The sequence below is a fragment of the Pinus tabuliformis genome, chromosome 5_2 (genome assembly GCF_031772625.1).
Source record: "Pinus tabuliformis cultivar Carrire ecotype Pingquan chromosome 5_2, CPIR1, whole genome shotgun sequence".
NCBI lineage: Eukaryota > Viridiplantae > Streptophyta > Pinopsida > Pinales > Pinaceae > Pinus > Pinus tabuliformis.
The window spans coordinates 900,419,557-900,563,735 of record NC_142306.1 but is presented as its reverse complement, the minus strand read 5'-3'; the positions used below and the strand labels follow the sequence as shown (position 1 = coordinate 900,563,735).

Sequence of the window (144,179 nt, the reverse complement as noted above, 5' to 3'; positions counted from 1 at the left end):
TTTTCCAAAATATGACAAAATTTTTCATAATTTAAAAAAAAACATAACTTTAAAAACAAACATAACATTCCCTGGGTATTTTAATGTAATATTTAAGAACAATTATTTCCATTTGATATTTAACAACAAACAAATCGTTCAAGGAGTATTTAAATGTAATATCTAAAAACAAACGTGTTTAAATCTAGTATTTAAAACCAAACAGCCACTGTACCACAGGGATGTTTTAAGATCATGTTCGAAAACTGATTGATCTATTCGCTACTCACAATTTTTTAATTGCGTCAGATTTGAAAATCAATTATATATATATATATAATCAGTCTAAGTTGGATATATATATATATTTTGGTTAAGAGTTCAGTTTAAGTTTTAAAATGAAATGTATATATATTTAATATGTGTCAAAGAATTGAGTAAAGGGTAAAAGGTAGATCGCTTTAAATGAGTGAAAAGAAGAAATTATGGATGAGACAAAATAACAATGAAACTGGAATATTTAACTCAATGCATGTTCCATAGATAGCAAGGATTTAAAGAGTTTTATTATAGAGATGTTTCTTAAGTGTATATGGGGAAAAAAGTTGGGTAGAAAAAAGAAGTATTATGTTCAAGAATTCAGCCCTACTTGTGATCCCAACAAAAAGAGTACATTGGTGTTACCATTCTATGGAGAGCAAAGATTCTTATTACTCAATTAAGAACTAATTCATATCAACTACGGTGCTCACAGGTTTGTTGAAAAGACCTAAAGAAGCTTGGGAAGAACCGGTAAAAACATTTCATTTTGAAATATGATAGAGAACAAAGATTCTTATTGCTCAATTCAGAACTAACTCACATCAACTACAGTGTTAAACACGTTTGTAGAAAAGACCTAAAAAAGCTTGAGAAGAATGAGTAAAACATTTCATTTTGAAATGTGATGTTTTCAAAGATATCAAAAATAGTATGTTAACATCGGTTGCTTGACATTATTTTATCAATAAAAGAACTGTGAGAAAATTAGACATTATTTTATCAATAAAAGACTTGTGAAAAAATTATTATGATATATATATATATATATATATATAATTTCAAAACAAAATTAATATTTTACTGATTATATTTTTTCCAAATTAAATAAAAATAAAAATAAATATAAAAAATTATTAAATTACACACTTTTATCATTAAAATTATTTTATGATTTTACCCAATAATTTTTATTGGTAAATTTTTGTATGATTTCACTGCTTATATTTGTGATCTCGTTTTTGTTTCGACAGTTTATGGATGAAATTTTTAAGGAAATTATGAATTTTTATGATATTATTTCCCGTGATAATTTGATTTGTATTTCCTATTCATGAAATTAAAATTTATAAGAGTAATTTAAATTAATAAAATTATGAAATATGAGTCTTGAAATAATGTTGATCCAATTTTACAATGAAAGAAGATTGATTTTATCTGATTTCACTTTATTAGTGAGCTGTAGTTTTTTTTAGTTTTTTATTAATAAAAATATAGAAACCAGTTTATAAATATTGTTGGTCCAATTTTACAATGAAAGAGGATTGATTTTATCTGATTTCACTTGATTAGTAAGTTGTAGTTTTCTTCCAGATGAAAAAAACTCTACCTTTTATTAATGAAAATATAGAAACCAGTTTATATATTGTATTTAAGGTTGTTTTACCATATATTTTGCATAAGCATATATTGCCACAAGAGGCGCATGTAATAAAAATTTAGTGCCCAGTGATATTTTTACTTAGCTTTTCCGGGAGAAGATGTTGTAATATTTAATATTTTGATTTACTCTAATCAAAATAAAATTAAATTAAATTAAAAAAAAATAAAACATTGTTTTTGGTTTTTTTCATAATATTTTTCATAAAAGAATTATGAGAAAATTAGGTCTTTTATTGATAAAATAATGTCTAATTTTCTCACCGTTCTTTCATTGATAAAATAATGTCAAGCAATTGATGTTAACATACTATTGTTGATGTCTCTGAAAACATCACATTTCAAAATGAAATGTTTTACTCATTCTTCTCAAGCTTTTTTAGGGTTTTTCTACAAATGTGTTTAACACTGTAGTTGATGTGAGTTCTGAATTGAGTAATAAGAATCTTTGTTCTCTATCATATTTCAAAATGAAATGTTTTGCCCGTTCTTCCCAAGCTTCTTTAGGTCTTTTCAACAAACCTGTTAGCACCGTAGTTGATATGAATTAGTTCTTAATTGAGTAATAAGAATCTTTGCTCTCCATAAAATGCTAACACCAATGTACTCTTTTTGTTAGGATCACAAGAAGGGCTGAATTCTTGAACATAATACTTCTTTTTTCTACCCAACTCTTTTCCCCATATACGCTTAAGAAACATCTCTATAATAAAACTCTTTAAATCCTTGCTATCTATGGAACATGCATTGAGTTAAATATTCCAGTTTCCATTTGTTATTCTGTCTCATCCATAATTTCTTCTTTTCACTCATTTAAAGTGATCTATCTTTTACCCTTTACTCAATTCTTTGACACACATATTAAATATATATACATTTCATTTTAAAACTTAAACTGAACTCTTAACCAAAATATATATATATATATATCCAACTTAGACTGATTTTATATATATATATATATATATATATAATTGATTTTCAAATCTGACGCAATTAAAAAATTGTGAGTAGCGAATAGATCAATCAGTTTTCGAACATGATCTTAAAACATCCCTGTGGCACAGTGGCTGTTTGGTTTTAAATACTAGATTTAAACACGTTTGTTTTTAGATATTACATTTAAATACTCCTTCAACGATTTGTTTGTTGTTAAATATCAAATGGAAATAATTGTTCTTAAATATTACATTAAATTAGCCAGGGAATGTTATGTTTGTTTTTAAAGTTATGTTTTTTTAAAATTATGGAAATTTTTGTCATATTTTGGAAAAAATTTATAGGGATTTTTGTATTCAAACGCTGTATTTACAAGAATTTTTGAAATTTTTTTACTTAAATTCCACCCAACCAACCACTTTTAACAGACAATTCCTCCACTTCTAACAAACCAACCACTTTTAACAGACAATTCCTCCACTTCTAACAGACCATTCCTCCACCTCAGTACAGGACTCCGAAAAACTCCGAAAAAAATCCTTCAAAGGTAAAGCGTTAATAATTCACCACCAGAGCCCCAAAAAATGTTGACACAAAGAACAACTTCAAAAATGTTAGGGAAAGAATCATGTAAGACGAAAAAGAAAACAAAAGGAGATATATTCTATTAACCACAGCCAAAGAGTACACTCACTAATCAAGACACTAAATGACCGCAATTATTTTCAAGCATCTGTACTTGAGAAAGCCCTAAATCACGAATTACAATGGCTCCCTTTGACTTGTCGTTTGCAGAAATCTCAATAGGTTTGGCATCGCCATTAGAGACAACTGCCGGTTTAATCTTTGGGGCATTCACAGTCAAAACACCGTTCTCCAATTTTGCAGAGATGCCATCCGCATTCACATTATCCGGCAGCCGGAATTGCCTCATGAATCGTCCAATCGACCGTTCCACACGGTGCCACTGGTCCGTTTCCTGCACATCTTCTTTGTGCCTTTCTCCGCTTATTCTCAGACTCCCATTGTCGACCAATTCAATCTTCAATTCTTCCTTCTTCAGCCCTGCACACATAAATTCAACGGGACCGCCGGTTATTTAACTAATAGAACGCAAATAGTTATGCGGAGGAATTAATGCAAATAAAAGGGTAGCTTACCGGGCAAATCCGCCGGGGGTTTCCTTACAGTCGAGTTTCGTGTTGGCAATGGCCTGCGCGTGCCGAGAGAAGGAAAAGGTCGGGGAGTCCAACGCGCTGCCGTGGTCGAAGACGTCCCAGATTCGAGAAACAGGTACCCACGGATCGAACAGGTTGCGGTCCCATGGATCCCACAGGCTTCCTGCCCTCGATCGACCAAGGAAAGAATATATATCAAAGAGTATCCGACTCTTTGATATATATACGTGGGTTTCCAGCATAATAGTAGGTTTGAGGTGGGGCAGAGGTGTACATCAACGTCGTTGGATTGGGAACTTCCAATGAACGGAGGTCTCTTCGAGTGATGAAGCTTTAATAACTTAGACACAGGAAGGGTTCGGACCGGGATAAATTGTAGACGAACAGTACCAACACTTCTTGATGGCTTGAGAAGTGTTGGTACTGTTCATCTGCAATTTATCCCGGTCATGGGATCCAATTCGTGCGCAATGATTGCAAGGTACTTCCCATTTTCATTTAACCCTTCTATTTATCAGTGAGTTAAGATTGATGAAACGCGCAGGGTTAATTTTCTGATGGAAAAATGGATTTAAACAGCCGAAGAGGCCATCTCCAGTCAGAGTGCCTAAACCCCAAAAGTCTTATTCAAAGACTCTTTTTCGGATCTGTTATGAACCTTAGCTCACTCAGGACTCCTTGCGTATTAGTCTGGCATCTGCTAGCTCACTTCACGTGCTATGTGTGCAAATTTTCGAAAAACCCATGGCCTTTTACCGCCTTCCCATGTTGATTATCTATAATGGTTCTTCGTTTATAGTGGCTACTTTATATGGATGTTGTGCACGACACTTTTATTCGACCGCGGAGCCGCTCTTACGATGTGTTTTTCAATTTCTGGTTACAGGTAGTCAGGTCAATTTCCCCAAACTCATGTGCACTTGTAGTTACGCATTGTGTTTTTAACAGAGCTGTAACAGATTTATTCAGATAAACCATCTCCCACGATTTAGATTTATAGCGCCAGCAGATTATTTTGAAACTACAGGATTTTAACTGCATTGAATACTACCTTGCTTGGTTCAAGGACTTACAACTGTTACTTGAGAAATGCAACCCTACCTTCAAGAAAGGGTATCTTAAATTGATCCAGTCTTTTTTCTCTTCAACCTTCCAATTTCATACGGGGTATTATGTTCCAGTTAGTCTTCCATGAAAAATTTGCCTGGTAGTTAGTTTACCAATCCAAATTTTGATAGTTTTGGTAATGCCTTAATTGAGGAGTAGAAGAAAGTTAGAGCATCATGGTAAGTTTTGTTCCATACAGAAGAATGTCAAAACTTTAAGAAGCACAATACTGACCCCAAAAGAATTCTTAGCGTCAATCACATCCAAAGTAGTAGGGCAAAAGCAATCTAGAAAGAAATAATGTGGGTATTGTGGCAAAGTGAAGCATCCTAAAGACAAGTGTCATAAGTTGCTCGCAGAGCTTCAGAAGTAACCGAGGGGGCTTTTCGTGTCCAATCAGCTGCAAATTTACTCCCAAAATGATGGTAAACCTTTTTGTGCAGCTACTTCAAAGGCCTTGTATGTTTATACATCTTCCAATTATTGGATTGTAGATTTTGGTCGCACTCATAAAAATAAGCATATGTCTAGGGCGCTTCATTATTTTCTACAGTAGTAGGGAAAGAAGCAATCGAATCATGTGGGTATTGTGGCCAACCTTTGCTGTTGCGCATGTATGTTCTTCTGCAATCAAGGAATCTCCAATCCTAGTCCTTGTTGTTCCTGCTGCCATGCAGCCTGCAGTTGTATCTATTAGGGAGACACTTGCTAGTATTGCCCAGGTTATTCACATTCTCGATGATGATGAGACACCTGTACTGCAGAGGAATACTGTGATTGAGTTGAAGACACACAAGGCCACCCTGATTAGGCAATCCTCCCTTTGGCGATCAAGTTCCCTAGTCCTAGGGGCTCACTCCTACTTCAAGGTGTGATCTAGTGGTGTCTCCAATATCCCGATGCAGCAAGCCCTGACCAGTTTGGATGTAAAAGATATGAGGACCCGAACAAAGGAAAAGACATGGGAAGGGAACTTTGGTTGCCTTTTTCGAAGATACCAAGGTTAAAGATGATGATGAAGAAATGCAGGATGTGGCTTGGGGCCAGTTTACCCCACTCAAGACTGAGCATGTCATTGCATCCATGCAACATGATGAACCGTTCACAATCACAAGAGATTAATCAGATTGCTGCATCACTATGCCCATTAGATCATGAGACCGTCATTGTGTAGATGCACTCTCTGGTTTGAAACCCAGTACTACCAAGAGACGCTAATACTTTGCTGACAGAATTTTTGATATTGCTCAATTTGTCACTGCAGACTCCCAAGAAAGAATAAGAAAACCAAGAGACGCTAACACTTTGCTGACAGAATTTTTGATATTGCTCAATTTGTCACTGCAGACTCCCAAGAAAGAATAAGAAACACAACTCTGTAGTTTGGAGCTGCTGCAGGATTAGAGAATCCAGAAGTTTAGAGTTGCTCTGAATGCTCGGCTAACACTGCCCACCCTCTTGATTGGATGATCCCTACAGTGCCTTTGCATTAGCAAACATTCACTTCCATAGATGTTAACGGAGTCCCATCATATGATTTGCTGTGGACTTTCCAAGTCATAGGTGATGAGATCGGACATCATCTGCTCAAAGCGGAGTGGGACAATGGAATTGCAACAATAAAACTAGCGGCTTTGAGTTCAGTTGGATGACACATTGGTTATAAGCATGCTATATTGGATGAGATAGAAGCTCTTATAGTTTATGCAAATTTGGCCCTTGGCCCAAGCCTAAGACCCCGAGGTTGAAGATATTTCTGGTAATGAGAGACCTGTCACCTCCACTGAGAAGCTCTATACTTCTCTGTCATAGAACCTTTGGTTTGTATATGAATGACTTGGGGAGTAGTAGTCATCTCGGGCAAGACAGTTTCTGTAATAAGGGATTGAAATTCCAGTGGTAGACTACAGCACCTTTATTTGATGCCTATGTGGACGCTGGTTTGAATTCCAAGCCAACAAACATTGTTTGTTATACAAGTAGATGAGAGTGAGTAATAGACGCAATGGCAGTTGGATGAACCAAAGGAAACTAAGGTATTGAACTAGAATGCTTTTCTTATTTGAGAATAATCATATGATTGACTTGTTATAAAAACTGATGAGAGAGATAAATGGTGTTTGTGGTTGAAAAATCTATAGCCAATAATAGTCAACAAACTTATATAGCCAACAAGACTTTGTGATGCTTTGAATAAAAGGATGCCCCAAACCAACAAACTACATAGAGCAATCCAATTATTAGTCCTAACTATGCACAGAATCTGGAGTCATGCTCAATTCATACATCTATTTCTGGTTATAGCACAGTTTGGCTTTATTGATGGCATACAAGCAAATTCACTAAAAACATCCCAGGAGACCCTTGAAATGCTATTTGCCAAAACAGAAACAGTTTCCGATGGGTCATGACTACAAATTATGGAAACATTTTAGCAATGAACAACAGCGTTTTGGGCAGAAAACTAAGCAAAAAATTTAAAACACAAAAAAGCCAAAGAAAACCCTAATCTTAATTCTTGTAATTTTATCTAACTTTTAATCATAATTCATAAAGTTAATGGAAGTGTGATAAAATTAAGTTCTAACCTTAAAAGTTAGAGATATCCATTTCTGGTTGTTTGGTGCTGGGTTCAGCTTCATTAGCCCTGGCATATGGAAAGTAGAATTTGGAGTATTTTTCAGCTTTCAGCATACTTGACAGCGTTTAAGCATGTCAAGATTCAAGATTTCTGTTAACAGAACCTAGTAGGCCATAACTCCTTCACCGTCACGAGCCGCATTGTTGTGCAAAATTGTGAATGCTAATGATTTGACTATAGTATGATGCTATTTGTACTCTACAGGGCATTTTAATCCTCAACTTTTGCCTCTTAGTATTCTCAAATTTGATATTCATGTTAATAAAAATTGAATATGGTGTAGAATTGTCTTATGAAATTGAACATTGAATATGGTGTAGAATGGTGTTTCCAGTTTTGAAATTAATGGAAAGTTTTCTGAATCCATATGTTTGATGTTTATGTGTGTGTGTGTGTTTGTGCTTATTTAGATAAGTTGCTTCCTCACCCCAAGGGTTATCTCAAATGGTTGAACAATTGGCCCAAGGCATGTTTCTGATGAGCAGGTCTTGGTTTATAGGTTCAAATCTAGTGGAGTCCCTTGGGGGCAGGAGAGACTAATATGGCTGGCAATTGAGCTGACCTCCATCTGGATATTCTAGGGAAGAGGGGAAAAGCTATAAGTTGCTTCTTGTTGTATTGTATCAGGGCTTTTCTGAAAATTTCCCATATTCACTTCCCACCATCTTCCTATCTGTGTTCATATCTGTTTCAGTGCAATTTAGCATACAAGTTTTGAGACCTATATGACTACCTTCTACCTACAGAGAGGAACTCCTATATGTCCACTGCCGTTACCAGCTACTGATTACTTATTAATTTCTTCAGTCTCGGCATTGTTTTTTTCAATTGTGTCTATCACTATAACCAGATGTTGGTTAATTGGCAGCTTCTTCAGCTTCTACATTTCTTTGTTTGGTTATTTTGATATCCTAGCTCTGCAATATATGAATTAATATTAAATGCTAATCAATGCGAGATTCCAAGACAGGATCATCCATCCCCCGTTGCAGGATTGGATTCAAGCTAATAAATTACATGGAAATGGAAGCTAGGTTGAAGCTGCTATTTGTATGTGGTGACTACAGTTGTGTCACTATGGGTCCAGTAAGACAGACTATTTTCTTTGTAGTCTTCATTCTGTTGACAGATCACCTTTTGTCCTGCATTGATCCATTGTACAACAAGACACCCAACAGGATGAAAAGTGTGCAGTTACCAATGATGGCATGTTTTATGTTGCTAAGAATTTTGACATGTAAATGATAATAATTTGGTCATGGTGTCCATCGTGTAAGGTGCATTCTGTGACCAGAAGTATGGACAATACTTCTGAGTACTATATGATCCTTAACATTTAGATGTTAAAGGCTGAGTGTGTTCTTATTGTAAGGTGTCTATCTGATATCATAACCAAAAACATGGGCAATGTTTCTCAGTACTGTATGATTGTATCATTACTTTGTGCTTGATTTTCTGATTGAATAAGGTGACTGCTATTGTGTTGCAGTGAGTCGACTAACACAAACTATTTAGAATTATAAGTTAATAGCTGAGTGTGTTCTTAATGTAAGGTCTCTGTCATAACCAAAAGCATGGATGGTGTTTCTCAGTAAAGTATGATTGTATACTTTGTGCTTGATTTTCTGTTTGAATTAGGTGACTGTTATTGTGTTTCAGTCAGCTGACTAACACAGACTATTTTTTCTGTAGTTTTTATTTTGCCCGACATATAACTTTCTGCCCTACCTTGTATCCACATTGCGCCCTTTGTTTCTAATCATTTGATCCCAAAGAAAAGAAAAGTCTGCCAATGATGGCATGCTTCATGTTGCTAAAAACTTTGATATTTAGTTGATAAAACTTAATTTGAGTCCATAGTGTAAGTTAATGTTGTACAAAGCGGGAGCGTTTTGAGAAGTGAAGTGTCAGAAGCATCATTTTCCAAAAAACATCCAGAATGCCAAATTAATTGTAGAATATATGAAAATATACATATCTGTATAGAAAGATAGAAATTGCATCCATAGTACATTAATGATGAATTATTTGAGCATCAACCATATAGATTCTAGCAATTACAAGCAAACAACAAATTTTTAATCATATCACAGAAAGTGTAAAGTACAGGGTTGAGGGGGAGCGCCCCCCTGGCATGAATCTGCTCCCAATTTGTGCTCTGCTCGGGAGCTAGTAGGGAGCTACTGAGGAGCGTGCTCCCGAAATCGTTCCCGAAGGGGGAGCGATTTCGGGAGCACGCTCCCTTTAAAAAATTTCGCTCCCTGGTTTTGAGGGAGCGATTAGGGGAGCGCTCCCGTTGGCGGTGAAAAAGCTGCGCGAGCGAGAGAGGGAGGTGACGGCTAACAGACGGAGAGGGAGAGGAAATGGAGGGAAGTGGAGGGGGAAAGGGTAAAAAGAACCTCTCCCCTCCCATTATTCACCCATTGGAGAGAGCAAGAGAGAGTTTGGAGCTTGGAGAGAGCAAGAGAGAGGAACTTAGAGAGAGTAAGAAAGAGGAGCTTGAGGAGCTTGCAAGGGAGATTGGAGCTTGGGATTGAAGGCCAAAGGGGTAGGATCTACACTCTAATCTAAAATTTTTGTTTTTTTATGTTCATTGCTATATAATTTTTCTTTTCTCTCTTTCCCATTCCCATTCCTCCATTTTTTTGTGGACTCAAAACTTCAAACATCATGGCTATATATGGCTTGGAATTTTCTTCTTGTTGGTTCCTTTTTTGGTTATTATGGTGTTGGAGAGTAGAAGAAGGAGGGTAGATCACGATGAAGAAGTGGTTTATAGTGGTTTTGATGAAAACCCTGGAGAGGAGTACCTTGGTGAGGAGTAAGAGAGCGGACATGACAGAGTTGCGGGGGAGCCCCCCCCCCCCCCCCCCCCCCACCGCCCCCGAACCCGCTCCCAATCCGTGCTGCTGGCGGGGGTGGCTCGGGAGTGGGTCGGGAGCGTGATCCTGAAATCGCTCCCAATGAAAAAAATTTCGCTCTCGGAGCGACGGGCGCTGCGGCCGGGAGCAAAAAGCGCGCAAGAAAATTTCGGACGCCAAAAAAAATTTGTTTTAATTTTTTTTTTGGTTTTATAAGGGCTTGGGGGGCATTTTTAGTTCATTGTGACTTGAAAGAGTTGGAGGAGAGCCAAGGAGATTGTGCAAAGGAGCGAGGAGGAGCGAGGAGCGAGCACTGAGGAGCAAGGAGCAAGCTTGCAAGGAGGTTAGTAACTTAGTAATTTGGTAGGTTAGTAACGTTATAACTTATTTCTAGATTCTAGAATGATGAATGATGAATCTAAATAAATAAAATTCATAAATAGTAAATAGTAAAACTAAATACATTTTAATTTTCTCATTCCCATTTCCATTCCCATTCCCATTAAATTTTGCAGATTCAAAACTACAAATTTCAAACATCATGGACCTGGTTATATTTCTTGGCATTTTCTTCTTCTTGGTCCCTTTTCTGGTTATTATGGTGCTGGAGAGTAGGAAAAGGAGGGGTCAAAATGAAGAGGGGGATAAAGAAGGGGGACAAAGTGGATTTGATGAAAGCCCTAGTGAGGAGCTGGAGGAGGGTGAACATGACTCTCAAAAAACTAAACATGACCAAACTCCATTGTGGAAATATGTTAACAGGCCTGAAGCAGGGAAAGGGGGTGGAACCACTAAATTTCATTGCCCCCATTGCAACAATAATTACACAGGTTCATACACCCGTGCCAGAAAACACCTCTACGGGAAAAGGCCATGGGATGGAGATAAACAAATAGGAGTCAAAACTTGTGCAGCAGTGTCAGTAGCAGATAGAGCCAAATACATAAGGGAAGAGGATGAAGCCCAATACAAATCTAAAAAATCAAGGGGTTTTTTTGAACCAAGCTCAGAATCACAAGCACAAAGAACTCCTTCAGCATCCTCCCAAGGCAATGGATATGGAGGCATAGGGTCACCCGCTGTAAGGCGTAGAACCATATCAGATTTCCTTGATGAGGGGTGTAGGAATGATGTGGATTCAAAAGTTTACAGGTTTCTCTATGCATGTGGGATAGCATTCAATGTTCTTCGCTCACCTTATTGGCACGAAATGGTTTTTGCCATAAATGATGCCCCTAAAGGATACAAGAGCCCTAGGTATGACAAGGCAAGAACCGTTGGACTTGATCATGAAAAAGCAAAAATATCACATTCTTTGAATAGAATGACAAGTTCTTGGACTGACCATGGGGTGTCCGTTGTATCTGATGGATGGACAAATGTAAAAGGCAAGCCATTGATAAGTGTTCTTGCTGTGTCTGTTAGTGGTGCCATCTTTCTAAATGCATATGATTACTCAGAGAAGTTTAAGGCCGACATCAACATTGCAGAAGCATTACTTGAAACAAGTGACTGTATTGGGCCATACAATGTCATCCAAGTCATCACTGATAATGCTCCTAATTGTAAGGCAGTGGGAGCAATTATTGAGGATAAATACCCCAACATAATATGATTACTCAAAGAAGTTCAAGACCGACATCAACATTGCAGAAGCATTACTTGAAACAAGTGACTGTATTGGGCCATACAATGTCATCCAAGTCATCACTGATAATGCTCCTAATTGTAAGGCAGTGGGAGCAATTATTGAGGATAAATACCCCAACATATTTTGGTCTGGGTGTTTGGTTCACACATTGAATCTTTTGATGCATGATGTTGTTAAGAACAAAAATGAACAATACAAATGGATTGGTGATTTGTACAAGAAAGGCAAACAAATGATAAAATTTATTACAAATCATAGCAATACCCATGGCCTTTTCCGCAGTCACTCAAGATTGGAGTTGTTGAAGATTGCGAGGACTAGATTTGGCAGCTATTACCTCACCTTCAGGTGCCTTTTGAAGGTAAGATAGTCATTGGCTAGCATGGTATCAAGTCCACACTGGCAGGTATTAAAGGAAAGGGCTACAAATGCAACTGACAGGCGAGGTTTTGAACTGGTGGAGGAGGCCGCTCTTGATGGTATGTTTTGGTCAAGTGTGAGGCAAGTATTTGAATTCACCAAGCCCATTTATGTACGGTGGAATAAACTTAATCTTCCACTACATTTCTTGGCGTATATCCTTACGCCAAAATACTACTCTACACCTTGGTTGGGCCAACCTGCACCAGGGGGTGGGGTTAGGACCAAACCCCATTTAGATGCAGAGGTAACTAGAGGATATTTGGATGCATTAGAAAAGTTGATACTTGAAAGGGAGGAATGTGCAGCTGTGCGCCTTGAAATAGGTAGATACTTCAGTGGCACTGGTTTGTTTGGTACCTTCCATGCAATGGAAGACAGAGACCGATTTGATTCTCTCACATGGTGGGAATCATATGGCGGCCAGGGACTTTTGCCAAAATTGGCAAAAAAAGTTCTATCACAGGTTGTAAATACTTCTTCTGCAGAGAGGTGTTGGAGCACCTACAGCTTCATACATAATGTGAAAAGAAACAGACTCAATGAAAACCGGGCAGAAAGCTTGGTTTATGTGCACTACAACTTGAGGTTGTTGAGTCATTACTGTGATCGAGCTTATGAGGATCCAACATATAAAATTTGGGACAACAACCCAGAGGATGACAATTTGGAGGATGGAACTATACATCTTGAAGAACTGAAAGAGGAACTTATAAGGGATGAAGATGAAGCAGCTGTAGCAGCCATGCCACCTCCACCATCTAGTAGCAGTGCTCGAGTTTCGAGTCTTGTTCCTTTGCTGTCGCCACCTCCATCTACACCCTCATGTGGAGGGCATGTGCCTTCTAGAAGACCACCACGACCTGCTCATACAGGAGACTCTCGTGGCAAGGGCCACATATAGATTTACAGTTTACTTGTCTTTTCTAGTTTAGTTTTCATAACTGTTGAGTCTTGAGTCCTTGACTCTTTCATATCATAATGATATTTTTTGTAAACAATATATGACTATGACAATGAAAGTTTGAAGTTTGAAGTTGGCAATTATAACTCATTGGTAATGATTGTGAATTAAGAATATGACGCTTCATGAAAGACTAAAGTTATTTCATTTCATTTCATTATTCATTTTATAACATTTCATTTCATGTTAACAGTTAGAAACTTATATATTATTTATTGTAATGGTTAAACTTAGCTTACAAGTACAACTTTGGTGATCAATGATGATAAATGTTATATATTGAATTTTCAATTTTGAAAGCTTGAAGTTGAAACTTTAAGATTGAATTTGATGAATCATGATTCATGAGACTCAATATGTTGCAGTTGTTAATATGTATGTTACTAACTTGTGGACGTGGTTGATGAAGATTATCACTTCTAGATGATTGATGTGATATGGTTCAATGATCAATCTATGTTTTTTTTTTAATATTTAGTTCATCATTCGACATGTTTTTGTTGACATATATGTATCAAAATATAATATATATATTTTTAAAAAATTGCTTCGGGATTCGCTCCCAAACTGGGAGCTTCTGAAAATGTCGCTCCTGCTCCCGTTTTCGCTCTTGCTCCCCGCTTTTGCTCTCACTCCCAAGTAACACTAAGACATGATGAGGCCCCAAAAATAAACAAGACCAAACTCCATTGTGGAAATATGTTTCTAGGTCTGAAGGAGGGGAAGGGGGTGGAACCACTAAATTTACATGCAACCATTGCAACAACACTTACACAGGTTCATACACCCGTGCCAGAAGACACCTCTGTGGGAAAAGTCCATGGGATGGAGATAAACCAATAGGAATCAAAGCTTGTGTAAGTGTGTCAGCAACAAACAAATCCAAATAGATAAGGGAAGAGAAGGAAGCCCAATACAAATCTAAAAAATCAAAGGGTTTCTTTGAACATAGTTCACAATCACATGCACAAAGAACTACTTCAGCATAGTTCACAATCACATGCACAAAGAACTACTTCAGCATCCTCCCATTGTAGTGGATATGGAGGCATAGGAACAAACATCTCTCTAAGGCGTAGAATCATATCAAATTTCCTTGACGAAGGGTGTAGGAATGATGTGGATTCAAAAATTTACCGGTTTATCTATGCATGTGGGATACCATTCAATGTTCTTCGCTCACCTTATTGGCATGAAATGGTTTTTGCCATAAATGATGCCCCCAAAGGATACAAGATTCTTGGGTGAAACCGTTGGACTTGATCATGAAAAAGCAAAAATATCACATTCTTTGAGTAGAATGACAAATTCTTGGACTGAGCATGGGGTGTCCATTGTATCTGATGGATGGACAAATGTAAATGGCAAACCATTGGTAAGTGTTCTTGTTGTGTCTATTAGTGGTGCCATCTTCCTTTCAGCATATGATTACTCAGAGAAGTTCAAGACCGACATCAACATTGCAGAACCATTACTTGAAACAATTAAAAGTATTGGGCCATACAATGTCATCCAAGTTATCATTGATAATGTTGCAATTGTAAGGTAGCGGGAGCAATTATTGAGGATAAATACCCCAACATATTTTGGTCTGGGTGTTTGGTTCACACAATGAACCTTTTGATGCATGATATTATTAAGAACAAAAATCAACAATACAAATGGATTGGTGATTTGTACAAGAGATGCAAACAAATGATAAAATTTATTACAAATCATAGCAATACCCATGAGCTTTTCCGTAGTCACTCAAGATTGAAGCTGTTGAAGATTGCGAAGACTAGATTCGCTAGCTATTACCTCACCTTTAAGTGCCTTTTGAAGGTAAGAGAGTCATTGGCTAGCATGGTATCATACTATCAAGTCCATGCTAGCAGGTATTAAAGGACAGGGCTACAAATGCAACTGACAAGCAAGGTTTGAACAGGTGGAGGAGACTGCTTTTGATGGTCTGTTTTGGGCATGTGTGAGGCAAGTATTGTAATTCACCAAGCCCATTTATAATATGATTCATTTTACAGATACAGATAAACCAGTGATTGGGGAGGTGTATGAGCAGATGGATACCATGTTGGGGCAAACAAAAGATGTTGTTCAGGAAGATGAACCCAACTTGTGTACAATGTTTCACAATTGTCTGTGTACACCGTGGAATAAACTTAACGTTCCACTACATGCTTTGGCATATATCCTTATGCCAAAATACTACTCCATCTTGGTTGGGCCAACTTGCACTTGGGGGTGGGGTTAGGGCCAAACTCCATAAAGATCCAAAGGTACAAGAGGGATATATGTACATGCATTAGACAAGCTAGTCCTTGATAGGGAGGAGTGTGCTAATCTGCGTCTTGAATTAGGCAGATACTTCATTGGCACTGGTTTGTTTGGTTCTTTCCATGCAATGGAAGATAAAGACAAATTTGATGCTCTCACATGGGGGGAAGCATATGGCGGCATGGGGCTTTTGTCAAAATTGGCAAAAAATGTTCTCTCACAGGTTGTAAATACTTCTTCTGCAAAGAGGTGTTGGAGCACCTACAATTTCATACATAATGTGAGAAGAAACAGACTCAATGAAAACCGGGCATAAAGCGTGGTTTATGTGCACTACAACTTGAGGTTGTTGAGTCATTATTGTGATCGTGCTTATGAGGATCCAACATATAAAATTTGGGACAACCACGCAGAGGACGATAATTTGGAGGATGACACTATACATCTTGAAGAATTGGAAGCAGAATTTTAGAGAGATGATGATGAAGCAACAACAACCATGCCACCCCCACCATCCAGTAGAAGTGCTAGTGCTTGAGTTCCAACATCTTTTCCTTTGTTGCCGCAACCTCCATCTACATCCTCACGTGGAGGGCATGTGCCTTTTGGTTTTGGTCGTGATTTTGGAGGAGACTCCTAGAAGACCACCAATACCACGGTCACCTGCTCAGAAATTAGACATTTTTCGTGGTGGTAAGAGGAAGCTATAGATAATAGATTTACTTGTCTTTTCTAGTTTCTAGTAGTTTTTACAACTGTTGACTCTTTCATATTTATTATGATATTTTTTGTAAACAATATATGACAATTTCAATTTGAAGTTTGAAGTTGGCAATTATAACTCATTGGCAATGAATTATGAATATGATGCTTCGTGAAAGTTGAAAGTTGTATCATTTCATGTTAGATATTCTTTCTTGTAATGGTTACACTTAGCTTACAAGTACAACTTTGGTGATCAATGATGATAAATATTATATATCGAATTTTGAAAGCTTAAAACTTTAAGATTGATGAATCATGAGACTCAATATGTTGTATGTTACTTTGCTGAAATTTTGTACCGGAGGACAGGTGGTTCCTTAAGGCTTTGATCTTTGGCCTAGGGAAAAGTGTCCAAAAGAATTTAATTTTTCTCCTAAAGTAACTTTATAATTTTTTTATAAAGTTAAATCTAATTTAAAAGTGACTTTAAGTGATAAAGTTACTAAGTCTAATTTTAAAGTGACTTTTATAAAGTCAATGAAAAATTAGAAAGGAAAAGTGACTTTGGAAATAAATGACTAATTGGGTCTTTATTAAAGTGGGGTGAATTAAAAAATAGAAAGTGAGATTTAAATGAACATTTAATTTCAGCCATTAATCTAAATCTATTTCAGCCATTGGATTTAGGGATCACCCAAAAGTCACTTAGGGTTGGGTTAAGGGAGGAAAATGAGGAAAAGATCATTCATTCTTTCATGAGCAGATTGGGAGAAGGAGAGCAAGAGAGCAAGGGAGATTTCTGGACAGGAAGGAAAAGGAGGCAGCAGCTTGGCACACATTCCAAGGCAGCACTTCAGCAAATCCGTACAGCTTAAAGAGCAAACAGTAAAAGGCAGATTTTTGTGAGCAAACAGGGAAAAATTGATTTTCAGGCACGAATTTCGAGGAGGTGATTTTCTGCAGGGAAACCGAGGTCTGTCCGTAAGGCCGGCCGTACAGTCTGTATAGTTCGTACGGGCCGTACATCCGTACGGTCCGTACAGTTCGTACAGCATTTTCCAGATTGTCTGTTAGGCTGAAAACAGATAAGTTTTGCTTGCTGGAAATTTCTGTTTTGCTGAAATTTATTTGCTGAAAATTTTCTCACTGTAAAACTTTTTCCAGAAATAAAGAAGAGCTCTCAAACTAGTTTTCCCCAAGAGTTGTAGGGGGTTTTTCCAGGGTCAAGTTGACCAAAAATCTCAGTGTTTAAATGTGTTTTAATCGCTGTTTATTACTGTTGATTTTTATTTCTGCAATTTCCAGCATTCTGTAAAATTTCCAGAATTTGTGTTTTCAGCAATATTTATTTTTTTGAGCTTGTTAAATGTATGGTTATGGGAAAGGGCATTTAATTACATGGGAGAAATAAGGTGAAACTGGAAACCGGGGTGGGAAAACAGAAATTTCTACATGGTATCAGAGCTTGAGTGCTGAAGGGCAGTATGGGACAACAAAAGGAAAAATTACAGCTGCTGATTTTTCACTCAGAAAATTTCAGCAAGCTGATTTTTTCATAAACAACAATTTTATCTTTACTACAACAGAGAAAGAGAGAGAGAGAGATAGTACATTTACAACAGAAGTCAACACTTTGACTTTCTATATCTATATGAGATCAATTGAAGACATGTTGCTTCAACTGATTCTCCAAGGTGACTCCTTCACCTATCATTGTGCTGCATCTGGTCCACTTGCTGCACCACTGCATACTGCACCATGCTACACTAATCATGATTATCATCATGTTGCCCATGTCCATGATCTTATTCATCATCATGCTACCCTTTATGTTCATGATCGCATTCATCATCATGTTGCACTTTATGTCCATGATCTCATTCATCATCATGTTGCCTTTTATGTCCATGATCTCATTCATCATCATGCTGTTGGGATTATCATCCTTGTTGCACCTCTGAGATACTTGTTCATATCAAGAATACTAGATCTGAATACTGTGATGACTATTGCCACTATATGTCTCCTTCTACAGGTATGTTGAGAAGCTATTGATCAATACTGAAACCTGCTTCATCATTATGGTGATGTCGAGATAGTAACATATACATCTGTGAGACTGAGATGATACCCAACGTAATTTTCATTGTGCAATCTGAGTTATGTTGTTCATTGCATCTAAACTGTCACAGGGATACCACCGAGATTTATATTAATTGATTGCGGCTACAGCAGTTCGTTCCAGCGGCCTCATTACCTTTCTGCGGCCACCTACAGCTCCCTGCAGCTCTTCCTTATTACTGCGGCTACCCTTTCCTTGACTGTGGTTGTCTATGTCTTGACTGCGACTTCATATACATGACTGCGGCTTCTTCATTTCCAGCGGCTTCGTCATTTTCACTTGACTGCGGCTACTTCATTTCCTGCGGCTTCGTTATTCCTCAACTGCGGCTACCCTTTCCTTGACTGCGGCTGTCACGGTTATAATTGCCATAAATAGCGTATATATGTATCACGTAGAATGGCCATACTTGTATAGCGTATATATGTATCCAATCTTCACGTAGAATGGCCATACCTATATAGCATATATATGTATAGAATGGCAGAGAGGAATGCGTGAACAGGTCTTATTGACTCATTGTGTCTTATTGACCCATTGACTGCATTTATATTTCTTCATAAGCCTGTTGCTTACTGCGGCTAGGGAATTTCTGTGTCTAGGGTATTACCTGTGGCTAGGGCATCAGCTACTTAGCCCAGCATACTCTTAGTGTCTCTCTCCTTCACCAAAAACCCAAAGACGTGGAGAGGAGGAGATCACTTGAAGAGTAAGTCTGTGACAAATGACTTCAAATCCTCTTCTATTTATACTAAAACGTAGATGATGAGTAGACATGACTATTGGGCTTCTGAGCCTACTCAAGTTGCTGACCGACTTGACAACTTATTTTATAATATAAATAAATTCATAACTTCATAAATACTTATCGGAATCGGATGATCTTTAGATCAATCCTACACCTCTCAATGAGAGGGATCCAATAAAAATATCAGTTGCCATAAATAAGATGACCCACATGGTGTTTGGCCCTAGTTTCCAATTTTAACAAGGGTCGAGTCATAGTTATAGTTAGTTAAAGAGTCAATAAAGACCATATTAATAATTGTAAGTGGTTGATCCGCATTTAAAGAAGGGACCACAGTTAGTTGCAAATGGGCCATGGTATTAGATAGATGGTATTAATAAGAACCATGGTATTGACCCATGGTATTGCATGTATGAATCCTATATAAAGGATAGAGACTCCCCTTGAGGAATCCTATATACAGTCCATATGGTCCGTACGTCCGTACATTCGTACAATCCATACAGTTCGTACAACATTTTCCAGATTGTCTGTTAAACTGAAAACAGATAAGTTTTGCTTGCTAGAAATTTCTGTTTTGCTGAAATTTATTCACTGAAAATTTTCTCACTGTAAAAGGCATTTTCCAGAAATAAAGAAGAGCTCTCAAACTGGTTTTCCCCAAGAGTTGTAGGGGGTTTTTCCAGGGTCAAGTTGACCAAAAATCTCAGTGTTTAAATGTGTTTTAATGGCTGTTTATTACTGCTGATTTTTATTTCTACAATTTCCAGCGCTCTGTAAAATTTACAGAGTTTGTGTTTTCAGCAACATTTATTTTTTTGAGCTTGTTAAATGTATGGTTATGGGAAAGGGCATTTAACTACATGGGAGAAATAAGGTGAAACTGGAAACCGGGGTGGGAAAACAGAAATTTCTACAAACTTGTAGACGTGGTTGATGAAGATTATAACTTCTAGATGATTGATGTTATATGGTTCAATCTATGTTTTTATGCTTTTTATATCTAATTCATCATTCTACATGCTTTTGTTGACATATATGCATCAAAATATAAAAAAATATATATTATATAAAAAATTGCTCCCAAACCGGGAGCTTTTGAAAATGTTGCTCCCGCACTCGCTTTCGCTCCCGTTCCCAAGTAACCTTGGTAAAATAGGAAGTATAAAAAATTTAAGCATATAATAGAAAGCAGACCATTAAATGCCCCGTTAATCGAGGGAAAAGCATGCTCCCTCTGAACCTGTGTGGCAAGTGATCCTGCACTAAAGGACTCATACGCAGTGAACCCAAACTCCCGGTCAAAACGAACTGCAAAGTCCTCAACCTCTGCTAAAGCTGCCACGCACTGGTTCTTCCCCTTCTTCTTCTTCTTCTCTGAACACACAACTGCATAGTGTCCCATCTTTTGACAATTCCAACACTTCACCTTGGAATAGTCCTTCTGTGTGTTACCCTGTTTACTTTTACCTTTGCCCTTGTCCCCACCATTGCTTGTGGAAGCATGCTTCTTCCCTTTGCCTTTCTTGCCTCCTGTCGACAGTGCTACATCCTCATCCTGCTCAACTGGCTTGGCTGCCCCAAGCTAACCTTTCCTGATCTCTGTCTGAATGCAATCATCCCAAAACCTCTCCCATGTGGGAAGGGTCTCACGTGCACAAACCCCATCAGCAAAGTTCATCCATGAATGGGGGAGGCCATTCACTACAATCCGCACCAACTCAGTGGGTGGAATGTCCTCTCCAACTGCTGCCAACTCATCTCTCACATTAGTAATCTTTGTGAGATATCCAGCTGCACTATCATTGCCCATTTTAATGGTCTTCAGCTTCTCCTTCAGGACCATTTTCCGGTTCTCATTGGTACTCTGGTAGAGATTGGACAATGCTGTCCACATCTCATGGGCATTTCTCTTTCCTCTCACATGAGGAATGCAATGGTCTTTGACTCCGTCTAGAATCAGTCTCTTACCCTTGTTGTTCTTTTTATTATACTCAGCCAACTGAGTAACATCAGTAGGCACAACAATAGGGTTCTGTGTGGTATGCACCATGATGTCCCAGACTTCTGCCTCCTCAAAGATACTCTGCATTCTCTCCTTCCAAACGCTGTAATTTGTATGCCCATCCAGCCTATCCTCCACCCTCAATCCCAACGACATCTTGCTGTCCTAAAACTGAAAAATAGCACTGCTGTAGTAAAGATAAAACTGCTGTTTGTGAAAAATCACCTTGCTGGAATTTTCCGAGTGAAAAATCAGCAGGCTGTAATTTTCCTCCTTGCTGTCCCAAACTGCACTTCAGCACTCAAGCTCTGATACCATGTAAAAATTTCTCATTTCCCACCCCAGTTTTCAGTTTCACCTTATTTCTCCAAAATAGTTAAATGCCCTTTCCCATATCCATACATTTAACAACTCAGAAATAAATTTTGCTAAAAACACAAATTCTGGAAATTTCACAGAACACTGGAAAATGCAGAAATACAAAAATCAGCAGGTACAAACAACCATTTAACACATTTAAAACACAGTAATTTTTTGTCAAGGTGACTTTGGAAAAACCCCCTACAACTCTTGGGGAAAACTAGTTCGAGAGCTCTTTCTTATTTCTGAAAAATGCTTTTTACAGTGAGAAATATTCAGCAAAAATCAGCAAGTAAAATTTTACAATTTATCTCGTTTTTCGTGCCTCACAGCCAACTGGAAAAACTTGCAAACAGCAAAATCTGAACAGTAATAAATGCTGCACGTCCTCCTCGATTTCTGTGCCAATTTTCAGCCTTAAATTCTGCTGTACGGCCTGCCTATAAAATCGTGCAAGCTGCCAGAAATTCTGCTGTACGATTTCCTCGATTTCTGTGCTGAAAACTACTGTATGGCCTCCTTGAAAATATGTTGTATGGCCTCCTTGAAAATATGCTGTATGGCCTCCTTGAAAATCATGCCAACAAACTCAGATTTCTTCTCCTTGATTTCTGTGCAAACTGCTGTACGACTTCCTTGAAAATCGTGCCCAAAAATCTGCCTTTCACTGTATGCTAACTCAGCTGTACGGACTTGTTGGAATGCTGCCTTGGAATGTGTGCCAAGCTGCTGCCTCCTTCTCCTCCCTGTCCAGAAATCTCCCTTGCTCTCTTGCTCTCCTTCTCCCAATCTGCTCATGAAAAAATGAATGACCTTTTCCTCCTTTAATCTAACCCTAAGTGACTTTTGGGTGATCCCTAAATCCAATGGCTTAAATAGATTGAGATCTAGGGTTGAGATTAAATGCTCATTTAAATCTCACTTTCTATTTTTTAATTCCCCCACTTTAATAAAGACCCACTTAGTCATTTATTTCCAAAGTCACTTTTCCTTTCTAATTTTACATTGACTTTATTAAAGTCACTTTAAAATTAGACGTTAGTAACTTTATCACTTAAAGTCACTTTTAAATTAGATTTGACTTTATAAAAATTATAAAGTCACTTTTGGAAAAAAAATTAAATTCTTTTGGACACTTTTCCCTAGGCCAAAGTGTTGGAAATACTGAGAGGGGGGGTGAATCAGTGTTTCTTTTTCCCACTATTGTTTTACCAGTTAAAACATATATATTCAGAACACAATATGAATAGCAAGAATAAATGCTTTTATTAATATAACTATGCAGTAAAATAAATACAATATATAGATGGTCACAATCGGTTGCCAAGCTCCAATTTGGACTTTGGTGAGGCTCCAACCTCCAGAGCACCAACTCTATTTTCCCAAGACACCAATCTTGGACTCAATGTTACTTGGGAGCGGGAGCGGGAGCGACCATTTTCAGAAGCTCCCGGTTTGGGAGCGAATCCCGGAGCGATTTTTTAAAAATATATATATTTTTTATATTTTTTAATTTTTGATACATATATGTCAACAAAAACATGTAGAATGATGAATTAGATATAAAAAACATAAAAAAGCATAGATTGAACCATATAACAACAATCATCTAGAAGTTATAATCTTCATCAACCACGTCCGCAAGTTAGTAACATAGTAACATACAACATATTGAGTCTCATGATTCATCAATCTTAAAGTTTCAAGCTTTCAAAATTCAATATATAACATTTATCATCATTGATCACCAAAGTTGTACTTGTAAGCTAAGTGTAACCATTACAACAAATAATATCTAACATGAAATGAAATGTTATAAAATGAAACGAAATGAAACAACTTTCAACTTTCATGAAGCATCATATTCATAATTCATTACTAATGAGTTATAATTGCCAACTTCAAACTTAAATTGTCATATATTGTTTAAAAAAATATCATAATAAATATGAAAGAGTCAATAGTTATAAAAGCTACTAGAAACTAGAGAAGAGAAGTAAATTTATTATCTATTTCTTATGCTTGGGCCTCTTGCCACCACGAGAAATGTCTAATTTTTTAGTCTTGTTGCAAAATCAGGATCTTTGTCATTAATATCACCCTCCAAGCATTAATATCCAGAGGTATCTTTGTCATTACCTTTGTATCTGTATAGGGATCTTTGTCATTAATATCACCCTCTAAGCATTAACATAAGATAGAAAAAGCATAGCTTGTCAAGTCAAGATTTTGTTTGAGTGATGCGTACATTTTTAGAAGGGTCATGATAGAGGAGTTCGACAACCAATGTCACTAACATCAAGGTACATAGAGGGATTGGTACTCTTGATTAAATATGAGTTCCATACCCTAATACATGACAAAATTCAATGGAAACATTGCAATCCCCCAATCCTGAAAAACTGATAAGTCTGCTGGATTTTGAATGAAATCTAAAATTCTACTTTCTCCATATGAAATCCAATGAGGACGAAACCACTCTCAAACATCCTGAGTCATTTCATGGTAATGTTAAAAATTTAAGTAAAAGGATGAAAATGAAAATTAAAGAAAATGTCACTTTTACTTTAAGAATTTAACATTACCATGAATAGCATATCAATACTAGGGCCTAGACTTGATCATTAAGTTGCCCCACTCAAAAACTATTTGTTTCTTTCAAAAAAAATTGCATTTCGAACATTACTACAAAAAAAAAATGCAAAAAAGGCAAAACGCTCCCGAAAACGCTCCCGAAAAGGCAGGGAGCGAAATTTTTTTTAGGGAGCGCGCTCCCGAAATCGGGAGCGATTTCGGGAGCGCGCTCCCGACCCGCTCCCGCCCGGAGCGCGGATCGGGAGCGGGAGCGAGGGGGGGGGGGCGCTCCCCCGCAACACTGCTTGGACTTAAGAGCACCAACTCCCAAGGACTTCAATCCTTCCTGCTTTTGAGGCACTAACCCCAAGGACTCCAATCCAATCTCACTTCTGAGGCACCAGCCTCAAGGACTCCCATCCTTCTCACTTTTAAGGCTCCAACCCCAAGGACTCCAATCCTTCTGCTCTCAGAACTCTTCTCTGCTGAGTTCTGTCTATTTACAGCTTCACTGTAGTCTCCAAACTACAGTATCAATGACAACCATGTCTTCTTATGGATGAGTCTTCACAGCTCTGCACATTGCCCATGCACAGTCTCCAATAGCCTTCATGCTCTCTGTTAATGTCTTCACACAGCTCTAGTCAGTCTACTGTTAGCTGCACTAAGCTCTGCATAAAGAACAACTTCTTGTTCAAGCTTATGTTCTCTGCTGCTACTTCTCCTCTTCGACTGTCTGCTGTCTTGTTGGCCCTTCGACCCTCTTTCTGTTCTGTTGGATCCTCTCGCTGCCTCTGTCTCCTCCAGCTTATTTTCCACAACGTTCAACAGTCTTCAACAACATTCACCGCTGCTGCTTCTGCTATCTCACATTCTCATTTTGTTTGCAACAACAACAGCTACACATGCAGTCCTCTGTTTACTGTTTTATGCATACCTGTCTTTGTCCATTCGTTTCCTCTTTCTTGCTGGCTCTTCGGCTTCCTTCTCGCCTGCTTCAGCTTCCTCACTTGTTGGCTTGTTTGTCGCTGTAGCTTCCTCTGTCCATTCGTTTTCACAGGACACGTTGAATCAATGAACAAGGATCGAGTCATTCGTAGAGAACACAAGTTCAAAAACTTGTAACAACGCTGCTTTGCCAATGATTGTGGGCATACACAGGGATGGCATTTTTTAACGGACAGCCACGTCCTTATCATAATCATAATCGCCATGATTTGATCTCCCGCACTATCGGGACTGTTCCTCTCAGTGTTTTCGCCTCCACACTTTAGAGTCGGAGCCACCCTTTTATCGCCGCTTTTATGTCTATCGGAAGCCTTCCTTAGGCTATGTGCCTTCTATAAACCTTGGACTTACTTAGAATCAGAGCCACCTTTTTATCGGTGCTTTTAATACTATCGGAAGCCACCGCCCGAGCACTTTAATCACCCAACAGAGGCCTTATATATATATATATATATGCCTTAAACCCCCGCGGACATATATCATATAATATATCAATACACGGAACCAACAATAAAACTGCTCAAATCAACACACGCGGATCTCAAACTTTATAATTCCGCCTTTATAAATTTCGGCGGGTCCGGAGTTCGGCGATCTCCATAAACGCTTAACTCCAACCTTCGACGCCCTTGCAGACCTGATATGCCGATTACATCCCTTCCTAAAATGACTTCGGGTCCGGGATATCGGGGTTATTGCGGCCTCTTGCGATGCGATAGTTCTGCGGACCCGACAGCCCTCTATACTCTGCTTCTTAATGATTTCGGGTCCGGCTTTTCGGCAGGTTCGCATCGGCAGTTTTGTAATACAAAGGGTCTGCGGACCCGATGCCCTTTAGGCTTTGTTTTATAATATTTCGGCTCCAATTATCGGCGATGTCACATATCGCTTCCCCCGATCCTTCTGACGGGATCGCTCCGATATGCCGATTGCCGATTAGATCTCCGCCGTCCATTATTCCTTCAGATTGGACGGTCAGCTCTCCTTCTCCCAATCTGCTCATGAAAAAATGAATGACCTTTTCCTCCTTTAATCTAACCCTAAGTGACTTTTGGGTGATCCCTAAATCCAATGGCTTAAATAGATTGAGATCTAGGGTTGAGATTAAATGCTCATTTAAATCTCACTTTCTATTTTTTAATTCCCCCACTTTAATAAAGACCCACTTAGTCATTTATTTCCAAAGTCACTTTTCCTTTCTAATTTTACATTGACTTTATTAAAGTCACTTTAAAATTAGACGTTAGTAACTTTATCACTTAAAGTCACTTTTAAATTAGATTTGACTTTATAAAAATTATAAAGTCACTTTTGGAGAAAAATTAAATTCTTTTGGACACTTTTCCCTAGGCCAAAGATCAAAGCCTTAGGGAACCACCTGTCCTCCGGTACCAAATTTCAACACATGACCAAATAGTAATGTTTACATAATAGGTCATCTCTACACACTGAAGTAGGGAGATTGAAAAGTCCAAATTCAAAACACTATAGTCTAATCTATCATCTATAGATTATGACAAAAGAATTAGTGAATCTATCTACTACTCTCTCCTCCTTACCCCACCATGACCATTGTGTGGGCCTCCATGTGGTGGTAATGAAGTAGATGGTCACTGTGGAACTGAAGATCAAGCCCTTGTTGTTGCTATTGAAGCCTTTAGCTCTTGAAAAGTTGAGGTAGACAACAACCTTTGTTATCTCCTCCAAACTCCTCCTTCTTCACTACAAGCTCTCCTTTGCTCACTCATTCAACCTCCCACAAATATTCCCTAAGAAAATCGTTATTTCCTTTGTTCTCTTCTTGTCTCTTCTCTAAAGCTCAAGCAAATGAGATGAGAGAATGAGAAAAAGAGAGGGGAAAGAGGCCTTTTAACCTCATCATCACTCTCCCCTCATCCCTAAACCCAGCCTACGTCCCACCCAAACCCACAAGTTAAAGCTAAAATAAAAAATTTCAAGTTTGTGGAATTGTGTGTGCTTTTCGTAAATTGCGTAAGAAGCATTGTGGAGTTATGGCAGAATTGTGTCTTTAACTGCGGTTCAATGTGTGGTACTATGTGCAAAATCATCACGATTCCAAAATTGTAGGGAGTGTGTGAAAATGATGGATGGAACCATGGTTCCGAATTTGTGGACCATGGATTGGTGGACGCTTTAGCAACAAACCCATACAGACTGCGCTTTTGCCCTTGGACCATTGTGTGCGGGGGAGGGTGGCGAGTGCAACATTGGTGTAAGGTGCCGACCATTCCCAAATGAATGGATGATACTTTTGAGTACCATACGATTCTTAAATGTATAAGTATTCTTTGCTTGTATGGGGTTCTTTAATGTTTTGTAATGTTATTTTCAATAATAAAATTTACAACCTTTTTCCTTAAATCTTGTTTTACAGGTATATACATACCGTGGGAGATTAATTTGGAGTCAATTACACATCATTTTTTATATCCTTCTATTCATGTGGTTGGTAGTTGGGTTAGCAACTTCCCATAACTACATGGACTTTAATAACATTTTATTACTTAATAGTACTCACATGTGTGACATTATTGGCTTGACTCCTAATATTTTGAGACCCCCTCCTAACTCATAAATGATTTTATTCAGATAACTTTTCCTCAGGATACTAATTTCATAGCAAAACGTTAGAAACAATGAGATTGAACAACAAAAGAGTGACCACAAAATTTGTATAATGTTCTTGTTGTTGAAAAATATAACTAGTGTCGGTCTTTATAATTGTATTTGAGTCATAATGTAATGTATTTGTCAAAAGAAAGAAAAATAAATTTTATGGTAAAAGAAATTGACTTATTAAAGCATGGGTTTCATGCTTGGGTCAATGGTTTTTAGGTCAAAGCCTCCATTATAGGCTTCTACGGTTTATGTCAGGAGTCCTTGTCCTTGTCATCGTGTAAAAGACCCTTCTTGGGCTTTATCTATTAAAGAAGAAATTTATTTTAATGTAAATTAGGTCTTTTAGGTCTCCTCCACCAAGTTGGCCTCAACCTGGAGAATTCGACCTAATTAAGAGGTAGGATCCACTATATAAAGGCAACAACTCGACCTCATTTGGAGCACATGCACAAGAAGTTCAATCTATATTTGTTGGAGAAGGAAAAAGGTGCGCAATTCAAGGAAGAAAGAGGAAAACCCTAGAGAAGAAGTTTGAAGACCATTTTCTCTCTCTTTTGACTCACGTGTGAAATTTTGAAGCTGTTAGGGAGGCCGAAATTTCAGATCTGTAGTAGAGCCGAAATTCTGGAAGCTGGGGGCTAAAATTCTGGATTGTTGTTGGGCTGAAGCTGCTGGACAAGAAGAGATTACTGAAGTTTGCTGAATCATATTGGAAGATGAACTTGGTAGAGGAGGAAGGTCTTTTGGTCAGGTCTAAGGTCTTGGTTTGTCTCAATTTGATTTGAATCTATTAATGGAAGAGTTTGATTGGGTTTTCCCTTAGAGAGGGGTTTTAGCCCTGACTCAGTGCCTATAGCTGATGTTGTTGGTATTCATGTTTTGATTTGATAATTGCTTGATGAAAAGAAGAACATAAAGAGAAGTTAATAAGACAACAAGAATATCACAAGTAATTATCAATATAAGAGATTTTTTTGCCTTTTTTATTTTCTAACATGGTATCAGAGCTAATGTGAAGGAGGAAAGAAAAAGGCAACTTGAAGATCTTGTGAAAGGATAAAAAAGAAGGATCATATAAGAAGAGGAATACCTATTATCTAGTGAGGAAAAACATTATAAATTGCTATGCTCTTGACTTGCGAGAAGATACTAGAATACCGAATATGTGAAGAAATATACCCAGAACACAGAACAATAAGAAATAACAGCATGTATTTTATTATTCAGAGAGGAAAGCAATGTTCACTTGTCTCTTCAAGGGGGCAACCTTAGAGCTGGGCTCATTTACAAAATAAGACACAATGCTCCTCAAGGGGAGTCTCTATCCTTTATATAGGATTCATACATGCAATACCATGGGTCAATACCATGGTTCTTATTAATACCATCTATCTAATACCATGGCCCATTTGCAACTAACTGTGGTCCCTTCTTTAAATGCGGATCAACCACTTACAATTATTAATATGGTCTTTATTGACTCTTTAACTAACTATAACTATGACTCGACCCTTGTTAAAATTGGCAACTAGGGCCAAACACCATGTGGGTCATCTTATTTATGGCAACTGATATTTTTATTGGATCCCTCTCATTGAGAGGTGTAGGATTGATCTAAAGATCATCCGATTCCGATAAGTATTTATGAAGTTATGAATTTATTTATGTTATAAAATAAGTTGTCAAGTCGGTCAGCAACTTGAGTAGGCTCAGAAGCCCAATAGTCATGTCTACTCATCATCTACGTTTTAGTATAAATAGAAGAGGATTCGAAGTCATTTGTCACAGACTTACTCTTCAAGTGATCTCCTCCTCTCCACGTCTTTGGGTTTTTGGTGAAGGAGAGAGACACTAAGAGTATGCTGGGCTAAGTAGCTGATGCCCTAGCCACAGGTAATACCCTAGACGCAGAAATGCCCTAGCCGCAGTAAGCAACAGGCTTATGAAGAAATATAAATGCAGTCAATGGGTCAATAAGACGCAATGAGTCAACAAGACCTGTTCACGCATTCCTCTCTGCCATTCTATACATATATATGCTATATAGGTATGGCCATTCTACGTGAAGATTGGATACATATATACGCTATACAAGTATGGCCATTCTACGTGATACATATATACACTATTTATGGCAATTATAACCGTGACAGCCGCAGTCAAGAAAAGGGTAGCCGCAGTCGAAGAATAACGAAGCCGCAGGAAATGAAGTAGCCGCGGTCAAGTGAAAATGACGAAGCTGCTGGAAATGAAGAAGCCGCAGTCATGTATATGAAGTCGCAGTCAAGACATAGACAACCACAGTCAAGTAAAGGGTTTGCCACAGTAATAAGGAAGAGCTGCAGGGAGCTATAGGTGGCCGCAGAAAGGTAATGAGGCCGCTGGAATGAACCGCTGTAGCCGCAATCAATTAATATAAATCTCGGTGGTATCCCTGTGACAGTTTAGATGCAATGAACAACATAACTCAGATTGCACAATGAAAATTACGTTGGGTATCATCTCAGTGTCACAGATGTATATGTTACTATCTCGACATCACCATAATGATGAAGCAGGTTTCAGTATTGATCAATAGCTTCTCAACATACCTGTAGAAGGAGACATATAGTGGCAATAGTCATCACAGTATTCAGATCTAGTATTCTTGATATGAACAAGTATCTCAGAGGTGCAACAAGGATGATAATCCCAACAGCATGATGATGAATGAGATCATGGACATAAAAGGCAACATGATGATGAATGAGATCATGGACATAAAGTGCAACATGATGATGAATGCGATCATGAACATAAAGGGTAGAATGATGATGAATAAGATCATGGACATGGGCAACATGATGATAATCATGATTAGTGTAGCATGGTGTAGTATGCAGTGGTGCAGCAAGTGGACCAGATGCAGCACAATGATAGGTGAAGGAGTCACCTTGGAGAATCAGTTGAAGCAACATGTCTTCAATTGATCTCATATAGATATAGAAAGTCAAAGTGTTGACTTCTGTTGTAAATGTACTATCTCTCTCTCTCTCTTTCTCTGCTGTAGTAAAGATAAAATTGTTGTTTATGAAAAAATCAGCTTGCTGGAATTTTCTGAGTGAAAAATCAGCAACTGTAATTTTTCCTTTTGCTGTCCCATACTGCCCTTCAGCACTCAAGCTCTGATACCATGTAGAAATTTCTGTTTTCCCACCCCGGTTTCCAGTTTCACCTTATTTCTCCCATGTAATTAAATGCCCTTTCCCATAACCATACATTTAACAAGCTCAAAAAAATAAATATTGCTGAAAACACAAATTCTGGAAATTTTACAGAATGCTGGAAATTGCAGAAATAAAAATCAACAGTAATAAACAGCCATTAAAACACATTTAAACACTGAGATTTTTAGTCAACTTGACCCTGAAAAAACCCCCTACAACTCTTGGGGAAAACTAGTTTGAGAGCTCTTCTTTATTTTTGGAAAAAGTTTACAGTGAGAAAAATTTCAGCAAATAAATTTCAGCAAAACAAAAATTTCCAGCAAGCAAAACTTATCTGTTTTCAGCCTAACAGACAATCTGGAAAATGTTGTACGAACTGTACGGACCGTACGGATGTACGGCCCGTACGAACTATACAGACTGTACGACCGGCCTTACGGAATGTACGGACAGACCTCGGTTTCCGTGCAGAAAATCACCTCCTCGAAATTCGTGCCTGAAAATAAATTTTTCCCTGTTTGCTCACAAAAATCTGTCTTTTACTGCTTGCTCTTTAAGCTGTACGGATTTGTTGAAGTGTTGCCTTGGAATGTGTGCCAAGCTGCTGCCTCCTTCTCCTTCCTGTCCAGAAATCTCCCTTGCTCTCCTTCTCCCAATCTGCTCATGAAAGAATGAATGATCTTTTCCTCATTTTCCTCCCTTAACCCAACCCTAAGTGACTTTTGGGTGATCCCTAAATCCAATGGCTGAAATAGATTTAGATTAATGGCTGAAATTAAATGTTCATTTAAATCTCACTTTTTATTTTTTAATTCACCTCACTTTAATAAAGACCCAATTAGTCATTTATTTCCAAAGTCACTTTTCCTTTCTAATTTTTCATTGACTTTATAAAAGTCACTTTAAAATTAGACTTAGTAACTTTATCACTTAAAGTCACTTTTAAATTAGATTTAACTTTATAAAAAAATTATAAAGTTACTTTAGGAGAAAAATTAAATTCTTTTGGACACTTTTCCCTAGGCCAAAGATCAAAGCCTTAAGGAACCACCTGTCCTCCGGTACCAAATTTCAACAAAGTAACATACAACATATTGAGTCTCATGATTCATCAATCTTAAAGTTTCAAGCTTTCAAAATTCGATATATAACATTTATCATCATTGATCACCAAAGTTGTACTTGTAAGCTAAGTGTAACCATTACAAGAAAGAATATCTAACATGAAATGATACAACTTTCAACTTTCACGAAGCATCATATTCATAATTCATTGCCAATGAGTTATAATTGCCAACTTCAAACTTCAAATTGAAATTGTCATATATTGTTTACAAAAAATATCATAATAAATATGAAAGAGTCAACAGTTGTAAAAACTACTAGAAACTAGAAAAGACAAGTAAATCTATTATCTATAGCTTCCTCTTGCCACCACGAGAAATGTCTAATTTCTGAGCAGGTGACCGTGGTATTGGTGGTCTTCTAGGAGTCTCCTCCAAAATCACGACCAAAACCAAAAGGCACATGCCCTCCACGTGAGGATGTAGATGGAGGTTGCGGCAACAAAGGAAAAGATGTTGGAACTCAAGCACTAGCACTTCTACTGGATGGTGGGGGTGGCATGGTTGTTGTTGCTTCATCATCATCTCTCTAAAATTCTGCTTCCAATTCTTCAAGATGTATAGTGTCATCCTCCAAATTATCGTCCTCTGCGTGGTTGTCCCAAATTTTATATGTTGGATCCTCATAAGCACGATCACAATAATGACTCAACAACCTCAAGTTGTAGTGCACATAAACCACGCTTTATGCCCGGTTTTCAGTGAGTCTATTTCTTCTCACATTATGTATGAAATTGTAAGTGCTCCAACACCTCTTTGCAGAAGAAGTATTTACAACCTGTGAGAGAACATTTTTTGCCAATTTTGACAAAAGCCCCATGCCGCCATATGCTTCCCACCATGTGAGAGCATCAAATTTGTCTTTATCTTCCATTGCATGCAAAGAACCAAACAAACTAGTGCCAATGAAGTATCTGCCTAATTCAAGACGCAGATTAGCACACTCCTCCCTATCAAGGACTAGCTTGTCTAATGCATGTACATATATCCCTCTTGTACCTTTGGATCTTTATGGAGTTTGGCCCTAACCCCACCCCCAAGTGCAAGTTGGCCCAACCAAGATGGAGTAGTATTTTGGCATAAGGATATACGCCAAAGCATGTAGTGGAACGTTAAGTTTATTCCACGATGTACACAGACAATTGTGAAACATTGTACACAAGTTGGGTTCATCTTCCTGAACAACATCTTTTGTTTGCCCCAACATGGTATCCATCTGCTCATACACCTCCCCAATCACTGGTTTATCTGTATCTGTAAAATGAATCATATTATAAATGGGCTTGGTGAATTGCAATACTTGCCTCACACATGCCCAAAACAGACCATCAAAAGCAGTCTCCTCCACCTGTTCAAACCTTGCTTGTCAGTTGCATTTGTAGCCCTGTCCTTTAATACCGCTAGCATGGACTTGATAATATGATACCATGCTAGCCAATGACTCTCTTACCTTCAAAAGGCACTTAAAGGCGAGGTAATAGCTAGCGAATCTAGTCTTCGCAATCTTCAACAGCTTCAATCTTGAGTGACTACGGAAAAGATCATGGGTATTGCTATGATTTGTAATAAATTTTATCATTTGTTTGCATCTCTTGTACAAATCACCAATCCATTTGTATTGTTGATTTTTGTTCTTAATAATATCATGCATCAAAAGGTTCATTGTGTGAACCAAACACCCAGACCAAAATATGTTGGGGTATTTATCCTCAATAATTGCTCCCACTGCCTTACAATTGCAACATTATCAATGATAACTTGGATGACATTGTATGGCCCAATACATTTAATTGTTTCAAGTAATGGTTCTGCAATGTTGATGTCGGTCTTGAACTTCTCTGAGTAATCATATGTTGAAAGGAAGATGGCACCACTAATAGACACAACAAGAACACTTACCAATGGCTTGCCATTTACATTTGTCCATCCATCAGATACAATGGACACCCCATGCTCAGTCCAAGAATTTGTCATTCTACTCAAAGAATGTGATATTTTTGCTTTTTCATGATCAAGTCCAACGGTTTCACCCAGGAATCTTGTATCCTTTGGGGGCATCATTTATGGCAAAAACCATTTCATGCCAATAAGGTGAGCGAAGAACATTGAATGGTATCCCACATGCATAGATAAACCGGTAAATTTTTGAATCCACATCATTCCTACACCCTTCGTCAAGGAAATTTGATATGATTCTACGCCTTAGAGAGATGTTTGTTCCTATGCCTCCATATCCACTGCAATGGGAGGATGCTGAAGTAGTTCTTTGTGCATGTGATTGTGAACTATGCTGAAGTAGTTCTTTGTGCATGTGATTGTGAACTATGTTCAAAGAAACCCTTTGATTTTTTAGATTTGTATTGGGCTTCCTTCTCTTCCCTTATCTATTTGGATTTGTTTGTTGCTGACACACTTACACAAGCTTTGATTCCTATTGGTTTATCTCCATCCCATGGACTTTTCCCACAGAGGTGTCTTCTGGCACGAGTGTATGAACCTGTGTAAGTGTTGTTGCAATGGTTGCATGTAAATTTAGTGGTTCCACCCCCTTCCCCTCCTTCAGACCTAGAAACATATTTCCACAATGGAGTTTGGTCTTGTTTATTTTTGGGGCCTCATCATGTCCTAGTGTTACTTGGGAGTGAGAGCAAAAGCGGGGAGCAAGAGCGAAAACGGGAGCAGGAGCGACATTTTCAGAAGCTCCCGGTTTGGGAGCGAATCCCGAAGCAATTTTTTAAAAATATATATATTATATTTTGATACATATATGTCAACAAAAACATGTCGAATGATGAACTAAATATTAAAAAAAAAACATAGATTGATCATTGAACCATATCACATCAATCATCTAGAAGTGATAATCTTCATCAACCACGTCCACAAGTTAGTAACATACATATTAACAACTGCAACATATTGAGTCTCATGAATCATGATTCATCAAATTCAATCTTAAAGTTTCAACTTCAAGCTTTCAAAATTGAAAATTCAATATATAACATTTATCATCATTGATCACCAAAGTTGTACTTGTAAGCTAAGTTTAACCATTACAAGAAATAATATATAAGTTTCTAACTGTTAACATGAAATGAAATGTTATAAAATGAATAATGAAATAACTTTAGTCTTTCATGAAGCGTCATATTCATAATTCACAATCATTACCAATGAGTTATAATTGCCAACTTCAAACTTCAAACTTTCATTGTCATAGTCATATATTGTTTACAAAAAATATCATTATGATATGAAAGAGTCAAGGACTCAAGACTCAACAGTTATGAAAACTAAACTAGAAAAGACAAGTAAACTGTAAATCTACATGTGGCCCTTGCCACGAGAGTCTCCTGTATGAGCAGGTCGTGGTGGTCTTCTAGAAGGCACATGCCCTCCACATGAGAGTGTAGATGGAGGTGGCGACAGCAAAGGAACAAGACTCGAAACTCGAGCACTGCTACTAGATGGTGGAGGTGGCATGGCTGCTACAGCTGCTTCATCTTCATCCTTTATAAGTTCCTCTTTCAGTTCTTCAAGATGTATAGTTCCATCCTCCAAATTGTCATCCTCTGGGTTGTTGTCCCAAATTTTATATGTTGGATCCTCATAAGCTCGATCACAGTAATGACTCAACAACCTCAAGTTGTAGTGCACATAAACCAAGCTTTCTGCCCGGTTTTCATTGAGTCTGTTTCTTTTCACATTATGTATGAAGCTGTAGGTGCTCCAACACCTCTCTGCAGAAGAAGTATTTACAACCTGTGATAGAACTTTTTTTGCCAATTTTGGCAAAAGTCCCTGGCCGCCATATGATTCCCACCATGTGAGAGAATCAAATCAGTCTCTGTCTTCCATTGCATGGAAGGTACCAAAGAAACCAGTGTCACTGAAGTATCTAGCTATTTCAAGGCGCACAACTGCACATTCCTCCCTATCAAGTATCAACTTTTCTAATGCATCCAAATATCCTCTAGTTACCTCTGCATCTAAATGGGGTTTGGTCCTAACCCCACCCCCTGGTGCAGGTTGGCCCAACCAAGGTGTAGAGTAGTATTTTGGCGTAAGGATATACGCCAAGAAATGTAGTGGAAGATTAAGTTTATTCCACCGTACATAAATGGGCTTGGTGAATTCAAATACTTGCCTCACACTTGACCAAAACATACCATCAAGAGCGGCCTCCTCCATCAGTTCAAAACCTCGCCTGTCAGTTGCATTTGTAGCCCTTTCCTTTAATACCTGCCAGTGTGGACTTGATACCATGCTAGCCAATGACTCTCTTACCTTCAAAAGGCACCTGAAGGTGAGGTAATAGCTGCCAAATCTAGTCCTCGCAATCTTCAACTCCAATCTTGAGTGACTGCGGAAAAGGCCATGGGTATTGCTATGATTTGTAATAAATTTTATCATTTGTTTGCCTTTCTTGTACAAATCACCAATCCATTTGTATTGTTCATTTTTGTTCTTAACAACATCATGCATCAAAAGATTCAATGTGTGAACCAAACACCCAGACCAAAATATGTTGGGGTATTTATCCTCAATAATTGCTCCCACTGCCTTACAATTAGGAGCATTATCAGTGATGACTTGGATGACATTGTATGGCCCAATACAGTCACTTGTTTCAAGTAATGCTTCTGCAATGTTGATGTCGGTCTTGAACTTCTTTGAGTAATCATATTATGTTGGGGTATTTATCCTCAATAATTGCTCCCACTGCCTTACAATTAGGAGCATTATCAGTGATGACTTGGATGACATTGTATGGCCCAATACAGTCACTTGTTTCAAGTAATGCTTCTGCAATGTTGATGTCGGCCTTGAACTTCTCTGAGTAATCATATGCATTTAGAAAGATGGCACCACTAACAGACACAACAAGAACACTTATCAATGGCTTGCCTTTTACATTTGTCCATCCATCAGATACAACGGACACCCCATGGTCAGTCCAAGAACTTGTCATTCTATTCAAAGAATGTGATATTTTTGCTTTTTCATGATCAAGTCCAACGGTTCTTGCCTTGTCATACCTAGGGCTCTTGTATCCTTTAGGGGCATCATTTATGGCAAAAACCATTTCGTGCCAATAAGGTGAGCAAAGAACATTGAATGCTATCCCACATGCATAGAGAAACCTGTAAACTTTTGAATCCACATCATTCCTACACCCCTCATCAAGGAAATCTGATATGGTTCTACGCCTTACAGCTGGTGACCCTATGCCTCCATATCCATTGCCTTGGGAGGATGCTGAAGGAGTTCTTTGTGCTTGTGATTCTGAGCTTGGTTCAAAAAAACCCCTTGATTTTTTATATTTGTATTGGGCTTCATCATCTTCCCTTATGTATTTGGCTCTATCTGCTACTGACACTGCTGCACAAGTTTTGACTCCTATTTGTTTATCTCCATCCCATGGCCTTTTCCCGTAGAGGTGTTTTCTGGCACGGGTGTATGAACCTGTGTAATTATTGTTGCAATGGGGGCAATGAAATTTAGTGGTTCCACCCCCTTTCCCTGCTTCAGGCCTGTTAACATATTTCCACAATGGAGTTTGGTCATGTTTAGTTTTTTGAGAGTCATGTTCACCCTCCTCCAGCTCCTCACCGGGGCTTTCATCAAATCCACTTTGTCCCCCTTCTTTATCCCCCTCTTCATTTTGACCCCTCCTTTTCCTACTCTCCAGCACCATAATAACCAGAAAAGGGACCAAGAAGAAGAAAATGCCAAGAAATATAACCAGGTCCATGATGTTTGAAATTTGTAGTTTTGAATCTGCAAAATTTAATGGGAATGGGAATGAGAAAATTAAAAATGTATTTAGTTTTACTATTTACTATTTATTAATTTTATTTATTTAGATTCATCATTCATCATTCTAGAATCTAGAAATAAGTTATAACGTTACTAACCTACCAAATTACTAAGTTACTAACCTCCTTGCAAGCTTGCTCCTTGCTCCTCAGCGCTCGCTCCTCGCTCCTCCTCGCTCCTTTGCACAATCTCCTTGGCTCTCCTCCAACTCTTTCAAGTCACAATGAACTAAAAATGCCCCCCAAGCCCTTATAAAACCCAAAAAAAAATTAAAACAATTTTTTTTGGCGTTCGAAATTTTATTACGCGCTTTTCGCTCCCGGCCGTAGCGCCCGTCGCTTCGAGAGCGAAATTTTTTTCATCGGGAGCGATTTCAGGAGCACACTCCCGACCCACTCCCGAGCCACCCCCGCCGGCAGCACGGATTGGGAGCGGGTTCGGGGGCGGTGGGGGGGGGAGCTCCCCCGCAACTCTGTCATGTCCGCTCTCTTACTCCTCACCAAGGTACTCCTCTCCAGGGTTTTCATCCAAACCACTATAAACCACTTCTTCATCCTCTTCTTCATCGTGATCTACCCTCCTTCTTCTACTCTCCAACACCATAATAACCAAAAAAGGAACCAACAAGAAGAAAATTCCAAGCCATATATAGCCATGATGTTTGAAGTTTTGAGTCTTCAAAAAAATGGAGGAATGGGAATGGGAAAGAGAGAAAAGAAAAATTATATAGCAATGAACATAAAAAAACAAAAATGTTAGATTAGAGTGTAGATCCTACCCCTTTGGCCTTCAATCCCAAGCTCCAATCTCCCTTGCAAGCTCCTCAAGCTCCTCTTTCTTACTCTCTCTAAGTTCCTCTCTCTTGCTCTCTCCAAGCTCCAAACTCTCTCTTGCTCTCTCCAATGGGTGAATAATGGGAGGGGAGAGGTTCTTTTTACCCTTTCCCCCTCCACTTCCCTCCCTTTCCTCTCCCTCTCCGTCTGTTAGCCGTCACCTCCCTCTCTCGCTCGCACAGCTTTTTCACCGCCAACAGGAGCGCTCCCCTAATCGCTCCCTCAAAACCAGGGAGCGAAATTTTTTAAAGGGAGCGTGCTCCCGAAATCGCTCCCCCTTCGGGAACGATTTCGGGAGCACGCTCCTCAGTAGCTCCCGAGCAGAGCACAAATTGGGAGCAAATTCATGCCGGGGGGGCGCTCCCCCTCAACCCTGTACTTTACACTTTCTGTGATATGATTAAAAATTTGTTGTTTGCTTGTAATTGCTAGAATCTATATGGTTGATGCTCAAATAATTCATCATTAATGTACTATGGATGCCATTTCTATCTTTCTATACAGATATGTATATTTTCATATATTCTACAATTAATTTGGCATTCTGGATGTTTTTTGGAAAATGATGCTTCTGACACTTCACTTCTCAAAACGCTCCCGCTTCGTACAACATTACCTTACACTATGGACTCAAATTAAGTTTTATCAACTAAATATCAAAGTTTTTAGCAACATGAAGCATGCCATGATTGGCAGACTTTTCTTTTCTTTGGGATCAAATGATTAGAAACAAAGGGCGCAATGTGGATACAAGGTAGCGCAGAAAGTTATATGTCGGGCAAAATAAAAACTACAGAAAAAATAGTCTGTGTTAGTCAGCTGACTGAAACACAATAACAGTCACCTAATTCAAACAGAAAATCAAGCACAAAGTATACAATCATACTTTACTGAGAAACACCATCCATGCTTTTGGTTATGACAGACACCTTACATTAAGAACACACTCAGCTATTAACTTATAATTCTAAATAGTTTGTGTTAGTCGACTCACTGCAACACAATAACAGTCACCTTATTCAATCAGAAAATCAAGCACAAAGTAATGATACAATCATACAGTACTGAGAAACATTGCCCATGTTTTTGGTTATGATATCAGATAGACACCTTACAATAAGAACACACTCAGCCTTTAACATCTAAATGTTAAGGATCATATAGTACTCAGAAGTATTGTCCATACTTCTGGTCACAGAATGCACCTTACACGATGGACACCATGACCAAATTATTATCATTTACATGTCAAAATTCTTAGCAACATAAAACATGCCATCATTGGTAACTGCACACTTTTCATCCTGTTGGGTGTCTTGTTGTACAATGGATCAATGCAGGACAAAAGGTGATCTGTCAACAGAATGAAGACTACAAAGAAAATAGTCTGTCTTACTGGACCCATAGTGACACAACTGTAGTCACCACATACAAATAGCAGCTTCAACCTAGCTTCCATTTCCATGTAATTTATTAGCTTGAATCCAATCCTGCAACGGGGGATGGATGATCCTGTCTTGGAATCTCGCATTGATTAGCATTTAATATTAATTCATATATTGCAGAGCTAGGATATCAAAATAACCAAACAAAGAAATGTAGAAGCTGAAGAAGCTGCCAATTAACCAACAGCTGGTTATAGTGATAGCCACAATTGAAAAAAACAATGCCGAGACTGAAGAAATTAATAAGTAATCAGTAGCTGGTAACGGCAGTGGACATATAGGAGTTCCTCTCTGTAGGTAGAAGGTAGTCATATAGGTCTCAAAACTTGTATGCTAAATTGCACTGAAACAGATATGAACACAGATAGGAAGATGGTGGGAAGTGAATATGGGAAATTTTCAGAAAAGCCCTGATACAATACAACAAGAAGCAACTTATAGCTTTTCCCCTCTTCCCTAGAATATCCAGATGGAGGTCAGCTCAATTGCCAGCCATATTAGTCTCTCCTGCCCCCAAGGGACTCCACTAGATTTGAACCTATAAACCAAGACCTGCTCATCAGAAACATGCCTTGGGCCAATTGTTCAACCATTTGAGATAACCCTTGGGGTGAGGAAGCAACTTATCTAAATAAGCACAAACACACACACACACACACATAAACATCAAACATATGGATTCAGAAAACTTTCCATTAATTTCAAAACTGGAAACACCATTCTACACCATATTCAATGTTCAATTTCATAAGACAATTCTACACCATATTCAATTTTTATTAACATGAATATCAAATTTGAGAATACTAAGAGGCAAAAGTTGAGGATTAAAATGCCCTGTAGAGTACAAATAGCATCATACTATAGTCAAATCATTAGCATTCACAATTTTGCACAACAATGCGGCTCGTGACGGTGAAGGAGGTATGGCCTACTAGGTTCTGTTAACAGAAATCTTGAATCTTGACATGCTTAAACGCTGTCAAGTATGCTGAAAGCTGAAAAATACTCCAAATTCTACTTTCCATATGCCAGGGCTAATGAAGCTGAACCCAGCACCAAACAACCAGAAATGGATATCTCTAACTTTTAAGGTTAGAACTTAATTTTATCACACTTCCATTAACTTTATGAATTATGATTAAAAGTTAGATAAAATTACAAGAATTAAGATTAGGGTTTTCTTTGGCTTTTTTGTGTTTTAAATTTTTTGCTTAGTTTTCTGCCCAAAACGCTGTTGTTCATTGCTAAAATGTTTCCATAATTTGTAGTCATGACCCATCGGAAACTGTTTCTGTTTTGGCAAATAGCATTTCAAGGGTCTCCTGGGATGTTTTTAGTGAATTTGCTTGTATGCCATCAATAAAGCCAAACTGTGCTATAACCAGAAATAGATGTATGAATTGAGCATGACTCCAGATTCTGTGCATAGTTAGGACTAATAATTGGATTGCTCTATGTAGTTTGTTGGTTTGGGGCATCCTTTTATTCAAAGCATCACAAAGTCTTGTTGGCTATATAAGTTTGTTGACTATTATTGGCTATAGATTTTTCAACCACAAACACCATTTATCTCTCTCATCAGTTTTTATAACAAGTCAATCATATGATTATTCTCAAATAAGAAAAGCATTCTAGTTCAATACCTTAGTTTCCTTTGGTTCATCCAACTGCCATTGCGTCTATTACTCACTCTCATCTACTTGTATAACAAACAATGTTTGTTGGCTTGGAATTCAAACCAGCGTCCACATAGGCATCAAATAAAGGTGCTGTAGTCTACCACTGGAATTTCAATCCCTTATTACAGAAACTGTCTTGCCCGAGATGACTACTACTCCCCAAGTCATTCATATACAAACCAAAGGTTCTATGACAGAGAAGTATAGAGCTTCTCAGTGGAGGTGACAGGTCTCTCATTACCAGAAATATCTTCAACCTCGGGGTCTTAGGCTTGGGCCAAGGGCCAAATTTGCATAAACTATAAGAGCTTCTATCTCATCCAATATAGCATGCTTATAACCAATGTGTCATCCAACTGAACTCAAAGCTGCTAGTTTTATTGTTGCAATTCCATTGTCCCACTCCGCTTTGAGCAGATGATGTACGATCTCATCACCTATGACTTGGAAAGTCCACAGCAAATCATATGATGGGACTCCGTTAACATCTATGGAAGTGAATGTTTGCTAATGCAAAGGCACTGTAGGGATCATCCAATCAAGAGGGTGGGCAGTGTTAGCCAAGCATTCAGAGCAACTCTAAACTTCTGGATTCTCTAATCCTGCAGCAGCTCCAAACTACAGAGTTGTGTTTCTTATTCTTTCTTGGGAGTCTGCAGTGACAAATTGAGCAATATCAAAAATTCTGTCAGCAAAGTGTTAGCGTCTCTTGGTTTTCTTATTCTTTCTTGGGAGTCTGCAGTGACAAATTGAGCAATATCAAAAATTCTGTCAGCAAAGTGTTAGCGTCTCTTGGTAGTACTGGGTTTCAAACCAGAGAGTGCATCTACACAATGACGGTCTCATGATCTAATGGGCATAGTGATGCAGCAATCTGATTAATCTCTTGTGATTGTGAACGGTTCATCATGTTGCATGGATGCAATGACATGCTCAGTCTTGAGTGGGGTAAACTGGCCCCAAGCCACATCCTGCATTTCTTCATCATCATCTTTAACCTTGGTATCTTCGAAAAAGGCAACCAAAGTTCCCTTCCCATGTCTTTTCCTTTGTTCGGGTCCTCATATCTTTTACATCCAAACTGGTCAGGGCTTGCTGCATCGGGATATTGGAGACACCACTAGATCACACCTTGAAGTAGGAGTGAGCCCCTAGGACTAGGGAACTTGATCGCCAAAGGGAGGATTGCCTAATCAGGGTGGCCTTGTGTGTCTTCAACTCAATCACAGTATTCCTCTGCAGTACAGGTGTCTCATCATCATCGAGAATGTGAATAACCTGGGCAATACTAGCAAGTGTCTCCCTAATAGATACAACTGCAGGCTGCATGGCAGCAGGAACAACAAGGACTAGGATTGGAGATTCCCTGATTGCAGAAGAACATACATGCGCAACAACAAAGGTTGGCCACAATACCCACATGATTCGATTGCTTCTTTCCCTACTACTGTAGAAAATAATGAAGCGCCCTAGACATATGCTTATTTTTATGAGTGCGACCAAAATCTACAATCCAATAATTGGAAGATGTATAAACATACAAGGCCTTTGAAGTAGCTGCACAAAAAGGTTTACCATCATTTTGGGAGTAAATTTGCAGCTGATTGGACACGAAAAGCCCCCTCGGTTACTTCTGAAGCTCTGCGAGCAACTTATGACACTTGTCTTTAGGATGCTTCACTTTGCCACAATACCCACATTATTTCTTTCTGGATTGCTTTTGCCCTACTACTTTGGATGTGATTGACGCTAAGAATTCTTTTGGGGTCAGTATTGTGCTTCTTAAAGTTTTGACATTCTTCTGTATGGAACAAAACTTACCATGATGCTCTAACTTTCTTCTACTCCTCAATTAAGGCATTACCAAAACTATCAAAATTTGGATTGGTAAACTAACTACCAGGCAAATTTTTCATGGAAGACTAACTGGAACATAATACCCCGTATGAAATTGGAAGGTTGAAGAGAAAAAAGACTGGATCAATTTAAGATGCCCTTTCTTGAAGGTAGGGTTGCATTTCTCAAGTAACAGTTGTAAGTCCTTGAACCAAGCAAGGTAGTATTCAATGCAGTTAAAATCCTGTAGTTTCAAAATAATCTGCTGGCGCTATAAATCTAAATCGTGGGAGATGGTTTATCTGAATAAATCTGTTACAGCTCTGTTAAAAACACAATGCGTAACTACAAGTGCACATGAGTTTGGGGAAATTGACCTGACTACCTGTAACCAGAAATTGAAAAACACATCGTAAGAGCTTCACGGTTGAATAAAAGTGTCGTGCACAACATCCATATAAAGTAGCCACTATAAACGAAGAACCATTATAGATAATCAACGTGGGAAGGCGGTAAAAGGCCATGGGTTTTTCGAAAATGTGCACACATAGCACATGAAGTGAGCTAGCAGATGCCAGACTAATACGCAAGGAGTCCTGAGTGAGCTAAGGCTCATAACAGATCCGAAAAAGAGTCTTTGAATAAGACTTTTGGGGTTTAGGCACTCTGACTGGAGATGGCCTCTTCGGATGGGCTACTATTTAAATCCATTTTTCCATCAGAAAATTAACCCTGCGCGTTTCATCAATCTTAACTCACTGATAAATAGAAGGGTTAAATGAAAATGGGAAGTACCTTGCAATCATTGCGCACGAATTGGATCCCATGTCCGGGATAAATTGTAGATGAACAAAACCAACACTTCTCAAGCCATCAAGAAGTGTTGGTACTGTTCGTCTACAATTTATCCCGGTCCGAACCCTTCCTGTGTCTAAGTTATTAAAGCTTCATCACTCGAAGAGACCTCCGTTCATTGGAAGTTCCCAATCCAACGACGTTGATGTACACCTCTGCCCCACCTCAAATCTACTATTATGTTGGAAACCCACGTATATATATCAAAGAGTCGGGTACTCTTTGATATATATTCTTTCCTTGGTCGATCGAGGGCAGGAAGCCTGTGGGATCCATGGGACCGCAACCTGTTCGATCCGTGGGTACCTGTTTCTCGAATCTGGGACGTCTTCGACCACGGCAGCGCGTTGGACTCCCCGACCTTTTCCTTCTCTCGGCACGCGCAGGCCATTGCCAACACGAAACTCGACTGTAAGGAAACCCCCGAAGCTCATGTTTTCACGGCGGATTTGCCCGGTAAGTTACCCTTTTATTTGCATTAATTCCTCCGCATAACTATTTGCGTTCTATTAGTTAAATAACCGGCGGTCCCGTTGAATTTATGTGTGCAGGGCTGAAGAAGGAAGAATTGAAGATTGAATTGGTCGACAATGGGAGTCTGAGAATAAGCGGAGAAAGGCACAAAGAAGATGTGCAGGAAACGGACCAGTGGCACCGTGTGGAACGGTCGAGTGGACGATTCATGAGGCAATTCCGGCTGCCGGATAATGTGAATGCGGATGGCATCTCTGCAAAATTGGAGAACGGTGTTTTGACTGTGAATGCCCCAAAGATTAAACCGGCAGTTGTCTCTAATGGCGATGCCAAACCTATTGAGATTTCTGCAAACGACAAGTCAAAGGGAGCCATTGTAATTCGTGATTTAGGGCTTTCTCAAGTACAGATGCTTGAAAATAATTGCGGTCATTTAGTGTCTTGATTAGTGAGTGTACTCTTTGGCTGTGGTTAATAGAATATATCTCCTTTTGTTTTCTTTTTCTTCTTACATGATTCTTTCCCTAACATTTTTGAAGTTGTTTTCTGTGTCAACATTTTTTTGGGGCTCTGGTGGTGAATTATTAACGCTTTACCTTTGAAGGATTTTTTTCGGAGTCCTGTCGGAGTCCTGTACTGAGGTGGAGGAATGGTCCGTTAGAAGTGGAGGAATTGTCTGTTAAAAGTGGTTGGTTTGTTAGAAGTGGAGGAATTGTCTGTTAAAAGTGGTTGGTTGGGTGGAATTTAAGTAAAAAAATTTCAAAAATTCTTGTAAATACAGCGTTTGAATACAAAAATCCCTATAAATTTTTTTCAAAATATGACAAAAATTTCCATAATTTTAAAAAAACATAACTTTAAAAACAAACATAACATTCCCTGGCTAATTTAATGTAATATTTAAGAACAAAAATCCCTATAATTTTTTTTCAAAATATGACAAAAATTTCCATAATTTTAAAAAAACATAACTTTAAAAACAAACATAACATTCCCTGGCTAATTTAATGTAATATTTAAGAACAATTATTTCCATTTGATATTTAACAACAAACAAATCGTTGAAGGAGTATTTAAATGTAATATCTAAAAACAAACGTGTTTAAATCTAGTATTTAAAACCAAACAGCCACTGTGCCACAGGGATGTTTTAAGATCATGTTCGAAAACTGATTGATCTATTCGCTACTCACAATTTTTTAATTACGTCAGATTTGAAAATCAATTTTATATATATATATATATAATCAGTCTAAGTTGGATATATATATATATATATATATATATATATATATATATATATATATATTGGTTAAGAGTTCAGTTTAAGTTTTAAAATGAAATGTATATATATTTAATATGTGTGTCAAAGAATTGAGTAAAGGGTAAAAGATAGATCACTTTAAATGAGTGAAAAGAAGAAATTATGGATGAGACAAAATAACAAATGGAAACTGGTATATTTAACTCAATGCATGTTCCATAGATAGCAAGGATTTAAAGAGTTTTATTATAGAGATGTTTCTTAAGTGTATATGGGGAAAAGAGTTGGGTAGAAAAAAGAAGTATTATGTTCAAGAATTCAGCCCTTCTTGTGATCCCAACAAAAAGAGTACATTGGTGTTAGCATTTTATGGAGAGAAAAGATTCTTATTACTCAATTAAGAACTAATTCATATCAACTACGGTGCTAACAGGTTTGTTGAAAAGACCTAAAGAAGCTTGGGAAGAACGGGCAAAACATTTCATTTTGAAATATGATAGAGAACAAAGATTCTTATTACTCAATTCAGAACTCACATCAACTACAGTGTTAAACACATTTGTAGAAAAACCCTAAAAAAGCTTGAGAAGAATGAGTAAAACATTTCATTTTGAAATGTGATGTTTTCAGAGACATCAACAATAGTATGTTAACATCAATTGCTTGACATTATTTTATCAATGAAAGAACGGTGAGAAAATTAGACATTATTTTATCAATAAAAGACCTAATTTTCTCATAATTCTTTTATGAAAAATATTATGAAAAAAACCAAAAACAATGTTTTATTTTTTATTTTTTTTTTAATTTAATTTTATTTTATTTTGATTAGACTAAATCAAAATATTAAATATTACAACATCTTCTGCATGAAAAAGCTAAGTAAAAATATCACTGGGCACTAAATTTTTATTACATGCGCCTCTTGTGGCAATATATGCTTATGCAAAATATATGGTAAAACAACCTTAAATACAATATATAAACTGGTTTCTATATTTTCATTAATAAAAGGTAGAGTTTTTTTCATCTGGAAGAAAACTACAACTTACTAATCAAGTGAAATCAGATAAAATCAATCCTCTTTCATTGTAAAATTGGACCAACAATATTTATAAACTGGTTTCTATATTTTTATTAATAAAAAACTAAAAAAAACTACAGCTCACTAATAAAGTGAAATCAGATAAAATCAATCTTCTTTCATTGTAAAATTGGATCAACATTATTTCAAGACTCATATTTCATAATTTTATTAATTTAAATTACTCTTATAAATTTTAATTTCATGAATAGGAAATACAAATCAAATTATCACGGGAAATAATATCATAAAAATTCATAATTTCCTTAAAAATTTCATCCATAAACTGTCGAAACAAAAACGAGATCACAAATATAACCCGTGAAATCATACAAAAATTTACCAATAAAAATTATTGGGTAAAATCATAAAATAATTTTAATGATAAAAGTGTGTAATTTTATAATTTTTTATATTTATTTTTATTTTTATTTAATTTGGAAAAAATATAATCAGTAAAATATTAATTTTGTTTTGAAATTATATATATATATATATATATTTATTTTTTTATTTTTTTTCATAATAATTTTTTCACAAGTCTTTTATTGATAAAATAATGTCTAATTTTCTCACAGTTCTTTTATTGATAAAATAATGTCAAGCAACCGATGTTAACATACTATTTTTGATATCTTTGAAAACATCACATTTCAAAATGAAATGTTTTACTCATTCTTCTCAAGCTTTTTTAGGTCTTTTCTACAAACATGTTTAACATTGTAGTTGATGTGAGTTAGTTCTGAATTGAGCAATAAGAATCTTTGTTCTCTATCATATTTCAAAATGAAATGTTTTTACCGGTTCTTCCCAAGCTTCTTTAGGTCTTTTCAACAAACCTGTGGTTGATATGAATTAGTTCTTAATTGAGTAATAAGAATCTTTGCTCTCCATAGAATGGTAACACCAATGTACTCTTTTTGTTGGGATCACAAGTAGGGCTGAATTCTTGAACATAATACTTCTTTTTTCTACCCAACTCTTTTCCCCATATACACTTAAGAAACATCTCTATAATAAAACTCTTTAAATCCTTGCTATCTATGGAACATGCATTGAGTTAAATATTCCAGTTTCATTGTTATTTTGTCTCATCCATAATTTCTTCTTTTCACTCATTTAAAGCGATCTACCTTTTACCCTTTACTCAATTCTTTGACACATATTAAATATATATACATTTCATTTTAAAACTTAAACTGAACTCTTAACCAAAATATATATATATATATATATATCCAACTTAGACTGATTATTTATCTATATATATATATAATTGATTTTCAAATCTGACGCAATTAAAAAATTGTGAGTAGCGAATAGATCAATCAGTTTTCGAACATGATCTTAAAACATCCCTGTGGCACAGTGGCTGTTTGGTTTTGAATACTAGATTTAAACACGTTTGTTTTTAGATATTACATTTAAATACTCCTTGAACGATTTGTTTGTTGTTAAATATCAAATGGAAATAATTGTCCTTAAATATTACATTAAAATACCCAGGGAATGTTATGTTTGTTTTTAAAGTTATGTTTTTTTTTAAATTATGAAAAATTTTGTCATATTTTGGAAAAAAATTATAGGGATTTTTGTATTCAAACACTGTATCTACAAGAATTTTTGAATTTTTTTTACTCAAATTCCACCCAACCAACCACTTTTAACAGACAATTCCTCCACTTCTAACAGACAATTCCTCAACCTCAGTACAGGACTCCGAAAAACTCCGAAAAAAATCCTTCAAAGGTAAAGCCTTAATAATTCACCACCAGAGCCCCAAAAAAATGTTGACACAGAGAACAACTTCAAAAATGTTAGGGAAAGAATCATGTAAGACGAAAAAGAAAACAAAAGGATATATATTCTATTAACCACAGCCAAAGAGTACACTCACTAATCAAGACACTAAATGACCGCAATTATTTTCAAGCATCTGTACTTGAGAAAGCCCTAAATCACGAATTACAATGGCTCCCTTTGACTTGTCGTTTGCAGAAATCTCAATAGGTTTGGCATCGCCATTAGAGACAACTGTCGGTTTAATCTTTGGGGCATTCACAGTCAAAACACCGTTCTCCAGTTTTGTAGAGATGCCATCCGCATTCACATTAACCGGCAGCCGGAATTGCCTCATGAATCGTCCATTTCAACCGTTCCACACGGTGCCACTGGTCCGTTTCCTGCACATCTTCTTTGTGCCTTTCTCCGCTTATTCTCAGACTCCCATTGTCGACCAATTCAATCTTCAATTCTTCCTTCTTCAGCCCTGCACACATAAATTCAACGGGACCGACGGTTATTTAGCTAATAGAACGCAAATAGTTATGCGGAGGAATTAATGCGAATAAAAGGGTAACTTACCGGGCAAATCCGCCGTGAAAACATGAGCTTCGGGGGTTTCCTTACAGTCGAGTTTCGTGTTGGCAATGGCGTGCGCGTGCCGAGAGAAGGAAAGGTCGGGGAGTCCAACGCCCTGCCGTGGTCGAAGACGTCCCAGATTCGAGAAACAGGTACCCACAGATCGAACAGGTTGCGGTCCCAGGGATCCCACAGGCTTCCAGCCCTCGATCGACCAAAGAAAGGAGTCAAGGCCATTCTTTAAAGCTTTTTCTTACCGTAGAGTGACAAATCGGTCAAATCCGCAGAATTTAAAGTGTCGAAAGGAAAATCAAAGCAAGCACCGAACGCTGAACTAGCACAAAGTAGAGGGAAATCACCAATTCGATGACCAAGCGCAGAGAGAGGGAAATTTAAGGGATTGCGATGATGGTTCCAGAGACGCCCAGCAACAGTTGAAGCTTCCAGAACGGACTCTTCTGGGATCTTGATACAGAAAGAGAGGGAGTAGTCTACGTGCGCGCGGGTGACAATTCGAAATGCAACCGGAATAAGGAGCTCCCCGAACCTGCAATAGCTCATCAGAGTAGTTTGTCAGGGGATGTCAGGCCCCATTCTCTGCGATCCGAATTCGATTTTTTGTCAGGCCTTGGCAGGGAATGTCAGGATTGCCAGGGAGGGTGGCGGAGAAGCGGAGAAGGAGGGTGGCGGAGCTGAGGGAGGGTGGCGGAGAGGGGAGACATTCCCGGTGGCCGAAGCCGGATGATTTCCTATCGGTGACGGAAAACGGGCCATTCTACCGCCTAGGTAGACTACTCCTATATTTTATAATCGGGCTACTATTATCTTGCATATATTAACCATTTTCTTAGGAAACACCTTGGCTTTCCAAGGTGTCTACCACCAAATTGTGATGATGTTTGATATGAAAAAATAAACTACATCAAACTTAGCCAATTGGAGGCCTATTCTATGCACTATAGGGGAATGGGTATTCTTAGGTTTCTCTTTGGATTTAGAGTTATGTTGGACGATTATCATAGAATCACCATAAACCATTAAGCCTCCCATAACCCTAGGAATTTAGCATGATCATTGGTTGAAATTCCTATTCCCAAAAAAATTAATCTCTTTTACATCATCAAAGCTAAAGATAACCCCTCGAGCTCTTTCTTCCCCATAAATTCCTACCATATATTAATTAATTATTAATAATTCAATTAAAATTTTGAAATTCCTATTACAAAATAAATACATATGTCTACTTAAAAAGATAAGTATAATTATTGTGCTTAATTTTAGTCTTATGTTAAACCTAAATCAATACCATGATCTAATTAATATATGACATATCCAAAATAAAATAATATTTATACATAATATTCTTGTAATATGATATTTTATTGATTGTAATTGTTTTTTTGTTCGTTTGTCAAGTTGTTTGAGTTCATTAAGATTGACCTGTGGCTTGAGAAACCATAACCCACGGGCATCTAAGTCATCAAAATCAACCCAGGATCACACCCGGCCCAGGCCACACCAACCCTTAACATGACTAGATTTTTTCCCAAGATGTTTCCAACCCATGACCTTCACATCACAACGTGACTTAACAGTACACCCTTTCACCATTTATTCTACAACCCTAGGGATTATCGATTGTAATTGTTATATGATATGTAACAAAAGGTAATGCTCATGTAGAACAATATAATTATAACAATATGCTATTTTTCTATATGGCATATCAAAAAATAATAATGTACATACACATAACAATATATTTTTTATAATATCTTATTTTATTTCATTGTAATTGTTATATGGTTTTTTTTAAGGGTGGTTCACAGACACAGTGGTAGCTAGGTCCACACGAAAATCCAAGTAAATCAACCCGAAGGGATCTACTAGTCTGCCAAACTAGCAAGGCCTAACCCCAAGGGTGTCGAGGATATTTGACCACGTGACCTCAGGATAAGCGAGGTACTTAGCAACAAGAACTCGACCAATTGAGCTATCCCTTGGGGCTTGCAATTGTTATATGATATATGTAAACATAGAACCATAATTATAATAATATGATATTATGTGATGCATAAAACAAAGAATATAGTAATATGATTAATATTTATTATAGTAGTATGATTAATATTAATTGTAAAATTATAATGAAGTTAATGTGTAAATTAATTAATTTATAATATTATAATTAGCTTAGATTCATCTTAAATCTTAATCTACCAAGTGTCGAAATAAATTTGGTTAGGAGTTAAAGATGAACCTAACATTTATATTGCATTTCATAATGGATTTCCTCAAGCTTTTAAATAAGCTTCATCATAAGAAATAGCATGGGAAAACCATGATTGTGAGCCCAATAATCCATAACAATAAATGATTATTTATATTATTTTATTTTATTTTATTTTTCTACTTTTAGTTTATTTTTATTTAACCTACTCAAATGCTTATGTTTATATTACATGTGCAATTAGCTAATTATATTCTATATTACATTAAAATATAATTATAAGTTACCATTTATACCTTATTCAGTCTCATATACCTATTTTATAAACTTCACCTCTGTATAAGACAAGACAACACGGGTGACGAGGGTCTCTAAGAGATTCGTGGAGAAAGATTTAGGTGATTCAAGACAAATTCGTAACCAAAAATCTCAAGATCAAGTGAAATACCCCCTAGCCTATCCTCCTGATCAAAGTTGGCGTTTCCCCCTTTTGAAAGAAAAACTATGTTTAAGTATCTAATGTATAAGAAGAAGACTTACAACATGGAATCCAAGAGGCTTCCCAAAATTTCTTCTAACCTTAGTCAAAACCCCCACCTCCCCGTCAAACGAGGGTGGCATAAGGAGGCCGAGTCTTAGCTCAAGCATTGGGGGATAAATGAGAAGATCATCCTCAGACGAAAGCATAGTGTCAAAGATACTATTAGCTCCAAATTTAAAGATAAGCTATGGGATGATAAGAAGCTTGAGTGTAAAAGGAAACTAAGATATTATAAGGAGGTGGTTAATCCCACCCTTGATAGCAAAATTATCTTTTTGTTTTGAACAACTCTAAGAAAAAAATGAACATTGTTAGGATAAGAACTAATTATCATGAGCTTCTAAGTGAAATGGGACAATATTTTGTAGAATTTTGTAGAATTTTTCCTACAAATCAGCTAGCTTTGATACCATGTAGAACTTTTTTTACAAATCAGCTAGCTTTGATACCATGTAGAAATTTCCCACCCGTAGATCAACTTGGTAATGCAATGTACTAAAGCAAAAAACTTGATCTACTTCTACAAACAATTTAGCGGAAGCTTAATCAACCATGAGCAACATTAATAAGAACACATATAACTGATAAGAAGGAATCAATCACACATAACATAGAAGAATTTACCCGGGGAAAGCACGTGCCTAAAACCCCATCTGTGTATTATCATACAAGTGGAAATATAGTCTAGATTACACAAAGCCTTAGCTCGGAAGCTATCCAGCTCTCAGTACGATCCCTTAGCTGCTCATAGACAATCAAAGGCTTCTCACAAACCTTCTCCTATGCCCTCCAAGCCTCCTATTTCCTTGTGCAGTTTCCTCGAGGTCCAGTGTTGCCACCTGTGTGAATTGGCCTCTTCACACACTCACTAAGCTCTGATCTAACTGCACAAAATTGAAGGAGATAAATCCTCATCATGGATGAGCTTCCTTTATAGGAAAAATATTCATCCAACTGATAGTACATTGCCCCTTCTCTGATCTCAACTAGGTCTCTGTCTGAACTAAAATGCATGAGTTATTTAAGCTATAATATTCAGTTATCTGAAAATACCAGTTGTTACATGTATGCAAGCATTAACAAACCGAATCTCATTATTTTAACAACTTGTTAAATTAATCTAACTGGACTTGAATCAGTTAACTGAGCCAACTAATTACAACTCATAATTACAACTCATCCTCATCCTTTAACTGATGGATAAATTCATCAATTAATAGATAAACTGTTGCATGTCCGCACATATACTTCAAGTTTGCTTTTCCTTAACTAATTAAATCATGGAGAATTAATTAATCAATATTCCAAACTGTTGGTAAGACCAAATTCGAATTTACTTCCTATAGATAGACCAGGGATTGCTATAAATAGGAAGGGACTTAGAAATTCTGTTTTTAGAAGATGTTACCTTTAGCAGTTTCACCTCTCATCCAAGGTGGCCAAAATGCTCATTGGCCAAACTGCTACTTTTAGAAGTGCTATTTTTTGCAGTTCTATTTCTAGCAATTTCTAAATTTAGCATTTCTTGTTGCACACTTTTCAACACTCCTGCTCAACAAGAAATGCTTCCTCTCGAACCCGATCCTGTAACTATGGAATGTTCTGCATGCAACACATCTACCAAGTGTTGTTGCTCCAGTAACACTCGGAACAAAAAAACCCCCAACTGACCACTCTGTTGGGCTAGAAACATACTCTGATGTTGAAGCTCTACCTACTACTGACAAGTGCTCCCTCTCTGACCTCTGCGCTACTGCAACACCTCCATGCATCTCTCACTATTGCACCCTTCTTTGTGCAACACACTTGTGCCTCTCGCATTGCTACAGCCTACATGCTCTGCACTGTCCTGAGATTCCCTGCACTGTAGCTCTCCCTGCCGCTCCATCCACATATGTCTCTACCTAATCAGTGAGTTCCTACTACTCCACATTGGGGCTCCCGTAGCAAGGTCTCATCTAAGAGGTTGGGTACCTCAAGGATCCTGCCCCTCCTCCTTGGGACGATCACTCCACATCGCCCCACCTCCTACCTAGAGGTATGGTTGAATGTGATCCCTCTGCCCACCTGGCTCGAAGTTTCCCCCTATTGAAGGTCTCTGCATGAGTAGATGTCTCTACTTGATTTCCTCTCAACTTCCTCCATTGTGACTGCTCCACAACCTCTTGAAGCTGTTGCACCAATCGTGGCTCCTCCATTATTGTCTGAGACTTTTTTTGGCACTGCATGTTGAGTGGTAATATACTCTCCCTCTCAACCACCAAGTCTCTAACCTTTGCCTTGCTCCTCAAGGCTTTGCATGCATCTTGTACCTCAAGTTCATAGAGGTTCTTGGCTAGCACACCAATCTATTTCCACTTTCCCGTCATCATGAAATTTTCTAGAAAAAGAGTTGATTTTAAATCAGCGATATCTCCCTCATCCGAACTCCGATTCAGCCGATTTTTTTTTTTGATTTTGGGTATTTTTCCGCAAGGAATCCAAATCTACTATTTATTTCTGAAAATTTTGTACAAAATTTTTCAGATTTTCTCTGCAAACTCTCGGCCCAAAACTCAAAACTTTGAAATCTCCTCTTAGTATAAAGTTCTCTCCTTGATCACCTGTGCTCCAATACCATGTAGAATTTTGTAGAATTTTTCCTACAAATCAGCTAGTTTTGATACCATGTAGAACTCTTTCTACAAATCAACTAGCTCTGATACCATGTAGAAATTTCCCACCTGTAGATCAACTTGGTAATGCAATGTACTAAAGCAAAACACTTGATCTACTTCTACAAACAATTTAGTGGAAGCTTAATCAAGCACGAGCAACATCAATAAGAACACATATAGCTGATAAGAAGGAATCAATCACACATAACACAAAAGAATTTACCTGGGGAAAGCACCTGCCTAAAACCCCATCTCTGTATTATCATGCAAGTGGAAATATAGTCTAGATTACACAAAGACTTAGCTCGGAAGCTATCCAACTCTCAGTACAATTCCTCTGCTGCTCATAGACAGTCAAAGGCTTCTCACAAACCTTCTCCTCTGCCCTCCAAACCTCCTATTTCCTTGTGTAGTTTCTTTGAGGTCTAGTGCTGCCACCTGTGTGAATTGGCCTATTCACACACTCACTAACCTCTGATCTAACTGCACAAACTTGAAAGAGATAAATCCTCATCATGGATGAGCTTTCTTTATAGGAAAAATATTCATCCAACTGATAGTACATTGCCCCTTCTCTGATCTCAACTGGGTCTCTGTCTGAACTGACATGCATGAGTTCTTTAAGCTATAATATTCAGTTATCTGAAAATACCAGTTGTTACATGCATGCAAGCATTAACACACTGAATCTCATTAATTTAACAACTTGTTAAATTAATCTAACTGGACTTGACTCAGTTAACTGAGCCAACTAATTACAACTCATAATTACAACTCATTCTCATCCTTTAACTGATGGATAAATTCATCTATTAATAGATAAACTATTGCATGTCCTCACATAGACTTCAAGTTTGATTTTCCTTAATTAATTAACTCATGAAAAATTAATTAATTAATATTCTAAACTGCTGGTAAGACCAAATTCGAATTTACTTCCTATAGATTGACCAGGGACTGCTATAAATAGGAAGGGACCTAGAAATGCTATTTTTAGAAGATGCTAGTTTTAGCAGTTATATTTTTAGCAATTTCTAAATTTAGCATTTCTTGTTGCACACTTTTCAACATATTTTACTCCCAAGTCTCTCTCTTAGGATAGAATTTGTGAGCTTTTCGATATGAAGAGGTTGGCGATATGAAGATGTGAGATTTGTGATATGAAGAGGGCGGATCAACTCTCATTTCTCTAACATCTGCCACTTTCAATCTTCTTGAATTGTTAAGTCAACCAAACTGTAGTAATCTTGGAGGGCTTCCTTCCCTTCTTTTTTATTATAGAAATAAGGTTTTGAAGAATTACAATTCCATTTTTCTATTTTTTTCTTCATAAAATTTTATAGCATTAGTCTTAATAAAAATTAATCATTATCATCACTATATAAAACAACTCAAATTGTAATTATCATGGTTATTCCCTAGAAAAATAATATATTCGCAACCAAGTCAATGCCATATTAAAATAATAACATTCCAAACATAAAAATAACTAAATAATACCATAAACATAATTACCACACGAAAAATACACACCATGTTTATACATGAAAATATGTTTAATCACAATTAAGTGCAGCCAAAGCTAGACTAAATATTAATCACAACTAAGTCAATAGCAAATCACGATCAAATCAATTTAAAATATAATTTCCATATCAAGTCAATCCCCATACACAATTAATTTTGTATCACGTATACAAAACATAATATTTAGATATAAAGATATTATAAAATTACAACGAATTGAACACCAAATAATAACTAAAGAAATACTAAATATTAATTATATAAGTAGGTGTGTATTAAATACAATTACTATACGACAGATATTAAAAAAAATAACATTAACCAAGTCGATGCCCAAGCATCATTGCTAATGTCACAAATACGAGAAACGATGTTGATGCATAAAATATAATTAATTGTTTTGGCCAATTTCCTAAGCTGCTTTTAATCTGATCTGAACAACATCATCTGGCTTTCATTTTTATATGTCTTATGTGGGGCAAGAGACACGCAGCTTGTGATGTTTTGTTTGTGGCAAGAGACACACAGCTTGCATTTTTCATATATATTTTATGTATGGCAAGAAGCACACAGGTTTATACTGTTGTACCTTCAAGAACACGTACCTATCAAGTCACTGATCACTGATTGTGCCAACATGTAACGCATTATAAGTACGTATCACTTCATAGAAACACATGCAGATCTTACTTCGCTCGCTGCGCCCATCTCCTTAATTCCTCATGTGCTGATACATCACCATATCCAGCTTATTTGTATTCTTCATTGGACACACATAATTTATCAGGGGCTATAGTTGTTATTTGTGCACTGTGGTGTTCCTCCTCTTGGCATCTTCTTGGGCAGTGGGTGCATGTTATTCATTTTCAACTGTGGGATTCGAGGCGGAGGACCTCCTTTCTAAAGAGAAAGTTTTAAAACTATTTGAATCACGGCAGAGCAGATATGGCAAGCTTTACCATAGCTGGCACGAGACATCCAAGAGGTTGGGAATCTTCAGGAGTAATCTGGAGTACATTAATGCTCATAGCAGAAACAGAAGAAGCAGCAGGAAGGGTTCGGGCCACTCGTAGGGTTTCAATAAGTTCGCCGACCTGACCAACTTAATGAGATAACAGTGATAAAGCATCTCACGGGACTTAGACCTGACTGCGACGCTGCAACTATTTTCAACTTTTTTTTATCGGTTGAAAAACATAATAACATTTTCAGTTATGGGGTTTATTGTACTGGTTGAAAAACAAAATAACATTTTCATTTATGGGGTTTATATGAGATCATTAGGTAGGGTTTAGTGTTTATTAACTTTATCTTGGAAGAAAGATTGAGACTCAGGTATTCTTATGTCAATTGTAAATTTAAACATCCTATAAATATGGAGTAAAGTCCAATATCCGATAAACATGGAGTGAAGTAATGTCAACTGGAGTAATGTCAATCGTTGATTTTGCTTTATATTGATAGGATGTTTAAATTTGCAATCAACATAATTAAATGTTTAGTAACACTTTTTTATTATTATGTGGGTTGGCTCTTTTATGTATATAACATTATTTAAGATATATTATAAGTTTTTAGATTAAGTTTTATAATGTTTAGTTTTTAGGTGGGGAAAGAATTTTTATATATTATGTGGGTCGGTTTATAAATATATTTGTTTTTATTTTATATATATATATATTTGGTCGTAATTTTTAGAGTGTTAAATTTATTTATTTATTTATTAAAAAAAAATAGTTTAACTAATAGACTACTCTAGATTTATTTTAATTTTGGTTCTAGCAAGTGTCTAAAGGGATCAAATCTCTTGAGGTAGATTTTTCTTTTAGAATGAAAAGGGATTTGGTTCTTCTTGGTGTTTGGTAGATCTAGAGTTAGATAGATCTATGCTACTTTAATTATTAACCTTTGGATAAACTACATTAGAGAACAAAACTATGAGAAAGATAACCTCTGGCACAACAATCAATACACAATGGATTTTATTTAGAATCAAACCATACAATTTCTTATTGTTGGCACTTCATTTTTACAAATGAAGCAGTTAATTTTATTTTTTCCTTTTTTTTGGTTTAAAATATACTTTTCAATACATAAATAAATATAATGCTTTAAAAAACCACTCAAACATGTGATCTTTACAAATTAAACCACTAAAAATCTATAACCAAAAATTATATATTTAAATATAAATAAAAAAAACAAAACATAAAATAATCCAATTATATTTATAATAGTTTAGAAATTACCTATATATTAAATGTTACAATTAATTTTCATTTACAATTTTTTAGATTATTTTAAAAAATATTGATTTTTTATTTAATTATCAAAGTAAAAAATTGTAGAAACAAGTATTTCTCTTATTTGGCTTTTAAGTTTATTATTTATCCATCAAATAAATTTATCCATTCATTTACAATATTTTATTTGATGTAAATAATTTATGAAACATTATCTAGAATATTATTAATTAACTCTTTATTTGAAATTTTAAAATTATTTTTTATAAGGTTGAATTTTGTTTAATATTATTAAGATTATATAAATATTTATAATTTTTTTATATTTAATTTAAATTTTATTTTATTTTATAAGTAAACATTGTGATGTTTACGGAGTCGATTATGGGGTTTTGTGTTTATGGGGTCTTGTATAAATGGTTGTCTTGTATAAATGGTGGTGATTGGTTGCTCTGTTATAGCACTCCTTGATTTGAAGTCACCACATTCCTTGATGTGAAGTCATCACACTCCTTGATGTGAAGTCACCTCGTGCTCTGTTAAGGCACGTCTTGATGTGATGTCACTAGTTCAATTCGCCCCGGGGTGATATATTGGACATAATGAAGATGTAGTCGTGCCAAACTTACAAAAAAATGTAAGTATTATGGTAATGAAATATATATGTGCATTTAATTTTATTTAAATTATACTTAAAATCCATCCTAATTATTTATTTATGTATAATCTCATTTTATTTATATTATTTTAGTTATTTTGGCAAATGTTTTTACATTATAACTTTATCATTATTAATATTATTATTATTTATTTTAATAAATTTATTTTATATTTTTACAATTTTTTCCTATAATTTGTTTTATTTTTAATAAACAAATTAAAAAAATAAATACATTATAGATAATATTTATTTTATTTGTTTTTATATATTTATTTTAAAATTTTATTATAAATATCTAGTAATTTGCTTAAAAATAAGTTTGATTAATAAATTAGATAGTAGAATGTTTATAAAAATATTCAATTTAGTAAGTAACAATTGCAAAAATCATATATATATATATATATATAATTAATATTGCTTTATTGATTTTTCTACAGGAAGTTGTTGGGCATTCTCATCTACACGAGCAATAGAAGGAATTAATGCAATAGCAAGTGGAGAACTTATTAGCTTGTCTGAACAAGAATTGATTGATTGTGTTTCAACCAATTATGGATGCAAAGGAGGTTACATGACTAATGTATTTGAATGGGTGATACAAACGGATGGCATTGCAACAGAGAAAAATTACCCATACACTAGTACTAATGGCAATAATGGTGCTTGCAACATTTCAAAGGTATGCTAATAAAATTTGTCTATATTATAGGTATACAAAATTTGCATTCTTAATTGGAATTCTATTATTTAGATCTCAAATTTTTGTTAACTGAATTGTTATAGACATAAGCTTTTAAATATATAATTACTAAATTTCTTTGCACAAGTAGTTGTGAACTTCATTTTACTTTATTTTATTAGATTGTGTTAGAGAGACACACACTCATAAATATATATTATTGGAAAATGAATAGTAATTTTGTTCCTTCTTTGAAATAGTTATAAACCTACATTATTCACATGCTTGGTTAAGCATTAAGTGTTAACTACAATCATATGATACATTCCAAATACTTAGAAGAAAAGAAAAAGTATGAATATTATGGTGCCTTTTCTCAACTTTATCAAATCTAATATGTCAAACAAAAAAATAAATCCTAGTTACCAACTCAAGGAATGGATATCATTTCCATGTTCTAAATGAAATTGATGAAAAATATTAATAAAGAATAAATTTTAATAAAAGATAATGAAAAACTTGGAGAAAACATGTCTTTCTATCAACATTATTTTTAGCAACCTTATTAGCCATTAAAAGTCACAAGAAGAAATGGGAGTTGGGTCCTTGACACTCAAGATAAGAGATGAAGTAGTATCAGATTCACATAGTACATTCCCTTCTACATGGGCTAGCCTTGTGTCAATATTATGCATGGAGAAGCATTGGTTCCTCAAAATCCTTTTGATAACCTTGAGCTAGATGAACCTATTGTACCTTTCGGCTTGTTTATCCTTCAATACTAGAAAAAGCAAAGTCTTCATCTGCTAGTGAAGTACCAAATAATTTAGGTATTTCTTTTTCCATCCTCTAGTGTGGCCATGGTCCAAAACCTAGTGAGAGACCTCCTCTATTATCTCAAAATATTAGTGGGATTGCCTCTCAGCTCCCACATGGGTTTCCAATTTCCTTATCTCACATAATGTTTGAAGGGGCATTGCATTAAAATATGTTGTTGTTGAGTCTTCAGGGAAAATTTCAGCCCTATGATTCCCCTACACACTACCACCATTGTCACCTCTCCTGCATTCCATAAGTTTCATAGGATGCATGGAAAGAACAAGGTGTTTAGTTCTATGTAAATTACAATAATAAACCATGGCCACGACCTAGCTAGAACAATCCCCTAACAGAATGCAAAAAACATGCAAATTAACGAGATGACCTATTCCATCACTATACAAGAGATGCTAGAATAAACCAATGGAGGAACCACAACACTCAAGCACCCAAATATGGTTAACCGCATCCCCCCTTCTAACCCAATCAAAATTTGGGATTCATAATGAGAGAGAGCCACAAATAACCCTAGATATAAGACATTACAAGATTAAACTTAACTAAATTAAATGATGAGGGAAACAATTTATAAATCAACTTAGACTTGCCAAACATTAGAGAAACAAACGTTGATGAGAACTCACCACTGCCTTTTGAAAATAAGATAAGCTAGACCAAAGGCTATAATTGAATATAATTTCCCCAAACTGTAGCATGACAGGAACCCCTAATATATTGACCAAGTAGAAACTAACATAATAGAAAAGAGTAGCAAGTAGACAAAGAAAAACCAGGAGGAAAATAACCCGATCCACTTTGCATGTGTTACTCATATGTGACCTTCACCGACTACCTCTAACAAACTCTAGATCTCTTTGCAAGTTCTCTCACTAATAGAGTATCCCCTCCCACCTCCACTTCACTAGCACCAAATGATACACAAGTCTCACTGAATTAGAACGAGACACCGAAAATGGTAGCCTTCTTACTACACACGAGTTTAGAAATTCCACTAGCAACAGGGAGGTCGTCCCGTCAACCTAAACTCTACCCAAAATATCCACCCAAATCACTATCAATAAGGCGACTTCCCACCATCCTTCATGAAAATAAATAGCCATCCTTCTGACTACATGCAATTGCGTGCTGGGGCCAAGTTGCACCCATTTTGATTTAACGTGCATCATATCGGTATGGTGGTGGGATTGACCCCCAAGACCCCCTTTTGAAGTATGTGCTCCTTCCCATTAGAGAGTCTTATCACTGTACAATTTGGAATGGGTCTACCCAACTAACATGTTCCAGTATTGGCCACCTCATTTTTAAATAGATATCTCAATCCTAGCACCCTAGGTTAACCATGGAATATGCTCCTTTAATCCTCAATATTCTTGAATACATGACTATAACGGAGTATATTTGAAGTATCATCTCCATGATGCATTCTATTGATAGTTACAGTCATTGGATTTTGGCTAATTTGGAGGGAAATATTTCATAGATTAATTTTTGAGTGGTTGATATAACCAGATTTGAATCATCATATATTTGTAGTATTTGACAACCTTTTGTAACAAGTATTTGGAGGCCTTTCTACAATCCCTATAACTCTATAATTTTGTTGTTGGTATCCCCACAACTCTGGGAACAAATTCCTAAGGTATTATTATTAAAATCCTTGAAAATACACAACAAACTTCGCAACTCTAGGATTATCCTTCAAGGCTCCATCAAAATTTGATTTAATGAAACCTGATGGGGGGTGATGTGTCCCATCAATCAATAAATTTTGCAGATTAATATGCCATCCTCCTCCCTTAAAAATATCCTTCTCTTGCATTAATTCACATTTTTCATTATATTATGGTAAGTAAGAGGAGTAAAAGGTGTTTTGTCACCGTATCTAGCCTAATGTGGTTTAATTGTAGGAAAATGAAGCATTTTTTAGGCTATTACTATGCAGGTGTTTAATTCAAACAACTAGGAGATAATATAATAGGTTTTCCCACCTCCTTAACTCCCTAAACTCAGTGTAGGATGACCATATCCTCTCTCACCAATTAGAGTTCATTGACAGTCAAGTAACTCCTATTCCAAATGAAGATCAAGAAGCACAACATCCACCATTTTCGAGATCAAGGAGGGAACCATTCCTAATTTCAAGGGATATTATTTAGTTTCCTTTTTGTATGAATAAACTAGGAGAAGAGCTAATTAGGATTTTTTTTTTTTGTTTAGCTGGGTGTAGTTATTGAGCTCCAAGATTGACATTGTTATTTTCCACTTTGATGTGATGCATTAGACTTGTAGTTTTTGATAATGAGAGTTTGGATTTCAAGTTGCATATGATTTAGCTTTAGAGGGCTGAGACCCTTCTGTTTGGGCCCAACCCAGAGGCTTTGGTCCCTCTTGTTGTACTTTTGTCTCTTCTCGAGTCCAAGCAGTTCATAGTTTATTTCATTGTAGTAGGAATTAAACTATAAAATCATGTGGTTCAAACCTCTACATCACCTCTCTTGTGGGAGAATGAGTGGAAGGATACACAACCACAACCCAAAAATATTGTGTTTATTATTTCTTGGAAATAGATTAGTGTTAGTTGTCATGTTTTAAGTCTTCTTTTTGTAGCTTAGAAGTTACTTGAGTGATTAGATTAGTGGTATTGCATGAAGTAGATGTTACTTAAATTCAACTCACCTTTTCCATCATAAGTTATTTAATTTTTTAATGATAAATGGATGCATGCATGTGATTGATTGCAGGGTTGGTTGATCTACAGGGAAGGGAACCTTCATCACTTCCATCCTAAGCTATCTCATCTTCTCCTTCCACTTCCAAACTCTGTGACAAAACCCTTTTTTACAAGCCATTCTGCCTAGGTCACCGAGAGCACTCATCCTAGGCTTATCTTAGTTGTCATGTTTTAAGTCTTCTTTTTGTAGCTTAGAAGTTACTTGAGTGATTAGATTAGTGGTATTGCATGAAGTAGATGTTACTTAAATTCAACTCACTTTTTCCATCATAAGTTATTTAATTTTTTAATGATAAATGGATGCATGCATGTGAATGATTGCATGGTTGGTTGATCTACAGGGAAGGGCACCTTCATCACTTCCATCCTAAGCTATCTCATCTTCTCCTTCCACTTCCAAACTCTGTGACAAAACCCTTATTTACAAACCATTCTGCCTAGGTCACCGAGAGCACTCATCCTAGTTCAAGATAAGCCTATGAGATGTCCTGAGCTTGGATAGGTTCTCATATCAACCTCATTTAATTTCCTTCAACTACTATACACCTCTCCATATCCTTGAGACAAAGTTGTTACCTTCAAAAATGACTCAGATGCCCTCTTGTAGCATTACATGCCTCTTATAGCAGCGTTTTCCTTCAACAATTTCAACCTCCACTGCAAGTTTGACTTATCATAGATGCATAATGACCCTTAGCTATGATAACATGATTAGGGAAAGTTCCTAAGACACTCCAAACCTTCCCTTTCTTCACTAAAAAAATAGAGTAGAGTAAGTCTCTTTATTATGTAAGGAGGTGTTGTGCTCTACAACAACCCCCCATTTCATATCATATTTACTTATAAATATTAACGTATGAAATGGGTCCCTTTAAAATTTAATTGGTATCAATTCTTTTATTGCTCAAGAGAGGTCCGATAATCAAATGAATTCATTTCATAAAACCCTTTTTGAAAAGACCCAAAAAAGAAATAAGGCAAATCTTTGTCATTGCGATAAAGCGATCGCGAGATCGCATATCGCAATGACATAAGAAATGTAAATAAGCGGCACATTGATTACCCCCGATGCGATATCGCAATCGGCGATCGGCAACACTTCATACACACATAACATAAGCCCCGATGCGACGCGATATTGGCGATCGGGTATCGGCGATACTTCATATGCGGTCAAAGCAGTTTAAGTCATTTACTCCGATCCGATGCGATTGCGCAATCGACAGTCGGGAACATCCCATGCACATTAATAAGGCGCTTAGGTCTTACCCCCGATGCGATGCGATATCGGCTATCGGGAAATCGACAATTCACTCTAAAGGCACCTTGTCATATTTCTTCGCGCTAATCCGATGCGACGTCGCAATCGGCGTTTGGAGGATCCTATGCTTATGATTATATAATGCCCATTCTCCCCATGCGATGCGATATCGCTATCGACGATCGAAATTTCAAAAGGTATAGCTTGAAGATCTAAAGTGTTATTGATTTCCGATCAATAAAGCGCGGATTTCGAAAAAGCCGTTAAATGGAGGGATAAGGTGATGTATTCATATTTAAAGTTTTGCCCCTTCGATTAACGATCACCTGCGCTCAACCGCCAAAATATCCATTGCACGCTTAAGAGAGTCATTCAACCGGATAATGGTGTAATAAGCATTTAAGGAGTAGCAAGCCTTAAACGACCATTTAATATATCTGTAATATCTGCTCATTGATTGGATCGGCAGCCATTTTTGAGAATTAATCTCTCAGCACGCTTCAATTGATATATATTTCCCACCATGAGTCCTCATTATTATATTTCTATGTTACGGTTTTTCTTGCCTTTGTGCAGAATTCATCCTCCAACACAAGCCTGAGCATGATGGGGAAGAAATCTAAGAAGACCGTGGGTTCCGCTGCTACATCAGTTGCAGGACAAGCTGCCACAGATAAAAAGAAGGGCTTAATATCGGACACTACATGCACGGGCCTTACTAGAGCTACATGGCAAGGCACATATAATTTGATTGAAGCCGAACAACCAGAGAAGGCAGTGACAGAAGCTACTGCAGATCCCACTCGCAAGTCTGATTCCACTCTTAAAGACTTAGCCGACTCTTTCCTTCACAGGATAGCGGCCAGAGAACAGATTCTCCCCTACACAGACGTCGTGCGATGGGGAATAGAGGAAATTCCAATCCTCGACAGAACCTTTTGCACCAGAGATGGGAGGATTTTTGGATCGTTCAAGCCAGAACATCTAAGGCAAATGTATCATTTGCCTGAGCCAGAGAAAGTCTATAACAAGACCTTCCTGGAGAAATTTGCAGCTGATAATGAAGTAGAATCCGAACCCATCCGGGATTGGAGGCAGAATCCAGCCAAACACAAGCACGAGTCTTCCGGTAAGTACTCAGTCGATTCTTTGGCTTCTCCCTATTGTTATGCAGGGATAATGATGTGTAGGCTATGGGGATTACATGACTCTGCTAATTTTACCATAGAGATGGTTCCTCTAATGGAAGCAGCAGTAAACATCATAATTATGGATTGGGCTACTATTCTCTCTGATAAGTTAGCCGTAGTTGTTCGTGACTTTAGAAAAGGTTTTGTTGTTACTGAAAGGAAAATTCCCCCGTTTTATTACAGTGCGTACATTTTAGATACATTATGTTTTAATTCTGAGTTTCCCATCCTCGGTTGGAGGTGGACTGCCCAAGACCCCTCACCCATTCATATATACCACCAGAAATTGTGGAAATCCTCTTACAAGGACCATTTGTATCAAATCTGCAATGGCTTTATGGTTCCCATTCATTATTCTATTTTTGATAAGCCCATTCCCAGGATCTCCTACCTAGCTTCCTTTGATTTGCCGGCGGTAGCAAGTTGGTTTGGAGAAGAGATATTTACCTACATTAGAGTTTTTGGCAGCCAAGCCAATCTGCATGTTCTCCCTTTGTATATTCCAGATAAACTGCTAGCAAGAGAAGTCTCCTATCAAATTATGGCAGAGAGTACTACACAGACTCTCAAGAAAGAAAAGAAGAGGGGCTGGCCCTCTTTTCCCTTGAGAATTGGTGTATATACTATGCATGATCTCAAACATGCAGAAAAGGAAGCCACAAAGATGCAGTCTTTAACCCTGGCCACTATCCCAAATAGGCTATATGATCCAACCAAACACGCCTATGCTGCATTAGAACAGGCCAAATTAACAAAATTTGATCATCAAGAAGATTGGTTTGACGACCTATTTGTTTCGAACGAAACAATAGGTCAGGCTAGAGAACTTGCTCGATTAAAATATAATGATCAAGGGGTAACTGAGTTCGATAAACTTAGGGAGCAGAGGTTGCAAACTCTGCCTCTAGATTTAATGGCAACAACCCCAGCGACATCTTCAAGCGAGTCTGGTCAGCAATAGTCAAACCAGCCTCCTGTTATAAAAAAAGATCAAAAGAAACAACAGGAGGAAAATCAGAAGAAGCAACAGGCAGAAATGCAGAGAAAAGAACAAGTGGAAAGGCAAAAGAAAGAGTTAGAAGAACAGCAGAAGAGGGAACAAGAAGAGAAACAGAAAAAAGAACTGGCAGATAGGCAGAAAAGGGAATAAGAAGAACAACAGAAGAGAGAACAAGAAGAACAGCAGAGGAAAGAGCAGGAAAAAGAGCAGCAGAAGCAAACCACCGATGTCAATGTAGACACTACCATAGACCCCAAACTATTTCAAGAATGGCAGCAATTTCATTCCATCATCAGTGGATTGGAATGTTCAAAAGATGGGGACACTTCCAAGACAAACGATACGCAGGACATCACTTCTCCTCAGGTTCTAAGCGGAACCAGCGGCCCACCCATTTCCCAGGATGTTGAGGTAATTCCTAAAGACCCTTCCGATCAAATTGTTCTCCAAGTGGAAGATATTCCTCCCTTGGATGTTTTCTATAGCCCAAGGCATAGGGCAGTTGTGAAGCGATCAAGGAAAAGACGAAGGATTGATCAACCTTCTGTCTTTCCAGAGCAAACAGTCACGAGCAATGTAGTATGGAAGGAGGAATTGGACCCCTCCGATGACCTAACAAAGCTGTCACAATATGCAGGTGCCTATTCTGCAGCAACTATCGACAAGGCATCGGAGGTAAGTCTTCTGCTGAAGACTAAGGACCAAGATATTTTTGCATTACAGGCAGAGGTGACCGAGGCAAAACAAAGGGCAGCGCAAGCAGAGGAGCAGTTGCTGGTACAACAACAAATGAATAATCAATTAACCCAGCAATTGCAGGAAGAAAAGCAGAGGATCGACCAAAGCGCGATCCAGAAACAAAAAGAGTTATCGGAGGCATTGGCACAGTTGAGAACAGCAAATGAGTTGATGATGAAAACGAAGGACGAGCAAATAGCTCAATTATCATCACGGCTCGAAATCATAAAAGGCACCCAAAAGGTGGAGGAGTTCAGAGCAGAAGCATCGCAAATAAACAATGCTTTAATATCACAGATTAGACTCCTGTGTAATCAACTCACTGAGGCAGAACCATTGTGCAAGCTAACTACATCCATTAATCAGCAGGTAGAGAAGGCCAGAAATGAATTGGACCAGGCCGATGAGCTCATAAGTGGATATCTTGACTGGCAAGATTCTGATGTGGGAAAAGCAGCGAAGTTGCCTATAATCCAAGAAAAATATAAGGACATACTCTTTACAGAATGGCACACTCAAGTAATGAAAGCAGAAAGGGCGGCTTCAAGATGTAAATTAACTGCAAGCAATATGATTGATCTAGTCAACAACACCCTCTACCTGGCAAACATGATCTCCCAGTGTACACCTAGAAGGATAACAACAGCAAATGTGATTGAGCAAACAAGTTATCCTGACTTAGAGGAGAAGGGAAGATTAATCGCTGGGGTTAACACTTTGACTTTCGATGCATATTGGCTCTTTCTGATCAAGCCACACACACAAAGGTCTACCCTCAAGTGTTTAACTGATGCACTCAGGTGTATAATTCCCGATATCCAAGATGCCACATACGCTGCTCAGCTCAGTTCGCGCCTCAATAAACCGCCTGAAGTAGAACCAATGCTAGCGATAAATCAGCTCAGGTTTAAAGGCAAAGAGCCTACCTGATGAATCATTTCTGCCGATTGCCAGATCGTTCCAAGAAATAGGATCAATAGTTATTGATACCAATTATGTAGGATTTCTGTTTATTAGATATTTAGATTAGCTTCTTATTTATAGACCCTTTAATTGTTTTGGAAAGGGTCGTAAAATTTTGTAATAGACTTAAAGACTGAAGTTTGCACTACTGCGCTTCAGCCTATATTCTTTTATGAAACTCGACCAATCGTTCTTAATTTGACAAGGAAGTTTCTTTATGCAAATTGCGCACTACTATCTTTTGTTGGGGATGTTTTCTGAGTCAAAGGAAGAACTGTGACATAGCGATTGATATACGGGAGTGTTGATCAGCTTATATGGTACTTTTATCTGTATCTGTATTCATTCCTTTTGTATGAATTGTTGTGTAGTTATTCTTGCTATTGTTGAATACATGTATGTGTTATAACAGCAAATCTCTATCTCATTCCACTATTGGATGTTTTGTGATATGCCTTTTTCTTTAATCATGCATGTAACAATGATATAAATGATGAAGTGTAGTAATTTCGCTGTTATCGCTTTGCGTAACTATTTATGCACAGCAGTCTTGAATGATTTAATATCTACGTTTTTAGAGATGGAGTCATCTATATGCCTGTCTTAAAGCACAGATCATCAAACGCTACGCTTTAGTAAACAATAAGTTCCCGGGATAGATCATAGTTATTATATTTTTGTCGATAGTTTTAGTTATTCGCTTATCGCCAGCATATTCTATAAGTCATTCATCCATCCCGTCTACCTATAATTTTTGGGAAACTGGTCCCATTATCCCTAATCGGAGCCACTATTCCAAACGGAAAAGGAGCTGTATCAAGGTCCGGACCGGGTGGTTTCCCCTATGTTGTTGCATCGATTTTCGAGGCTTCAACAGTAGGTTATTGATTTATGAGCAAGTATGAACTAGGTAGACGGTACATGTAATTCTGTTTGGTAGTTTGATGAATTATGCAAGATAACATACTTTATTTCTGCAAGTAGGTTAGTCTTTATCCTTTCATCAATTGATTAATTAGGGTTTTACAAGTTGATTCAATGGAATTTTTATTTTCATAGCTAGAAGCAATTTCTAATTGTCCTTTTATCAAGCTTTCATTCTAATACAATAGGAGGAAGGGTCTTTGAACACTTATTAATCTAATGTCATAACTGAGGGTGGAATGAGTGGAATCTTATCTGTTGTGCATATAGCATTGTCACCTCGAAGTTTGTACAAAGGTCGGGTTGATAATTTTAGTTGAGGATCCCTTGGGAGTTGCAACATTCTTGGTGCAATACCAGGGCTCACCACTTTTTGGCGTCATTGTTAAGGAGGTGTCTAAATATATGGCGTTTCTTCTTAATCATTGTTTTATGTTTTTCATACAATTTTTGAAAAAGTAACAAAAACAAAAACATATTTCATGCCTTCTAGGAGTAGGGATAATCAATGAAAATTATTACCAAAAACCCCTGCACCATCAAACAGGTACCTTCACTCTTCTTCGGTGACTATGAGATTCCCTCTCTCAATACGAGTTAGAAGACCCTCCAGGTGAGCAACCTGAAATATTTGAATAACCTATTGGGGAAGAAGAAGAACCAACTTCACCTACCCAAACTATGGTTGAAAACAGAGAAAATAACATTTTCCCTATTAGAGAGACCAATGGACAGGCTTGGATGAAGAAAATAATCTCTATTGCCCCTGCACACTTCCATGGCTCAACCTTTGAAGATCTTTATACCTTAACGTTTCAATTTTTGTTGTCTCTGAGACCTATGACCATGCCTTTGATGAGAAGAAGCTAAATTTATTCTCCTCTACCCTTAAATATGCAACCTTACACTGGTTTATGGGTCTTCCTGGGGGTAGCATCACTACCTTGGCCCAAATACAACAGGCATTCAATAACAAGTACAACAACTGCTCTAGGTCCAAAGAAAGCAATGAATAAATCTGTAGGATGACTCTTGGACTTGATGAATCGCTAGAAGACTATGAGGAGAGAACTCAACTCAGTTATAGGAGGGCCAACTGGACTCTTTATCTTGAATCACTAAAACTGGTTCTTTTCTAAGGGATTAGGGAAGAAAGGTTGGAAACCCTCAACATGTTGTCTAGAGGAAATATTTATTAGTTATCCTACGATGACATTAAGACTTTGTTTAAGAATAATTGTAGGGTTGCTAGGAAGAAGGGTAGGGCTAGTGAAGGCTTGGTTAGTTCCTCTCCCTCCACAACATCCATTAAGAATGAGATAGGTAACATATTGGAGGATTTTGAGAGTGAAATGTTGAATACCTTTGCACTTCAAATGGATACCATGAAAATTTAGGGAAATCAGGAGGAAGCAGAAAGGGTACTGGCTATTTTGTGCACAATATGCATTAAAGGGAATCCTAGGAATGAGTGCCCATTAAATGTCATAGAGGTCTGCCTAGTCTATGAAAAAAATCATAGAATAGACAAGTGCCATTCTTTGGTAGGACTAAAATTTGTATATTAAGGAGTACAAGGGGGGTCAGAGAAACTTTTTTTCATCAATCACAGAAGAGCTCGAGGACCTAGGTCATATCAACAAGGCATGCAGGGTGCACACTACTCTTATTATAATCCAAATTAGAATACACCCTTGCAATCTTGGTACTCTTCGACTCACCCATCCTAGTCCACACCCCCTTCTTAGCCTTATGCTCCTCCATATCCTCCTCAATCTATCAACCATTCTTTTCAGCCATATCCACCCAAACCTTCTCAATGGGGAAACCCATCACAAGGGTTTAGGCCTCAAGTTTACCAGCCTCATGCTTTACTAAATCGACCCCAACCTCAACCACAAGTCACTCATCCTTTGGCACCTAAGAAACCTCAAATTTATGCTCAACCAAATCCGAACCCGAAAAACAAGAAAGTGCAATAGGTCTATAGTGGAGAGACATCTTATCCTACTTATGTTGTGGAAATCCAAGAGATCAACCTTCAGTCTGGGACAGTTCTTCTCTACAACCACCCACTTTCTCCATGTGAAGAACTTTAAGGAGAGAAGGAAGATTTTTCCCAAAGTCAATTCACCGCCATTGCATAAGAGGTTGATCCACCCTAGCCAACACACCCCATACGAGGTTAAACTTTTTGGATAATTGAAGAATTTGTGTGTTAAAGTAACCCTTCCTCAGGCTATTAAAGATGTCCCCATGTATAATAATCTCATCAAGGAGAAAACTTTTAAAAATCCCAAGAGAAGAAAAAGAGATGCCACCACCATAAATGTTGTTGGCCAATTATCTAAATTGATGCTTGGGAGGGTGACCTTTCCCGAATATCTGGACCCTGGAATCCCTGTAGTAGATGTGCACACTAATGGCCTTATAGTCCATAACACCTTGATTGATCTTGGGGGTGCAATCAATGTGATGACGAAGGAAACCATGCTAAATCTAAACCTCCAAGGGGCTTTGAGAAAAATCACCACAGTGTTTCAGATTGCAAACATATCCATTGTAGCTCTTAAGGGAGTTGTTGAAGATGTTATGGTCTCCATTAACTCTTGGGAATATCCTATTGATTTCCTAGTTCTCCAACCCAAAACCAAGTCTAATTATTATCCTCTCATATTGGGAAGGCCATGGCTAGCCATTGTTCATTCTTACATTAGTTGTAGGGCTAGAAACATGACCATTAAAAATGGACATTTGTCTAAACAATTGGTATTGTATCCTCCTAATCATACTTCTAATGAGCATGACGTACCCTTGTGGTTGGAAGATGAAGAAGAATATGAACTATATCACACTACCTCCCACCAAATATGAACTTTGGACATCATTACAGGAGGGGGGAACCTAATGAAGATGATCTCATTGACCATATCCTTCATAATCAACATCCCACTCCCATACCCATTGATTAGTTGATGAAATAATATAAGGGTAATCCTTGGGATGACTTATGCCCAATTGAATCAAATCTAGACCATGTAAATATTGTAGAGTTTGGCCCATCCAAAACCTTAAATATCAAACCTTCTCTCTTGGCCAAACAGGAAGAATAATTGTGCAAATTGTTGAGCCAACACCTAGATGATTTTGCTTTGGACTATACGGAAATGAAAGGTGCGCATCCCACAGTCTATACTCACCATATTTACATCAAGGAGGGATGAAAGGTTGTGTGCCAACCCTAGAGGAGGATCAACCTAGATCTTATGGACATTGTGAAGGCAGAACTAAAAAACTACTATATGCATGGTTCATATATGCTATTTCCGATAGTGAGTGGGTGTCACCTCTTGTGTTATTTCCTCAGAAGAATGGGAAGTAGAGAATCTATGTGGACTACCGGGAGCTCAACAAGGCTACAAAGAAGGAGAATTTTCCCTTTCCCTTCATTGACCGAGTCCTAGATCGCCTTGCAGGGAAAAATTGCTTCTCCTTCCTAGATGGATTCAGTGGATACAATCAAATCCAGATTAGCCCCGAAGACCAAGATAAGACCACATTCACATGTCCTTGGGTTACCGTTTCTTATAGGTTTATTCCATTCGGTTTGTTCAATGGCCCTACTACTTTCCAAAGGAAATTTTTGAGTATTTTCTGAATTGGTTCATGATTCTGTTCAAATATACAAGGATGATTTCACTCCTTATGGATGTGACTTCCATGAATCTCTATCGAATCTATGCAACGTTTTGAAAAAAATCATTGAAATGAATCTCTCTAAGCCCTGAGAAATGTGAGTTCTTGATCAATAAGGGGACTTTCCTTGCCCATTCCATCTCCAGGGAAAGGATACAGGTAGAACCAAAAATAAAAGTCCATCATCAAAAGGGTCCATGCCCCTTAGAAGCAAAGGGAGGTGAGGAGCTTCTTGTGACTAGGAGGGTATTATAGGAGATTCATCCAAGACTTCAGTAACTTGGTTTCACATTTGTTTGGTTTACTATCGAATGATTCATATTTCTATTGGACCAGCAGTTTTCAAGAGGCCCTTGAAGTCTTGAAAGAAAGGTTGACCAATGCACCCATCATAAGAGGTCCCAATTGGCAATTTCCTTCACATATCCATACGGATGCATCAGATAGAGTTGTCGGGGGAGCCTTGGGACAAGTAGAGGATAGGTTTCCTTATGCTATTTCCTTCATTAGTAATAATTTTCCTAAATCTCAAATGAATTACTCTGTCATTGAAAAGGAGCTCTTAGTTGTAGTACATTCTTTAAACAATTTTAGGAACTATATTACTCGGTACCAAAATTTTGTTAATAGTGATCATGCAACCATTAAATATTTGATGCACAAGACTGATGTTAATACTAGGATAATTAGGTGGATTTTATTGTTACAATAGTTCGATTTGACTATTATTGATAAACTAGGAAAAAAAAATGTGGTTGCAGATTTTTTGTCTAGGTTAACCTTGTTTGCAGGTAATGAAGAGATGGTGGATGATCAAGTATGAGATAAGCAACTCTTTTCCATATCAATGTTGTCTCATTCTCAGTGTTGTGTTAAACTACTTGGTTTTTGGGAGGTTCCCTACTAATCTATAATCTAGGGAGAAACGAAAGATTGTAAGGAAAAAGTACCCTTTAACTTGGATTCGGTGCAATATTTTTAGATTGGGGCCTGCTCAAATCTTGAGGAGATATGTAAGAGAGGAGGAGGCCTTTCACATCCTCTCACCATGTCATGATGATCCTTATGGAGGTCATTTTGCTGCAAAAAGGACATCCTTTAAATTTTTACATGTTATTTACTATTGACCCATGTTACATCAATATGCAAGGAGATATACCAGGATGTGATCAGTACTAGAGGATGGGAAAACCCACGCCTAGGGATGAAATTCCCCTATAAACTCAAGTGTAATATCATCCTTTTGAAAAGTGGGGCGTGGATTTAATTAGGACAATTGATGCACCATCAGAATAGGAAAAGTACATCATTATGTGAAATGATTAATTGACAAAGTGGGTTGAGACAAAGGCAGTTAAGGCAACAATTGAGAAGAAAGTGGCAAAATTTAAAAAAAAAACATCTTCTACAAGTTTGGGTATCCAAGGGAGCTAGTCACCAATCAAGGAGCACAATTCACATCTAATTTAATCAATGATCTCATGAGGTAGCACTGTATCAAGCACAATACATCTTCTGCCTATCTTCCTCAAGCAAATGGACAAGTAGAGGTCACTAACAAAGCACTGGAGAGCATAATCACCAATATTGTTAGCAACAATAGGAAAGATTGAGTAGAGAGACTAGTAGAGGCCATTTATGCCTACAATACCACTTGGAAAACCACCACTGGATTCACTCCATTTGATTTGGTTTATGGGAAGAAATCTCTACTTTCTATTGAGTTCGAATATAAAACTTTGAGAATGGCATCTCAGTTGGAGTTAGATGTCACCACAACATAGCAAGAAAGGATACTCCAACTGGATGGATTATATGAGTTTAGAATCCAAGATCTCTTACACACTGAAGCCATACAAATACAAAGTAAGGTATGACATGAAAAGAATATCAAGGAAAAGACCATTCAAGATAGGGATTGGGCCAGGTTATATGATTCTAGGCTCAAATATTTTAAAGGGAAGCTAATGGCAAGATGGTTGGGCCCATAACTAGTGGAAAAGTGTCATGAAAATAGATCTATTCACATTAGAACCATTAACGAGGAAGACATTGCCTTATTTGTAAATGGTTACAGGTTGAAGTTATATAAAATACCTTTGTCGAAGGAGGAATTTATTAGTTCAGTCAATAAAGAATTGGATGTGATTGGGAGTTTCATAGATTCAAGTAAAGAACACTCTTAGAAATTAAAAGAAAATAAAATAAAATAAAGTTCCTAGATGAAAACCTCTATGATGCATCCAAGGGTAAATCCAAGGTTGAAAACCTCTCTGAGGCAGCGCAGGAGCAAAAAAAAAAAGATAAAGAAATAATCAAGATCCCTAGGTGAGAACCTCCCTTGAGGCATCTACGGTAGGCATGCTGGTTGAAAAACTCCTCCAAGGTGGCCTATGTGTCTCAAGAAAAATAAAATAAATAAAAAAAGAGAAACTAAAAACAGAATAAGAAAGAAGCTTGTATCATATTTGCTAACCTTTATTTTATTTTGGTGAATTGTACACAGTGGAAGATTTCATGGCTACAGGCCTAAAATTACAATATACCATCCATTTCTCTACCCATACACCTCATATCAATCCTCCCCATTCACATTACTATCTCTCTCCCCCATCCCATCATCAAGAAATCCAAAATTCACCTCTTCTCTTTGATATTAGAGGAAGGACCTGTATTGCTATAGGAAGGTCATGTAATGCTACAGGAGGAGTTTGTGGAGCTATAAGAAAGAGATTTGAGGAGGAAAACAATCCAAAATACCATCTTCACTCTGAGAAATGATAAATAAGGTCCTCCTATGAATTTTCCATCACCCATCCAACATCATTCCACTCATTTCACCAAACCTTTGCTCAAAATTCTCCACTCTTCCCTACCTTCAGAAAAAGAAAATAAGCTAAAATTTTCTATATCTACAGTGCCTACACTACTCATCCATGACTTGAACACTATCCTCGTATTTCATCATCATCTTCTTCTCTCCCTCATGCAATCTGAAGACTTCAAAGGGAGAGCAAAAGACTGCTACAAGAAGAAATTCCTCCTGTAGTACCCTGTACAACCGCATAGTAATCAGTGATATCATGTTTTTTCTGCCACCAGAAGGGATTATGAATCTTTGTTTATAGCCATGAAAAGACACCTAATTATCAGGGAGGGTTTCCACTAGCAACAATAACTTGGAGATCAGGAGATGCACTTGCAAACACATATCATCAACAATAGTCAATCTAGCATAAAAAATGAAGAGATTCATAGGAAATAAGTGAAATAGGTCAAATCCCTTGATCATAATAATGTATGGTCCATCTCCAACATGCAAACATTTTTAGCAGTTCAATCCATAGGGAGGATCAAGTATGGCAACCCTAACCTCTTCCCTCTCCATGAAAATTACCAAAATGTGTTTTAAGCGCAAAAAGGTGTTTTAATTGGTTGGAGGTGGCCAGTGAACTTGGCCACCCTCAACTAGTAAACTCAAGTGGGAGTTAAGGCACCCATGCAACGTTGAAATGTCAACTCAAAATGAAGTGGTTTCCTCATGGAGTGGGGTGATAATCATGAGGACGGAGAGATTATTACAATCAGTGGGGACAACGGTCCAAAATAGGAAACTCATGTTAATGTCAAGTCATTACAGTGCTCCAAGATTTTAACCAAAAAAGGATATTATGTTTTGCATCAAATTAATTTGCACCATCACTCATTCAAAAAACTAGTGGAGGAAGGATGAGCTAGTTCATCAAGCATCTAGAGTGCCACAGAGGAGTTTTGAACCCTAATTTCAGGCTGCTACTAGAGAAAGCTACGAAGAGGCCTGTAATTGCTACACGATGGGTGAAATGAGCTATAGGAGGAATTGAGAGTGGAAAAAGGAGTCAGAGTGGCTTGATATTCTCTCAAATCCTTCTTGCACGCCCATAATTTCTTTGATAATAAGTAAGTGATACCCTCCTTTATTTCTACACCCAATTTCATGAACAATCTTCTTGAAATTAAGATCCTATAACAGTCAATTGATTAGTAGGGGATTCTTTTGGAAGTTGATGTGGTCAAGATAAAATAAAATAGCTTGGTGGATACAAATTATAGCACCCTTCTTCCTCATTATCACCAAGCATTGTGCCACTATTTCACCACATTTTATGCCACTGTTTCGCCACTCAGATTGCTTTAATTGTCAAATTCCACACCTACATAGTATCAAGGAGTAATAGAGAAGAGATGGGGGAAATATTTAATAGAAGGGAGCCCTTAGACACTAGGAGAATTCACCAACACCCTCCTATATTTAACATCTTCCAAAACTACTGGTGGTTGGGTTTCTTTGAGCTACTAAAGGGGTATGATGATGATCTTTCCCACTCATTTTCCATGGGATTACACTCTGAAGGGGAAGACAATGCCACAATTGTTATCATAAGGTTGGCCATTTCTCTTAGTCCAAAAACTATCAGCAGACTCACCACCTTGCCTCTAGGAATTAGATGGAGAAAAGAAGACAAGAAAGCAAATGTCACAACTAGGAAAAACTTCTTCCTTTCAAAACAAAATCCTGTAGAAGACAAGAATGTAGTGAGAAGAGAAATTCTACCTTACCCTTAGGATGAGGTATCTTACCATATACTTAGATACATATATCATGATGGGATATTAAGTGTGGTTTACTCCTACCACTTCAAGTTGTTCCAAGTGCTCAGATTCAAGGCATAATTAACCCTTTCTCAGAGACTTAGTGTCCCTGATTTCCTTCTCTAGTCAATCATGGATATGATTTAGAGGGTAAGGGGGGGATAACACTAGATTTAGCTCACTATCACCTCATCAAATTTATAGTGAAAGATGCTCTAAACCATTTTATAATCCCTATCATATGGAACAAATTTGTAGATATAAATAGGGAGACTTTCATAGAAACACAAACCCTCACACCAGGAGAGACTATAGCCTCTAGTGTTAGAGGAAGAGAGGGAAAAATAGATGAAGAGGAAGGAGCAAAGACGGAGGAAGAAGAGGCAGAAAAATGAGAATAATAAGAAAGAAATACAGAGGAGGAAGAAGAAACAATAACAGAAGCAGAAGAAGAAAAAATAGAGGAAAAAGAGGCAACAAAGAGAGAGGAAGGAGAAGGGGAGATGAAAGGAGAAGAGGAAGAGAAGAAAGGAGAAGAAAGAATAAGCCCTGAGAAGACTTCTTCATCGCAAGGAACATAAGACACTGAATAGGAAGTAGATGCAACCTTAGCTACATTGGGCACTCTTGTCAAGCCCAAGAGGAAGCAATCAAGACCAAGTAAAGAACCAAGAAGAGCACTAGAATTAGATAAGCAAAGACATAAAATCCTACTAGGGTTCCAATAATCATTGATTCACCTAGAAAAAGGCAGAAATAGGACCTAGTTAGCGAAATATTGAGGAGGTTACCCATCCTAAAACTAAAACCAAGTCACCCATAACACTTGTGAGTAGGTCTACCACTAGGTTTTTCACCTTCAAGAAGCAAAGGACACAATCTGCCTATGAGCAAGAGGAAAAAGAGAAGCTACACAAGGATCGAGGATTTCTACATGATTAACATGGTTTTCTATAGGAGGGGTAGAGATTGGTATAGGCAAGATAGGGGAAGCTGCATGATCCCAAGAAAGCCTCACAAGAGGTAGCCACCACCTCAAAGACTATTGGAAAATACCTAAAATAGCTCCAAGAACCTAGCCTACAACCTAGGTTTAGGTCCTACTAAAAATTCATTGAGGGAGGGAGGATTATCCCTGAAAAACATGCAGTCCCACTCCTTTATGAGCTGGAGATAGAAAGAGGTAGAACCCATAGGTGGATGTAAATTTCTAAATCTAAGAAGGTAGAGGATGTAGGCCTCATGGAAGAAAAGGTCATTGAAACTAGTGAAGAATTAAGTGAGTTGGGAATGAGAGAGTCTATAATGAAGGAGAAACCATAGGCAGAAGACATGAGGTTGAGAGAGAAGTTGTAGGAGAAAGAAACATAACTTTCCACCATGGAAACTCTCTCCATCAAAGCATTGCAATGTAGAAAACCATCAAAGTCTTATACCCTCTTTCTCATAGAATGTTGGTTGCAGTTCCAAGTCAAAACTTTGGTACAACATGGATCTATGCCCTTTCAATACTGTAAAAAATTCATTGAAGTTTTCATCCAAGCTAACATGGAAAGCATATAAAAAATTGGCCGAATTTTACATGCACAACCTCACTTTGAAAAATATGAATTTTTGGGATCCTAATTCAAGATTGGGTTATATGCAGATGATGGCCTTAGCATCCTGGATGACTCATGAGGAGACAAGAGTTGAGGAAGTGAAAAGGGTAATGACAAAGGAAGAAAAGGAACCATTGTATATCATGGAACAAATAATGAGGCCAAGGGATGGTATTACCGATCATGGCCTCATCTCCAATGATGATTCTTTATCACCTAAATAACTAATTCTACCTAGGATAAAACCATTTTACGCTTTGAAGATATATTCAGGTTGTTGGGAACATAAAGTTTGCAAGCTTGCCCAGAATATGTCATGCCTTACCCCGCATTATGGAGATTAAAGAATATCACTCTCCTAAAATGCTAAGGAATTATTTGGAGAGAAAACCATTATACAAGAGGATCATGCAGAGGATGAAAATTAGGTGTATATATGACTCAAGCTCAGTCCACCCTTGTTTCCAGGCTTACAAGAATGAAGAGATGAAGTAGGATAGTAGAAGGAATGGACATAAATAGAGAGGAATGTAGGTTTTTTCCCCCAAGAGGGAAAACCATGTGAGGAGCCTTGTGATGTTAGGGAGGCCATGAGGTCCATAAAAGAAATGCACATAGATGATTGAATTTCTCGTAGGATGAGCAACAAGTTTAGTAGGGGGTGATGATGAGTCCTATAAATAGGTACATTTTTAAGATTAATATGCCATCTTCCAGCCATAAAACTATCCTTCTCTTGCACTAATTCACATGTTTTATTATATTATACTTAGTAAGAGGAGTAAAATGTGTTTTTCATAGTATATGGCCTAATGTGGTGATCTAGGTGGCTCCAGAAAGGCACACAGGGCAAAAAGGACTCAGGAAAGATAAAAAATAAAAGTTCTTGGATTATGCTCGAACCAAATTCATGTCGAATATCTTGTCGTCGTGATTGCAGTGATTCAAATGGTTCATCAAACTGAGTCCATATGCGAAAGTTAGGAGCAGTCAAAGTTAGGTTGATTTTTTGATGACTGTTAAGATTAAGGAGGCCAGAAATTCGACTGAACCTGGCTACTGGATTCCAGCCAGATTTGGCCAAACTCTGGGAAAATTTGTTGCCTCATTAAATTCTCTCATACGGTGTAAAATTTCGAATTTTAAAAATGGCCATTGTTTGTTTTAAAAAACAAAAAAATATATATTAAAAGGGGGTGGGGGCCACCAACCCCACCACCCCCAACCAACCTATGCTCTAATTAAAGAGAGGTCGGTGGGAGTTGAACCCACCCGGCCATGTGGGTTGGCCCCATAACCAACACCAAATATATATTACGTGCCCAAACTTAAAACAGAAAAAAAATATATGCACTCAAGCAATACGCTAAGGTTAATGCAACAACCATGCGGAGAAGGGTACGGGGGGGGCTACTCAAGGCCGGTCCAGCCACCCGAGGTTTATTATAAAACAGTTTTTATGTAAAAGAAGGAGGCAGGGTTTGACCACCTGACAACCTCCCTATTAACCAAAAACTTTAACCACTACACCATAACAAATTTCTTGTTAAATCAGCCGATGATTTTATATAAACCAAGAATTTTCACCAATGCTAGGAGGAGAAGGACTGTACCAATTTCAAGACAGAGGAGACAGATTCTTGCCATGCAAATCAAGGCGGTTTAATAATTTTTTAATGCAAGAACCATGAATTTTGCAGGAGGGAAAAATTTTCAACTTCTCAAAAATTGACAAATTTTATATGGTTTTTACACCTCTCGTCACCACGAGCGCAACGGTGTTGTTTGTTTCTTCATCAAAGGTCTGCATTTTTTGGTCATTTCTAGAGTGCACATGGAACCATGATTTGAACAAAAATTGGGAGCAGAACCATGAGCCATGAAATTTTCCCAAGGAGGTAAAATTTCCCTTTGTTAGAATATGGTCAAGTTTATACTTGTTTTTCATGGTTTTCGACAGGGATCCTAATGGTGAAATCATATTGAAATCTGAGCAGCGGATTTTTAGTCCATCCCTGAAACAAAAGCTTTGAGGAATCCTGAGGGAATCTAAAAGATTCCTTGAGCTTCGAATTTTCAACTTCTCAAAATTCGGATTTTAGATAGTCGTTTCAGCACTATTCGATGCCAAAAATCTGATGGTGTATTCATATTTGTCTTTCGCTCATTTCTTCTTTCAACCACTTTGCTAATTTCCAGTGCAAATGTCCATCTTCAAGTGTGAACAGTCTTCTTCTTGCAATCGATGCTATGAGATCGATGTTTCAACAAGCTTCAACACTGTGATAGCCTTTGCTTCAAATGGCCCTTGGTGGTGACATATATGATGTGTTCATGTACTTCTTATTTTTGCATTATTTTGCATAGATCCATGATTGAAGTTGATGCAGGATCTTGTTTATTACATGTTGTCATGATTCCTTGCTTGATTTGATGCGGAAACTTTCTATGTGATGTACTTTCTGTCATAACTCTTTATGTTATGCTTTGAGATCCCTTGTTGTATGTTGTTGGGATACTCTTATTGTCATCATGCATGTGTTTTGCTTTGACATCCCTTTATGCCATGTTGGTGGGATGCGCACCATGCTTGTTTTTGTGTCATACTGATAGGAGGCTTTTGATTGAGAGTTCTAGCTGTGGAACATCTCTTAGAGCCACTCCTGCGTGAGGGCATTCTTCCTTGTATGATCGAGACATCCTCTCTGTGTACATCATCTTTATTGAAAACACATAATGCAGTGGCCTACACCATCTTGACACCGGGGCCTAGAGACGTAGTCCCTCCTGGACGAACTTCGTTATCAACGACCTTTGTTTTCATGTGCTGATGATTGTTATGTTCCTCTTCCTTACAGTCTGAAGCTGTATTTTTTAATGTTATTTTAAAAAGAAATTTAACACATCACGAAAGTAAAAGGTCTTGGAAAGGTCCTTCGTCACACCCAGACCTAGATCATGTGGTTTAATTATAGGAAAATGAAGCATTTTTTAGGCTATTACTATGCATGTGATTAATGGAGACAACTAGGAGAGAATCTACGAGGTTTTTTTCACCTCCTTAACTCCCTAAACTCGTGTTGGGATTGCCATATTCTCTCACACCAATTCAAGCTCATTTGAAACTGAGTGATTAATAGTCCAAGTGAAGATCAAGAAGCACAAGATCCACCATTTTTGAGATCAAGGAGGGAACCATTCCTACTTTGGAGGGAGCTTATTTAGCTACACTTTTATATAAATAAACTAGAAGAACAACTCATTAGGATTGAATTTTTTTGTTTAGCTAGGTGTAGATATTGATCTCCAAGCTTGAATTGTTATTTTCAATTTTTATGTGATGTATTAGACCTGCACTATTTGACAATGAGAAGTTTCATCGGACTTAGTTTCAGAGGGATGAGACCCTTAGTTTTGGGCCCAACTCAGAGGCTTTGGTCCCTCTTCTTGTACTTATGCTTCTTCTTGATTCTAAGAAGTTCATAGTTCTTGCATTTCAGTAGGAATTAACCTATAAAATCCCATGGTTGCAACATCTAACTGACTTGTCTTGTGGGAGAATGAGTGGACGTACTCACAACCACAACCCTTTTTTTTTGGGATTGATTAGAAATAGATTAGTGTTAGTTGTCTTGTTTTACACTTGCTTTATGTATCTCAGAATTTAGTTGAGTGATTATATGAGTGGTATTGCATGAATAGATGCTATTTAAATTCAAATCATCTTTTCCATCATAAGTTATTTCATTTTTTTAATATCAGATGGATGCATGCATGTGATTGATTGCAGGGATGGTTGATTTGCAGGAAAGGGAACCTTCACCAATTCAATCCTCAGCTCTCTCATCTTCCCCTTCCACTTCTAAAGGCTGTCCCAAAACCTTGTTTTACAAGCCATTATGCCTAGGTGACCAAGAGCACTCATCCTAGTGAAAGACATGCCTCCGAGAGGTCCTGAGCTTGACTAAGGGTGGAAATAAACATCCTTTGATTTGCTTCAAATACTATCCACCTCTCCATACCCTCAAGAAAACATTCTCACCTTCAAAAACCACTCAGATGTCCTCCTGTAACATTACATACATCCTGTAGCAATTTCTTGTAGCACCATTTTCCTTCAACAATTTCCATGCCTACTACAACTTTGACTTAGCAGAGATGCATAATGACCCATGGTTGTGATAACATGGTCAGGGAAAGCTCATAGGCCACTCCAAACCTTCCTTTTCTTCAATGCAAAAACAAATTAGAGTTAGTTTTTTTATTATGCAAGTAGGTTATTGATTTGTGAGCAAGTATGAACTAGGTATATGGTACATGCAATTATGATTGGTAGCTTAATGAATAATGCAAGATAAATTAGTTCCATTTTCTCAAGGAGATGAAGTAATTTGATGAATTCTGCAAGATAAAATAGCTTTATTTTTGCAAGTAGGTTAGCCTTTTTCCTTTCATGAATTGGCTAGTTAGAGTTTTACAAGTTGAGTCAATGGCATTTATGTTTTCATAGCTACAAACAATTTCCAATTGTCCTTTTATCAAGCTTTCACTCTAATTCAATAGGAGGAAGGGTCTTTGATAACTTGTTGATCTAATGTCATAAGTGAGGGTGGCATGAGTGGAATCTTATATCTTGTGCATATAGCATTGTCACATTGAACCTTGGGTTGATAATGTGAGTTGAGGAGCCCTTGGGAGTTGCAACATCCTTGGTGGAATACCAAGGCTCACTAGTGGGTGTGGTAAATTAGGTGGAAGCAGTGCTACTTATATTTAAACCTTTAAATATTACAATAGAAATCATACTCTGGGCTAGATCTAGTTTCCTTGTCATTTCATCCTCATGGTGATCATTCTTCCAATCTTCCCCAAATCGGGCTTCTACTAATAGTTTTTCTTTCATATTTTACTTAATTAAGTCTCCATTACTCTTCACTAGTTTTCTCTTGTCTCTAAACACTCTACCATTATGTTCTTCCCACAAGGTCCAAGAGACAAAACCCTCAACGAGTATCCATGATGTATTAATGAGAGGTTTCTTGAATAGTTTATGGCTTCATTGTTCAAACATATCCGACAAATCCCCTCGTTTACAATCACTATACCCAAAGGCTAATGAGATAAGTGACCAAAATTTTTCTGCATTTGAGCTTGAATTTAGTAACTTTTGTGTTTCCTCCTCATGGTTTTGACATATAAATTAGTATAGTGGGTCTTGGTATCCTTTCTTTGCTAAGAAATTGACTGTATAACATAAATAATTACCGAAAGGAATAAATATAAAAATAACCAGAAACAACCATAATCACCTAAACACACATGTTTATCTGGGAAAACCCCAAATCCGGGGAAAACCCCAACCTAATGATATCTTATTAGCATTGTCCAAAAACCCTGGCCAATCTGACCAAGTGAGCCTTCACCACTCACCTCCAAGCCTACATTACAATGAAGTCCTTCCAGCCTTTTTATAAGCTCCATTACATATAATACCACGGGCAGAATACTATGGGTGCATAATACCATGTGTCCCAAAACCATCAATTTCTATCTGGTCAACTTTGACTCTATCCCTAGTCAAGTTTATCTAATAGTTCCCCTCTTAAACGTGACTTGGGGTTCCTTGACTAACTCCAGCCAAACCCATTAAGTGAGACAATCCCGCTCACTCTAGCCCTTACCCTCCTCAGAGTTTTTACTCGGGGTATTGTTAACCCGACATCCCCCCTATCACCTAGGTCTAACCAGACTTTACTAGTGATTATCCAGGGGTACACATGCCTTACTAGGTCTTACAGTAGTATGCCCATTTACATGCAATAATTTTTACTTCATTAATTTTTTTTTGTTTATTACTGCTGCTATTCTGACCCATCCTCTCTCAATTTGATTTTCTCAGAAAAAACTTCTATGAAACCAGTTGAATTCCCCTCCAACATCACTGTAGATTTATCATCTACCATGAATTCCTTCATTCCTGTGTCGATCTTGAATCTCATATTCTATGCACAACCCAACATCATTGCTCGTTGAACCATGATTAATGCATATGTTGGTATCTAACCATGGTTGCCTATTGGGCTCAAAAGAATTATCAACACGATCACAAAATCTGGCTCGACTGCAATTTTTGAGTTGTCACTCAACTTCGTTTTTCCATGTGTAATCAACAACATATATACCACAAAAGCCTCCTTAACAACCACTTGTTGGAAGCATCTTTCATCAGGGAATCACCACCTCTCTCCATAGAGTGATGTTCATCCTCATCCACATCCTCTCCGTTGAGCCTGAGAGGATTAGGCAACCTCCAAGGAGTGCAACAGCAAGATCAACTGCCATGAGGCGAAACCAAGACTTCCCTTGAGAGAGTTTCACTACAAACTTACTGAATTTCCTCTACTCCCTGCTTGTCAAAGCTTTCACAATCATCAAGATTGCCTCCACCGCCATTGCCCGAGCATCCATCTTCTCTGGTGCCTTGACACTCAAATACTTGGGCATAGCCACCACTGCCCTCCTCACAACTTGGCATTTCATGCCTGCCATCTTTATCGTGACAAACTCGAGCACAGACTACTGAATCTAAGTCGTCTACTGCTTGCTTCCACTCGCTTGAGCCAACAATATGCTTGGGCTCAGCGCTTTCAGTAGAGCAGCCCTTGTAGCTGCAAAATCCCCATGGCCAGGCTGCAAGACTTGCAATGGAGCAGAGCTTCAAGGCATCGCACACCCCACCATAAGTTATCAGATGCCGACGTATTCACTTTACCAGTCTCAACATTGGAATCAACTTCTGCAGACCCTTGATCCTTTTGACAAGAGGACTGGACCTCTTCTACTGCTGCATTCTCGGCATCTGCATCTTGCTCCTGCAGTGCATCGCAATCAGCATCTTCGAACAGTTCCTCCATGTAAAAATCCCGCATCTGCCTCATGCAGGCCACAAGCCGAGGCAGTCTGCGGCACCACTTAGCCCATGTCGTCGGTTGGTAATGCTGCATTATGATCATGGCGATCTCGTCATGGCACCCACAAATTGCCTCCTACATGGCACTCCACCATCGATAACAGCTGTAATGACATCTAACAACCAGAGTAATTTACTCGCATCTTGAGCACATGAGGAGATGTGCAGATACAGGAAAACCCATAGCCATGGCACCAGCAACCCTTTTCTGGATCACATCTGACCAAATCCTCCTTCTTCAGATATATATCCCAGATCTATAAAAGGCTGCACTGATCTCATCAGGCCCTATAACCCTTGGCATCAAAGAATCCCTTTGAAGCCAATATCTGGCTCTGATACCAATTGTTAAGAAATTGACTGTATAACATAAATAATTTCCGAAAGGAATAAATATAAAAATAACCAACAACAACCATAATCACATAAACACACATGTTTATCTGGGAAAAACCCAATTCCGGGGAAAAACCCAACCTAATGATATCTCATTAGCATTGGCCAAAAAACCTGGCCAATCTGACCAAGTGAGCCTTCACCGCTCACCTCCAGGCCTACATTACAATGAAGTCCTTCCAGCCTTTTTATAAGCTCTATTACATATAATAGCACCGATAGAATACTATGGGTGCACAATACCATGTGCCCCAAAACCATCAAGTTTTATCTGGTCAACTTTGACTCTATCCTGAGTCAAGTTTATCTAACATTCTTCCTAATATAATCCTAAGTCAGAAATTTTCTTGTCCCTACCTACAAGAGAAAATGGGTTTCCTTTTTTCAAAGGTTGGTAGTCCATATTTTCTAGAATTACAAACCTCTCAAAAGGTTCTTATGCCCTTCCAACATACATTAATATTCTTTCAAGGTGAATATTACTTTTTTTTATAGTCCCATTGTAGTTTGTTTGGCTCTTATGTAGTCTTCATTATTCTTTCTTACAATGCTTCACTTAGGTTTTTTTAGGGGTACCCCACATGATGTCTTGGCTAGTCTTCTATTTCCTTCCCCTCTATTTAATGGGAGGAAATATGATCCTCCTTCCAATAATCCACCACCGACTCCCCCCATATGTAGTAGAAAATGGTTTAGACTACTTGAATTATTACCTTTCACTCAACCTGGGCAGTTGTTTCCAAGAATTATCATAGTAATGTGTTGTATCCCCTTTCTTAACCTCCCAAAAAACATGTTATTGAACTAGTTCTTATTTTTCTTAAGCTAGGTTCTAAATGGATTATCCTTGAATGGTAGTTCTTTCTCTAAGTTTATCAACTTGTGAGGTGGCTATGATGTATTTTATGTTCCATTTTTTTTACATAGTTCCTCTCCCTCCTCTATCTATCTCCACCATATATTTCCCCCAAGGGATTTGTTCAAGGTTTTTAGATCTTGGAAACCCAATCATCCTGCTAACTTTTGTATGAAAAATTTGTCCCGTGCTACATACAACCATTTATTGGCCTTGTCTTCCCCTCTGCATCACAAATATCTGAAACTTGAAATGATTTCTTTAAAATTAATTTTGGGTGCAAATAATACTGACATTTGATACACTCGTAGTTCATGGAGAACATATTTAAGAAGGATAAGCCTTTTGGCTAGGTTCACTGCCCTAAAAGCCCAATCATTTAGTTTGGTGGAAATTTTCTTAAGTATCTCTTTCCAACATTATTCTCTTATAGAGTCGGACATGAGAGGGACTCCAAGATTAGATGGGAGGCTAGCAACCTGGAAATCTAAAACTCTCACAAGATGTTGTTGGACTGAAGCACTATAATTTAAAAGTAAATTCATGTTTCTCATTGTTGATCATTGTACCAAATACAACCACAAATTTCTATAGTATATTATGTATGGCTATTGAACCTCTAAGAGTGGGTTGGTAGAATAACCAAATATTATTAACAAATTTGGGTGAGTTAGAGGTAAGTCATTACCAAAAATATGTTGGTCGTTGACATTACCCCTGGAACACACTTATTTTAAATATCTACCAAGTCCATAAGCTGCCAATATGAAGAGAAATGGCGACAGACGATCTCCATGTATGAAGAATCTTGAGGGGTTTTCATTTCAAGGGAACCATTGCAAAATATAGAATAGAAAGGGGTGACAATGAGTGATATAATCTAAGATATCTAGTCCTAGGAGAAACCGAAGGCGTCTAGGACTTGAACCAAGTTGTCCCAACTCATCCTATCATAGTACATTAACAAATAAAATTTCACTAACATACCTAGTCTCTTTAGTTATATGAGGGAGTGAGAAATCTCGTGTTTCGTCACTATATGATCTACAATCTGAAAACCCTCTACAAATCCTTGTTCTCTCCGAGGAAATAAAATTGTTGAGAAGAGGCTTTAAATGATTTACTATAACTAAAGAAATTATTTTGTATATTATATTACAAATAGCTATGAGTTTGAACCCACTTGGATCCTATGACATTCTTGATTCGGAACTAGAGTAATAAACGTGGCATTCAACCCTAACCAAACCTTCTAGAGGCATAAATAGTCTTCCACCAAAGCATGAACTTCCTCTCCAACAAATTTCCAACATGATTTTAAGAAATAAGAGGTAAAGGTTTTTAGGATAGGGGCCTTATTATTAGGCATGGACTTAACCACCACCTCTACTTCCTCATATGATATCTCCCTCATCAGTGCTTCCTTTTTCTCCTAGTTCACTAACTTAGGAATGTAGGTTGTGATTCTGTTTATGGCTTTTTGCCTTGAATATTGTGGATCCATTAGCATGTCTTGGTGATAATCAATTAGTTCCTATTCAATATCCTTATGTTGTAGCAATATATACTCATACCTTTTTGTGAGAGAGAATATCATATTGTGGTGCCATTGTTTGACCATCAAATTATAAAATAACTTCATGTTATTTTCTCCTTCCTTGATCCCTTACACTCTTAACTTTTATTTCAACAAGGTCTCCTCTTGCTTTCTTCTTTATTCCAACTTGCTTATAATTTTCCCTTCTTCCATAGACAAGTCTTTTTTCCACCCTTCTATTATCATCTTTTGATGTATGTCCTATATCTGAGCCTCGAAGGTCTATTTGTATTTTATTATGCATCTAAATTCCTTTTTGTTCCATTCTCTAATTCTATATTTGAGTTCTTTCAAGTTTTATTGAAGTGTGTGCATTTTGTTCCTTCCCTTGACCTCAAAATCCTGCCACCATTATTTTTCCTTATCCACAAAGTGGGATCTTATAGCCAAAAGTTTCCAAACCTAAAAGGGATTTTTTTATGAACATATTTTAAATATACTTCCAATCACACTATCCAGTGATCCAATCCAAAACATGGGAGGATGGTTTCTTCTGTAAAGATATATTTTCCCATTAACTCAGACTCTAGGATTTGATCCAATCTACTGCTTACCTAGTTCTTTCCCCAATACTATTATTCCAGGTGAATATACCATTATTGTTTCAATATCTACTAAACAAATGTCCTGTGCTGTCTCCTCAAGGGTTTTTCTTTTGAATCTAGCTTCCTTAATCCCCATTTTTTCTCTTCCAACAATTTTACCAATTAATTCTTTGAGTGTGTAATGCATGCCCTCTAAAATGTTGTGCCAATGTTTTTCAATCCAAATGGAATTTGAAGATAAGAATAGGTTCCCCTGGTATAGTAAATTTATTCTTATAATGGCTATGTCCTTCTATCACCAATATATGATTATATATAAAAAGTCCATCTAGTATTCACATTACTACTGCTCTAGCGATATGCTGTAATAGCCTCTCCATATGTGGAAGATAATAATTATCTTTGACTAAAGCATATTGAGATCATGGAAATCAATACATAATCATATTTCATCATTTTTATTTCTAACAACAAATCGATTTCCAATCCATTCATAATTCTCTATTGGATAAATGATTTAAACCTTTTCCATATTTTCAATTTCCAATTTGACCAGGTATTTAATTTATGATTGATAATGCATGGATTTTTTGTGAATCATTCATCCCATGTTTCAAAGGAATGACATGATGGGTGATCTTCTTATCATATTCCTTCAAATCCTTATGATTCCACGAGAAGAAACTATAGAACCTTTTGAACACGGTGATGTATTAGTCAACTTAATGTTGAGAACATGTTGACCCTATGATTCATCCATATTGGTGTGTTAGGAATTCTAATATTTACTTTTTAAACTTCTTGAATTTTGTTATGAAACTAGCTCACAAAAATATAGAAAATATAGATCAACGACCTAGAAAATATAGATCAACGACTTAAAAATTAGCCTCTTCGAGCAGGAAACCCCCTTTACATTACAAAAATGAAAATTTCTTGGATGATACAAATGACAATACCTCCTTTCTATATATATGAGTCTAAGGGGTTATAATAAAATTATATCTGACATAAGAATAATAATGTAAGGGAACAACAATAACAATAGTGGGCTTCTATGGGGCACAATAATAACAAGATGGGGACTACATTGGCACAACAATATAATAAAGGGGTTGCACTAATAACAATAAGGGGTTACACTAGTAGTATAGGGACCTAACATGCCCTTTTCCTTCAAAAAGTGTTGTCCTCAATGCTTGAGTAGTTCTAGATGCTTTTATATAAAATTCTCATCCTCTCATGTGGAATCTTCAACGGGTAAGTTCTTCCACTTGATGAGATACTCTGAAATTGATCGATTTCGTAGGTGTGACGTTCTTATTTCCGTGACTGCTTCAAGTTCCAATATGATTTTTCCTTCCTCGTCAAGTTCCAACAATATTGTTTGAATTGGGAGCTTATCACTTATAACCTTCTTTAAGCATGAAACATGGAAAATTGGGGGCACTTGGGATGATGCAGGAAGCTCCAATTTGTATGCCATAATACCATTTTTTTGCAGCACCTTGTAAGGACCATAGTAATTTGGTGATAACTTATTATCCTTCTTAGCTTGTTTGAGGGACATTTGTTTGTATGGTTGTATTCATAAAAATACTGAGTCGCCTATATCAAAACTTATTTCACTGCGATGTTCATCTTCTATTTTGCACCAAAGTGAAGTTATCCTTTAAGAGTTTTAGAACATTTTGTTGATGCTCGATGTGATCTTTCGTTGCTTGAACTTTAGAATTTTCTTTTACAGATGATGTGATGGGCAGTGGATGATATCCATAATGTGCCATAAACGGGGTCATTCTTGTTGCAGTATGGAAGGAAGTGTTATACCACTATTTAGCTAGAGGAAACCCCTTGACCCATTGTGTCTCTTTATCATATACAAAGCAACGGAGATATCCTTCCAAACATTTGTCCACTATCTCGGTTTTCCCATCAAATTGAGGATGATAAGATGAGCTATGAGCTAATTGAGTACCCAAATATTCCACCTCTTGTACTCCAAAGAATCATTTGGATATTTTTGCATATAATTGTTTTTCCTCCAATAGTTTGAGAACCATATCAACATGTTGAACATGATCCTTCGAAGACTTGTTGTAGATTAGTATATCATCAAAAAATACTAACACAAATTTTCTAAGGAAGGGTTTGAAAATGGAATTCATTAAACCTTGAAATGTAGAAGGTGCATTGGTAAGCCCAAAAGGCATGACGAAGAATTCATATTGACCCTCAGTAGTTGTAAATGTTTCTTTTGGAATGTATTCAGTCTTCATTTTGATTTGATGATATCTTGAACAAAGATCCAACTTGGTGAAGTGAATTTCTCCATGTAATTCATCCAATACCTCATCAATGACATGAATGGGAAATTTATATTTAATAGTAAGCTTGTTGAGCTCCCTATAATTTGGACACATGCGCCATGATCCATCCTTCTTGTGTACCAATACCACTCGAGCAGAGAAAGAACATTGACTAGGTTGAATTATACCAACCTCTAGCATTTCTACAACCACATGTTCAATTTCACTCTTTTGGGCATATGGATATCTGTAAGGCCTAATGTTTGGGGGAACACTTCCTAGAATCAAATGAATAGCGTGACCATGACCAAAAATAGGTGGGAGGCCTTTGGGAGTCTCAAATACCTTAGAATGATTGTCCAAAACATTTTTGATATCTGGAGAAATAGATAATTTCGATGTGGGAACCTCCAGTGAACATAATCGTGCAATTACGCCTCATTGTTCTTTCTTAAAAGGATTTGTCACACTGTTAAATCTGATTACATTTCTTCATTTCCCTTCGATACCCTTTAATTCAACTTTGTTTCCTTCCCAAAAAAATTTCAAGAAACATTCTTGAAAATTAAAAGCTATCGTACGCAAAGATTGTAGCCATTGGACTGCTAGTACAACATCTACATCACCCATTGCAATGGAAAGCATTGGACTATTCAAGACATATTCTCCAATGGATAGATTGATATTATGGCCCTTTCTAGAGAAATTTATGGTTCCTCCATTTGCAACCATTACCTAACACTTCGTTGTTGGATATAGAAAGCAATTCAATTCCTTGACTATCTTACAATGAATAAAATTATGGGTACTACCTGAATCAATCAACACTACTACCTTTTTATTCTTGATATGCCCTTCTATCTTGAGAGTTTGAGGAGTGGTAATTGTTTTCAATACATTACAAGATATGATGAGATTCATTTCCTCTTTCTTTGAGATTCTTTCTTGGTGTATATCCTCTTATTTTGACATTTCTTGTTCCTTTTCTTGCTCCTCTTCCCCATCTATCCAAATTAATTTATTCTCAGCACACTTATGAAATTTAGTGTATTTTCAATCACAATTGTAACAAAACCCTTTTGATATTTTTTTCTTCCAATTGTTGTGGTGTCAACCTTTTAGGTGGTGAAAGGCTAGGAGAAACAACAATTCCATTTTTATAGTTGTGAGTGGTAGGTTTCCTTGTTGCCATAATTTTTCTTTCCAGTTTTCTTGCCAACCTGAACAAGCTCCTTGTGCGCCTTAGGCAACCCAAACCAAAAACATGATAACAAAAACAATCCTCCTTTATTTTTGACTTTCGCATAAATATTGTTATCACTGTAAAACTTCCTTAAAAAGTTTGGACAACTTACATGGTTTCTCAATTCTTGTATCAGTCATGGTCAAGTCATGGTCAAGTCATTTTTATATTTTAAAGTCTAAGTCATAGGGTTAGAGTCTCATGTCCATCTTCAAATAAAGTTTGATAGCCTCATTCCATGTCCTAGAAGCCTCACCATGTGTTTAGAAGACATATCTCACATAATTTCGGAGAAATTTTGAAACTAGCTACGAATCCACGTTTTCGTAGCACAGACAGTGTAAAAATCCTGTTTTGCGCTACGAAATCAGTGTTTTCGCAGCGCGCTGCAAAACCCCTGTAGCAGCCTGTTTCAGCAGAAAAAACTGTTTTACTAGGTAACTTCCAGAATCTTTCCAAAGCAGCTGAGAACTCAATTTTGCAAACTGAAAGAGGCTTTTCTTCCTAACATGTTGAATTACAAAAACCTCTTTCAGTTTCTTCAATTCCATTCTGAGGTGGGAGAAATGTGTGGTTAAACTTGCGCTACGAAACTGCTGTAGCTGCCTATTTTGTTGTAGCTGCCTATTTTGATGTAGTTAACCAATTTTGAGGGACAAAAGGGAAACCTTTTTTTGAAAAGGAGTTTCTGAAGAATGATCATTTGCACAATGCAAGCATCCAGCAAGGGAAAAACGGGCAAAGGAAAAGCATATATGAACCATAAGCCATTTGTTATAAAAGTGATCACAGCTACTATTGTTCATCATACTTCAGGCAGCGTTGAAGAGGTTTTATTTTCACAGGGGTGCATGAACAAGGTCTACAGCACATGAAGAACATGGCACTTCAATACATTTTTTTGTAATCAAAGAAGATCCTTGTGGAGACCAAAAGCAAAAAAGGAGAGACATTTTTGAACTCCAAACTTTATCAGTCAACTTATCAGTCAAACTGTCTTCTTGTTTTTACCAGTCAACGTCTAGAAGAGTTTCTGAGCCGTTGAAAACTTATCTCTGAAAAGTGAAAGAGGTTTTCATTCCTAAGATACTTAAGTGCAAAAACCTCTTCCACTTTCTTCAAATTGATTTTGATCTGGGAGAAAAGAGTGACCAAAGTTGCGCTACGAAACTGTTGTAGGTGCAGTTTTTCATCTCCTGTTTGACAACTGTTTTTCAAAGACTTATTCTGGGCAGCTGGAGTAGTGTTTCAAAAAACCAAAAGAGGTTTTTGTTCAGCATGGATTGTTTCACAAAAAAATCCTTCAGTTTTTCCAAATACATTTTGTACGAGAAGTTATGACCTCTGTCCCAAGACCTATTTTTCAGCCAGAACAGAGCAAGGGATAGTTTCCTGTTTGACATGTGTTTTTCAAGGACAGATTCTGAACAGCTGGAGGAATGTTTTAAAAAAATAGGAGAGGTTTTTGTTGTAGACAACATGGGCTACAAAAACCTCCTTCAGTTTCGTAAAATGTGTCATAGATGAGGAGATAAAGGCTCTGTCCCACGTGCCATGTTCAGGGATTCTAAACCTAAAAACAAGGAAACATGTTCCCTAATTTCTAGGGTTTGTCTTCAGCAGTCAGATGACCACGTGGGAGGCTTCATCAAATTCGACTTCATGGAGTCTTAGGTGTCAAATAATGTTTTAAATGTTTAGATAAGGTTGTTTTAGTCATAATAAGGAGTTACACTCCTAGTTGTATTAGGTCACTAGCACTCCTAGTTAACAGCTAGTTCTAATTAATGGTTGGTTTTATGGTTAGAATAGGTGTCACTGATGGAAAATTCGAATTCTCTTGATGAGGGATGATGGAATCCTAATTGTAAATGCTTTATATAGAGCAAGAGGTCGAATTAGCAAAGGGTTGGAGACTTTTTGGCTCAACTGCTGCTCTATGTGCAAACTGTGTATATTTTTAACCTAATGCAGAATTTCTACTTAGACAACTCAAGATTCATGAAGAGTTCTTGTATGTTCTTGTTTTGATGGCATCTTCCAATACTTACATTGCAGTGAGGTTTACTTATGATACTCAGAATTCATCAATGATGCTCTGACTTCCTTCATAGATAAACTAATTGTGTTTCACTGTTTTATATTTGCATTTCTGCACTTGAACTCTATAATGCCTTGACTTCCATGCTAGGTAGAATGTTTTGGCTTCACTACTCAGGATTCAAAGAGGGTTTTTAATGTCCTATTGTCTCATGGCTTTCCTCTTTCACTTACTTGCAGTGGTATGAATACATGTTACTTAGAACTCATCAATGATGCTCTAACTTCCTTCATGTATTTATAAACTGTGTTTCCTTGCATTGTATCTTTGTTTTGTTGATGTATAAAAACTCTCTATGCCCTGACTTCATGTTAAGCTGATCTTACTGTGGTACTGAACATACTTTGACTCCATAGCCCAATGGTAGCCAACCTTCATCTTTCAACCTATAAACATATACAATCACAAACCATAGAGTTAGCCATCTATCTTATTCTTTAATCAAAATCATTAACCCATCTAGAGAGAGCCCTCTCAGGTTGAGGAGGCTAAGCCTCAGCCTAAAGTAGGTTTGAAATAGTTACTTGAAGTCTTCCTGGTCTGCAGCCTGCCAGGGCCTGATTTTGAGATAACAAATATCAACTTTTGAATGTATTAAAAGGAAAAGTAAGAAGAGACAACCATCAGACGTAGTGACACCTTTATTGAATTCGTTCAATTCTGTTGAGTGTATATTGTATCCACTACATGCTTTCGGGATTTAAAGAATGTAGTGAGTCATGGTGACAATGGTCCCTGAATAAATTACAAAATCACAACTTTTTAAAGATGGTGTTTTTTGCAATGGTAAAATTTGTAGAAAATGCAAACTTTTTGGATCAAATATCAACAAGTTTTCATGGAAAAATTTGCAGTGAAACATATGAATTTAGTTGTATCTGATTAGAGTAAATGTTGTGTTATTTGAATCGGTCAGCATGAAAAGTCCTCTAGGAATCACCAACATTTTGTTGGTACTCCTCCAACACCTTGTTGATAACAAAAAAAGAACTATGCACATGATAGTGGTTATCCATGAATTCCACCCCAAACAAGCCATTTTTGTTATAGAAGTACACCATGTGCTCTGCTTGTTGTACAAAAGGATGCTACCCATGGGTGTTTTCTCGATTATGGTGAACCTAACGTGTGGGAAATGAACATGATGCTTCTTTGGCACTGGACTATTGAAAATAGCCAAATTGGCTTAAAGAGGAGGCACTGGTCAGCAACAGAGCTTCTGATCAGGAAGCAAGATTAGGTTTATATTTCATCAAAAGAAGAGATGTGATCTTCATGGCCTTTGATCCAGGTTGAAATCTATCTTTTTATTTCTAGTGGATCAATGGACTCTGGGTGTCGATGGAACTATCTGATTCAGTAACTACAAAGGAAATGGCAGGATAGGGAAGCAAAAAGTGAGGGATTTGTAAGAAAACAAACGTTACATAAGAAATACAAAGGGCATGAAGTGGTATATGCTATGATAATTTAATGCCCCTTTTGTAAGTTCGATTTACAACAAAATTTTGATCTGAAATATATTTGTCCCTCTCACCATTGTGTTTTATAGCTAAAATCTCTATGTCACTCTTATTTTCTATTTTAGACCAAGGCCTTTTACTAGCACTTATTAAGACCTTTCATAACCTTTTTGGTACCTAGAGTCCTCTCTTATTTTTAATGTGATGAGAGAAAAAGTGGGTATTTTTCCCTCATCATTTTATCATTTATTGAGTTTTATAATGGTTGGACTCAATGATGTTTTAGATCTATTAAGCACACTAATGGTGTCTATTGTTCATAACATAGGCCCTAACTTTTATATGGGATTTGGAACCATATGCTATAGTAGAGTTGACGAAGGATATTATTTTGTAGAATAGGTCTAGAACTACAAGATATGGGTAGAATGGCCTCTAGAAAACTAGGTTGAAAGGACAACTTCCCAAAAATGCTAAATGGTACACTTGGAGAGAAATGGTAGTGGAAAGATTTACTCATCTTAGCCAATAGAATATTTTAGGAACAAATGCATCTCAAAATGGGGAGCTATGATCGATATTGAATAATTATATTATTTATCATCCATATTGATGCTTTTAGGGTGGAAAAGGTGAGGCCGTTTTGGAAAATTGGGGTTTGAAATATTTCAAAAGTAGTTTGAGGCCTAAAAAGGTGTCTTTTTGGGGTAAAATATTTCCTTTTAATGAAAACACATTTTAGTGACATTGCACATATGGTTACCTTTCCAATTGTATAAGAATCACCTCAATTAGAGTTTGTATGCAGAAATTATGCCACTCAAAAGTTGACTTTCCTGTTTTGACTACCATGGCTCGAAAGGATGCCATGTCAGCCCCCATTATTCATGTAAAATGGTATAGTCTTTTAGGCCCCTATACTACTAGTGTAACCCCTTATTGTTATTAGTACAACCCACTTATTATATTGTTGTACCCATGTAGTGCCATATTGTTACTATTGTGCCCCATAGAAGCCCACTATTGTTATTATTGTGCCCTTACATTATTATTGTTATGTCGGCTCTAATTATGTTATGACCCCTTGGACTCCTATATATAGAAAGGAGGTCTTTTCATTTGTATGATCCAAGAATTGTTCATTTATGTAATGTAAAGGAGGTTGCCCCCTCGAAGAGGCTGAATTCTAAGGCGTTGATCTATCTTTTCTATCTTTTCTTGAGTTGGTTTCTTAACATTTGGTATCGGAGCTTTGGATTCTAGGGTTTCACTGCTCCAAACAGGTCATCGTGGAATTTTCGCTATAACTTTTTTTCTGTGACGTTTCAAAAGTCGCAAAAAAAACCCATATGAAAAGAAATTGCGCTGAACCTTGGGTCCAGATTTTAGAGCTTTTCGCGTGATATGTGCGGAGATAGGTTCTGAGGAAGTTGGTCTTTTTGAAGACTCCTGAACTACATTCAAAACAGGTGACCTGGGGAAAATCATCATAACTTTCTCTCTGGATATCGGATAGAAATTTCATAAGAAGGTACAAAAAGAGGACGGATTGCAATTTCTTGTATGCGTGTTTCAGATTCAAAGGTTGAAACAGTGAATCGTGGCACGTCGTACAAGTTCGCTCTACTGAACTAGTTTATAATCAAGTCACTGTGGGAGATTTCACATAACTCTTTCTTGGAGAATCCAATTTGGGTCAGACTTGTGGCATTGGAAATAGGAAACATAGGGATAATACAGTTCACTATTTCAGAACTTAAAGATCCAAAAGTGAAAAGTTATATTTGTTTCAAGATCAAGCTCCTAAAATCAAGAAAAAGCAAGATGAGGAAGTTTGATGCCAAGGATCCGGTAAATTGGATACTTCAGATGGAGCAATATTTTGATCTACATGGTGTACCACTATTACAAAAGGTATGTATTGCATCTTCATATTTAGAACCAGATCAATTTGTATGGTATGAAGGGCTTTGTTCTCGTAAAAAACTTGTTACGTGGTCAATTTTCATGGAGGAAACGATAACACATTATGAGGATACAAAGACCAACACCTTCTTTAGAGCAACACCACAACAATTGGAAAGAGTAAAAGGGCTTTGTGACATATTGGAAAGCAAAATTATGGAAACCAGGAAGCATACCCCTCACAACTATAAAGATGGAAGTGTTGTTTCTCCTAGCCTTCCACAACCTACAAGGGTTACACCACAACAATTGGAAGAAAAAAGAGAAAAAGGGCTTTGTTACAATTGTGATAGCAAATGCACTAAAGGTCATAAGTGTGTTGAGAAGAAATTATTTTACATAGAATATGAAGAGGAGGAAGAAAAGAATCAAGAAACATCAAAAGAAGAAGATATACGCCAGGACCCCACCCCTGAGAAAGAAGAAATGAATCAGACAATATCTTGTAAAGCATTGGCAGGAATTACCACTCCTCAAACTCTCAAGACAGAAGGACATATCAAGAAGAAAAAGGTGCAAGAAGTGAAATATCACATCGAGAAAGAAGAAATGAATCCAGCCATATCTTGTAATTCATTGGTCGAAATTACCACTCCTCAAACTATCGATAGAAGGACATATCAAGAAGAAAAATGTTCAAGAAGTGAAAGATCACATCGAGCATCAAGAAATGAATCCAACCATATCTTGTAAAGGATTGGAAGAAATTACCACTCCTCAAACTCCAGAGATAGAAGGACATATCAAGAAGAAAAAGGTTCAAGCAGTGAAAGATCACATTGAGAATCAACAAAAAGTTCTCCAAATTTTAAAGAATAACGCCACTTCGGTGAAAAATCAAATGAAACAACAGGTAGATCAACATCGTAGTGAAAAATGTTTTGATGTAGGTGATTGGGTATTTTTACTGCTACATCTCAAGCAAGCTATTTATGAGAAGGAAATGTTGGCAATACTACATGCACTTAAAAAATGGCGACCTTACCAAATGGGAAGACTCTTCAAGGATGAGGATGTGGAAGCATTGTTTCGTGCTATTTCTATTATCCAACCAAATTGGATAAACGAAGCAAGGGATGAATGGAAGAAGGACGAAGAAGTATGGCCACTTGTTTAAAAGTTGCAAAAGATCCCAATTCAAACAATATTGCCAGAAATTGAAGAGGAAGGAAAAATCATATTGGAACCTGGAGCAGTCACAGAAACAAGAACCCGACAGCTACGAAATCGATCAATTTCAGAGTATCTCATCAAGTGGAAGAACTTACCCGCTGAAGATTCCACATGGGAGGACAAGAATTTTAAAAAGAAGCATCAAGAACTACTCAAGCGTTGAGGACAACGCTTTTTGAAGGAGAGGGGCATGTTAGGCCCCTATACTACTAGTGTAACCCCTTATTGTTATTATTACAACCCACTTATTATATTGATGTACCCATGTAGTGCCCATATTGTTACTATTGTGCCCCATAGAAGCCCACTATTGTTATTATTGTGCCCTTACATTATTATTTTTATGTCAGCTCTGATTATCTTATGACCCCTTGGACTCCTATATATAGAAACGAGGTCTTTTCATTTGTATTATCCAAGAATTGTTCATTTATATAATGTAAAGGAGGTTGCCCCCTCGAAGAGGCTGAATTCTAAGACGTTGATCTATCTTTTCTATCTTTTCTTGAGTTGGTTTCATAACATATTCACATTATCATGATGAAGAATACTATAGAAGATTCAATATTGTAACACTATTTAAGAGTTGAAGGAATCAAATTTAACCACTCGTGGGCTATCGACTTGTGCTATAACTGGGCCACTAGGAGGAAAAGGTATTTTGTTCTATTCAAGTACATTGTTTTTTTATATATATGAGCATACAATATGAGAGGAGATAGGGAGAGAGATAAAAGGGAGGTTTTGTGTATTATATTATCCCATATTCCATAGGTCTCACTTCTTTGTAGTCACATCCATTTTCCATTCAAAGAAAGATAGTAGAGTAGCCTAACTTTCCTACTAGGTTTTCTCCCAAAAGGGTTTCCTGGGTTATATCTTCTATTAACTTATGGTTTGTGACACACTATTCTCTATGTCTCACATAATTATAATTTTCATGTATACACAATAAATACCAATTAACAGATCCAAAAATCTAACGAGAAATACACCCTCGTACTATAGATTTCATATTTTCTAATATATTTTGGCAAGTTTATTGTGAAAAAATGTCTATTGGAATATCTATTGTAGTTTATGGATATAAAAATATTAGAAACCATTGTGACAAAAATTCAAGATATGAAATTTAGAAAAGTTAAAAGAAGGAACACAAAATGGGTTTGAGATGATGGTCAAGCATTGAGAGAATTGGTACCAAACAAGTAAGAGAATGATAACTTGGACGCATAAGAGAAAATTTTGTTGGTTGAGCATAGCTAAGTTACATGAATGGTGAGAGAAATCAAGTTGAGTGCCACAAAACCTATGGCTCAAAAAGTTAAACAGGAAAAGAATATGTGTGCTTTGAGACCACTATAATTAGACTCATATAAATGAAAGAGATAAATCAAATCTTGGCATGCATTGGAGAATCAAATTTTAACTAGATATCTTGAAACTATTTAAGAATGTAGCTATGGTATGTCTTCATAATCCTTGATGTATTTATAATACTATCTAAAAACATGAAAGAAATTTAAATTTTAAACTAGAAGAAAAAATTAAAAGAAATGAAATCAACAAAACCACTTAAAATTAAAATCCATGAAAATAGCCTATACTCACATAAATAACATATTTACCATTAGTTATTATGCACCATAATTTAAGAACATTTTTTCATACAATAGAGAATACAAACAAGATCTAAATAAATCTATTTTCCAAGAGTTACTCTCTAGCATTATTTATGTGATCTTCAACACTTTAACAAATATGAGTAAAAATGCAGATCTGTAGACTTATTAGAATTTAATTTACAAAGAGATGTGATTTAATTTAAGAGACATGTTTCTTGGGTATCTTGGGCGTAAAATACACTTGAAACTTTTTACTATACACACACACTTATCACTCACATATCTCTCTCACATACACATTGTGATATCTACTTTATTTTCATGGTTATTAGTTGAATTTATTAAGCGTGATTGCTTAATGAAAACAATATAAATATAATATATATTCAAAAGTAATTACCTTGATATCACTTTGAAGAAACCCTAGATCTACATTCAAGTTTCATCCATGGCCTCTAATATGAAATTAGAGAAGGATTTAGAGGGGGCCACTAACTTTAGGGCTTGGAAGACAAGAATTGACCTAATTCTTGCAAAAGAAGATATTTTGGAAATTGTGCAAGGAAACATTATTGAACCTATAGATGAAGCTGGAAAGAAGAATTATAAGAAATATGATAGAACTTCCTACATGATAATTATTTGACATTCCATCAAGTACCATCTTATTCCATATATCTCAAATCTTGGCACTTCAAAGAAGATATATGATTCCCTAAATAAGTTTTAAACTGTCAACAATATCGGTCGATTCATGAGCTTGAGGAATGAGATTCAGGCTATAAAACTGACAAAGAATGATATAATGGTTTCATATATTGTGAGAGTTTCTCAACCAAGAGATCAATTACACACTATTATTGGTATTGTATTTGATAAAGAACTTGTGACTTTAACACGTAATGCCCTACCATCTTCACCAGTTTCATTTGCAGCATGTATAAGCGGCCAAAAGGAAAATCCAAATTTGGAAGAACTATGGGTATCTTATACTCAGGAAGAATCGAGACTTCTATCTAGAGAAATAAATCTAAAATAAAAAGAAGATTCTCAGGCCCATGCAGCCCATTACATGAAAGTTGGAGGATGAAAGGAGTTTGGTTTTCAGAAGAAGGAAAAGGGTTTTGATAGTAGATCCAATCCTCTAAGGAATAAATATATATCTCAAATTAGTTGTTTTCATTGCAAAAATTGTGGCCACTTCAAATATAAATGTCCTAAAAGGTTCAAATATAGGAAGAAGAGAGGAAACAAACATTCTACCATGAGCAAATTTGATGGGAAGTCTAAGAGATACAAAGTCGAAGGAAATAAAGATCACTTCTACTATTATGCATTTTGCAAGATCTCTTGCAATTGAAAAAAATATATCATTGATTGACACTGGAGCTCAAAGGCTTATGATATGGGATTGTGATCATCTTACAAGTTTAATGGACAGAATATTGGCACGGAAGGTAGATCTTGGAGACAACAACAATGATGTGTTAAAGAATTGGGACAACATCCATTAAGCAAGAAATAGGTGAAAACGATCACTTGAGTAAAATACTCTATGTTCTAGGTTTGAAAAAAAAAATAGTTTCCATTTCATGTTTAGAAGATAGAGGAGATATAGTGGACTTCATTGATGCAGAAGTCCTTGTGTGGGGCAAGGGATCTAGTATAAGCTCTGCTATGGTTATTGAGATTCATGAAGGAATCATGAAGGACAGTTGTATAGATCCTGGGAAAATCTTCCAAAGCTTTAGTACATAATGATATTAACCCTAGTGATCTATGACATATGAGACGTGCACATCTTCATTCTAGATCCTTGATAGATTTTAAGGAGATTGTTTTAGATGTACTAAACTTGCAGATAGATCACCAAGGTGTGTGTATGGAATGTAGTCTTCAAAATAATGTTAAGAAATCCTTTCCAATCAATGAACGTGTGTTCATATTGTTTTTTGATCTAGTCCACTCCGATGTTAGCAGTCCCATGTCAATGAAATCCCTTGGAGGCACTCTATACTATGTATACTTTATCGATGACTTATATCACAAGATGTGGATCCATTTGATGCTGTCAAAAAGCTAAAGTGAAAACCATACAAGGAACATAATCAAGATTGAAATATTATATAATAGAGGAGAGAAAACCTCCATGGAACTCATTGCCTTATGTAAGGAAGATGGGATTAAGAGGATGTTGATAGTTCCCTATAACCCTCCACATAATGGAGTAGCCGAAAGAAAGAATGGTTATATTTAAGAGTCTATGAAGTGGTGATACATGATCAAGATGTACTAATGTTATTGTGGGGAGAAGCTAGCAAGGAAATCATCTACATCTTGACTAGAATTTCTCATAGGTTTATAGAAGATAAGACTCCCAAAAAAGCATTTGAGGTCAGAAAGGACACATTGATCATATGAGAATATTTGGTTTTCCAATGTTCATACATGTATTCAAGGATAAGAGAAATAAGTTAGAGCCTTCTAGTAAGAAGGAATTTTTTTTTGGGTAGAGTGAATCATCAAAATCTTATAGGATCCTTGTTGCATGGGAACATTAGGTGGATGTAATTAGAGACGTGACTTTTAGTGAAGGTGCAACTTATTGGAAATTCAGAGAAGAGAACTCAGCCACTAAAGATTAAGTGAAGAAGAATGTGTCTCCCATTGAAGAGGTTACAAGTCCTTCCTATTCCTCCAGTCATCCTAAATATCATGAAGATACACTAGAAGGACCTTGTGAAATGTTGGATCATGTGGTTCTTCCCAAAAATAAAAATAAACCAACTTGTCTGAAATATAATTTGCAACATACAGAAGGACATGTCACTCCACAAGGCACCTTCAGGAAATAAAAGATACCTAAGAGGTGTTTTGGTTATGCATATTTAATGACTAAGCTAATTGTCTCTGAACCTTCCAAATTCGAGGAAGTATCTACTTCATAAGTGTAGAAGGATGTAATGATGGAGGAATATCAATCTATTGTCAAGAAAAATGTTCGGGAAATTGTTCCAAGACCCAAAGGAAATTTTTTGGGAATGTCAAAGTAGATTTAAAAGATAAATCATGCAACAAATGGGAGCATTGAAAAGTACAAGGCAGGATTCGTGGCTAGAGGATACTCCTAGAAAGAGGGAGAAGACTATGATGAAGTATTTTTACCAGTTCCCAAATTAAAGAAGGTCATGCATGGAATCAAACAAGATTTTAGAGCTTGGCGTTCTAGAGTTGATGGATATTTGATGAGACTTTGTGTCTCTAAAAATCACGTTAATCCAAATATTTATATCAATATTGTAAAAGGTGAGTCAATGGTATTGCTACTATATGTTGATGATTTTTTCTTTACCGGTGTGAAGCATCTTATTTCTCAATGTAAAAGGGAGTTCACCTCTAAGTTTGACAAGAAGTATATTAGATTGATGCATTACTATTTAGGTTTAGAATTTTGGTAGAGCCCTAGAGAAATTCTTCTTGGACAATAAAAATGTGACATCAAGATCCTTCAAAAGTTTGGGATCATGGAGTGAAAGTATATAACAACTCCTATAGTGACGAATGTAAGAGAGATGAGAGTTTTCGAACATAACCTCATGGATCGGCATATGCACCAAAAGTTGATTAGATTATTGATGTATTTGGTAAATACTAGGCCAAATATTTTCTTTGTGATTAACACCTTGAGCTTGTTCCAGATGGAACTATGACAAGAGGATTAGATTGTAGTAAAGCATATATTGAAATATTTACATAGTACTATTGACCATTATTTCAGATATGCTTCTAATGGTGAGATAAAATTGCAGGGATATATTGAATTTGACTAGGAAGGGAGTGTAGATGATAGGAAGAGTACATCTGGTGTATGTCTCAATTTGGTATCTGCTACGATATTGTGGATGAGCAGGGAGTAGATCTTTATCACACTTAATACTATAAACATAGAGTATATTGAAGCTTATTTGGAATATGATGAGGAATTTTGGCTTAGAAAGCTACTCTTTGGATTGTTTGACCAAATACTGGAACTTTCTCTATTGTTATGTGATAATTAAAGTTTTGTGAAGCTAATCAACAATCCAATGTTTCATGATAAGGAGCAAAATATTGAGATCAAGTACCAATATATTGGTGAGATAGTACAGTAAGGAGAGGTGAGGCTCCAGTATATCCCCACTAATGAGTAGATGGTTTAGATTTTCACAAAGCCTCTATCTCATGTGAAGTATGTATACTTGAGAGAAAAGCTTGGACTAGTTGGGAACTTGAGGCATGAATTGGACTATTGTGAACAAAAGAAGCTTGGACTAGACTGTTGGTAACAACATGAGCTTGGTTCAGAGGCCTCAACACTTTGAGGTCTGGACACTCATGGAGTGGGTGCCTTGATAGAATCTTGGACTAGAGAGAGGCCTTTGGATTTTGGTCATAGATTTCCCTAGGTTTCAACCATGGGGGATGGAAACCCTGAACTAGTCAAAGTACCATGGGGTGAGGTGCCCATTGGATCATGGTGACAAGTTAAGTAAGTACCATTAGTCAGGAGAGCTAACCTAAATTTTAATATATTTTGATGATGATGTTGATGTAGGTCAATGGTATTGACTTAGATTAAAATGTTATCTATGAGATTTACCTTTTTTTTAAGATCGTGTATACAAAAAACATCTAGATAGTTATTATGAATACCTCTCTACCTAAGAGGGAGTGTAAAAAAATGTAGCTATGGATGGTCTTCATAATCCTTGATGTATTTATAATACTATGTAAAAACATCAAATAAAATTAAAATTAAAATTAGAAGAAATAAAATTAAAAGAACGGAAACCAACATAATTGTCTAAAATTAAAATCCTTGAAAATCGTTCATGCTCATGTAAATAACATGTCTACTATTAGTTACTTCCCACCATAATTTAAGCAAGTATTTACATAAAATACAAAATAGGAACAAGATCTAAATAAATATACTTACCAAGAGTTACATCCCACAATTATTTATGTGATCTTCAACACTTTAACAACTAGGAGTAAAAATGTAAATGTGTATTAAACTTACTAGAATTTAATTTATAAATAGCCATGAATTAATTTAAGAGACATGTCTCTTGGGTATAAAAAACACTTGAACTTTATCATCATACATACAAAATTATCACTCACATATCTCTCTATCACAAACATTGTGATATGTACTTTCTTTTCATGGTTATTGGTTGAATTTTTGAAGTGTGAAAGCTTGATGAAAATAAAAGAACTATAATAGATATTCACAAGTTGTAATATCCCTCCATTTCTGAAATTCGATGCTAGCTAGAATGAGTTATGTTATAAAGAATGGCAAGGAGGCCATAAATAATATAAAAAGAATTATGAAAACATTTATTAATACATAAATAAATGAGATACATGTACTTGGGAATGATACACCTAGAAATGAGATTTTTTAAGAATAAAATCTCATTAGTAAATTGGATTGAGCAATTCTTTCATGATAATAATTCTAGATGGAATTCTAGATAATATTATTTGGTGGGAGAGAAAGATCCATTAATTTGTTTAGATGGAGAAAGATGCTAAATGTAGAAAATCCCAAAAACACCACAGGAGCGAAAGGAGGACTTTCATGGAAAAGACTAGGCAAGTGGAAAAAAAATTCCAAAGAAGTTGGACACTACTAAAAGAAACTCTATAATGAAAGAAAGGTATTAAATACCTTTGGAAGGGATCAACATAGGTTGTTGATTTCTGGGAAAAAACTCTCAGCTCGGAAGTGAACTTGAGGGAAGTAGTTCTAGATTGGTTGGTGAAGGTGTCTAATTCCCAATTTGCCCGTCTATAGTATATCTGGTTGGATTGTCTGCTATTCTTATTTATTTTGCAGTACGTAGATTTTTATGTGAGTATTGTATTGTATTTGAAATATTGTCATAATAAATTTGGGTTACCTTGGGATTTGTTATCGTTGGTATGGTATGGTAAGTATCATTAAATGGTTTTTGGTAAATAGGTATAGTGAGTTATCTATTGACATGGAAGAAATTTGTAAAAAGAAATTCAATGATACATTTAAACTACAATAGCGTAACTAGAAGTAACTTTATTATACAGGGAGTTTGGTGTCAGTGGACACCATCATATATGTAGGTTAATACAATAATTTAACTATATCTAGATTGGTGCTTACAGCGAGAGGTATGAGGATTATATGGGATGTGGATAGGATTAATAAACTAATAGTTGGGAGATAAGATTCGCAGGAAGGGTGTGGAATTCCCCACTTACCTTACCTATCATTACCACAAATCAGTTGTAATTTATATTTTAAATGGAACTGATTCTATGTCATTGAAGTAAATTTAGGGGTTGTTTGTAGATTTGCAGTGAAGAAATTTAAAATAATTGGATTATCTATAGCTTATGTTCACTTATTATAAACTTTCACCCAATCAGGGGTGAATTTAACTACTTACAGAATTGCTTAAGAAGGAAACTTAAATTGAATAAGTAATCCTTGACTCATATGATGCATGCAACCTTAATTCAGAAATACACATTCCAAAGATAAATTACAGCGAGAACAATGGAGTTATCACATTATTTCATTCATATAAGCATCATGAGTTAGGTCTCTAGTTTAGAGTAATAACAATATAAACTTAGCCTATCGAAATTTGGAACCTTTCCACGTGAAACATGAGTCTGTATGCCTAAACTTGAATGAGTTTGAAAGATGGTCTTACCTCATGTCTCAAAATTGAGTATATTGATATACTAAAAGCATTTGAAGTGGAAATCATAATACAAATAACATTAATCATTGGTATAATGGTAAACTGTAGTAGAAAAAGATGGAATGAGATAACAACTAAATTTTATGAAGAGGAAAAATCAAAGTTGAGAGAATTTCTTTAATTCTAATAAGTGGTGGAAAATAAAACATGTAATAACATAAATTCTAAAGTAATAATGAACTAAAGACGATAAATAATGTCATGCACTAAGATGGATCTAACTGATAAGTACTAGTAGCATGGGAAAATGAATTTGGTCTGTTTGACCCAAAAGATAGAACTGCTTTTCCTAACATAACAATCAACATATTGTTACTATTTCAAAATCAAGGAAGACAGAAAAGAATTCTTGTAGTAGTGAACGAATAATAAGTAGAACCCATTCCATATTATTACAGTACATGAACTTGTGTTACAAATAATAAAAAAAAATTTATTCTAATCTCTGACTCCTTACGAGTCAAGGTAAGGAGCTACACTAGAGAACATATCCAATAGAGTTATGGCCAAGTTTTGGAAATAATAATCCCAACCTCTACCATAAACACACTCATAAACACCATGCTTGCCTGGTCAATCATTGCATGGTTGCAATTTTGTTTGCAGGCGAAAGGACAGAAGTCAGAGAAGAAGTACAGTGCAGACAATTTTGAAACACATCACAGAAGTTAAGGCATTTAATGAATTTTAGTAAATAAGTATGGGCAAGCATTCACTCTGCAATTGTTACCCACACTCCACAACACCTGCAAGTTTAGAAAATCATTTACTATGTAAAATCGTCCATGCTGTGTATTAATGATTTTTTCTGTCATGCATTAATGCTAAATTTGTATGTTGCGATAAATATGGACGTAAAAGTCATTTTGTAATTAAGGGGGCAAGTTAGAGAGTGAGAGTCTATGAGGTAGTGAGGATAAAATCATGGAGGAAATATTAGTGGGCATGTGAAAAACAGTTTTATGGAGTTTTACAAAAGTTTACTTCAGAACCCTAGTGATGTATAAATCGCAGTAAGTTTGTAGTGTTTTTCACTTGGAGCTTCAGCCTCCATTTATCATGTGAAAGTATTTCCTTATGTTTTGAAATATAATATAACGTGTGGATTGTTGCGTTATTGTATTAGTCTTACACAAGTAAATTTAGGGCAACCCTCTTTTGTTTTACTTTCTTTTGTTGTGCGTAAAATTTATCTTTTAATTAAGTCCTTATGTGGTTGCGATATCCACTACGCAACCTATTTTTGAGATAGTTGAAATTGTCGTAACCAAATTTCTGAGTGAGACTCCTCTCATCTACCTCCCCGTAAATTATTTTTTTCCTAACATGTTATCAGAGCAGGTCAAACCCTGTTAATGTAAAAACAAGTGTTTTTACTAGTAGTTAAATTGTTTTGAGGGAAGATTGTTTTTTAACATATTTATGAGAAAGTAGAGAGTTTTTTTTTTTACACTCAAAAATGGAAACATCAAGAACAAGCTTGGCTAATCCTCAGATACCTTAGTTTAATGGAAAAAATTATGATTATTGGGCTATCAAAATGAAGGCCCTGTTTTCGTCTCAAGACATTTGGGATTTCGTGGAGAATGGTTTTCCAGAACCAGTAGATGCAACAGCATACAATGCCTTGTCTCAAGAAGAAAGGGATTTGTTGAGGGACAACAGGAAGAATAATTCAAAGGCCTTATTCTACAATTTTCAAGAATCTGATGAAAGTATTTTCCCAAGAGTTTCAGCAACAACGAAGTCCAAGCAAGCATGGGACATCCTCTAGACAACCTATCAAGGAATGGAAAAATTCAAGACAACAAAACTACAAATGCTGAGAAGAGATTTTGAAACACTTTGTACGAAAGAGTCTCAGAATGTAGGATCATTTTTTACAAATGCAACTGGGTTGGTTACTCAAATTAGGTCTCATGGTGAGACACTTGAAGAAAGGAGAATAGTTGAGAAAGTTTTGAGACGTTTGCTAGCAAGGTTTGATGCCATTGCTGTGGCCATAGAAGAGACAAAGGATCTCTCACAGTTCTCAGTGGATGAGCTTCATGCATCAATGGTTTCTCATGAACATAGATTGAATAGAGCTGTTGGGCAGCGGATCCCCCCATAGCATGTTTTTGGGCTTGAAGCCTGAATTTTTGTCAAATGTAATTTAAAGACTCCGCGAAATGTGGGTGCGGAGTGCGAGAGTCTACGATTGTCTACCCTAAGATAAAATAATTTAATGTAAAGTGTGTCAGCTTGCCCATGGTCCGTGAACCATGGGATTATATAAATAGAGTTAGGCTTTAAGGGTAAAGTTAGTCTTAGCTTTGAAAATTCATATGGTTTTTGCATGATGAATTAGCTCTGAGTCTGTGAGTCTGAGTCTTGGGTTGTAGTAGTAGTAAAAGGCTCTATAGCTGAGTGCGCAGAGGCCTGGTAGAGTCCGCAGATGTGTGCGTGGACCCCTGCAGCTGAGTTTGCATGGCGGAGTTGGGATTGTACTTGGACAAAGAATTAATAAAAGATAAGTTGATTTTGGAATATTATGTGTCTATGCTTCTGTTGTATTTATGCATCTCTTTACAGTTTTATGATTGCATGTGCTTGCTATGAATTTTGAATGATTAATGAGAATATTGGGCCCACACAATTAAGTAAGATCTATGATAATAGCACAACAAGGATAAAGGATCTAGACAACACCTCTTCGTGCTCTTTAGAGAGCTGCATGGAAGCAATTGCACAAGTTGTGAAGGGTAGACGCCTGCGTGGAGTAGCTCCAACACGTAGGTTCAATTTGCGAACTTCCTAGACTTCATCAAGACATCCCTAGGGTGCAGAAACCTGGTTCCAGCACCCTCCCATACTACCTCGGGTGAGACCTCAATCCGCGCACTGCGGACTGTTGTCAAAAGGGCCGATAGTTTCAGGATTTGTTTGGCTAAATCACTTCCGAACCTGGGTCAAGCCCCAATAAGCCAACAAATGGTTCTGTTGCTGGGACTGGGATCTACCTAAGGGATGTCTGATGTCTTTCCACTAGAACCCAACAAGAAGGAAATTGAAGAGTGGTTGGGCAAGAAGATTCACGAATTCGTGACACAGGAAAATAGAACTCCACAGGTATCTGAGAAAGGGTGGCTGGATTGCTACGTGTATACGAAAATCAACGAGATATTCTTTGCATCCTTTCATTCTGAACTGTATGAGTGGATCGTGAGGTTAGCTGACAACCAGGTAAGGTGTAAGTTCGACTAACTGATAGTGTGGACTCCAGGGTTAGTGCATAGACTAGAAGCATCATAAGATAAGATCGCGTGAGATGTTGACCATTGGCTCGACCGAATAATAGGGGGTTTATCACTGAATTTGTGATAGACACGACCGTGAGCTACAACGAAGCAGAATGAAATTTTCTCAAGGGACTGCGAGGTAAGTACATTAAATCTTTGAATACCTAGATTAATATGTTGTTATGTGAAAAGCGGGTTATGCGAATACATTAATGTTTGGAATGACAAAGAGTGGAAAGATCTACAATGGTAGCGAGGGATTAGGAAATAGTCCCTTAATATCACCTTCATGAGAAGGCTAGGAAGATCTTGCTTGGGTCTCTCTGAGAAGTGTGGTCAATTTGATAAGGTAGCACATTCCACAGTTATCACCTCCACTTACGCCACCACCTGCTTCACCTGCTTCACCTCCATCCCCACTCACTTACGCCCTACGGGACTCAGTCCCTCAACACTTCCCCAAACCCACAGTTCAGAATGGGAAGCGCGATCAAGTTACCCGTATTCAGATGAGTAGGGAATGAGGATCTGGGCCAGTTCTGGTTTGTGGTAAGAGCAGTGTGGGAAGCATAAGGGGTCATAGATGACAACATTAGGAAGGCTACATTGGTAAGTGCACTGTAGAATCGCGTTTTGACATGGTATATCAAGCACTCTAATGGTCACCGAAATGTAGGAATACCAGAGATCCAGAATGCGCTGAACAAAGAATTTAGCCAGCCGAAATCAGAGACACAATCAATCATTGGATTTAAAGAGATTGCGATGCTTTCAGGCGAGACCCCATGGGATCTGGATTAGGGACTAAAGAGTACGATCTACGAGCCTAATATGACACTCACGAATGCACAACATCACGCCTGGTTTGTGGCATCTCTGACACCACACCTGAGGATGGCATTGTCGCAACAGAAACTTTCTACCCAGGCCAAAACTTTGAAATGGCAATGAGGTTGCATGAGACACCGATACAAGATTTGAGGTTGGGAGTTCAAAAAATCCACGTGCAACTACGGAATCTATGCCTGGAGATGTAGAGCTTGAAGCAGGATAGGGCACCGTGGCCAGAGGCGCGCAAGGAAATGTGGTGCGTAAAATGCAAAGGCCAAGGCCATGGCAAAGATCATTGTCCAGTATTTGTGAACCACTTGGTAGGAAGGGGTCCAATTGATGTAGGAGAATTCAACCCAAGAGAAAATCATTGTAATTAAGTAGACATAGGGGGTCATGCATTTTTAGGAAGTTGGATTCCTAAGTGATGAATAAATGTAATATTAGGCTTTTGAGTGCATCGAATAGGAATAAATTATATGTGTGAGATATCTTGTAAATACTCTCGAATAAGAGGGACATGAGTGGGCAATAATGACAAAAGAGTCTAAAGTCAATTAGGATTCATTATGCAGTTCCATGATTCGAGGAACTAAGGAGAGATCTTAGGAATTCAATGGATATTAGAATTGGATGTAGAGGATAGAGGATTTGGGAGTCGGTTCAGTAGATTTAGTAGTCCAACCAGGATAAGTTCAATAGAACTCACTGGCATAAATGTAAGCCTGCGGGAAGAGCTTAAAGGAGAGGCCACATATATCGAAGATCAGCCCTATGAGAGATAGAGGTCTCATTCTGTAATCATTGTTGATATTTATTAATACAATTAACTCAATTCCGAGTGGGAATTTTGAGTGTTGAATTGTATGTGAATTCATAGATTGTATAACAAGGGGTTGCAAGTAGAGTTCTGCAGAACACGCGGAGGAAGAAATGATACAGAGGATCACGATGGATCATTGGATCCATTTGAAGCTAAGATAGATCTCTACAAAAAAAATATCAAGAGAGGATGCAGAGTTAATCTCAGGAGAAAGGCCACAGTGAAATAGTAGAGGACGAAAACCCTGAAGAAAATCCCAAAATTGCAGAGAAACCAATGGAAATAGTGTAAATTCTAGGTAAGAGGAATGAGCGAAAAAGTGAAGAGTGATTCCCAAGAGCTGTTTGATCACATGGATCAATGGTCTTGATGATGTCACTGAGGAGCAAGGTGAAATATCGCATCGACAGAGTTATTTACAAAGTTTAAGTCCTACAAGTGTAAAACCCAGTTTACACTAAAAATGAGCGTAAAACATAGTCGGATTGAAACTCGAACTTGAACTCTTATAAAAGGTTGGCTTATATCCATGTCGGGTCCATAAGCGATATCGCATCGCATCGCTTCAGTGGAGAAGAACCGGGCCTATTGAATTGCAGAAACCCAATATTGTGATACTACCAGATCCGAAAATTATTAACGAGGATTTAAAATCTCTCAGTTGACGAATAGTTATTGCATCACAAGTTTAGAGTGGAAGGAGCCTAGTAGAGAGGTGTTGAATCTGCCAATTGCGATTGACCAATCAGTGCTAAAGTGATATCGCATCGGGGAATGCCGATAGCAAAGTGCCGATAGTGTTATTCCATTTCTTATGGAATAACCTCACCGATAGTGTATTTTACGTGTTAGCACATTTATCATGGAATAACCACCTATAGTATATGTTTATCGGGGTAAAGTGTATTGGGGCATGCATAGTAGTGGAACCGAAGAGTTACTAAGCGCAGCTTATATGAATTGAGGTCTGTTATGTTAATCGCATATCGGAGGAGATGGAGTCATGTGTTAAAGTGATCGTGGGAATGGAAAGTTGCGATAGCGATAAAGGTAATCCTCGTTAAATGTGCCAAGACCATACCAAAAGCGAAGAAGGTGTGGGTTGCATGTATTTCCTTTGAAAATGGTTCATAAAGGAAATTAGTGCCGCTGAACGGTTTTATGTGTAAATACATATGTGACCAATGTTAAGAGAGGAAAAGGTTGCACATATGTGGTATAAATGGTTTTATAAAGGTTGAGAAGAGGTTTAAAGCGCCGATAGGAAGGATTAATGAAAGACTTCAATAAAGTTTTATATGAGTCTCAAGGGTTGTTTAAAGCCCGATAGGAGGTTTTAGCGGGGTGCTTGAGTTCCGATAGGAAGGGAAAAGTGGATGAATGTCATAGACTTTTTTAAGTCTATGAACCATTTCTATTGAGACAAAAAGGGGCCTTAACCATGTATGGTTTGAAGATTTGACTCCTTTGAGAGTCAAATACCTGGGATTGATGTGTTAATGCATTTTTATGCAGACTGTGGGTTTAAGTAGGGGTAACCTGTGTCAATAGTGGTTTCAGAGCCAATTAAAGGAGTTCTGTGTAAACATTTCTTGAAAGGATTGACAACAGAGTTATGTATTAAGGTGTTTATGCAGTGAAGAGGAAGGATCAGATTCTAATCTAATAGAAGGAGGGCACACAGAGGTTATGTGTAGGAGAACTTGCAGATGCAAGAGACAGAGGAAATCCATTCAAAGTACAGATGGAATGGTGAAACAAGATCATGCTGAGATCTTGAAAGTGAGGTAATATGTTCTATTTTAAACTGAAAATGTTTGTTTTTACACTAATGCACAAAGGACAACAAGAGAAGCTGTGGGAGGAGAAACAAATGTGTTCTTGAAGGCAAAGTAAGGAAAACACTTTGAAGTGGTGGTGAACCTCAATAATCCAACAAGAGGTTGGACAGATAGAGAGGACAACTAAAGTGTTCTCAAAAGATTGCTGAAGCCTAGAAGGAGAAAAGGTGTTTCTCAAGAGGAGGTTACAGACAGAGGACCCATGCCTACGAAAAGACTGAGTGAGGAGAGATTAGTGTCGTAAGAATGCAGCAATGAGGACTAGCTGTTGCAGAGGCTTGTTGCAGATGACTGAGGAGCTCATGAAGAAAGAGGAGAAGAAGATGACTACTGATAGTCATAGTAAAGGTTCAGAGAGAAGCCACAACAAAATATATGAGAGGAAGAATTCTAAAGAAAATGGAAAGAGGATGAGTCAAGAGGAAATTGACAAAGAGATTGTAGAGTTAGAAGAACAACTCGATGCATTAAGGAGGATACTTGAGGAAAGCCAGAGACTAGGTTGGGTCTTGAGGAAGAAGTCAGTGGAATGGAATGAGATGTAGAGAAGGCTACAACAAAAGCAAGTAAAGTGGCTGAGGGAAAAACTCAAGGAAGTTGAGTTGGAATTGGAAGAGTACATTTGTGAACCAGAACAGGGAGAAATTCTGGGAGAAAGTGAAGATGAAGACTTGAAGACTCAAACTTCAAGTGAGATCAAAAGGTCTGATGATTTTAAATCTGACAATTTGTGTATGTTTGCAGGTGAAACATGTGAAGGAAAATTTGTTGATATTGTCATAGAGGAGAAAGAAGACATGCAGAATCTAAATTCTGTTATGGAAGAAGATGAGATAGATAGATCTCATATACAATTGGGCAAAGATATCAAGCAACTAAGTGAAGGACTTGAGGAGATTGAAGAGAAGACCATCAAAGAATTTTTGAATCATATGAAGGATTTAGAACAACAAGGAGATATGATTGTTGAAACATCAAGTGGGACCATAGGGTCTTATGTTCTTAAGACTGATAGTTTTTCTGTGGATGCAGAAAAAATGAAGGAGAATATTAATGAATTTGGTGAGACAAGGATAGCTCTTGGAGAAGGTAAACAACAAGAGATTAAAAACAAACTTGAAGAAGAGACTATGTTAGCTGAAAACATAGTAAAAGATCATCAGTTCACTATGATGGTAGGCACAGTGGAAATAGCCATGGAAGCTATTGAGACAATGAGAAAAAGAGAAGGACATCTACTAAAAGATGTTGAGGAAGAAGAACCCTATGCAAAGGATTTAACCTTGGGAGAAGGAACACTAACAAAGGAGTGTTTTGCAGAGGATGAGAAATCTTTTGAAATTGTCAGAAGTATGAAGAAGTATCTTTCAGAAGATAAAAACTCTGAAGAAAAGGAGGATGGAGAATGTCTCTTAATTGAGAGAAGCAGTGAATTATTGCAGCAGAAAGATCTTAACAATGCATCGATGTGTGAAGACGTGACAACACAGCAACACGTTCTTATCGAAGAAGGAGATGAAGTTCAGTCTGAAGAGCCAATATGTGAAGCAACATTTGAGACTGTTGAACCTTATGATTTCCAAACTAATAATTTGTGTATAAATGCAGGAAACATAAGTGATGATGAAATACTTCCAATGTGTCACAAAGAAATTGCATTGCTAGAATATTTGCTGGAAAATTGAGAGCATGACAGTGTAATTGGAGAAGAAGAAGTTCACTACAGTGAACAAGAGAAGGAAGACATCATTAGAGCAAATGATGTGGAGGAGAGAGTAGTGGACAGTTTCATGAATTCTTTTAAGAATTCAAATCAGCGTACTGATGTGCTGACATAAGAGAAAGAAACAGAGCAGCAAATTGAATTGTTGCCAAAGGAAGATAAGGCACGGAAGCCTTATGTTTTTTATTTTAACAAGTGTTTTGTGAGTGCAAGTTTTGTTGCGATGCTAAAGGAAATTTGGCATAGATGAACAACCAAATAGAGATGAAAGAAGAAGATTCTATGGAAGAAATTAATCCATGGAACATAGATGTGCAATTACTCGAGAGAATGCTGGAAATTCATGATTCAGTGCAGAAAGAGATAATCATGAAAGAGGGTAAGGATGATAGGGAGCCGATAAGCTCAACAAGCATAGAAAAAGTTGGAACAAGAGAAAAAGAAGAAAAATTAAACTAGTAGCTACAAAGAGAGAGTAACCAACAACAGTTTAAAGAATTAGTGGACAAAAACAACAACCTGAAACAAAAAGAAGGAGGAAAAAATATGAAGCAGAACATGGACCAGTCCAAGGATGTACTGGAGACAGATATTGAAGGGATATGGCAAATGATGGTGAAACTGGCCATAGGGAGGAAAATGATAGCAACAGGAAGAAAGATAAATCAGAACTTGAACTTGATTGACAAAAAGAAGAAAATGGAGTAGAAGACAACAAAAGTACAACAAAAGTAAAGGAACAAGACATTTGGGCAGTTACAGAACAAAGTATGGGATCCAGGAAGACAAAGATCAGAAGACACATGATCAGGAGATCATGAATATTTTCTACTTTGGGAGTCTGATGAAGGAGCATTCAACCCAAGAGAAAATCATTGTAGTTAAGTAGACATAGGGGGTCATGCATTTTTAGGAAGTTGGATTCCTAAGTGATGAATAAATGTAATATTAGGCTTTTGAGTGCATAGAATAGGAATAAATTATATGTGTGAGATATCTTGCAAATACTCTCAAAAAAGAGGGACATGAGTGGGAAATAATGACAAAAGAGTCTAAAGTCAATTAGGACTCTTTAAGTAGTTCCATGATTCGAGGAACTAAGGAGAGCTCTTAGGAATTAAATGGAGATTAGAAGTGGATGTAGGGGATAGAGGATTTAGGAGTTAGTTTAGTAGAATTAGGAGTCAAACTAGGATGAGTTCAACAGAACTCACTGGCATAAATGTAAGCCTATAGGTAGAGCTCAAAGGAGAGGCCACAGATATCGAAGATCAGGCCTGTGAGAGATAGATGTCTCACTCTGTAATCATTTTTGATATTTATTAATACAATCAAATCAATTTTGAGTGGGAATGTGTGTTTCGAGTGTTGAATTGTAAGTGAATTTGTAGATTCAGTAACAAGTGATTGCAAGTAGAGTTCTGCAGAACATGCGGAGGAAGAAATGATACAGAGAATCACTATGGATCATTGGATCCATTTGAAGCTAAGATAGATCTCTGAAAAAATGGAGATCAAGAGAGCATGCAGAGTTAATCTCAGGAGGAAGGGCACTGCTAAATAGCAGAGGATGGAAACCCTGAAGAAAATCCCAAAATCGCAGAGAAACCAATGGAAATAGCCTAAATTCTAAGTAAGAGGAGTGAGAGGAAAAGTGAAGAGTGATGCACAGGAGTCGTTTGATCACATGGATCAACAGTCTTGATGATTTCACTAAGGACTGAGGTGAAATATCGCATCGGCAGAGTTATTTACAAAGTTTAAGTCCCTCAAGTGTAAAACCCAGTTTACACTAAAAATGAGCATAAAACATAATCAGATTGAAATCCAGACTTGAAATCTTATAAAAAGTTGGCTTATATCCATATCAGGTCCATAAGCGATATCACATCGCATCACTTCAGTGGAGAAGAACCGGGCCTATTGAATTGGTGAAACCCGATATTGCGATACTACTGGATCCAAAACATTATTGAGGAGGATTTAAAATCTATCGGTTCGCGAATAGTTATTGCGTTGCAATTTTAGAGTGGAAGGAGCCTTGTAGAAAGGTGTTGAAGCTGCCGATTGCGATTGACCGATCAATGCTAAAGTGATATCACATTGGGGAACGCCGATAAGAAAGTGCCAATAGTGTTATTCCATTTCTTATGGAATAACCCCGCCGATAGTGTATTTTGTTGTTAGCGCATTTCTCATGGAATAACCACCGATAGTGTATGTTGATTGGGGTAAAGAGTATTGGGGCATGTGATAGGAGTGGAACTGAAGAGTTATTAACCATGACTTATATGAATTGAGGTCTGTTATGTTAATCGCATATCAGAGGAGATGGAGTCGTGTGTTAAAGTGACTGTGGGAATGGAAAGTTGCAATAGCAATAAAGGTAATCCTCGTTAAATTTGCCAAGACAATACCAAAAGTGGAAAATGTATGGGTTGCATGTATTTCCTTTGAAAATGGTTCATAAAGGAAATTAGTGCCAATGAAAGGTTTTATGTGTAAATATGTATGTGACCGATGTTAAGAGAGGAAAATGTTGCACATATGCGGTATAAAGGGTTTTATAAAGGTTGAGAAGAGGTTTAAAGTGCCGATAGGAAGGACTAACGAAAGACTTCAATAAAGTCTTATATGAGGCTCAAGGGTTGTTTAAAGCCCGATAGGAGGTTTTAGCGGGGTGATTGAGTTCTGATAGAAAGGGAAAAGTGGATGAATGTCATAGACTTTATTAAGTCTATGAACCATTCCTGTTGAGACAAAAAGGGGCCTTAACCATATATGGTTTGAAGATTTGAATCCATTGATAGTTAAATACCTAGGACTGATGTGTTAATGCATTTTTATGCAGAGTGTGGGTTTAAGTGGGGTAACCCTGCGTCACCAATGCTGTTGAGACCAGAGGCACAAGCAGGGCCTAGTGCGACACCCGCATTATGGTGCGTGATCTGTCAGATAAGAAGAAAGCACACGATGGATAATTGTCATTTTTTGCAGAATTATACACAAACTCCCCAGTAGTTGTTTTCTAACTTCTGTGGGTCAATAGGCCACGATGAGCGTACTTGTCGCAGCTACGAGTTAATGATGGATTAGACCCTAGCCTATCCGACTGAGACAGAGATGCAAGCCTTCGATCCAGAGGTGGGGATGACGCACACTAGATTTGAAGGGCGATGTCGAGGACAAGGAGGAATGGGGCTAGGAAGGGGCTACGGGTAGTTAATTTGTTACAATTGCGGGGGACTAGGGCACTACACTCGTGATTGTACCAACCCGACAAGAGTAGCCTATTCATACTGTGCTCAGTTTGATCATGAAATGGTAGATCGTCCTATGCTGATTGCACAAATGTGTGAGAAAGGGGTACTCCAGCCTATTTCAACTCAAAATATTCAAATGATGAGGTGTGAACCCAACGAAGAAGACCAAAATGTGAATATAGTGCTCAGAAGCGGTGTGACTACAGGGGAAGATAAGGGGAAGCAGCCCGAGGAAGATGCATGGGTTCGCAAGGCTCCTACAATGGATCCTGAGTTTGACTTAGAATGCACAAAGGAGACATTCATGGAAGCTAAGAGGAGCTTCGTGGAGGTCCCCACTTCAGGTAGTAAGGATCAACCCGAGCCAGGGATGGATCTATCTATGCTTACTACCTTTCTGGAGACATGCATGAAACTATTGCGCGACAATAAGGAAGTTAAGGGACTACAAGAGTTGATAAATAGGTGTGTAGGGTTAGGGGAACCGCGTGTGGTCTAGAAACTAGGAAAGCATGCATTGCACATTGGGAGGGAAATGAGATTGACGGCACAAATTGGTGAGTATGAAATGGATCATGTAATTCTAGACCTAGGTTCGGACATGAATGTATTACCAAAGTAAACATGGGAACGTATGGGAAGGACCGTGTTACAATGGTCCCCTATTCAATTATGAATGGCGAACCAACAAAATATTTTGCCCATGGGGAGGTTGCAACAGGTAACAGTCGATATCAAAGGCGCGAGTACGTAGACAGACTTTGAAGTAATAGAGATTGTCGATGACAACAATCCTTATCCCATGTTGCTACAAACTGACTGGCCAATGATATGAATGGAGTCATTAACCTGAAGAAGTGGAAGATGATATTTGAGAAAAATTCCCTTCACGTAGTTTTTCCTGCTAGACCCACCCGAAGGAGTGCGCTACATCGAACCTGTGTGCGATGATGGAAGCGATGATGAGTTGGATTGTATCTACAAGATAACTGCATAGAATAAGGATTTGGTGAATCCGATTGTAGATGGAAGCGTCTCATGGGAGCATGCAACTTCTCGCACCTCGGATTCAGATGAAAAAGATGAACACTGGCACAATCGGTTGAATGAAGTGACAACATTGAATTGCAACATGATGATTAGATCGATGCGTTGCATTTCAACTCAGGCCTGAGATCTGCCAACATATGATGGATTGACAGCGGTGGATGAATTCTTGAGCAAGTTTGACAGTGGAGTACTAGAACAACAATGGTTCAATGCGTTGAAGTAAGCATTGCATGTGACACCTGCGCATTGGTGTGGAACACATCAAGGAAATTTTGAAAACTGGTGCGGCTGTAGGAGGATGATGCACCTACGATTTGGGAAACCACAACTACGGATATCAGATAAATATGATGGATGCGGTGACCTGCGCACGCACCTCGAAAAATGGACAAAGACCTATGGAGAAGAACCTCAACCTAAATGGTACACTTATTCTACCATACCCTGGATGTCATACCCATGAATTGGCATACCGAGACGGAACTTTGACATGGTACAGGTGAATGGGATGTCTTGTGTGAGGGATTTTTGTTAACATTTACATTTGAAGACCGATGGTTGGATACTGTTGAAAAAGTGCTGCAAGCCGTAAAAGTCGCCATCTTCAAAATACCACAGGAACCACAGGAAGTAGTTCAACCAGCATGGCCAACCCAGTTAAGCAGTGCCCTAGAATGTTATAATGTACAAGTAGAGGAGGATGATGATGACCCCTGAAATATTAATATTCCAGAAACTGAAGGGTGTTGCGAAGTTTGAGGACCATCAATTGAGGATCCCGACATCACTATGCCACTAAAAACAAAGTAGGTAAACATTAGTATAGACTCGGAGCTGAAGTACGTGACGCTTGGAGACTATTGGGACGATGCTACAGTAGATAAGGTCGCTGAGTTACTCTGCGAATATCAAGATTTGCTCCCGACCAAAGTCATGGACTTAAAGGGGATCATTGGTGACTTAGGGATGATGAAGATCGCTCTGAAACCAAACGCGAAGCTAGTTAAGCAGCGACCTTACCGTTTGAATCCGAAGTATAAAGAAAAGGTCTGCGAAGAATTAGACAAATTGCTTGCAGCCGAAATTATTGAACTAGTGGAAGAATCCGACTGGGTGAGTCCTATGGTAGTACAGGAGAAAAAATGGAAGGGCGAAATTAGAATCTGCATGGACCTCAGGAAGCTTAACGATGCATGTGTTCACGATCCATTCTCGACACCATTTACAAATGAACTATTGGAGAATGTTGGCAGTCAGGAAGCTTACTCATTCATGGATGGCTTCTTAGGGTACCATCAGATCAAGAACATGCCAAAATATAGGAGCAAGACAACCTTCGCAACTGAATGGTGTTGTTTTCAATCCATCGTTATGCCCTTTGGACTGAAAAACGTGCCAGCGATATTTTCGCACGTAGTGGTGACCGCGTTCAAGGAATACATCCACAAGTTCTTGGAGGTCTATCTAGATGATTGGATTATATTTGGGTTAGTTAAACGCCATATAGCGAGCTTACATTTGATGTTGGATACTTGTTGATGACACCAGATTGTGCTGAATCTTAAAAAGTGCACCTTCGTCCTCCCCTTTGGAAACCTACTCGGTCATGTGGTCTACAAAAAAGGCCTGATATTGGATCCTACGAAGATTTTTGTTATTCTCAATCTGGAAGTGCCACAAAGTGTCAAACAACTATGCACTAATTTGCGGCACACTGGTTACTATAGAAATTTTATCAAGAGCTATGCACAAATAACAGCGTCGATGAAAAAATTTGTAAAAGGGTGCTACATATTGTTGGAATGATGATTGTAAGAAAAGTTTGGATGTTTTCAAGGAGAAAATGGCATCCGCTCCCATCTTGGTCTTCCCAAAACGGGACATATAATTTCATGTACATGTTGATGCGTCATGTATTGCACTAGGAGCGGTACTTATGTAGGAAGGTGCGGAAGGTGTGGATCACCTGATCACGCCCGCGAGTCTGCGACTATCCAAAGCAGAAAAGAACTATTCTACTACTAAGCGTGAAGGGTTGGAAATGGTATACATGCTCCAAAAATCCCAACACTATTTACTTGGCGGGCACTTCAAGATGTATACCGATCATTCTGTGTTGAAATACCTAGTGAACAAGCCTGTGTTGGGGCGGGCACATATGCAGATGGCTATTACTGTTTCAAGAATATGACTTCGAGGTCATCGTAAAGCCGGGACGCCTAAATGCAGGACCATATCACTTATCACGAATTGAGACAGGTGAGGAGGCAACAAATTTGGAAGAAGGACTACCCGATGCACAACTCTTTGCATTGCCTGTCACGAATGGCTACTTCAAAGCTATAATCCATTTTTAACCACAGGGACCACGCTGAAGGAATATTTAGTCCAGTAGAAGAGGGAATTGGTGGTGTGAACGGTGGACTTTTCTATCATCGTGGGGCACCTCTACAAAATGGGAAATGATGAGATATTGTGAAGATATGTACCCAAATTTGAACGAGGATAGGTCCTGACGGAAGCACATGGGGACGCTATAGGAGGACACTATGATGCAGGATGCGCGAAGACACAAAAGATTCTTTGCGCTAGGATATGGTGGCCAACCCTACATCAAGATTCAAAAGCATACTATCGGCTCTGCGACATATGTCAAAGGACTGGGAAACCATCATGAAGGGATGAGATGCCACTCAGTCCATAGATGACGTTGCAGCCATTCGAAAAATGGGTGATCAATTTTGTGGGACCAATCAAACCTCAGGGAAAGATATGTGCGTGCTACATCATCACCGCGACAGAGTACCTGACTTGATGGGTGGAAGCGTAGCTGGTTAATGATTTCACAACTGCCACAACTGCAAAAATTTTGTTCGAAAACATGTTGATACGGTTTGGATGCCTGAAAATTTTAATGAGTGACTGCAGAACACACTTCATGAATGAAACTATCAGAACAATCACTGAGGAGTTCCAGGTGTATCATCAACAAAGTACTCCATACCATTCACAAGCTAAGGGGACAATAGAAGCATTCAACAAGATTTAGGAGACTGCGCTGATAAAACTATGTAACGCGCAGCGAAACGACTGGACCTGTGCATACCTGCCATATTATGGGCATATAGAACCATGTGCAAAAAATTGACGGGTCAGACACCTTTCAGGTTAGTCTATGGCACGGAAGCAGTCATGCCCATGTAATACATCATACCCAGTTTTTGGATAGCATCAATTACAATCATGTTGGACCATGAAGCCTTGGAAGAGAGGCTCGCACAATTGGAAGAACTCGAGGAAGAACAGTTTTTGGTGGGATTCCATTAGCAGGTATAGAAACAATGCTAGAAATCTTGGCACAATCGCCATATCAAGTTGCACACATTCAAGGTAAACGATTTAGTGTTGCTGTATGATAGCAAGTTCGAAAAATTTTCTGGAAAATTCAGAATGCATTGGTTGGGACTGTATGTGGTAAAGGGGGTCATAGATGGAGGCATTATCCAGCCAGTCAGACTTAATGGAGAGCCCTTCCCAGCAAGAGTAAATGGCAGTCGCCTGAAGCCCTACATGGGTGGGCCGACTGTCTAACTAACCGACCAAAGCACAGTCTTCGCGACCCGACAAGCCGGACAAAGGTGCGGGACTATAAACACAGGTACTAGAAGTGGACACCAAAGTAGACAATCAAGTCAGACGCAGATGATTCAGAAGTAGAAATGGAGTAGATCCAGACGACGACAACATGGTGAGTTGTGGACATTCACGTAGCACATGCACAGTTAGATGGACTTCACGCAAAGATCGCCACACCAACGAAGTGAGTCGGGATGAGTCATGATGATTGTGTTGGGGGCCTGTTGGGCAACAGATACCCCATAACATGTTTTTTGGGATTGAAGCCCGAATTTTGGTCAAATGTAATGTAAAGACTCTGCGAAATGTGGGCGTAGAGTGCGAGAGTCTAGGGTTGTTCGCCCTAAGATAATATAATTTAATGTAAATTGTGTTGGCCTACCCATGGTCCGAGGACCATGGGATTGTATAAATAGAGCGAGGCTCTAAGGGTAAAGTCAGTCTTATCTTTGAAAATTCATATGGCTTTTGGATTATGAATTAGCTCTAAGTCTGTGAATCTGAGTCTTAGGTTGTAGTAGTAGTAAGAGGCTCTGCAGCTAAGTGCGTAGAGGCCTGGTAGAGTCCACAGCTGTGTGTACCAACCCCTGCAGCTGAGTGCGTAGGGCGGAGTTGGGATTGTACTTCGACAGCGAATTAACAAAAGATAAGTTGATTCAAGAATATTCTGTGTCTATGCTTCTGCTATATTTATGCATCTCTTTACAGTTTTATGATTGCACATACCTGTTATGAATGTTGAATGATTAATGAGAATATTGGGCCCACACAATTAAGTAAGATCTATGATAATAGCACAGCAAGGATAAAGGATCTAGATAGCACCTCGTTGTACTCTTTACAGAGCTGCGCGGAAGCAGTTGCACAAGTTGCGAAGGGCAGACGGCTGTGCAGAGCAACTCCAGCATGCAGGTTTGGTTTGCGAACTTCCTAGACTTCATCAAGACATCCCTAGGGTGCAGAAACCTAGTTCCAACACCCTCCCATACTACCTAGGGTGAGACCTAAGTCCAGGCACTACGGATTGTTGCCGAAGGGGCTGGTAGTTTCAGGATTTGTTTGGCTAAATCACTTCTGAGCTTGGGTCAGGCCCCAACAAGACAACAAGAGCAACAAGCTCCTCATTGGAGCATGCCTTCAAGACGCAAGTTTCCTTTGGTCAAGGTCAAGGTAGAGCAAGATCATATGCTAGAGGAAGAGGAAGAAGCCCACACAGAGGTGGAAGAAGCAACCCTGAAAGCTCAAGTGGAAGGGGAAGCAATCAAATTCCAACTCAAGGCCCAAGACAAAATCAAGCACAAGGTCAGAGGTATGATAAATCTCAAGTTCAATGTCATTACTGTAAGAAGTATGGTCATTATGAAAATGAACGTAGAAAGGAGAAATATGACATTAGTAACAAACCAAGTGTAAATTTCACAAAGGAAAGTCAGAACCATGATAGCTTGTTTTTAGATTGTAATGTAGCACAAGAAAAACAGAGTGATATATGGTATCTAGCTTCAAGTTGTAGCAACCACATGTCAGGGAACATAGAAATGTTTTCCAATCTAGATGAAAGTGTAAAATCTGAAGTGACATTAGGGACTGATAGCAACAAAGAAGGGGGGGGGGGAGGGAGAAGTACATCTCAGATGTTTACTTTTTCCATGTTCTGCACCATAACCTCATAAGCATTGGATAGCTCATGCAAAATGGCTACAATGTCTTCTTCAAAAATTATGTGTGCACAATTTTGGATAGGTCTCCAAGCATACAATTGATTGCAAAGGTTAAGATGACAAACAATAGAATGTTTCCCCTAAAGATAAGATCAGATTTGAAAGAAGAAGGTGCACAAGCACAACTATCAATGAACTCACAAGAGGATGCAAGAAAATATGTAGCTGTCATACAAGTAAACTATCAAGCAGAAGTCAAAGATGAAAATTGGTTATGGCATTTGAGATTTGGTCATCTCAACTTGGGAGGTTTGAATTTGATGCATATGAAAGGCATGGTGAAGGGTTTGCCACTCAAAGAGAAACCAAACAACATATGTGAAGGATGCATCTTGGGAAAGAAACATAGAGAGACATTTCCAGTAGGAAAGTGAGTAAGGGAAAAGGAAACTTTGGAGATTGTCCACTCAGATTTATGTGGACCCATGGAGACACCATCAATTGGTGGTAGCCATTATCTATTGACCTTCATAGATGACTACACAAGGAAGACATGGGTTTATCTCCTCAAACAGAAGAGTGAAGTGTTTGAGCGCTTTTGTCAATACAAGGCTCTTGTTGAGAAGTAAAGTGGACACTACATTAATGTCCTCAGGATTGACAGAGGTGGCAAATACATCTCAAATGATTTCCTACCTTTTTGTAGGGAACATGGAATTCACAAGAAATTTACAACAAGATATACACCTTATCAAAATGGTGTGGTGGAAAGGAAGAGTAGGACCATTATCGAAATGGTAAGGAGTATGTTGAAGGCAAAGCATTTTTCAAATGATTATTGGGCTGAAGTCATCACTTGTGCAGTGTATATCTTGAATTTGGTTCTTGAAGAGGCATGGAGTGGAAGAAAGCATAGTGTCACTCAGATGGGAGTTTTTGGATGTGTGGCATATGCACATGCCCCGATGAATTGAGGAAAAAGTTGGACAAAAAGGGGGAGAAATGTATATTTGTTGGATACAGTGATGAATCCAAGGCATACAAACTCTACAATCCATTAACCAAGCAGGTCATAATCAGCAGAGATGTGCAGTTCTTAGAAGAGGAAGCATGGGATGGAAGTTTAGAGAAGATAATCAATGTGAAAGAATGTATACCACATGAGGATAAAGAGGAACTGACAGTATCAAACAATTCCTCAACGGTGACTCCCTCTACTCCTATTCAAGTGCAACAAAGCAGGTAGCGAGGAACACCATCAACAAATAATAGGATAAAGTCACGTAGTCAAGCAAGTGCTTCTCCAAGCATGCTGCAAAGCACAACACCAAGTGAGATATCAAGCCCATCTTCAATGAGCACAAGAAGACCACAATTTAGAAATTTAAATGAGCTTTATGAGCAAGATGAAGTTGATAGCAGTGCTAGTCTGAATTCCTTATTTGCATTATTTTGTCATGTAGATGACCTAATACATTTTGAAGATGTAGTCAAAGAAGAACAATGGGTTGTTGTAATGGAGGAAGAAATAAAAGCAATAGAAAAGAATGACACATGGGAGTTAGTGGACTTTCCGCAAGGAAAACCAGTCATTGTAGTGAAGTGGGTCTATAAGACCAAGAGTAATGTCGATGGTAAGATTGAAAGGCACAAAGCAAGGTTAGTTGGCAAAGGATACAAGTAGAAGCATGGAAGAGATTATACAGAGACGTTCGTTCCAATTGCGAGGATGGATATGGTGCGTACAGTTGTGGCAATTGTCACACACCATAAATGGAAAGTGTATCAAATGGACGTAAAGTCAACATTCTTGAATGGACTGCTGAAAGAGGGAGTGTATGTTGTGCAACCACCTGGTTATGAGGTAGAAGGCCAAGAAGACAAAGTGTATCAGTTGAGGAAAGCTCTTTATGGGTTGAAGCAAGCACTGTATGCATGGTACGGTAGGACAGATGCCTACTTGTTGGACAATGATTTCGACAAATGTGACGATGAGCCTACTCTCTACATCAAAGAGAGCAATGGTAAGATTCTTGTTGTCGTCTTTTATGTAGATGATTTAATTTTTACAGGAAATGATTATTTCCTCATTGTTGATTTCAAACAAGTGATGAAAAATGAATATGAAATGACTGACTTGGGGTTTTTAAGATATTTTTTGGGCATAGAAGTTAAGAAAATAGAAAATGACATTTTTATCTCTCAAGAAAAGTATGTAGCAGATATTTTGGAGAGGTTTAAAATGTAGAATAGCAAGCCCGCACCAACTCCAACTGTCATGGGGTTGAAGTTAAGCAAAGAAGATTACAACAACAATGTCAATCTAACATTCTACAAAAGTACGATATGCAGCTTGATGTATTTGACCGCCACTAGGCTAGATATAATGTATGCAGTTAGTTTGGTCTCGAGGTTCATGGAGACACCCAATGAGACACATTGGAAATAAGCGAAAATAATTCTAAGGTATGTCAATGGGACAAAACAATATGGCGTTTTGTACGTCGCAACAGATGACTTTAGGCTGGTTGGTTACACTAACACTGATTAAGGAGGAAGTGTCGATGACGGAAAGAGCATGTTAGGATATGTTTTTCGTTTGGGTTCGGGATCCATTTCATGGGCTTCCAAGAAGCAGCCAATGGTTTCATTGTCAATAGCAGAAGATCAATATGTCATCGCAACAACAGTAGTGTGTCAGGTAGTTTGGATGAGAAGGATGTTGAGGGATCTTCACCACGACCAGGAGGGAGCGACAACTATTTTTGCGACAACATATCCACAATTACATTGTCAAAGAATTCATTTTTTCACAAGAGGACCAAGCATATTGATGCTGAATATCATTTAATCACAGAGTTGATTAACAACGATGAAATTGTGTTGCATCACTGTAGGTCAGAGGAACAATTTGCTGATATTTTCACAAAGCCATTGATTGGAAATTTTCAATGGCAGAAATTGTGATGAAGGGGGACTGTTGGAAATAATAATCCCAACCACCGCCTTAAACACATTGACAAACACCATGCTTGCCTAGTCAACCACTACATGGTTGTGATTTTCTTTACAGGCGAAAGGACAAAAGTCAGAGAAGAAGTACAATGCGGACCATTCCGCAACACATCACAGGAGTCAAGGCATTTAATGAAGTTTAGTAAATAAGTATGGGCAAACATTCACTCTGTAACTATTGCCACACTCCACAACACCTGCAAGTTCAGAAAATCATTTACTATGTAAAATTGCCCATGCTTCGTGTTAATTATTTTCTATGTCATGCATTAATGTCAAATTTGTATCTTGAGATAAATATGGATGTAAAATTCATTTTGTAAGTAAGTGGGCAAGTTAGAGAGAGAGAGAGAATATATGAGGTAGTGAGGAGAAAATATTGGTGGGCGCGTGAAAACCAGTTTTAGAGAGAGTTTTACAAAAGTTTACTCTGCAACCCCACTGATGCATAAATCACATTAAGTTTGTAGTGTTTTTCACTTGGAGCTCGAGCTTCTATTTATCATGTGAATGTATTTCCTTACATTTTGACATATAATATAAAGTGTGGCTTGTTGCATTATGGTATTAATCTTACAGAATTAAATTTACGACAACCCTCTAAATTTTTTGTTTTAACTATGTTTTGTTGTCTATTTTAATTAAGTCCCTGTATGATTGCGATATCCACTCCACAACCTATTTTTGAGCCAGTTGACATTTCTAAAACCGAATTTTTGAGTGATACTCCTCTCATGTGCCTCCCAGTAAATTATTTTTTTCCTCACACCAAAATATTCCTACACCAAAATCCTAAGGAGCATGTAAGGAGCTTACGCTTGGAAACAATATAAATAAGCCCAATAAATAGACAAAGACGTAATTACCATACTTTAAAATAAAGTACTTTGTATCCATTGTAAATCAACAAAAACATGATTAAACATGATTCATTGTCCAAATAATTGAAATATAGTGATGCTGATAATTAATGTCCATTCAAACCAACTTTGGTTTACAGAACGATAAAAGATCAATTACTCTAATAAATGCACTTTTATGCTTTATTTTTTATTTTCATGGTGGGAGAACTAAACTTCAGATTTATTTATTTTCTTTTATGAATTAGTCGTATAAAAATTATTATAAAATTGAGACCTAATATAAAATAGGAATGGTAGAATAATATTAAATTTCATGTATTGAATTAATGTGAAATTCTCATAGGTAGCACATGATCGCAGTAGAGGTAACGTCACTCATGACCGCAAACGTCATTAGACAAAATTAAAATGGAAAAATAAGATTACCAAAAAAAATTTGTGCTATTAACATCAATTTTAAAAGTAATAGCAAGATAAATAATTTTATATTGCAAAAAAATATTTAATCTATTTTTTTCATTGTCTTCGCACAAGTGAAAGATGTGTATTTTTTATATATATTTCCAGTGTATTTCACTATATGTTTATTAAAATAATTATATAAAATGAGTACTCATTATAATTTAATTCAACATCGAACAATTACTTACACTTAACATTCAAACAAATTTATATATACATAACTTTACTTTACTTTTATTTCTTATATATTTCAAGTAGAAAATCATTTTAAAATTTTTGAATTAGTATTTACTTTGACGAAAGAGATAAATGTTAAGGATCTTATTTACTTTCATGAAGCAGACTAAAGTTAAATGCACATGTATGATTCCTCTAGTTTCTTAGTTTAAATGAGTGAAATATTATTTTAAAACTTAAAATTTCAAAATTAGTATGAGCAGTGAGACAAAGGTCAAATGATCTTATTTAGTACATTACTAAAGTTAAATGCAGATATGATTCTTCTAATTGTTCAGTTTACATGGGAAAAATTGTTATTCAAACTAAAGTGCTGTTTTTCTAATTTGTCATGCAAACAGGAAGGATACGAGAGGGTGACCATACGCAGTTACAACATCGTGACAAACTCAGACTCGTCGCTTCTGTGTGCAGTTTCACAACAACCCATCAGCGTTGGATTCGTGGCCGCTAGTCCAGACTTTATGTTGTACGTTGGGGTACGACATTTACAATAATTATAATACCTATTTATGTATTTAGGTTACAACTATTAGAACTCCGACATATAAATCTGAACTTCTCCAGAGATCGAAATAAACCCTAATGACATCCCGCACTGGCATTTTTGTAGGGCATATACAATGGCAATTGCTCCAACGATCCAGCAGAAATGGACCACGCAGTACTCATCGTCGGATATTCGTATGAAGGAGATGTAGACTACTGGATCGTCAAGAATTCATGGGGTACAGGTTGGGGACTGAATGGATACTTTTACATACAGAGAAACACAGATAAGGAAAATGGTGTCTGCGCTATCAATGCAGTTGCCTCCTATCCCACCAAGTAGGAAACCTAGCCCAGTCCAGAGCTATCCCCTGCAGTGTACTGATAAATATATTTAGAATAGTTTTGGGCCTCGACATTTGCTTCTAATATTTATCTACATATACATATTTTTTACCAAAAAAAAATTATGGCTAGAGCAACTTACCCTTGGGCCCCATCCTTGACACTATTTGTTTCAATTCTGTATGTGTGGTGATGGTATTGTTGGAGTGGAAGAATAATCACATAGAATAAACCCATTCGACTCCCCTTCCATCTCTTAAGATGGTGATAGGAGTGAAAGGGAAATAAACTATGTTGTGTAATAGAGAGATTCTATATTTCTATTTCGTTATTCTGCTGTGGTGGATTTCATGTTGTGCAGAAATTTGATTTATTACGATAATACGAGCTATGTTTTGAAAATTGGGATACTGGTGAAATAGTGTTTGCTAGCTGCAACAACTATTGGTTAAACAATTAAACCATAGAACCCAATTGCCCTGATCTTTATTGGTGTACAAAATTGTCTGAGAAATCGTTGAAATGATAAATTTGAGGTGTTAAATTTATATAGATTAAAAGCTATAGAAGTTTTTTGAAACTCCGAATGTTATCTCATTGCTAGCATATGCATAGCCATATGGATAGGCATGGGCATGAAGCAAATTCAACCATACCCATTGGATGTCTAAATCCCCAACCTCAGTTTGCCCGTGCAGATCCTCCTTTATCCTCTATTTCAATTTTTTTTTACGGTCTCTCTTGTATTTCCAATTCTTGATGCCCTATTTCAATTTTCTTTCCGTACTCTATTGTATTCCTTGTCCTTGATCCCCTATTTCAATTTCCTTTCCCTGCTTCTATTCAGTTCAAGTGTCTGTTCTGTAAGCTGCATTTACTTTACAGAACAACAGTGATGATATCTAAGTATTAGACTAACAACAATGATGATATTGATATGTCAGCACTAGACGACAACAACGATGATACTTATAAATTGCATAAATAAGCTAATATTTTATTCTACAGAATATCTTCTTCTACAGCTTCAATTGATTGTAATCGCTGTGAAAAGTTAATCATCTATATTGTTAAATCTGGGATGTGGGAATAGAATTCTATAAGTGGCCAGATTGATGCTTTGATTCATTAAAAAAATTTAATATTTAATAATTTTAATAATAGAATAGATGAGAGCACAGACCTTGTTATATCTCAAGAGGTTATAAGTTAAAATCCCTAAATTAACCATGTGTTCTTAAAGGACATAACCAGACACATAGTGGTTACTGTGACAGCTGTGAGAATTCACCTTGTCACAAAACCAACACAGTTACAAATTAGTAATTACTCTATTGAAAAAATAATAAATAAGAACAATAAAATGGATGAATTGGATTTTTCTAATTACTTGGTTAGACTAAAAGATAGTCACCAAATTCGCCCAAATTGATATCCGATCGGATTGCAGTTTAATAGATTAATCTAGCAGTTCCTAATTTACCTACACATACCTGCAATATAGAATGTTGAGGATAATACATGTCTTAACACAAAATAGATAGTGGGGATCTCCTGGAGGCATATAGCAGGGATGGGCTGTGGGCAGAGTAAAAGTAATTGGAAGATTAATTATCAATTTCGAAGATTTTTTGTTTTGAATTACTGTTTTGCTTTGAATGTTTAGCAAGTTTAGAAAACAATTGAGAGAATGAATTTGAACATTAATATTGGAAATGGGGACATTGAATAAGAACTATTATAACTTAAATGTGGTGGATATATCTTGAAGATTTTATTTGTATTTATCACAAATTTAGTATATAATAATAAAAATAATATTACAAGAAAAATTATTACAATAAAAATATTACTATTAAAAATAATTAACTTTTATTAAAGATTATTATAGCCATTTCAAAATAATAATTATTATTATTAGATAACTATTACTATTAAAACTGTTGTCATTCAATATTTTTTTAAGTAAATAATTAAATAATAATAAATAAATTTAAATTAAATAATTTTAAAAAATAAATAATTTTAAAATATTAAATAGTTAAATAATATTGAATAATTACATAATATTAAATAATTTAATTGAATAATAATACTAAAATAATAATATTATTGTCACTAACCATATTTATTAATTAATAATTTAATTATAAATTAATAATAGATAATGAATATTAAATAATTAATTAATTTAATAATAATTAATTCACTAATAAATTTAATAACACTTGGGATTAATACTATTATAATTTCTTAAGATTAATATTATAAACACAAATAATTATTAATGTCATAAACCTAAAGCATCAATAAACCCAAGGAATTTATTATTATACACCCTAGGAATATGAACCTTTACATTAATAAGTTCAAAGGGATTGATAATATAAACCTAAGGGAATATATTAAACCCAAGAGATTAATGTTATAAACTCAAGTTGTATAAACCCCAAGAATAATAAACCCAATGGATTTTCTTGGGGTTTATATTGAGAAAATCTTAGCCACAATGTGATGTTGGAATGAGGTGACCATGGTTGATTTTCATATTGAGACAATCTTTGGCACAATGTGACATTGGACCATTGTTGACCGTGGTTGACCATCATTGTAAACCCAAGGGATTTATATTAAACTCTAGGATTAATATTATAAATCCTATGAATAATATTATACCATAGGAATATCAACCCTTAGATTAATAAACCCAAGAGATTGATATTATAAACCCAAAGGAATAATAAACCCAAGGGAATAATTACAAAACACAAATTTAGGGATTAATCACAAAACCCATAATTATTATAAACCCAAGAGAATAATATTAAACCCAAGGGATTACTATTATAAACGCAAGGCATATAAACCCTAAGATAAATAGTATAAACACAAAAATAAACATTGTTGTTGACCATGGTTCATTGTCATATTGAGAAAATCTTTTTCACAAAGAGACATTGGACCATGGATAATCATGGTTGAGCATGATTAATTTTCATATCTAAACAATCTTTGTCACATTGCGATGTTCAACCATGGTCAATTTTCATATTAATAAAGTCTTTGTCACAATGTGACGTTGGACCATGGTTGACCATGGTAGACCGTGATTATAAACCCATGGTATTTATATTAAACCCAAGTATTTGTATTATAAATCCTATGAATAATATTACACCCCGCGAAAATGAACCCTTTGATTAACAAACCCCATAAATTAATATTATAAACCCTAGGGAATAATAAACCGAAGGGATTAATACTAAAAATCCAAGGGTGTAATATTAAACAAAACAGATTAACCAAAGGGATTAATATTATAATCCCTAGGTATGTAAACCCTAAGATAAATACTATAAACCCTAAAATAAACATGGTTGACCATGTTTTACCATGGTTGATTTTCATATTGAGACAATCTTTGTCACAATGTGACATTTGACGATGGTTGTGCATGACTCACCATGATTATGAACCCAAGGGATTTATATTAAACCCTAGGATTAATTTTATAAACATGATGAATGATATTATACCCTAGGAATATGAACCCTTAGATTGATAAACTGAAGGGATTCGTACTATAAACCCAAGGGATTGATTGTAAAACCCCACGATATTATAAACTCAAGAAAATATTATTAAACCCAAAGGGATTAATATAAGAAACCCAATGTATATAAATCCTATAATAGATATTATAAACCTAAGGGAATAATAAACCCATTGGATTAGTACTAAAAAACCAAGGGAATAATATTAAACTTAAGGGATAAATTTTATAAAAGAAAGGTATATAAACCGAGAGATAAATATTATAAACCCTAAAATAAACATGCTTGACCATGATTTATCACCATTGATTTTCATATTTACACGATATTTTTCATAGTGCGATGTTAGACTATGGTTGACAATGATTGATTTTCATATTGAGACAACCTTTGTCACAATGTGACGTTGGACAATGACTAACTTTGGCTCACCTAATATATTTTCATATTGAGATAATATTGGTTATAATTTGACCATGCTTATTGACCATGGTTGGCCATGATTAACCATGGTTGACAATGGTTGATTTTCATATTGAGACAATATTTGTCACGATGCGATGTTGGAACATTGTTGACCATGGTTAAGTTTCACATTGACACAATCCTTGTCGCAATGCGACATTTGACCATTGTTGACCATGGTTGGCGATCATTGATTTTAATGTCGTGACAATATTTGTCAAAATGTGACATTGGACCATGGTTGACCATGGTTGATTTTGATATTGGGACAATCTTTGTCACACTGGGACATTTCAATATGGTTGACCATGATTGAATATGGGTGATTTTCATATTGAGACAACCTTTATTACAATGTGACGTTGGACCATGGTTTAGCATGAATGACCATGGTTGACGATGGTTGTTTTTCATATCGAGGCAATCTTTATCACAAGGTGATGTTGGACCATGGTTGAGAAAAATTATAAACCCAAGAGAACTATATTAAACCTTAGGATTTATATTAAAAACCCTTTGAATAATATTATACCCTAGAAATATGAGCCCTTATATCAATAAAACCAAGGGATTTATGTTATAGACCCAAGGCACTAATAAACGCAAGAGATTAATACCAAAGGTGCGAGAAATTATAAACCCAAGGGTTTAATACAATAAACCCAAGGTATATAAATCCTAAGATAAATATTATAAAACCTAAAATAAACATGGTTGACCATTGTCAACCATGTTTGATTTTCATATTCACACAATTTTTGTCACAATGCGACATTCGACTATGGTTCACCATGATTGGTTTCACTTTTGAGAAAATCTCTCACAAAGTGATGTTCGAACATGGTTGACCATTGTTGATTTCCCTAGTGAGACAATCTTTGTCACAATGTGACATTTTACCATGGCTCGCCATGCTTGACCATGGTTTTCATAATATGACATTGGACCAAGAGACAATCTCCCTCACCCTAAACCCTAAACCTAAACTAAACATGGTTGACCATCATTGACCATGCTTGATTTCCGTATTGACACAATCTTTGTCACAAGGCAAAGTTGAACCATGGTTGATGATGATTCATTATAAACCTAAGAGATGATAAATTTATAAATGCAAAGCACTAATAAATTATATATATATATATATATATATATATATATAATTTATTTATAATAATTAACATTAATATATTAATTAATATTAATATGTTAGTGTAAATATGATTAAATTAATGTTATCAAACATTTTGAATTATAAATTATTTATAATTAAATTATATAAAAATAATGTTATTAATGTTATTTAAAATTATTAATATTATAATCTATAAAATATTGTTATTTATTTATAATATTATTATTCTTTGATATTGTTTATGAACCCTTATAAGTAACTGGTTGAAAGCCAAATTGTAGGACCATTTTATGTTGTAGTACCACTTTATTATGTTACTATTTTTTATTAAAATATCAAAATAAATATAACTATTAAAATTATTAATTTATTTAATTCTTAAATTATAACATTAATCATAAACACAATTCCAACTCTATTGATAAAGACGTAAAATATTATAAGGTATAAGCAAGGTTTAATTGGGCATGATCATAGTTGACGGTCCTCCATGCTCCTCTAATTTCTGAGGATGACGTAGTTTATGTATCAAAGTTGACTGTCCTCCACGCTCCTAGGATTTGTGAGGATGGCGTAATTTATATTATGTTGCTTAACACAATTGATACATCTCTAGTCACTATTTGGAAATTTTAGTATACGGGTTTGGGTTTTTTCAATCAGAAAAACACCGGTCATCTTTTATTATATCAAAAGGTAGTTACATTTCACTTTTTTGTATCTCCTAATATTCCATTGTTCATCTTACTATGTCTATAGGGTAATAATGTACTTCATGAGCCTCAATACATATTAACTATAATTATGTTTTACTCGCTAACAAAAAAACCAAAATTACAACAACTGCTTATACTTTCTTCTCTTAATCTAATTACCAGCAAGAACATACTGACGATGGTCAAACTCTCAAACTGTGAGCCTCTTTGTCCCAGAAAAACAAAACCAGACAGATCAATCTTTCTATGTTTATCTAAGAGTAAAATTTATACTGAGAACCACAAAGACCATTATTGTGAAACAGAGAAAAATCCCTTATACAGATATCTCTGTGAAATCATCCATGATTATAACATATAAGGATTTCAATGAATATTCTCAATTCATAAATTAATTAATCTAGGGCATGAAGATATATATTAGTATAGACATAATCTGATCGATATGACATTCTACAAAATTTTCTTGCAGATGGATTACAACAATCCAACAGTTAAATCATTCAGATATGCAGATGTATAACCTAGACATCGGGTATGATCTTGTGATTCCAAGGAGATTGAACTTTGATATGAAACACTAAAGAAGGTCGCCCACTAACAAGTAGACCAAAACCAATTTGTTCCTTTCCCACGCAATAAAAGAAGAAGCCCTAAAACAATAACAAAGGGAAAATTTTTGAAATAAACAGTAATTTTTTATTTATTTATTCCTGCAACGTAAACCCCCATTCTATAATGAGAAACTAATGCATTAGCAAAATACCCAAAAGGTAGTACACCATGAAACATACTCCAAGATGAATTATTTATTGCAAACATGAAAATTGTGAAAATTGTGAAATCATAATAACATCATGTTATTTATTGCAAACATGAAAATTGTGAAAATTGTGAAATCATAATAACATCATGTTATTTATTGCAAACATGAAAACTGTGTTAAATAATTTTGTGAGAAGCTTGCAAAAGTTGCATCCATGAATACGCATAGGCATAGTTGAATCAACTTTGTGATTGGGATTCTTGCAAACTCATTCGTTTCTTACATGATCATCTTGTCCATCTAGGTGGAATGTGCGGTGGAGCTTTTTGTTCAGCGGTTTCAATCCTGTGTCTGTCTATAATAAGTCCCTTTTTCCACTACATGCCCTCTATTTCTTCCAAATCAATTTCCAGGTGAGGAGACGAATTATCATAATGTCCATCTCGCCTCACTTTAAACTTGACTGCAACCCAATGCATCCATCCATAGTCATTGTAATAATCGCCGCCTTCATGTGTAGAATGTCACCTGGAATTGTTTGTCCCTATCAGCCAACTCTTTTCAAACACCTCACCCTATGGCATTATAACTGAAAAATTAATAGGCGCATCATGCCACCCATATTTCCTTTGCTTTAAATTTAAATACATACACCACTTTGTACCACATATTCACCGACAAAAGACTGCAGTCAAATCGATCCTCGACTTCCAACAACCAAACATTTCTTAAGCGCATGCACTTCTGAATATAAACTCACAATGCCTAACTATTATAATAATAACAATCCAATTAATTAATTCTAAAATCTTCTATGATTACATGATTATTTGTAACATCAAAATTGTCATAATAATATTAAGTGGATCCAATTGATAATAAGCAGTGAGATTGAAAGGGTTTGGCATCTTCAGGACTGTAGTCTCCGGTACAGAAATAGACAGCCATAATTTTCATTATATTTCAATTCGTTATAATGCATTAAGAATTATATAAATCACCTACACTGAAGTTACTGGTAGCCTTCTTGGGTATTGGTACCTGAATTCGACCAGCAACACTAAAATATTTCGTAACTTGTCAAATATCTTTTTTTCATCCCCTTCCTGAAATTTAGGGTGCTTGAGGAACACTATAAAGTATTTTATCTAAATAATTTTAGAAAGTATTGAATTATTTTCTGTCAAATCTCAATCACGAATACATGTTACTTTAACATAATAACATAAAAATATCAATACACTGAAACGTATATTTATCTCAGAATGCATTGTTCTGGATTCAATTTTGGAATGCATCTAAAGTTGAATACATGCAACATGAAGATAGAAAATGAATTGACACTTGCAGGCATAGTTGATCACTAAATAACAAAAAAACCAGAGCCAGTCCCGTAAATGAAGGTCCACCCCTTTATATAAGTTTCGCCCATTTTCTAGGTTTGGGATTTCTGGCATGCATGAAGAATAGAAGATAAAATCTAGAAGGAGCCAAGGATGCGTTAAGCAGAGCCGCAACAATAACATGATAAATCACATCAAAAATCACATTAAAAATTCGCACAACCTCAACTATTTGCAGTCTAAGAAGCCTCTAGTTCATGGAATAACCGTGAGTGGTAAATGAAGACGCCACAACTGTAACATAAATGCTTTATTTTCTTGACCACCCAGGGCAGATGGAAACGAAGGTTCGTCGTTTCCGTTCGGCTACCCACCCTGGCAGCTCAATCCACAGGTGACCATAAACAAATTAATTAAATTAATTAAAGATTGTAACAGAGGGTGTCAGTGAAATCTCGTCCATAGATTAGGACTCAAACGAAGCATATGTGAGGTATAGTCCTTCGATATCATGACTCAAACGAAGCATATTTGAGGTATAGTCCTTTGATATCTAATCACGCTGGTTCATTTACAGATATAAGAAAAGTCAAAGCGGCCTCATCCACCTCAGGCTGAAATAGCGAAGCCTTTAGCTTATTAGATTATTCAAATAACAAAGATATATATAGATAGCAATTGAACTAGGAATTTAAACTTGAACTAGGAAACTATGGTCTAAATGTCTATCGTAAGATAGATACAACCTTCACATTGAGGACATGCTTTTTATAACATACGCAGGGTTCCGATCTGAGGGTTTCAGTGGCATACTATCTATTGTTTTCTTTCGGTGCGCTTACCGGAAAGACATGAGGAGAATCGTGTACATCAAGATGGCAGTATGAAAGAACGCACAGTTAGAGAAATTCAAGAATTATTTTGTCATAATCCATTTTGCCTTTAAGATGACACAGACCTAGAAATAATCTCTCCCTGTGTGCAGATCTCTCCTATGTATATTGTAATGATGAATTTCGGGAGATGGTCCTAAGACCACTTTGCCTCTCCTTCAAAACTTTAGTTTTAATAACTGATAGAGAATAATGGGAATGCGAAAGAGATAAAGACATTATTATTAAAACTATTGTAACCATATAAATTAAATTGTTAAATGGTTGGTAATATCATGATGACATTTAACATATCATACATATTTTTTAGGTTAAAAGGGTGATAAAATATAGTACAGTTTTATTTAGAATTATTATATTATTATTTATTATAAAAAGAATTGATATATAAGTATTTTTTAGTAAGATTTATTAAATACTATATATATATATCTATTGGAAATTATCTTCTCTCAATCTAAGAGAGAGTGAAGACCAATACAATAATATTCATTGACATGTAATCATTAAATCAATATTTTTCATCATCATGTCACTCTCAAGGAAGTGAACCTAGGTAACTGAAATAAAAACTATTCTTCTTAACCACCCAAGATAACTCCATCGTGCCTCTTTCTCCACAACCCACCATAGGAGGCTATACTAGTATGATCTTGTTTTCTAGTAACAACTTCTTCTGGAACCTGTAGAGGTGTAAAAACCATTAGTTTAACCCATGGATGATCACCATTGTCAGCCCATCATTTTGGGACAAAGGGCGTATCCTCATGGGCTTAGCCCTGCCCTCTTTGTACCCATAAAACCCTAGCAATGACTGAGAGTTTATGCATGAAGTCGGTCCACCAATCTACAGTTACAATGGAAGGCTCACATTGACAATCTTGATGAATTGTGAAAGGAATCCCCCTATGGTGTGAGTTGAAGGGGGGGTGGTGGGATCACCACTCGTGGTTCTCGATGGAGGGTCCACCCTTTCAATCAAATGACATGGATCTGGAAAAACTTAAATAAATGCCTTTCTTTTATTGTGTGGTTGGGGGGACATCCCCCTATGATCTAGGTAAGGGGGGTATGCACTATCGGTTCCACCTTCCTTTGTCATGGTTTCACTCTCTCTCGAGTTATCGGTGACCTACCTCAACAATAACCAAGAGAATATTCATGGTTATCAATAGTGACAATGTAGTGCATGTACTTCCAATGAATGCAATGAGTTAATGAGAGTCCCACATACCATGTGGTGACTTACATCTCACAAAAATCTGAATGCGTTGCTTCCTTAATTACCGAGAGATGTACTTTCAGTTCAGATAATGAGATGAGCCGTCCATTGGAAATTTGGTTTTGATTCTTGGGTTGTTCCATGGTTGTCATGATATAGTTTTGAGCGGTGCGTTCACATGTCCTCAACACACATTCTCACAGAGTATTTAGGGGACTTATAAAGTAAGACAAGTCACACAGTACATATGTAAAGAAAATTTGAAATTCATTCTATTACTTCGAACATAACATATTATATGGGAGGTTACATCATTTTCCGCTATCATCCATATGATCTTATGGTCTTCCTCAAGTTCCTTGAGTTCTACTCTCCTTGTACACCAAATCAACTCTATCTTTACATAAATGAATATCTTCATATTGGCTATAAAATATCATAACAGAACAAAGATAAATTGGACATATTTCCTAATAGTCTAACATCTCAATTTGACAAGTTAAATTTACAAAGGCCCATTTGGCCATAATACTAACACACCAAAAATAGACTGCAACCTAACTGTTTCTATTTATTCTAGAATCAAGACACATTAATCTATACTTATACAACAAAACAACAAAATATAAATATAAACATAAACACAGAGGTGCAGTAGAAATAGAACTTTGTTTCATTAATATCAAATAACTAAAATATGCTTACACACAGAATGGAAATAAACTAGCTCGCGTGATGGTAGCTTATCTCTGAGAAGAGATGAGGCAGATACATACCTTTGAACTATGTTACAATGATCCTAAAGCGCCTTTTTATTATTGAACAAGAAATGGAAAACCTAAACAACCAAAACACTAACCCCAGGAGATGGAACACCCAGAGTTTGTGGGCCCCATTGGGGTTAATTGTGTAGCCAACTTCCCGGGGTCGTAACTTGATCATATAATCTATGTTTGCCATGTACAGTGTCTCATTCAAAATATATCTTAGAGTACTATAGCATTTGTGGCATGCCCATAGCTATCACTATGTGCCTACCGCAAAACTCAAAAGAATTACATTTAGGGGTCAAAATAACTCCACAATTTTAAGATCTAAAAAACTCCTAAAAATAGTAAATGCTGCTATAATTGAGGAAACTCATGAAACCAATTAGAAGTCTAAGTGGAATAGGTGGGTTTCCACCAATAGCCACGTAGATCATTCCTTTGCCCTTAGGAAGGAATTGTCCCCATTGCATGGAGAGCCTCTATGAGATGAGGAAATTTCCATTGAACCTAGTCCTTATTGAACCACATGTCGTGGAGAAGGAGTTCAAATACTTTGACAAATAGATATAGTTGAATCCTCTGCTAATGAGTATTATTTATCAATGTGTCCATGATCCTATCAAAAAAAGTACAAACACCACCTGTCCATCCTTTAGATAAATTTCGAAGTAAAAAGAAAAAAGAAGAAAAAATAAAGTTATGAAATAACAGTCAGATCTACTAGTAAGTGGCATAAATGAGGTTTAATCTATTGTTTCCTATTCGATGTAGCTTGGGTTG

At 36.9% G+C, this 144,179-nt stretch overlaps 1 protein-coding gene and 3 pseudogenes across 2 annotated transcripts; 2 read left to right on the top strand and 2 right to left on the bottom strand.

The window, feature by feature from the left end:
• Window positions 1–3,259: 3,259 nt before the first annotated feature.
• LOC149162220 (18.1 kDa class I heat shock protein-like) lies at window positions 3,260–8,520 on the bottom strand (annotated as a pseudogene). Its single transcript, XR_016261910.1, has 2 exons — window positions 3,777–8,520; window positions 3,260–3,681 (listed from the first exon to the last, which is right to left on the bottom strand). The product of XR_016261910.1 is annotated as an 18.1 kDa class I heat shock protein-like (transcript).
• A 36,319-nt stretch (window positions 8,521–44,839) lies between these two features.
• Window positions 44,840–45,657, top strand: LOC149162219 (18.1 kDa class I heat shock protein-like). Its single transcript, XM_089435654.1, has 2 exons — window positions 44,840–45,131; window positions 45,227–45,657. Exons 1-2 carry the CDS (start codon window positions 44,855–44,857, stop codon window positions 45,592–45,594), a joined length of 645 nt encoding a protein of 214 aa, XP_089291780.1. The 5' UTR covers window positions 44,840–44,854; the 3' UTR covers window positions 45,595–45,657.
• A 3,740-nt stretch (window positions 45,658–49,397) lies between these two features.
• LOC149162218 (17.6 kDa class I heat shock protein-like) lies at window positions 49,398–50,311 on the bottom strand (annotated as a pseudogene).
• A 185-nt stretch (window positions 50,312–50,496) lies between these two features.
• LOC149162217 (zingipain-2-like) lies at window positions 50,497–132,542 on the top strand (annotated as a pseudogene).
• The last annotated feature ends 11,637 nt before the right edge of the window (window positions 132,543–144,179 follow it).

Coding starts and splice junctions, on each gene's coding strand:
- LOC149162219 (XM_089435654.1), top strand. CDS start 44,855: ATGTTGGAAACCCACGTATATATATCAAAGAGTCGGGTACTCTTTGAT. Junction 45,132..45,226: donor TTTCACGGCGGATTTGCCCG/GTAAGTTACCCT, acceptor TTATGTGTGCAG/GGCTGAAGAAGGAAGAATTG.